Raw genomic sequence first — 144,179 nt, 5'->3', positions numbered from 1 at the left:
TAAAAATTTTTATTAATACTAATTATGCAGCATGGTGGGTTTCACCGGGGCATATTCACATATGCATATAAAATAATTTGATCAATTTCACTACCTTATACCTCCCCTTGTGTGTCATTCTGAAATACCTATTCAAAATGTCAACTGAAGCAAAACAGGTAATACAATGAGTGAGTCAGCCTGGAACAAGATGTTGGGGAATGGTGGGGACCGGCATGAACTGGAGAGTATACTTCTCCATGTAAAGAAGTAGCCAGTACTTAGGTCTGGTTGGCTGTTGCCAGGAGGGAACACAGGACCTGTGTTTTGCTATCATCTGATATTTTTCAAGAGGAGCCTGAACTCTTGATTTTCAAGAAAAATATCTCAACTTCTAAATGTCAGCATTGAACATATTTAGTTTAAATTTTACATTTTTGTTAATTTTAGGTAAGACAGTCTAAACACTGCAGGCCACGTTGACCATTTTTTGCAAGCTTGGGCGTCTATGGCTGACCCCTCACCACAAGTATGCGATCCAGAAAATGTAATAGAACAAAGTATTTTTTCTGCAAAGCATAAAGCACTTTTCACAGGATGGAACTCATGGCAAGCAGTCAATAAAAAAGAGGAATAAAGTCAGGCGTGCTGACAAATGTTAGCAACAACAAACGCTGCCACAGCAATTGCACGTGGTGTGCATCGATTCGGGTTTGTTTCCAAGGATGCCAAGTGACCTCACCAAGACTTTCATTTAACCAAAGTTTGTGATTCCATAGAAGCTGTCTTTCTGAGCCTGGTGAGTTAAGTTAAATAAACATCACCCAACCAGTCCCTGTAGTGCCAAGTCCTGCAGCCTGGCAGATGCAGCAGAGCTGGGGGATCTGGTTACAAACCCAGAGCCCAAAGCTACTCATGGTACCCAACTCAATTTTCTCCCAGCCATCTCTTCTTTTCTATAGAGCTTTTAATCTATACATAGTACAATACCCCTCCCCTTTTCCATGAGGAATAAGTTTCAAGTGGATGCCTGAAACTGCAGATAGTACTAAATCCTATGTCTATATCTATATTGATGTCTCTGTGTATATATATGCTTTTTCCTTTACATACATAACTATGATAAAATCTAACTTATAAATTAAGTAAAGCAGATTAACAATAATGGCTGCTAATAAAATAGATAAATTATAGCAATATATAGAAATACAAGTTATTTAAAACTTATGAATTGTTTATTTCTGAGCTTTTTCACTCAGGTTTTTTAGAACACTGCTGGCTTCAAGAAACTAAAACCACACTGGAAGGAAGGCTGTATATACCGAGGAGATTTATCTATGACTTCTGCAAATATCCGAAGAGCTTGTGTTCCTAAAATTTCCCCTTTGTAGAATACAGAGCTGACTTTATGTATCTAAAGTAGATCTAAGAAGGTAAGTGAATTCAGTCAATCACAAACCAAGTAGCCCAGCACAGCTTTGGTCTCTGCTCACCTCTGAAAGGGACTAGGTGATGATTTAAGTGACAGAGCTTATAAATGTACATTGATCAAGTACTATTTGAGAATCACTTAAATAGAAACGATACATAAAATCAATATTTAATTGATTAGAAGATGGTGACACAGGACCAGAGCCTGTAGGGCACTGATGTCTGAAGCCAACTTCTGCTCCATGCCCACCCTCAGCTTTAGAACTAACATGGGCACAGCTCTTCACAGTGTGCAAGGGTGGCCAGGCAAGTGGCAACGAGATCTGTGGTTGAGAGAAAGCTGTCTACTTGCTATTCCACTGTTCCAGAGAAACCTTCGGCTTCTGAGCCTTGGACTGCATGGAATGCTCTATCTTTCTGGATTTCACTTGGAGAAGAGTCCAGCAGAGCAGGCTAAAGAAGCTGCGGGCAGGTGTGGAGTCGATGGAAGTCCTAATCCTTCCTAGCAGGAAAAGGGTAGTAAGAAATCCATGGAGGCTGTGTGTATAACTCAGTAATAAAACATTCTCCCAGCATGCATGAGCTCTGAATTCCAATCCTCAGAATAAGGAAGATAAAGAAAGAAGGGCCAGGCGTGGTGGCACACGCTTGTAATCCCCACGCTTGGGAGGCAGAGACAGGAGGATCGCGCAGGTTCGAAGCCAGCCTCGCTGGCTTAAGAGACCCTGTTTCCAAATAAAAATATAAAATAGGTCTGAGAGTGTAGCCCAGAGATAGAAGGGTTTACAGGAACCCCAGTACCACCAAAAACAGAAAAGAAAGAAAAGAAGGAAGAAAGAAAGAGAGAAAGGAGAAGGAAGGAAGGAGAAAGAAAGAAAGAAAGAAAGAAAGAAAGAAAGAAAGAAAGAAAGAGAAAGAAAGAAAGGAAGGAAGAAAGAAAGGAAGGACAACTTAGATAAAGAAGGAGAAAATGAGCGGTGTCCCAGGAAGATGGAGCTCATTCGTAGTCTCTGATAACATCAGAGATGTGCTCATGATTTTATTTAACTGATTTGTTCTTTTCTTACTTATTGCTTATAGTACACTCTGTACTCCAATGGCTATATCCTTTGATTATCAAAACATGAGAATTATTATATCTCTTTTACTGAGGAGAGTCGTCGTCAGAGATCAGTGATGATAGTGGTTTTGTTGACTTGGAAGAGCTTTTATTTTCTTAGTCATTTTTGGAAGAGCTTTTAGATGCCATTGATCTTATTCTGTTTTATAAATGTGAAGACTGAGGCCCACAGAAAATACACGGTCTGCACAAGTCTGGTGTTAAATACTTGTGGCGTCTGTGAATCCAGGCTTTCCAACCTGTGGCATCCAGTTCCTGCTAAGTGGCCATGGAGCTTTCCACACAGGCTTTCCTCACCTGTATCTGTGCCAGAACTGCTCAGGACTGTGTTCTACAAAGTTAGTCTTTTTATCCTTTCAACTCAAACAGAGAAAAGAGGCAAATAAAGATCTAAGAAAGAGTAGTCAAGAGGTTGCTGAAGTCCTATAAATCTGAAGTCAATCATGAAAGGAAAGGTAACATTAATCAACCACATGCCTTAAATATGAGTTTTCCAGAACCCCCACCCCTTGTTCTATCTCATTCTTCTAGTGCAGACAAAATTCTGGCGAGTCTGGATGTCCAAAAGACCACGTCTACTGAATAGACCAGGATTACTTACAATTGACCTACTCATTGTTCCTACGCAGATGGTTCTACTAAGTATGTGAAAACAATTTGTTCTCTTAAATAGGCTATATATTCCCTATTCTCAATCTTGTTTACACTATTAATTTGCTTAGCAAACCCTTTTTTCCATATCTAGTACAAAGGTAAACTTCAGCCCAGCCAGAGGGTCTGAATTATTCATACATTCTAAATTAGCAAGGTCCAGATTAATGAGGTTTTACTCTACTTTTTATCCTCAACTACCTTCCCTTGGGGTGTAGAGTCATTGCTTTGCTCTCTCTCCAGTCCACATTATCATAAGCTATATCCCCCAGGTGATAGCCCATTAAAGGGGCACCTGGTTACAGCCTCTCCAGGGCTCCTCAGAAGGCACAAGGAAAAAAAAAAAAAAAAAAAAAAAAAACAAGCGCTCATGGAGTTACAGATCTCCTATTACCCCTTCCTTGCTTGCCATTTTTTAGTAAGTAGCTTTTGAAAGCTGAAAACCTGCCTAACTTCCTTCTCTCTCCCCTACAATATTTTTTAAGGAGCTTAGGCACCATGGGGGTGGGGGGACAGAAACAGAATTGGAGAATTTCTCTAAAGGATCTTATGGTGGTGACATACAATATTTAGTGGAACAATATTTAGAACTCCAGCTCCCTGAGGCAGTACAGAAGGCTGGCTAGTTGATTATCATACCCTGCTCTTTGGTGGTGGATAGAGATACACATTTTAAATGTCATTTTCCATACCCAATTCACAAATGGCAGCCCCTTCCTTCCAAAACAAACAACTTTTTTTACTTTTTTTATGTGGAATATATTGAAAATGGCATACATCCAGACCGTTCTGGGTGCCCTCTCCTCCCACCCCCACTTCCCCTCCCCCTCCCAAAAATGAGTGTCCAGGTTAACCATGCTATATACATACTTTTACACATATTCGGATGTAGCTCCTCCATTAATCAACCTCAGCGTTCTTCCTCTCCTATCCTTCCATTCTAGCTTTGAAAGGATTCTCCTTCTCTCTCTCTCTCTCTCTCTCTCTCTCTCTCTCTCTCTCTGTCACACACATACACACACACACACACACACACACACACACACACACACACACACCATGCCTCCCCACCCCCACTCTGCTAATGTCATCTTTATGATGTGAAAATAACTATTTTGAGATTGGCACAATCTGTGAAAACTAAAAGCAAAGAAATGATGTGTGCTCATCCAAGGTAAGTGTGTTAGCACCAAGACCATAAGGGCATGGACATTGCTGAGGATTAGCTGAAAGCCAGTTGCCGTATGCACGCTCGTTTCCTCTTTTACTGCTTAATTCCCCCATGATGCCATCTGATCAGTTCCTGAATGTCCCCTGTGCCTTCGCCTTAACAATCGAGCCTGGTAGGCCATTCCACACATTTGTGATTCTCCGCGTGAAAAAAATGCTTCCTGACATCTGTTCTGAATTTGTTTCTCTTTAATTTCCATTTATGCTCCCTTATCCTAACATCTGTGTCATTCTGAAAACAGTAACTCAGACTGACGTTATCTGTGCCATTTACAATTTTATATTCCCCAGCTAGAAGTTCCTCTTAACCATGTCTTGGATGTGGAATTCTGCTTGATGTTCAATCCGACGAGCAGGGCTCAGCTGCGACATCGGAGGGTTCAGCAGATGTGTCAGCCACAATACTTTCTCACTATCTTTTTCAAAGGAGAAGCTGGGGGGGTCAAACCTGGATGAACAGTGTCTCAGCTGGAAATCTTTTGCTGAGGCCCCTCTCCAGGCCCTTCAATACAGAGGTGTATTTTACTTTTAGTGTCTTACAGCTTACCTACCTATTTTTCTAAGTCACTTTCCAGCCAGATCCAGAGTCTAGAATGTTTCATGTGCTTAAGAAACATTTGATTATTGAATGGATAAACAAAAGAAGGTATGTTGGTGGGAATAAAGAACAGAAGGAAGGAAGGTTGTCGTATATTGCAAATCAAACAAAGACAGTATCTAAAATTCAAACCAAATGCTGCAGTCACCATGTCCTTCTGAAAGCCACATGTCTGTTATAATTATTATTTGGATGCTCAAAATTTCTCCATTATTCTAGAGTCCCCATCCTTTAAGTAAATTTCTTTCTGGTAGGTTTGGCAGGTTCATCCTGTGTCCAGGTCATTTACATAATTTGTAATCATTGCCATGGGAGACCACTTTCTAAACACTGACACATTTTTGACTTGTAGTTCCCATTTCTGTATTCCTACCTTTCATCCTCGGCCTCTAAGCTTAAAAGCGCACACATGAAGTGTGTTCTGAGCTTCAAGTGCTCCCCTCAAGAGTTAAAGGAACTTCAATTTTAAAAAGTACTTTCCATGACGGGTGTGGTCGTGCATGCTTGTAATTCCTGCGCTTGGTAGGCTGAGACAGGAGGATCACAGAAGCTCGAAGCCAGCCTCAGTTTCTTAGTGAGGCTCTCAGCAACTTAGTGAGACCCTGTTTCCAAATAAAGTATAAAATAGGTCTGGGAGTATAGCCCGGAGGTAGAAAAACCCCTGGGTTCCACCCCCAGTACCACAAAAAAGTACTTTCCATAAAGAAATTTTTATCTGTTGCACAATTACTACATGCCAGGCAGACACCATCCCACAGGCTTATAATACAAAGAGGGAAAACAGGTATGACCTCTGCCCTGATGGGACTTTAAAGTTTACAGAAGGAGGCAGGAAGTAAAAACAAAATAGGCAAGAAAACCAGATTAACCTCTAATTGTGCACTGTGGTCAATTCTATGAAGGAGAGGAACAGGGAGTTATGACAGATTGAGGGGACAGCTATTTTTAAATTGAACAATCACAACATATACTCTCACAATAAATATGTAGCAAAAGCAGCCACAGACATCATGAGGAATGAGTTTGTCAAATGTAGAAGTTACTAGAAGCCACATATCTGTGGAGGAGAGACAAGGACAAAGAGGTGTGAGGAGGCAGCCCCAAGCATCGTGGCAGAGTTAGATGCACCTGTACTGTATTAATGGGAGTAAAGAAGAAAGCCAGGGTCATGACTCTTGCTTATTTTCAACCAGAAAGTAATTTGTAAAACACTGATATTAAATCTCAGAGATGGTAGAGTTTGCTGAAGGGTGGAGATGAAAGGAGAGGCTTTGAGAAAGGATTTAGTCAGGTCTGAGAGGAACAGGACGCCAACTACCCTTTCTCACTGTGACCACAGTTGCAGCCCAGTACCCGCCGTCCCTTCTGAAGCCAGGATGAGATCCCTAAGATGTAAATTTGGCAATGTCATCTCCATGCTTACACCCACCAATGGAGTTCCCCAGTATCCTCAGAGTGAAGCTGAACTCCATGTGGTTTACAGCAAATCTCATGATCTGGCCCCTGCACACCTATCTAGCCACGCTGCTTGGAAGTCTTCACTACCTTGCCCACTAGATGTGTGTTCCAAGTGCTACAACTTCCTTCAGTTCTATGAATATATCATGTGCTCTTTGAAGATGCTGGTTCTTCTATCTGGGTCACTTGACTACACCCAGCTCATTTTTCAGAGGCAAGTGATGAGATTAGTAATCTGGGAAGGCTTCTCTAATTCCCAGCCCCAGGTGGGGGTCTTGAGTTCTTACTATGCGTTCTGAGAGGTATGGCTTGCAAACACAGCCCCATAACACTATCACTGCCTGTTTAATTCCCTACCCCAGATCATAAGTTCTGTGAACACAGAGCCCACATGTGTCCCCCACTGGATCCCAGGAACTAGCACAAGGCTTTAAGAAATAAAGTATGAGTGAGGGCCAGTTAAATTGTTGAACTTCATTGCTAAACTGAAAGTATCTTTGGCCAGTGAACCAACTCTTTCCCAGAGAGAAGATGGCACTGGCATCCTCTTGACCAATCCTAAGTTTTATCATAGAAATTCTCTTCATTTGGAGATGAACATATCTCCTGAATATAAATTCGATCCAAATGAGAGAGTTCTGAAAGACCAAGCCCAGAATGCTGCTTATTAGCATCCAGGAAGAAGTTAAAAAGTGGAAACAGAGGATGGGAAGGGGTGTTGTGTTTCCATGTCCCCCCCAATGATGCCAGTGGTTCTTGACATCACAGTGTTCAAGAAAAGCATAGTTGCCTCTCTTCCCTTCTCCACAAGCTATGATGAACTCCCTGTGTCAGGATTCCATTTACCCCTCTTGAAATTATTTATGGAGCACTGGGCTTAAATAAAGAATTCACTCTTTTGGAGGAAACCATTATATATTACAAAAAAATATATTTTTTTACCTTTGGTACACCGCTCCTATTTTTGACTAAGCTCCAGTCTATGAGTAATAGGTAAGTTTTCTTTCATGGTTATATCATACTAAAGCTTATTCAGATGTGATAACATTTTTGCTGCTGTATCTTGGCAACATGATTTATTCTGCAAACGCTCAGTGTTACCGTCTCACAAAGCTGTACCATCTGGGTTGAATTAATAGGCTACCCAGAGAAATAAATGAGAATGGTCTCCCATAATTAACATGTAGGTAAAGTATATTTAACAGATTATTATAATTAATATGTCAGTTACTGATTTCATGCTAAATAGAATTGTGAACACAAGATATTAAGATTAGTTACCCTCTCTATATGTGACTCAAAAAAAATGCAATGGGGAAAGAAATGAGGGCATGGAGTTCAGTATCAATAAAATTGACCTGAACATTAAGATCATCAGATACCAAAACTCTAAGCAAACAGTGACAATGTCAGGCATTATAAGCGGGAAGTAGCAAATTACTGGTTTCATACATTTAGGGTATATGCCAGAGATGTCCAGAATATCCCAGATATGACCTGCAAAAGCACAAGAATGTACTTAATTTATACGCAGCTGAAGGCGCCTATGGGAAGGAAGGGTGGGGGAGGGGAATAGGGTGTAAAGACAAAGACATAAATCATATTTTCTCCTAATGCCAGCCTGGGTTCCCTGCTGCTCAGTACTGTATGCAGAATGCCAGTTTGAGAGAGTAAACCCACAGCAGAAACCTAAAGGCCAGATAACTCAGGGGCAAAGGCACCCAGGCTGGCTCTTTGCCGGGAGCAGTTGAGGACCTTGTCGTCAACTGGCACGAGGAGCAATGAACAGACAGGTCCTGGGGTGCGAGGCAGCAGGAACTGGGGAGACAAGAGAAGATGCCTCTTCATGCTTTAACTTAACAAAATTCCGTGGTCGAGATTATTAAATTCCATTTCTTTCAAAGCTCCTGGGGAAAGGAGAGATTCATCTTGGTGGAGATTCCCATGGGAATATGAGCTGCACAGTTAACTCACCCAGACTCAAGATATAGCCCTTGGATACATGTTCATCCTGCTTTTCTGTGGTGGATGTGTGTGTGTGTGTGTGTGTGTGTGTGTGTGTGTGTGTGTGTGTGTGTGTGTGTTTATAACTCTGGGAACATTGGGGAGTGAGAGCCAGGGAAGAGTGAGAGTCATGGGGAGAACCTTACCCAGTGTCCTGGGCTCCCTAATTGAGGAACAATGGGATCCAGGAATCCTCCAAGCTGAGCCTTCTATTTAGGGAGTCCCTGAGGACAGAGTGCAGCACATTTCCAAAGTAATCAAGCCATGAGAGAAAATGGCAGATAGAGTCCAACAGAATGGATCTCCCAAGAATCTACTGTGCTTAGCCTTTGGGGACAGAATCAGAAACTTCTTTATTGCCCTTTTGCTGAATAGTACAAAGGAGGGAGGAAATGGTGTCTTAACCAAGGAGACGGGGTGGTTATTGGACAGATGAACCCTCCAGTTAGCTAAAAAAAAAAAAGACAGAAAAGAAAGAAAAAAGGAAAGAAGGAAAGGGAAAGGAAAGAAAAGAAAAGGAAATGAAAGAAAGGAAAAAGAATGGAAGTAGCAAGGATTCATTGGAATTTTTTGGGATAGGCTGGGGATCACACACATAAAGTGCTCCTGATTTCAGGAGAGAATTCTGGCATGAAGGGAATTAACTCTCCAGCTCTCCTCTTCTTTCTGGGGTTTCCTGATTCTCTTCTCTGCTCTTTTCCTTCTACCTGTTTTATTGTCTGTGTCCTGCAGTATGACCTTTTCTGCTCCATCTGCCCATAGTTGGGACATGATTCCATCTTTATAACGCTTCCCAACCTAACCTGCCCCAAAGAGCCTGACCTGATACTGTAATGACAGCCCCCTAGAAAAGAATCTGATTGGCTGAGCTCAAGTCATAAGTGCAATCCTGGTCCAATCAGCTATTCTGGGAACAAAGGGGTTATTTGGTCCTTTCAGCAGGGATGGAGGAAACAGCTCTATAAGAAAGAGAGATGGAGGCAAATGGTTAACATCATTTGATTTCATTTTCTATCCTAATACACTCTTGATTTACTGTTACAGCTTAGAATGTTATTTGCTTATTTGTAAAGGAAGGTTTCTCTTAGCCCTACCTTGGATTGATTAGTTTGGGTTTCTAAAACTTATTTTTTTTTTCAAATATGCCTTCCATTTAAGTTGTTTCCAAGGCATGAAGCCCAAACTTCACAGCAATGGTGCCAGGGCCAGCACGAGCAGGGGTGCCCTTGTGTTTATGGCAATCTACTATGAATCTAACTCCAGTCACACAGCTTATAGTAGCTGCTTCAAAAACAGTGGTTGAAGGATGGAAGCAATTAATATGATTTTCTGAAAGGCATAATCCTCCAACATAACCACTTCAGGCAACCATTCTTGTGGGTTTCACACACAATCTTAACAGACAGTGATTTCTGACCATGGCCTTGGGCATTGCCATGGGTATAGCCAGTCCCTGCCTAGTTGGGCACCGCTCCCAGGCCCAGATGATGCCTGCGGGTGCACAGCATGTGTGCCAAGGGGAGAGGTGCACAGCTTGGGAAGCTGACTCCAAATCTGCCAGGGTAAACATAAGCCCTGGACCGCTCAAGGGGAGACAGAGCTCAGATGAGCTCTTGAATATAAAGGAGGCTCTAGTGGCAGTGTGACAACCAGAAGACCCACGAAGGCACGTTGTCTCCCTGCCCAAGGGTCCTAAGCACAGGAAACAGAGCCAAACCCAGCACACTATGGGACATTTCATTGGATTCCCTTCAACAATGCCTCCAATGGTCTCTCATGTGTTTACTTTAGACCAGAGATACAGTTTTACTTCTGGGGACCTGTTTTATCAAAATATTCACTTATGTGGGGAAGGAGATTATATATATATATTATGTATAAGAGATGTTATATATATATGTATTATATATAAGGAGATTAATATGCATTACATATATGCACAAGAGTACTCACTGCAGCAAGATTAAAAATACCAGTTTTTAAAAGTGGAAGTAATGGAAATGTCCATCAGTAAGAGAATGACAAAGTAAAAATTGTACTTCCATATCTGTGCATTAAATACAGCCATCAAAAGCACTATATAAACCCAGTGAAATGATGCATACCTAAAACCCTGGTACTTGAGAAGCTGATACAGGAGGATCATAAGTTCAAGGCTAGCATCTGCAACTTAGCAAGGTCCTGTTTAAAAGTAAAACTAAATAAAAAGGGCTACGGGTGTATCTCAAAAGTAGAATTCCTCTGTGTTCAATCCCAACTACCAAAAATAAAGCACTGTATAATAGATCTCTATGTGCCATTGACACGAAAATATACCAAGACATATGATTCTAAATTTGTTTTCAAAAATAGACTGTAAGCCAGGCGTGATGGAACAAGTTTGTAATCCCAGCATTCGAGAGGTTGAGACTGGAAGATCACAGTTCGCGGACAGCCTCAGCTACTTAGTGAGGCCCTCTGCAACTTAGTGAGACCCTGTTTTAAAAATTAAAAAATACACACACACACACACACACACACACACACACACGAGGGCACGGGGTGTAGCTCAGAGGTCAAATGCCCTTGAGTTCCAGACCCCCAAAAAATATATATACTGCAAAATCTGGGCATGCCTATAATCCCAGTATTTGGGAGGCTGAAACAGGAAGAACACAGGTTCAAGACTAGCCTCAGCAACTTAGTGAGACTCTCAGCAACCTAGTGAGATCTTGTTTAAAAACAAAAATTACAAAAGGCTAGGGGTGTAACTTGGAAGTATAATCAGCATGGGTTCAAGCCCTAGTGCCTCAGTAAAATAAATTGTACAAGCAATAAAACTATAATTAACAATACTGTATTGTATGGTTGAATTGTATTAGGAGGTTGAATCTTAAGTGTTCTCACCAAATAGAGAGGAGAGAAGAAAGAAAGAAGGAAGGAAGGAATCAGGCTGTGGGATGTTGAAGATATCAGTTACCTTGATTTAGTAGTTATTTTATAATATATATTATACAATGTAAAATATTAATATCATGGTATACTTTCTCTATATATATATTCTTCTTTTTGCCATTTGTACCTGAATAAAACTAAAAAATTAAATTAACTCTATACATTGTGGTAGATGGATTGTAAATTCATGGAAAATAATAAACACCCAACATTAAAACTGGTACCTCCACAGACATAGATGGCCAGATCCAGAGCCGCTGAGAGGAATTTATGTTGTACCCACTCATGGCTTTCTATTTCTGTGTCAAGTTTTTATAAGCATGCTTGCATTTTGTAATTCTCCAAACTTTTTTAAAATGAAGAAAATGAAAAAAATTTTAAATGTATGCTGACCACACTCCCCATTTAGGGGGCCCGAGTCTGAGATATGAAGTCATTTACTATAAATCACATTTACATTGGGATTGGAATCAATGTAATCCCATATTGCCTACAGTACACCATGGGCTTAAAGTGAGTCAAGCTGGATCTAAGAGATGTGAGGACTCCAGTCATCATGGACTGGTAGTCCTTGTGACTCATTAGTAATCCGTAAGGTCAGTGAGGTGATTCAGAATGTGGCCTCTGTGTCTCTAGACTCTGGTGTAGCTTTTATTCATTTACAAGCTTGTGTGATCTTGAGCCAACTACATAATTTTTCCATCTTTCCAACTATTCATTTGTCAAGTTAGGATATCTACCCAGGGGGTCACTATAAAAATGTAATTAAGTACCCTACATTAAATACAGTGCCTAAGACACATTAGGTCCTCAAAAAATCTTAAACAACAATGTTGTACCATTCATAAGAGATCTTATGAAATATAAAAGATAAATGATCTGTCCAGGCCCTCAGTGAATGATCTAGACTTCCCAGAGGCCCACGGCTGGGTTTCAGTCATTCTGCGACCCACTCAAAATTACATGGAAAATTGTGGGAAAGAACACAGGTCATCCTTTCTAAGGAAATGAGGTGCAACCTTACTGCATCCTTACAGGTACTCCCACAGGCTAAGGACACCTGACTGGACACTGCTTCCTCCAGACATAGGAGTTCTAAACAATCCCACCAAGATTTCACAGCCCCATCTGCAGTTCCTGGCAATCACTCTCCAGCATTCATACCTGGCCTTGTAGAGCCACTCTGTCCCTACTGGGCTTCCTCTGGCTACCCTTTTTCACTGGAGCTTGGTCTGTCCTGGGTTGCCCTGCCAGTCAGTTTCATTAAGTTAGAATAAATCTAGCCGACAGCAGGTTGATAAGCCCATAAATACACTTTGTCACTGAATTGACAAGTTTGGTTGCATGAAGCAGCTGGACCAAAGAATTAGTCACAATGATTTTGATTTTAAATGACAGAAATCCAACCTACTGTTTTGAAAAAACAGAGAGCCTATCCGTGTGAACGAGCCCAAGGCACATCAAGCTTCAAGCAGGCTGGAGCCAGGTGCTAGCAAATATCATCAGAAATCTGTCTCCATCTCTCATCAGTGTTTTATTCTGATTTGGCTCCAATTTCATGTGATCAGATGGCAACAATGAAGTTCGACGGCTTAGAGGGGGAAAAAATCCCAGAAATCCTTTTCCCCAACATCCCCAGCCAGGGTCCAAACTCTGTTCCAATTAGTTCACCTTGGTCATTGACTCACCTCTGAACCAAGGAAAGAGATGGATGGCTCCAAGTGACTGGTCCCAGACACTCCTCTAGAGCTAGAAGATGGCATTACCCAGAAATATGGATTAAAAGTGAGAGCAGGATGGTTTCTCTAAGAAAATGGGGGTATTGTAACCAAAAGTAGGGAGAATGGATGTTGGACTTCATAAATATTTGCTAATCTATGGTTAGCCATCTTAAAGACATAGTCTCTGTGTTGGTTTATCCAAACCATACTAGCAAGTCTTTTCTTTTGAAAACAGCCCAGCCCAGCCTGATTCTGTAGCACCATGCCACAAGTCCAGGCAAAAGACTTCTACAGTGCCTGCTGGTTGCAGCCTTCTCCAGAAGATAAGCCACACAAACTCAGCTTCTCCTGTTTAACAGACTCTCAGTAGCTCTCCACTGTGGTTTTCAAGGCTCATATTAGCCTGTCAGAAGGGAAGGATTAGCATGTATTTTGATTTCTGCCGAAACACGTTGTTTCAGAAATAAAGTTGGCATGGCAGGCATCTTGGTTGATTTAATCTCTGACACAGGAAGCTTATTTATAGCATCACAGCCTTCTGAATGTTTAAAAACCCAAGCATTATAAGCCTGCTGTGCTTTTCCTGCGAAAACATGGAATAGCACTAAATGAATAATGCCACCTGGCCCAGCAGCACAGCCATGATCCAGAATCAAACACAGCTTTCATCTGCTCCTGGTGTGTGCGAACTCCCCTCGCCTACAGGATGGCTCCCGTGCCTCCTAGAACACACCCTAGGAGTGAAGCTCCTGAAAAGATGGGGCTTCCCTCCCACCTCCTTTCCCTACCTGTTCTCTCTTCATCTTCTAACGCTCTCCTGGATAGCCTGAAAAGTTCTGAGTCAGGCTGCATCTTCTCCTAAGATAATTATTTCAACTAACAATCCTATTCCACCAGACAGGTGTCAAGAATATTTTTGAGAAACGGCATTAAAACAGCTTAAGCCTCTCTCCTCATTTTCCAGGTCAGAGCGAATCTTAAACAGTATATCCCCCCCCCAACACACACACACACACACACAATGACTAAATCTCACTAAAAATAGATATTGACTACATGGATGTGGGTTAACTTAGGCATTTAAGTGTACTCCCCTGTCACTGGAAAATTTGATTATACTCAAATTGAAACATAAGTTGTTTGGGGCATATGTAAAACTTCCAGGCAATGACTGACATCTTGTTAGGCAGAGAATCCCAAATGACTATTGCAGGACAAACATTTTATATGAATTCGCAGGTGAGTACCAACAGTCTCAACTCTATAATCTGGAAGCAGTGTATTTTTGCAGGACAAAGGAATGGGGTTTTTAATCTCAGTGTCAGAGGTTATGATTTTGATGTGTAGAAAGAAAATAGATCACATGCACTTAAATCAAGCTAACACTGCCTCTTTCTAAAATCTTACTACAAAGAAATTTCATACCAGGTTCTGTAGGAAACAGAACAGGAAACAGCCAGAAACTTACTTTTCATTCCTAATCACAGCTTGCTGATAGGAAAGTTCACATCTGGGGAGGGAAGTTTTCAAAGCCTGGCCAGCAACCTTTGGAAAAGACACATGACAACCCTTGTGAATTACTAATGTTGGGTATTATGACAACAGCCACATTTTGGAACCACAAAATCAAGACAAGAGGTATAATAACCCCAAGGATTTTTATAAGGGTAAATATTGAAATAAGGACTGGCACTAAAATGTACCCCTGTGATAACAGAATGCAGGGTAACATCTTGGTTCTGGAGTTTAAATTTGGTTTAAATTCTAAATGTGAAAATTATGTGACTGTGAGCAAGTCATTCTTCCTCACTAAACTTCAATTTCCTAAACTGTACAGTAGCAATAACTTTATTTCATATGGTTGTCATGATAATTAAGTGAGATGTATGAGCAATGTTAAATAAGTTTCTCTGTATCACGGAGACCCTAAAAGCCAAAGATAAATGATATTTGACAAATCACCCCTGTAGGTGATGTTAAGAAATTGCAAAATCATTTTTTAAGATTTTAGTCCATCAATAACCTTGAGGAAATGTAAAGTTTGATGGACAAGATCAACATTGGGGATTAAAAACACCTTGATAGCTTCTGTTGCCACCAAAGCTCAGGTTTTCCATGGTCACCTTAATCCTCCTTCTTTAATCCTCCCATGCTATGGAGAATTTCCACTGTGTCCTATGCCCCCAAAGCCACTGTGCTTTGTGGAGATGGTTTGTCTTCAGCACCATCTACTTTTGTCCTGAACATCTTTTTCAAAGCAAGAAATATTCTCTTTTCGATCAAACTTTGGCCTTGTCCCCCTACAACCCAATTTTACCAAGAGCCCTGCTGGGTCAACTTAGCCAGAATCCTCTACTCTCAGTGTCTGAACACCTTCCATATTTGGTTGGGCTCCTGATCTTCCACCACTCCTGGCAGCTGTCTGACCACCCTGACCTGTCTTTAGCAAGCATCCTCTCAAGTTGACATAGCCAGAATCCCCCTTCACCCTGAAGTTTCCAATTAGTAACTTTTTATCCACCAATATCCACCTCACCATCCCTCTCTAACTACTATCCCTCCTTGTATTTGAAGTTAAACCTGATGTCTTTTCCCCACTGCAAAATCTCACCAGAGTTCCCCTTGAATGAAGTCTTTCTCACCATCTTTAATAATTATCATGAACCATTTCTTCTTAAGTGCTTACCTTCTCCAAATCCAGGTTGGGTTTATTTGCAAGCAGATGTTGAAATGGAATTGGGCATGCAGAATGTTCATTAGAGATGGACTCTGGTCAGAGAGGTGAGGAAGAGGCAGGATGGAGCAGAGAGAGATATGCATGCCTTCTGTGTTTTGGGGAGTTGTGGCTCTCTTTCTTCAGCCCTGCAGAAACCAATAACTAGAGATGGTCTATTGACAGCACCCCACAAACAGGGCAGCAAGGCTTTCTTGGAGGAAGGGGTGCATGGTACATCCCTGTGTTCACCACCCAGCCAACCCTAATTCCTATGCAGCCCTGTCAGGTGGACACTAACAGTTTGTTTTTATTTTTCTATTGTAAAATACTCTGACTTAAGTGTCTAATCTCTTTTAGATACTTTATTGGTGCATTGTAATTATGTATTATAGTAAGGTTCAAAATCATACCGACATACATACACCCCTCACTGGATGTATTTCCCTCTGCACTCCACCCTGCCCCCTTCTCCTGCCTCCCCATACATGTTGGTGAGATTGGTAGTGATACCTTCCTGTATGGACATGGCATTATTTCTTCAAGGCTCATAAGTCTCATTTTTACTCTCCCCACCTCCCTCCCCCAATCCTTTTCCAGCATTCTACTGGTCTCTCTCCTCATTTATCTGAAGTCTCCTTTGTATTCTATTTTTTTCCAGTTTATTCATCTGAAAGAAAACATACAAGTTTTGACTTTCTGAGATCAGCTGATCTCATTTAGCATAATACTCTCTAGTTCCATCTATTTCCCTTCAAATGATAATGTTGTTCTTTATGGCTGCATAGAATCCCATTGTGGGTATAGACCACATTGTCTTTATCCATTCATCTGTTGTAGACATCTAAGTTGGTTCCATAATTTGGCTATTGTGAATTGTGCTGCTGAAAACATGGTTATACACGTATCAGTAGTATATTCTAACTTTAGTTCTTTTGTAAAGATGCCAAGAAGAGGTATGGGGTTATATGATTGTCCAGTTTCTAGTCTTTTGGAGAATCTCGTACTGATCTCCGTGGTAGCTGTACTAATTTGTAATCCCAACAACAGCGCACAAGAGTTATTTCCCTACATCCTCTCTAGCATTTATTATTGTTTGTATTCTTCATTATTATCATTCTCACTGGAGTTAGATGGGACGTCAGTGTAGGTTTTTGTTTTGTTAGTACTAGATATTGAACTCAGGGACATTCTACCTCCAAGTTGTATCCCCAGCCCTTTTTATCTTAAAACTGAGTCTCACTAAATCATTGAGAGTCTCACTACATTGCTAAGGCTGTCCTTGAACCTGTGATACTCCTGTCTTAGCCTTCCAAGTGCTGGTATGATAGGTGTGCACCACCACACCAGACTCTCAGGGTAGTTTTGATTTGAATTTCCCTGATTGTTAGTGCTGCTGAACATTTTCTTCTATTTGTTGTTCATTTGCATTTCTTTGGAGAAGGGTCTACTTGGTTGTCTGCTTTTGATTGGGCAATTTGTTTTTTAATGTTTGTAAGCCATTTGCAGAAGCTAGGCCAGCATTAGCCTAGCACCCATCTCATTTCCGCCATGGTGAGTATTCTCACCGGCTTCAATACCCAGTGGACACAACTTCAAAGCCTGCCTCAGCCTCTCGGCTGCTCCTATACTTCAGCCAGCCTGCCATTTCCATGTCACCCTGCTTTCATAATCTGTACTAATATGACTGGTTTCTTATCTGACCTTCCCCTTCTCTCCCAAATGCTAGCTTTTCAAAAGCAAGATCCTCTTCCAGCTGGTTCACAGCTTCTTCCTTACTAGAACATGCTTGGCATGCACCAGACATCCCCAGTGAGCATTTGATGGCAAATGAATGGTTGGCATGCACTCATTCTTTCAGGTAACAAGGAGAGCTGAGATAAAATTTAAAAGCAAAATTTTCCCTGAATGTTTTAATGTTAGTTAATGTTCTAGCCTCTTAAATCTCTCGTGTATGCCTACACCTTCCATATGCCAGGAACCCCAAGTTGATGAGACCCTTTCCTAGTCTCAGATACAGAAGCTGAGGACCAGGGCAAGGCAGTGTTTTGCCTGATCTCAGGAACAGAGGTCTCAGGTTGGGTCAGCATACGTGCCCTGGGCTCCAAACTCCCCATTCACTTATTTCCACAAACCACACGCCATGTTTCTTAGGGTCTTGGCAAAGAGATGCTGTCATTTCACCAAGTGGCACTGTGTAAAGAGCTGGGCTTGTGAAGAGCTGCCTCTAGTTCTGCCTTTTCGCCCCAGCCACTGAGTGGCTCTGGACAAATGTTCATCCTCTCCTGCCAGCCATGTGGAGAGGCCCAACCAGAACATGCAACACCCAGTCAACACTGATCATTGTTCTCATTGAAACCCCATCTCTTTCCAAGCCCAAGCTGTGGTAGAATCAACCAAGGAGCATGGAGTTAGTTCTTAACTTCAGGCACTTAAAACCCTCCCTTCCTGCTCCTCCTCTCCCTCCTCTTTTCCCTCCCACACCTCTTCCTCCTTACCCTTTTCTCCTTCCCCCACCCCTCTTCCTCTTCCCACCTTTCCTCTGCTTCGCCCCCACCGCCCTGAACTCCCTGGTCCACTCTAGTGTTAACGCTTTACTACAGAGATTGCTCCATGGTTATATTTATATATTATATAGTTATATAATCCATGATCCCTGAAAGTGAACACAGAGTTTTAGATGCTGAAACTGTCCTGGACCAGGAGTCAACTGATTAGAATTTAAGTCTTGGCTCTTTTGCTCACTGGCCTGTGCTCAGAAAAACCCTTTTTCCGTGACTCTCCATCCCCTCCTCCATGGAAGGAGGGTGGTAATCACCCTTAGGAGGCAGTGGTATGCAATCCTAGCAGACTGGAGTCACAGAGACCCCATTCCCGCCTTTGATGAGCAAACCTCTGATAACTTTGGGAAATGTGTCTCAGTTCCCTTCTCTGTAAGATGGTGATAAAGGGAACTCGCTCCTATGTGGAGACCTAGCTATCATTTCTTAAACACCTATTCTACCCCAGATGCACTCCTGAGAGCTTTACAGGTGTAAATGCGTTTAAGTCCAGAAAACTGAGGCACAGAGATATGAAGTGATTTGCCTGAAGTCACACTGGTAGGACTCAGCCCCCAACAGTCTGGATCCAGAGGCCGCTGCCCTTCAGCCTCTGTCGCTTCCCATGACACCTGAGAAGCACTTAGCACAACTACCTACTACCCAGATCCTGAGTAAGCACTCAGTAGACATTAATTTTTATTTTACTTTACAAGGTTCCTCTAAAAACAAATGAAAGATAAAATACTTGAGCAATTGCAGCTACAATAGAAACAGACGACAACTATGCAAACAGTGTAATTATACTCGGGGACACCTGAAATTACAGTTACCCAGCTCTGTTTCCTAAACCAATAGTCTGAAGACCAGATCCAATGGGCATCTGCTTTTGTTAATATAGTTTTATTGAAATGTAGCCATTCACATTTGCTTACAGACTGTTAACCGCTGGTTTCATTGTTCCCACAAAGGCATATGGCTCCCAAAGACCAAAAATGAATGCTACCTGACCTTTCTAGAAAACATTTGCCAAGCTCAGTCCTAAATCATGTATCTTTAAGTAAACTTCTTCAACAACCAGAAGATTCCTTTGCTCACTAGAGGAAGACATGATGCAATGGCTATTTTATGTACATAGACTTGGGAGTCAGAATAAAACAACGGCAGATTACTGGCTCTTCTGAGTTCTTGTCCAGTGTGCACAATCCCCCTTCATCTTCACAATTTCCCTGTGCAATAAAATTATCCCCATTTTACAGGTGAAGAGACTGAGACTCAGAGAAGTTCAGTAATTTGCTTGAGGCCACACAGTGAAGAAGACAGAATTCAACCCAAGATCAAAGCCTCTGTTCCTACCCTTCCTTCTGCTGTCTCCAGGTTCTGCAGCCAGGTTGCCCCAGCCTGGCCAAACAGGGGAAGGAATTCAAGTCCTTCCTCTGGCTCAGAGTGATTTTAGGAGAAACAAGCACTAGTGGATATCTTTGCCAGCTCCAGAACACCCCATCTTGACCTTTGCCTGTTTCTTTTCCCCACTTCTTCCTCTCTTTTCAAAGAAAAAAAGCAGGTCTGACCCCATGTACACTCACACACAAGTGCACTCACACTCATGTACACACACATACACACACGTCTTGGTGTTACCTGCCACACAGAGGTAGACGGAAGCCATGGGACAGATAGGAAATCATTATGTAGGAGGGCAGGGTTTTCTCAAGTTTGCACTTCAAATCACCCTGGCCAGCTGTCAGAATGTCAAGGGAAGGTTTTCTTGGCCCTTCTCCGCTTCCCTGTCTCGCAGTGCGCACCTTGTTTTTGCTGGCCCCGCTACTGAGAAAAAAGAATCCACCGGTTTCATTAGCTCTTTGAAAAACGAGGTGAGGCATGTTGGCGAGGGGGAGAGGTCACCAAGAGTCATTTATCATTTTCGATGAGGCATAATGAACTCCTCAGAGCTGGACTCTAATTTAATTGTCTTCCACTTAATTGAGAAGGAGCAAGCCAGGTCCGAGGTACTGAATGAAAGTGTTTGTATGGAAACATAGACAGATCTTATTTGTACTCTGTAGGTGACAGAAAACTGCTTCTGGTCAAGCTGTCTCACTCTCATTCAATGTGATCTCTGTTTTATGCCCTGTGGAGTCCAGATTTTCCTCTCCAAACTAATTCATCCTCTTTCATTCAATGATGCTACCACCCTCCCGGTTGCCCAAATCCAAAATGAAGCCGTCAGCCTCAATTCCTCACTCCCCCAAGCCTCGTCCATGAGCCCATCGTGGATCCCACTGGCCACCAAACCCCGCCATTTCTCACCATCTCTGGCTCAAGCCATTACCCTCGCTCCTCACATACCCACCGGGCTTGCCCACTCTCTCCTTTCTGCTACACGCTACCCGCCCCCCGGCCAAAGTCCTTACTCTGCCCAGCAGCCCCAGTGCAGAAAATCAACATCAGATGACACCACTTGGCTTAGTTATCCAGTGCTACACAATCAATTTCTCCAAAATTTATCAGCTTTAGATGAAATCACCAAGAAAGACAGTTACTATCTTGTTTTGTATCTGTGGTACTAGGGATTGAACTGAGGGGTATTCTACCTTCAAGATACACCTCCAGCCCTTTTATTTATTTATTTATTTATTTATTTATTTATTTATTTATTTATTTGGTGGTACTAGGGTTCCTGGAAACCCTTCTACCTACACTCCCAGACCTATTTTATATTTTTATTTGGAAACAAGGTCTCTTAAGCCAGCGAGGCTGGCTTCGAACTACGCGATCCTCCTGTCTCTACCTCTCAAGCACGGGGATTACAAGCATGCGCCACCACGCCCGGCTCCCTTTTACTTTTTGAAACAGTGTCTCGCTAGGTTGCTGAGAGTCTAAGTTGCTCATACTGATCTCAAATCTGCTATCCTTCTGTTTCAGCCTCTCAAATATTGGGATCACAGGAGTGTACCCACATGCCCTAGATCTTAACCTGAACCTTAACCTTAACTCAAGAGCAGCTTAACAGGGTACTTCTGATTCCAGGCACTAGCCTGTTGCTAACAGTTCTGTCTTATGCAACATAGAAAAGTGTGAGTACCAGCGTCCAAGGACCACTTTGGGAGCCATGTTGGACATAGGCCATCAGATGACTCCTTTACTTAAAACCCACCAATGGCTTGTTACTGCAATTGGAATAAAGTCCCAAGTTATTACCAAGGTTTCCCAAGTCCCACACGATCCTGCCTCCATTTCCCTTCTTGTCCCCTGCTAAGGTCTGGCTGCCATGGCCTCCTTCCTGTCTCTCAAGCATATTCCTCTCTCTGGCTCTTTTCACCTGCAGTTCCTTCTGTCTGGAATGCTCTTCTTCCAGACTTCTGCATGGCTGAATCCCTGTCATCTGTCTGGAGGCAAATGTCACTCTCAAAGAAGATTGCCTGCCAACCCTCTCAAAGGGTGTTGCCCTCCCCACCCCACTCCCATCAGGAGTTCAATAAGGAAACTTAACAGCATGTAATGGAATGTAATGACATGAAATAACTACATGTCAAGTTCAGTCTGAAGCTTGTCCTGATCGAATGGTTTCTTGGGAATGTCCTCTTCTACACAGAGCTCAGGAGTTCAGGTGGCTTCCCCTGTCCCTACTGACCACCTACAATGAAACACCAGGTACTATGCTAAGCCCTCTAGAAATTGCATCTCTTGTGAGGCTCACAAAGAAATCTCTCTGAAGTAGAAAGTCTTATCTCCACTTCAAAAATGAGGAAACTGAGACTTGCCTGCAACTTTACACCAGTTAAATTACTGGAGTCAGAATTCAAAACCCCACCTTCAATACCACTTCTATACTCTCTGCTAACCCCAGCCTATAGGAGGAGTTCTGCAATAATCAAAGTACAAATCCTCACATCTCAGTAGAGACAAAGACCCAGAGAGACCATCTGAGAAACATTTTAGCTCCCAGCTCCACCTGTGCCAGGGATCCAGCCACCCCCACCTTCCTCAGTTTGGGGGCCCATCAAGTTCAAGCCCCCTTCTGTCTACACAAAGGTGGTTGGGTTTCTATCACTTGTAACCAAAAGGACCCTGCATCCGAATGAAGAATGAAATGAGTTCGTCATGTTTGGAGAGCAATGAAAAGACAAATGCACTGGAATAACAGATTCACTTTAAGAAATTGGAAGATGAGCGCTGAATTAAGAGGGGCGTGGCTACCGGGCAATGGGGAACTCCTGAGGCTCTTGAGCATGGGAGCCACCTAATGATAGCAGCCACTTGGGATGAGTGGGTGGGAAGGAGGTGTCTATGTTGAAAACCAGCAGACCGAGGCTGGAGGCTGGAAGACTTGGGGGGCTTTTGGAGAGCAGAGTAGATGCTACCACATCAGTAAGCAACAGTAAGTCCTGGGGCTACCACATCAGTAAGCAACAGCGAGTCCTGGGGCTTCACCTTGGTGCCACTCGATCCGAAGGCTGCCACCACCCTCATGGTTCCACTTGACAATGGCCTCGTTAGGGAAAGCTCTATCGACAGTCACATCAATAACTAGATGTGTAATTAACTTAGTTTCCCACCCCCGGGGGTGGCAGTGGGGGAGGCTGAGAATACAAGCGCTGGGAATCACAGTCAAAGCTTTGCGGACGTCTTCCTCCAGCGGGTGCCGCGCTGACAGCGTGCCTAAATGAGGCTTAATTTGACAATCCCAACAATCCATTGTTAATGATGTGCCAGTGTTATAATTCGAATTTGGTAAATGCAATCTTTTGGCTATTTGCTCTCCCCTGGCTCTCTCCTCTGGGTTCCTGGACCCCTGTGTTCTTTGGCGGGCAAGTTTCCTTTTCAACACCACAAATACCATCTCTGCTATTGGGACACAACAGTTAAATAATGTGAAATTGCACTGATGCCGGTGAAATAAAAGTGAGTTTTACAAAACCGAGTTCCTTCCCTGAACATAATAACAGTAAATTTCTAGGGTCCTATAGTGTAATATCCATTAGATTTATTATGTTGCAATTCCCAGTCCCACTAGTTCTGCCTGAGGGTGAGTATATTACATTTCATCACAGTTTCATTTTCTCCTACAGATGAGAAATGGGAATGCGATTGCAGTTATGTAGCATGCATGTGTTAAATCTGATCTCTAATAAAATCAAACACATCACAACTCAAAGCACTTTAGCACAGTGTCGGCAAAATGAAACACCATCTGTCATCGTGTAGAGATTGCCTTATTATAACACAAAATCAAACTGCTCGGTGTGAACATTGTTACTTAATAAATGGGTAAATGAAAACTGATAATTATGATCTTATTTATTTAAAATGATTACTTAAAGCCACCAAAAGCGCAACATAATTTGTCAATTAGACACTCTGGACCCCGTAGCAGCGTATAGAACAAACGCCCCTCAGTAAAAAAAAAAAAAAAAAAAAAAAAAAAAGGTAAATAGACTCAGAGAGAAACAAAGGGAAGGCATTGAGAGGAACTTTCAAGATCTTCCAGAAGTGTAGACGAGGGAGGGAGCTCAAGGCTGGGGAAAGCGTGGTCAGGCCTGACTAGATGACGGCAGTTTCTACACCAAAATCATGTAATATTTTCACTTGGAAAGAAGTCAACAGTTTTCAGTGTATTAGAAGATACAGAGGCACTCTGCTGGCCCCAAGGAGAGCTGCTGGCCCTGTCCTGGTCCCCAGGGGCACTCTGGAGCTGAGATCTTGTTTCCAACTGTGGTGATCAAGAGGTTTCTAACTTGGTTTTAATTTCATTTGAATGGAACTTGGTTTTAATTTGAATAGAACACTATGAATCCAGGGTAAGTCATTTCTGAAAATGGATAGTATCATAGGTAGAAAATACACAATTTGTAAGAGGGGAGTAAAGAGATGATTAAGGCAACGACTATTGTGAATGTGCTTTCATGGAGGAGGGAAAAGGAAATGGCAACATGTAAATGTCTCGCTGTGATTGTAGATAGGCAGCGATGGCTCTTCCTAATGCTTTTACCTCTAATCCTGATTATCTGCCCTGATGAAATCACAGCCGTTCCTGGGATCCTACGGATGTGTTGAGACTCTGTAAGTCCAAGAAGCTGTAGAGGAGCTTCCTGTCGACCTGCTAAGCAGTTTGATGTGGGTGTACTACACAAGGATTAACGATTCTAGACTCGTCCTTTGGCATGACATCCAGGTTTTCAAGTCTGGAAAATACTACAAATTCTCCTTGTCCCCAAGAAATTGACAGAAAATTTTATAGATTCTCCCCCAAAGCTTCCCCAGGCTTTCCCTCGATACATAATATACGAAATCTCTGGGAACTCATATGCTATATTAAGTGGCAGAGAATTAAATCAAATTAAAAAAACATCGTATACCGCCATTTGCCATGTCCCTCCCCCAACAATTTAAAGGGAGGCTTCGTGGAGGGTGTGCCTACATTCCATCTCACATGATCTTGTGATCTAAGCTCAAGAACACTTTATTACAAGGTAGTTTTGCCTCTAATATTCAATTCTACTAGATGCATTTTTTGGAGCTTTTTCTGCATTTAAATAATGAGGTGATGTCAAGAAATAAGAAGCTTGTGTTTGCATGTAGTTTGCAAGCCACTTACAGAAAGGAAACTTATAATAAGGATTCAAACTTGTGGTGATGAAGATAAAGTTACAGTGACATTCCTTGTGAGAGTTTAAAGGTGGGAAAGAGAATATGTAGGGGAAGGTTGGGCAAAGCTCATTATGAAAGTGGCACTGGGGCCAGGCATGGTGCCACCTTGTAATCCCAGCTACCTGGGATGGCTGAGGCAGAAGGTCACAAGTTTGAGGCCAACCTGGGCAACATAGTGAGACTCTGTCCCAAAAAAAGGAAGAAGAGGAGGAGAAGAAAGAGGAAGAGGAGGAGGAGGAGGATGAGGAGGAGGAGGAGGAGGAGGAGGAGGAGGAGGAGGAGGAGGAAGTGGTGTCACCCAAGATGGGATTTAAAGGACTTCAAGACAAGATGTGTTTGATGTTGGTGGGCCCCTAGGTAACTCCAGAATGAGAGCTCATCAGAAAGACCAAGTATGTCTTTGAAGATAGACCCCAGGGAAGAGCAGAGGGCTAGAGATTGAGTGTAGTCATGCAGCCCATGATTTTATCACTCCTAACTACGTTATGGAACCCCAATAGGAACGCAGAACATCGAGGCTTTATGCAACACGTGGGCGTGCCTGGAGAGTGACTCACCCCTCATCCACAGGGGAGAGGACATGGAAGTGCTATGCTTCTTTCCAGACCTCATGCCGTGCCGGGCTGCTTAGCCTCTGTGATAGGATTATAATCACCAAGATTGCTTTCCGAGTTTTATGAGTGCTTTGGGGGAGGGGAAGGTGTTGTAAGCAAATCAATTAGAAGGTTGGGTATCCTCAGATCTAACTTGCAGCTGGCATCTGAACTGGGTCAGTCCTATGGAGGATTTTGCCCTTAATTTCTAGAGATTATCCTCTATTAAAAGGGGAAAGAGAGTTGGAAGCATCCAAAGCGTTCAGCAGGAAGGACATTTTTTATTGCTAGCTTTGAAAATAGATTTGGCTTCTGGGCATGGTGGTACGCACCTGTAAGACGCTGAGCCAGGAGGATCACAGGTTCAAGGCCAGCCCCAACTATTTGAAGAGACTCTGTTTCAAAATAAAAAACAAAATGGGCTGGGAGTATGGCTCAGAGGTAAAACACCCCTGTGTTCAATCCACAGTACCAAAAAACAAATAAGCAGAAAACAAAGACAGAGAGAGTTCAGAAGATAGATGTGGCAAATAGCATGGCAGCCTTTATCTCAGTTAAATGGGACCTCCACCCTACAACCTCAAGAAATTGAATTCTGTTCCACCATGAGAACTTGAAAGTGGACCTGCAGCTCAGGATGCAAGCCTGGCTGGCACCTCGATTTCAAGCTGGTAAAACTCTGAACTGAGAACCAAGCCTTGCCATGTCCTAGCTGTCAATCCATAGAACTGTGTCCAAATTAATAAAACGTAAAAATCAAAACTTGGTTTTTTTTTTTTTTTTTTTTTTTGGTATGGGAGAAGCTCCTGCTGTGAGTAGAAAGAAAGAAATCATCACAGAGATAGAAATATTATGGACTTATTTGAGTTCCAGGTTCTAGTACTTTCTTCTTGGGTCCAAACATGATCTGTCTATAGATTCTGAGAGATACTCAAATATCTTTTATGATCTTTTTTTTTTTTTGCTTAATTGAAATAGTGTTGTCATAAAAACAGTCCTAACTAAAAGAGCAGTATCATTGAAATTCATAGTTTCCTGGTGTGTATTAGCCCAAGCCTACATGTCACTGTTGTGGGTCAATGTTCCTCTTTGGAATATTCTCATGAGTATTCCACAGGCGGTATGTCTGATTCCCTAGACACTCATTTAAATAAGGTCTTTATTTAATCTTCTAGACATCATTTCTAAAGGATGCCAGAACCATTGATTCATTTGATCAATTCATCAAATAATCTGTTAAATTAAAAAGAAAGAGAATTTAGCCAAAGTTGATTCATCAAGCTGGCCTGGTAGATAAGCTTCAAGAATGTTAAAACAAAGATTTGCTCAAGTAAAGATACATCCAAGCTTCCTAGGATAGAAAGTGGGAGGCTCTGAGAGTCCTGGGGACTGTTCTTTATGTTCCTATCATGAGGACAAAATACTGTACTCAGTCAACTCTCCTGGACTCTCTGCAGGAAGGAAATCAAGGGCTGGCATGGCCATTTCCTGTGTGATCATGCCTACAGAAGCCCAGGAGAAGTTCAAGACATTTGGAGGAAACTTGGCCTTTCAGATCTACTACCTGTTTTTCACATAAAAATCCAATGAGAGCACAACAGTAAGGAAAACAGTGAGCACAATAGTATTACTTCTGTTGCTGTCGAGTAAAAAGCAAAACTCAAATTGTCTTCCACAAAAGGAAAAGAAAAAGGCGCTCAAGTGACTGGAAGTCTGAAGGTTTGGCTACACTGAGCCCCAGCCCCAGTGGGGTGTGAGGATGGGGCTCCTCTTTTCTTTCTCCCTTAGCTCTCCTTTTCTCTGGGCTGGCTTTACTCTTACCCAACCTCTCTGGGTGTGATGCAAGGGTTTGGATAGGGTTTAAGTGTCCCCCACGGCTTCATGTGTTGAAATCTAATCCCCATTGTAGGGTATTAGAAGGGTGGAAACTTAATCTGACTGTGGTATTTAGCGGTGAAGCCTTGGGAAAGTCATTAGGCTTAGTTAATGTCATGAGGGTAGAATGGTGGAATCCCATAATTGACTCCTGGTGCCTTTATAAGAAGAGAGAGAGAACACACACACACACACACACACACACACACACACACACACACTCCCTATTTATTTCCATGTGATGCCCTGAGCTTCCTGGGTACTCTCCAGCATGAAAGCCATCAACAGATGTGAGACCTTGAAGCTCCAGAATTGGGAGCTAAGTAAACACATTTCCTTTCTAATTTCATTCAGGCTGTGGTGTATTGTGTTATTAGCAACAGAAAACTAGGTAGGTACATGTGGTAACTCCAGAAATCCAGATTAACACCCTCAGAGCCTTGATTCCAACAGTGAGATCCTCTTTTTTCTCCAGTTGTTCCACAGACGTGTGCAACTCCAACACCACCAGACAGACCTGGGTGAGGGATTCACCTGAAATCGCTGTGGCCAGGGCTGGGCTAACTTAGCAGAATTAGGCCTGAGTCTCATTTTGACTCCTGGAGTAGGTCCTGGGGTCACTTTTACTTCAAATATTGATGTAGGAGAGGTGTTCCCCTCAAAGAAAATCAGAGGTGTCAACAAAAGCAGAAATGACTTCTAAGTCACCAAAAATAACAGATATCCACTACCATAGTCTTGCTTAGTTCTGGCCGCCATGATAATTTCCCCCGCACCTGGACCCACTTAAGCTCTATCCGTGACCTCACCTGGCCGCAGTCTAGCATTCTGAAATTCAGCTTGGACACACTCTGGCCAGTCCATGTTCCATTTACCTACAGGGACTCTTCCTCTCTCATTATTTCCTGCTGAATTCCCGAAGTTCCATAATCCGTATTGGCACCTGCTTGCTCCGCATATATTCACGTCTATGTCTGCCTTTACTTTAATGGCCCTTTAAGGAGCACTTTTTATTTGTAGCGATTCCCCCTCTTTTCAGCACCCCGGTCCTCCCCTCAGGAGCACACACCATGTCTGTCCTCGGCTCTCTGCACTCACTTCTCCTCCTTTCCCTTGTTTTGTTCTATTTTTCAAGAGAGTTGATGCTTGTAAATTGCCATTCCCAGATCAGCTGGTTTCCTACTAAAAAACCACTAGATTAAGCTAATGACCGGCAGAGGCAGGAGACCAGAGGTGGGGGGCAGGAAGAAGCCAAAGTATTTCTCCCCTCCCTTTCTGCCCTGGGTGATGCCCTACAGTGGGAATGTTTTGCACAATAATCTCTCCTAGTAACTGTGAGAGTGCAGTGGTCTCTCCCTCAATTCTTGCTTTTTCTGAGAAAAAGATTTTAACCAGGAAGCACGAGCAGGGCAAGGGAAGAGGTTATTTAGGGAAGCAGGCACAGTGTAAGAGAAGGCCGTGATAAAGCCATTCCATTCCAGAAAAAAGGTCTGGAACCGATCATTTCCCAGAGTGAAAAATGGTGGTGAGCCTTCTTCATGAGGGCTCCGTGCAGTCTGGAACCCTTCCCCCTTGAGTTTGTGCATTTGGGTAGGTCACTGTCTCTCCTTGCTCCTTAGCTTAGTGCATCTGCGCTGCTCCTGCTCTACTGGAAGCTTTCTGTGGGTGCCTGAGATCCTGAGAGGGGTGGGGTGCCTGCCGTGAGTTCAGCCTCCTGACAGCCCTGTGGTTCTCTAACTGCAGCTAGGCCAGGAGTCCCTGCATTTCTACTCATGAAGACCTGCAGACCTGCTCAACTTTCCCTCAGGCCCGTCCCAATCTTGCCCTGCTGGGCACATTTCTACCCACCTTCCTAACAGGAGCATCTTCCCCATGGCTTCAGCTCCTCGAGGAGAGCAGGCTCTGCGGTGCCTTCTGTTCCGGCTAAGTGCACCTGGCCCCAAAGCTCTGGAAAAGGGCCTCCTTCCGCCGCATGCCCAGCACACAAGGCAGCCTCAGGATCACTTCACTGCCCCCACTTGGCTTTTCTACACTGCCATCATCACTTCTGTAATCAGTGCCTTCACCTGGCCAGCCTCTTACTCTGTGGTGTTGGTAGAACACAACTCATAGACACTTTTTTTTTTTTTTTTTTTTTTGCGGGTCTGGGGATGGAACCCAGGGGCATTTAACCTCCAAACTACACCCCCTGCCCTGTTTTTCATTCTTTATTTTTGAAACAGGGTCTCACTAAGTTACAGAGGGCCTCACTAAGTAGCTGAGGCTGTCCGTGAACCGTGATCCTCCGGTCTCAGCCTCCCAAATGCTGGGATTACAAGCGTGCGCCACCATGCCTGGCATAGACACTATTTTTTATTACACGTTTAAAAAAAAAATAAAGAGGGTAGGGGGAGGCAAACTTTGAGTTTTCTCCAACCAGTAAATTTTCCAATGTTTCAGAGACCAACCCTAGGATTGCCAACGTTCAGTTTTGCCAAAGACGTACAAAAAGCATCTACCATCACCGTTATTTTATAATGTAAGTCATTTTACTACCAAAAGAGTAGAAAGAACATATTCCCAAATACCTCCATTTTAAAAGTTTATTCCTTTGATTTATTAGAAAAACTAATTGTTCTTTTTTCCATTTTGCTTGAAACTGGTGAAAATTTCATCACAAATCAGCACGAGTTACTCGGCACAAGTTACAAACTAACATGGGTAAGCCTGAAGCATCACTCCTGGCCCTGATATTGCAGATCGCCACTGCAATAACTTCACTTTCTGAGCCTCAGTATCTTCATCTGACAAATGGGTACAGTAAGACACATTTTATTTAATTCCCAGGATTGTTATGAATGTGAAATTTAAGAAAACGGATGTGAAAGAAGAAAAAGGAGGAGGGGGAGGGGAAGGCAGCATAAAGGTATCAAACCCAGCCCCATTGTTTGGAACCCTTCGTGTTTCACCCAGCACCAAGGCGGCAAATAAGGATCTCCAACTTTTTCTCCAACTCTCTGGCCTTGACTGGCTTAATTTAGACCCTGAACATTAGTTTAACAAAGTGCTTTCATGTTTGTTATATTGGATTAGCAAATTATAAGCTATCATATGAGGCTTTGTGGAACACCCAGACAAATGGCCTGCACACAGGGACCCTCATATGCTCACCATATGGGCTTCATTTATTAAAGCTTTGGACCCCGGGCTTGGGGAGAGCCAACCTCTTTACAGAGAGACTCCTGAGGATTGGTTGCTAGGAAGCTACAAAAGCTAGTGTTTTTAATGAGATTTAAAGTATCATAAATTATATATTATTTTCTGCACTTAGGACATTCATAGCTCTTTGGTTTATTTTGTATTTCATTTTGCATTGGTGACATATAATCCCTTTACATACAAAATGCCTTGCATAAGAATTCCCTCAGAAATCAGAGCAAAATTACATTTCAAAATTATTTTTTCCTCCTTAAAATAAAAGTTCACATTGCTTTGTCTCCTCCTGCATGTCCAAGGCAGGCAGTGGCTAAGAATTTATTTTCTCCAGCTTAAAAAAAAAAAAAAAGAAAGAAAGAGAAAATTAATCCCAGCCCTTCCCAATAATAATTACTCCAGTGAATACTGCGAGTTGAGTCTGGAGCTGCTGTTAATAAGAATTCTCATAATTCCATTTTCTGATGAGAGTTAATGTGGATTCTGCCGGCTTAATTCCGCAGATAATTAGGGAGGCAGTATTTTAAAAGCCTGTTTAGTCACTACCCTTCCTCAACTCCCTTCAGTTTTCAACATTAAATAAAGAGGCCGCCCGTCCACAAAAGAAATTCAAAAACTATTTGGTTTAACTGCCCATCTTTAAGGAGGCCAGTCATTATGCAAATACAGCGCGGGGAACTGGCTGGTGGAGGCGGCGCGTCCATCTGCATAATAAAAGGGGCCGCTGCGGGTCGCGGAGGGCCACAGGCACGCTACTGCTGCCAGTGGCCACCGATAAGACAAATTAAGACAGTGGTTTTCGATTAAGAAATTGTTTTGATCACAGATCCTTTGTGCAATGAGGTTTTAACATCTCTGGGCACCGACCGGCTTCCGGGTTTGCCCCCTCGGTAGCGCCTCCTGCCGTCCGCCCTGTGCCTTGCACTTGCCGCCCTAAGTGATTTAGAAACATTAGGTCTCCATTTCTCCCTTTAGCACAAACCAAGGGCTACAGCAAGGGAGGATGACTCAGGTCCAACAAAATTTTTTGGAGCATTTGTAAGTCGAGGCGTGGGGGACCCTGGACGCAGCAGCTGTGCAGACTTGTCAATAGTTGTAAGGGGACGATGGGGCCCCTGCCTTCTGAAAATGTCAAACGTCCTCTTTGTCTTCTTACTTAGGTAGCCCGTCTAGTGGGCAGCCCGCGGTTGCCTTCCTACGATAGTGTCTATTTAGCTTCCCATCTCCGCTGTGGATTGCTTGCGGCTCAGACTCAGTTTACCCCTCGCTTGGCTCCTAGCTGGCCAATCAGGAATCTGGGCCTCGCCTAGCATCCGGGTTCCACATTTCTGCAGCTGCCTGCTACATGAAAAAGCTTTCTGATTGTGTGTCGCTTTGGTGGACCACAGTGGGGCGGGGCTGTCCATACACATGTCCACTTATGAACTGTGTCCTTTAGCTATAATTTCAAGAAAGCTGCGAGACAGTGGATGAGATGGAAAGGATGGGACAAATAGAAAACATTAGAACTTGTTGGCAGATTGAAAAGAGCACCTAAAATAGAAAAGCATATACTTATATATGTGTATATATGAAAGGTATATGTAAATATATATAATATGTGAAAACGTATTGAATTTGTATAAAGATATTCATATACCATAATCGTTATGGTGGCTGTTTATGAGTTCTGGTGGTACATATCTATATATAGATATAGATATAAACAGATATAGATAGTTGATATATATCTTTATATTTGATGGTTGATATATATGCATATGAATCAACCACTATATATGTATAGATAGATAGATAGATAATGCATGATTTATATAAAATCTATGCATTGCAATTTTTTGGTGGTACTAGAGATTGAACCTCAAGCACTCTACTCCAAGATATACCTCACCCTCAGCCCCCTTTTTTTTGGAAACAGGATCTCCATAAGTTGCTGAGGCTGGTCATGAGCTTGTGATCCTCCTGCCTCAGCCTCCTAAGTACTGGAATTACAGGCGTGCACCACCACACCCAGCTCATTACAATTATTTTAAAGGTCTTTCTTTCTTTCTTCTTAAAATATGTACCAGTTTCCAGCTTTAACATGACCAGTGATGACAGCCAGATCTATCTGTCTGCATGACCTTGGATACATTTTACCCTTTTGGACATCAGTTTTTTGGTCTGCAGATGAAGAAGTTGACTCTGAGGACTCTTCCCAGGCTCATGTGTTGAGTCATCTATGAAGACCTGACTCATCCCAGGGATAAAATAAGAAGAAATCAGAAGGATAAGTCTTAATCCTACTACTCAGCAAGACTAAAGCTATAAAGAGTGCTTGGAGGTCTTCCAAAATGTTGTTATGTAAGAATTATTTGAAAGAAATATTCTACTGAAGGGGAAAATGGTGGGGAATTGTTGACCTATTTCAGCACCATAGGTAAGAAGTAAGCTCAGAGCTGGAGGGAGGCAGAGCTAGGATTAGAACTTCTCCGGTATTTTCTACCAAACTACATACTATCTTTTATTTGTGATAGTCCCCTATTTGACCCTCTTAAGTAGAATAACCATTCATGGCAATTTATCTGGGTTCATCAGGGTTTATGACTGTTGTCCCTGTGTAATTATTAATAACATCCCTTTTGCTCTGAACGTGTCTTGAATTCAACAGTAACTTTTGTGGTCAAGACACTCGACCTTTAACCCAGTCTTTGCTCTGCTCTCAGCTTCACAACACCTAGCCTCGCAACACAGCTGACCGGGACTTCCTCCTGCCCTCAGTTCATCAGAAGGACAATTGGCCTCAATAGCTCTGAGCCCATTTTCACTCACGGGTCGACCTTGTCTCTAATTCTCACTCCTGGTCTGGAGGCATAAGCTGGGATTTCAGCCTTCCAGCTCTGGAACTGAACTCTTCAACCAATCACAAAATACCATGCAGAGAAAGTCCAGCCCTGTTTACTGAAGCCCATCAGGACTCTATGGTGTAACAGCCTCTCTCTTCCTGAAAGGAAGAATATTGTACATGTAAAACAGCAGGTATCCCCAAGAGAAGGTCTTCTTTGATTCATTTGACAATTATTATGTGCCAGGCTCCATGCTAGCTCTTGAGGAACACAGAGATTGCCCAGGCATCGCCTGTGTGCCCAGGAGTAGAAGGTAGATGATAGAGGATTTACACACCACTGATTCATTTTTTTGTACATATTATCAAACTTTATTTAATCATTCTACATTATATTCATAAAACCTAACATTACTTTGTACCTTTTAAGTTTATAAAATTATACATTGACAAGTTCAAACAGAAACATAAAAATATAATCATAGTATCATTTTTAATCTCTCCAGATAAAATGACATACAGCAGACATTCAAAAAGGTTTGTTGAATACCTGCTTATATGAAGTTATGCACTAATTAATTTTGCCTTGTTCTCTAATTGCATTTCTAACCTACCTCCTATCTCCCAAATCATAGAGCTATATTACTATAGCATGCAGTTTGGAGAGGCAAGACCTGTGGCAGTTAAGATTTGGGGTCTAGAGAAGAAAGTGCTGGGTTTAAATCATAGCTTTGTCACTTGCTGCCTGCACTATTTGGAACAATGTACTTTATGTATCTGTGTCTCAGCTTCCCATTCTGAAAAATAAGGATAATAATAGCTAGCTAGCCAGGTATGGTGGTGTACACCTGTAATCCCAGTAATTGGGAGGCTGAGACAAGAGAATCACAGGCTCGAAGCCAGCTTCAGCAAGTTGGCAAGGCTTTCAGCAACTTAGTGTGGGCCTGTTTCAAAATAAAAAATAAAACAGGGCTTGGGGTGTAGCTCAGAGGTGTAATGCCCCTGGGTTCAATCCCCAGAACCACAATAAAACAGACAGCAACTAGCCCAATAGGGTTGCTGAGAGGATTCGTGTGTTAAAATGTGCTTAGTGCCTAAAACAGTGCTTAGTGACAGTCGTAGTATTTGGTGATAGATGTTTAGCAGTCAGCTTTCTAGGTGTGAAGGAACGAAGCCCTGTGTAGTGTTTGCAGCTTTCGGTGGTATAAAAGCTCCTGCCACCAGTGTGACATCGCTGAAGGCAAAGGTCAGAAGACTTGTGCACAACTGGTTCTTCAAGACAGCACACCATGACTCACACCCAATGGGAAATGTAGGTGAACACATTTCCTTTAATTTTGCACATGCGAGTTTGCTCAGTTGATCAGTCTATTTTCTGTTTTCATTCTCCATTGTGTTCAACAGAATGGTGAAGACACGGGATCAATACTCTAACAAATATACATACAAGCCAACTACGCCCACCAAATTGGGTCGGGCATTGAGGAATGAGCTAAGTCCCCTTCACAGCACTGTCTGCCCTGCGGTGTTGTCCAGTTCCCATAGCATGATGGTGCAAAGAGCATAACAGCTAAAACAACTAGCGTTTTAAAGGACTTACTGTATTTCAGAAACCACCACACCCGGTGGTGGTTTTCCTTAGCATGTCTTCAAAGCCCCCTCAGAATACATATGATAGAAAGAAGGCAGGCTTTTTTTTAAAAAAAAATATGGTACTGAATTCATGACTTAACCTGTTTTCCCTCAATTACAGATAACAGACTCTAGTCAGCTAACCAGCCCCAAACAAGGTTCCTGTTTCCTGCTGCTATAACAGAATACCACAGATTGGGTAATTTATAAACAAGAGAAGTTTGTCTGGCTCACTGTTCTAAGGCTGAGAAGTCCACACCTTAGAGCCTCCTTACTGTATCAAAACATGGCAGAAGGAACCACATGGACCAGAGAGAACAGGAGAGGACCCAACTTGTTTTTATAACAAACCTGCTCTCACCTACCGATCCTACTGCTGCAAGAAGAATGTCAATTCATTCAGAGGAGCAGAGAGAGCCTTGATGACCTAGTCACCTCCTGAAGGTCCCCCTCACTGCACTGTTGCATTTGAAATTAAGTTTCCAACACGTGGACTTCAGAGGACTCATTCAAACCATAGCAACTCCCAAGCGTAGGCATCCTTCATAGTTCTTCAAATAAACAAGCACACTTATTGAAAGGCAAAAGCTTTAGGAAAAATGAAGATATAGACCCGAGTGAAGTGGTTGTTGCCATCAAATGGTGGCTTCACATCATGTCTATCTTTCTTTTCCAAAAGCATCTACCTAATGGCATCAGTGCAACTTGGGCACCCAAACACACCCCAGAGAACTAGTTTGCATAAAATTGACAGTGCTTTCTAATAACCCTTCACCCACTCATATATCCACTCAGTCTATCACCCCCAGGATCGCCTTTATCATGCTTTCCAATAAGCTCTAAATCATTAGGTATTAACTCTTCTATGAAGAAAGTTATAATAGGATCTGACTACTAATTTACAAGATCATGATAAATGATACCACCAGGACAGGACATAATCATCAAAACCAGGAAATTATATAGGATAAAAGGTCTAATTGCTTCAAAGAATAAACAACAGGAGGGGGTGAGAAAGAAAGGAGGGGAACTGTTTAAGATTAAAAGATTTTAGACCAGCCGGGCGTGGTGGCGCACACTTGTAATCCCAGCATTCGGGAGGCTGAGACCGGAGAATCGCGGTTCGCGGACAGCCTCAGCTACTTAGTGAGGCCCTCTCCAACTCAGTGAGACCTGGTATCAAAATAAAGAATAAAAAATAGGGCAGGAGGTGTAGCTCGGAGGTCGAATGCCCCTGGGTTCCATCCCCAGACCCACAAAAAAAAAAAAAAAAAAAAAAAGATTTTAGACCCATACCAACCAAATGTAGTGGGTAGAATTTGTGTAGATTCTAATTTGAAGACATCATGTATAGAAAGTTATTCCTAAACCCAGCATGTTAATGCATGCCTGTAATTCCAGTACTTGGGAACCTGAAAAGATGTATCACAGGTTCAAGGCCAGCTTCAACAACTTAGAGAGACACTTTCAAAATAAAAAGGAAACTGGGTGTAGCTCAAAGGTAGAAAGATTCTGGGTTCAATCCTCTATACCTAAAAAAAAAAAAACAGGATTCTGACATCATTTGAATGCTGACTATCTGGAGATATTAGGTAATTATGGATAATTTCTAGATGTATTAAAGTGTATGACTTTAAAAATTATAATCTCTTAAAAATACCTAAGTTAGTATTTATGGGCATTCCAGGCAGGACCAAGGGACATGGGTAGGGAGATCAAAACCAGCAAATTCGGGTGGGCTATGTATTTACCACATTGTCAGGTGATAACTACATGAGGGTTCATTATATTAGTATCTCCACCTTTGCGTATTTGAAGATTTCCACAATCAAAGGTCTTTCCAACTTTCTGAATCAAAAGCAGAAGCATCCTTTCTGACTCCTCCCTGTCCTTCTCCCCTCCCTACCCTAACCAGTCACCAGGACTGATCTATAAACTACAAACTGTCTCTTCCTCTCCCCCCAACAGCACCTTAGTCGAACCTCCATAGCTTCTTTCCAGCAATGCCTCTGAACTTTCTCCCTAGACTCAAAACCCTTAAGCCATAATTCTTTATTATATCAGAATAATCTTTCTAAAATTCAAATATGATCACACTACTGCCCTTCAATGGTCATCTTCAGCTACTAAAAAGTGTCCAACCATGACCCATAAGGCCCCCTTGGATCCACCCCCTTGCCTACCATCCTATCCTCATCTTCCTGTTTTGTCTTCAAATGAGGTGGATTCCAGTGATCCCAGGTTACCAGTCACTCAACTGACAAAATTTATTGGGCCCTATTGTAAAAAACAGTGTGCTAAACATGGGGGACACGTTAGCAAACACCACAGAAGAGTTTCTACCTCATGAAGCTTACACACTAGCAATGGAGACACACAATACATAAATAAATGATTCGTGGTAGTAATGGTAGATGCGTTCATCTGTGGCCCCTGGAGTTTGCTGTGCTTTTCATCGTCTGTGCCTTTACATCTGCAGTGCTGTTACCCCTTGCAAAAGCAGCTCCTTTCCTTCTGCTGAATGGCTCCCATCCGCTCACTCTCGAAGGCCCAGCTTCCTCGGGGACACTTTCCCTACTGCCCTAAGACTTGACTCTTCATCATTATAATGCCAACATCTTCTTCTTCACCTGGACCAAAGCAGGTTTTTAATAATGCTTATTGAAAGAACAAATGAATAAATGGTTTGATGGATGGATTTTTGCCTTACTTAAACTGGATTTTTTTGAGGCTTTTGAGTCATGAGTGTTAAGAGAAGAGATTATATCTGGGTGTTATTCTATCTTCTAAAGCACTTGGGATTATGATGTACCCTTTATTAACCCAAATCCTTGGAAATGGATATTTGCTTAAAGCTAAAATGTCCCCAAGTGTTTCCACTGAGTTTGTGTTATGTACGAAACACTTACTCCATGAAATATATTGAATTAAACAAAAGTCACCCTGAGTTGTTCTTTTTAAAAAAAATTAGTACTTCTCAGAATCTCTAAAATTCTATTTTTCATGGTGACTTAAGGATGAGATTTTATGCAATGTTCCAAAATACATCTTATCAACAGACCCTTTGTCCTCAGCTCATGTCAGCAGACTAATGTCCTGAAGAACATCTTCTAGGAGACACTAGTCTACCTGATACCCTGCCTAGCAGTTTCCCTTCACTGGTCCATTTGACTCACCTTAAGCCCAGGTAATAAACAGAGTTTTGCCATAACAGCTGTGCACCAGCAGGAAGATAAAGAAACTCTCTGTCCTTATCTGCTAACGTACCATAATCACCCATGCTGTGTCTGAATCAGCAGAATGAAAAGTACTTCACAATGACAGGGCAGAGAGGCTTTACTTTTCAGCTTTCTCCCTTTCTGTCTTTATCTCTCAGTCTCTACAATAAAGGAGCAATGCCCTAGTAATTGAGAAACTGGCATATCAATCAATGCTTGTTAAAACAAACGTACAAAAATGAAAACCTCTAAGGACAAAAATCAGTAGCAGCCAAGGCCGCTTCTGGATATGTGAGAAATGAAATAAGAGCAGACAATATGCCATTTGGGAGAAGAGAGTTTCTTCTAACACAATGGTTTACATTGTTTTCTAAAACACAAAGAATGCAATAAAATACAAGTGAGTGTGTGATTTTACACATGTATATGAATGCCTGTCTTACACTATCGCGTGAGAAAATAAAATTGACAAGGGGTTTCTTTTCAGGCTGAGTCTCTATAGCTTAGTTGATGACTAATCTTACAGATTAAATCCGATCACTGGATTATTGATATTAATTCTTTCTTTGGGTTGACAGCTGTAGGATGGAAATGTCATAGAAAACACACTGAAATTGACTGAGCCCAATTAAGCAGGCAGGACCTGAGCCAATGAATAGAAAATACATCAATCAAAGCTCAAATTTTTGTTTCTAAGTCAGAACATTTTTAAAACCCGAAGAAGTAAGTTCAAAACACTATATTTTGTGTGATGATTTACATGACAATTTAAGCTTTTCTCTGTTTTAAACCTAATCTGTCAACAAACAGTGAAAATTTTCTTAAGCTCTTTTAAAGCACAATTTGACCAAGAAATGTTCAGGGATGGAGGAGGCTTTATCATCTTCAGTATTTTAAGCCCTGCTTTTAGTTAAAGCTTTTAGTTAAACAAGGACAAGTCTAAGCTGGCAGTTTGCAAATAGGCTCATTTCTGCACCCATTCATTAATGTGCTGATTAGAATCATAATGCAGAGATGGGGGCGTCTTAAAGTCAACTCATTTATGGAAATGCTCATAAATTTAGCAAATCATTGTTCAAATAGAAACATTCCATGATTGTAGAATATAGCAAAGAGATTTTAAGCAATTGGGGATGGAGGAGCCACAAGCGCCTCATTACAAAGTTATCCAGACTGACATGATAAAAGCTAAACTCAGAAGTGAGAAATATCCAGTATTAGCAAATGGTAGAAATGACCAAGAGCAGTGGACAAGAGGAATGTGGAGAAGTATAGAGAGAAGAAAACTCAGAGTTATACCTGGAAGAAGAGTAAAACTAGGTGGTTAGCTCCTAAGGGCTTAGTACTTTTCTATGTGTTTGAAACTCTCCATGATATAAATACAGAAAAAAAAATTACTTCTAACAAGAGATACACTAATTTTAAGTGAAATTAAAATAAAAGCAAAAGTAAGTCAAGAACTATGAAAAATGTGTTATTTTAAGGAGAAAAGAATGGAAGGAAAGTTTTCAGGGGGAAAAAAAAAGACTCTATGAGGAATATTCCAAAGAAAACCAGGATAGAGAATGATCAAAGACATGGTTGAGAGATATTACACTTTTTTCAATTCTAAGAAAAAAACAATTATTGAAGAGTACTCTATCTGAAGGAGCAACATGAAAAATTTATGGACAGAGAAGATAATCATTCTCAGGACAAAAATATTTAAATATTTTATAAGTAGATAATATTTTATAAATATAAAATATTTAAATCAATGTTCATGAGAAGGGAGGTGATAGAAAAGAAAAGGAATAAAAATTCCCTTGTGTGAAAGGGAGATTTGTGAGTTGTAAAGTACATCTCAGAGAGTTCCAAGAATTTCCTTCCTTCTTAGGATTGTACAAATTCCACCCACACCAGCCGCTGGCCTTTTCTCACCCTGAACTTCTGACACAACCCTCAGCATGCCTCTAACAAGTACTCGGACAGGATAGGGTAGAGACGACATGCAGCTCCAGGTTTTACCTCAACACGCACAGCCGGAAGGTGACCGGTTGTGCAGCTGTGTTGCTTTAAGCTTTCAAGTCTTTTACCATTGATTTCCTCTTGAGGTTTTAATACTATATTTTTTTGTGACTGACATCTAGTAGATTCTCAATAAATATTTGCTGAATGAATAATGGAACAAACGAATAGATAAATGAGAATAAATGAATGGTCCACAGAGCTGCCACTGCACAACACCAACTCCAGTGGCCATCTGGGCCTTAGGAGCTGTCGGGATGCACTCAACTCCTTTTCAGTTTGGAATGAGCACATTAGGAGAAGCTGGAGTTTCAAAGTCACCCTCAACACCTTCCTGTCCCTTACTCTTCCAATCCTACCCTGTCTCCCTCCCCCCATAAATGCAATGCCCTAATTACATCAGTCATTTTATTTATTAGGTATTGGGGATCCAATACTTGTCAGGCCTGATATAATAAAAATCAGCCTGGAACATAGACAACAAATAGTGGTAAAGTGATCTATCCCCTCTTCTTATTTTCTTCTTTGCTAAAATGCCCTTGATTTTCCCCCATTAATTTCATATTAACATATCTAACATAGAGAATATCTTCTAAATTGCCCACTGGTATGCGGGATAATGTAGTGTGTGAGATGAATGAAATACTCAGCTTCTCTAAGCTTCCCAAATACTTCTTTCAAAAATGATCCACTATTTTCTTAGCTTGAATAGTCTTTTCATACCAACCTCAGTGACTACCAAAACAGTTTAATGTTATTAGAACATCATCAAGTTCCATTATGTTTAATAAGAGATGGTGACAAGAGATAATTTTAAATACATTTTCACCAAAATTAAAATCACAAGTTGTAAAATTAATCCAAGAAGTGTCAGTTATAATGTGATGTAATTTCAGTCTCCTTAAACTTGTTCTCATTAACTGCTCTGGTATGGAGTACTAGCAATAAAATTATAAATATGGCAAAGAAGCTAAAATCTCAAATACCCATCTTTATTCTCAATAATGAAAATTGTGATTCATCTCATCAATTTCTTTGCCACTTTAAATGGATCATCTAAAGGAAATTGATTGGCGCGATCAAATGTCTCATTGTCTCTTCATCATTCAGTGTATATCCATTGAGTATTTATGCACAGAGCATTATCAATAAGCCCAGTGAGAAAGATAAAAGACATTGCCTGCTCCTTTATCCCCATTCCCTATGACTAAATAAGAGGACAACCCAGAAAGATATAGTTAAACACGATTTGTATTTATGTATTCATATCCTGTTTCATGGCAAAAAGGGTATACAAGTTTCCTTTAAAGAGTACACAAAATAAAACAGGACAAAACAAAATAAACTAGAATGAGAGGAAAATGAAAGGGCGCAAATAAGTAAACATTCAGTTGAAAGAGGTGCACTGTGAATGAAGGGGGCAGCTCCCTAAGAGCCCAAGCAAAGAACATGCACATGCACGCACACACGCATGCACACGCACGTGCACACACATGCATGCACACATGCATGCACACGCACCCACACATGCATACACACACACACACACACACACACACACACACACACCAGTTACATGGAGGAAGCCAAGCTTCTCTGGAAATAAAACTTGAATAGTGTTTTCATGGGACATGTAAGGGAATGCCGTAATGTTTCCTTGACAACATCACTTCTTTATCTATTGGGGTGGTGAGTTTCATGTAATTTTGCAAAGGGCAGATGTGACAGCATTAGGGGCCAGAGGAACATGGGCTAAGCATGCTGCTTTCTAAGCCTCATCTCCCGGGAGCTAATTGTCTCGCTGGGGTCTCTGATGAGTCCAATCTGAATTATAGCCCATATGATACGAGCTGTGGTTAGTTGCATGGCATACCAGGCAGCATGAGAGAACAAAGAAAGACTTAGCCCTTATGTAAAATTCTAAAGGAGAAGGAGTTAGCTGAGGCTAAGAAAGCAAAACAGGAAAGAGATCAAATCTGACCCTCAGCTTTTTTTGCGTGGCCTTTTTCAAAATTTAAAAGTTACCAATATGTAAAAATCCAGATTTTCCATTTCTCTAAAAAGTATTAGAAGATCTGCCAAAATACAGTGCAGTTCCCACACGGAAATAATTGGCTGAGGCCGAGTGTCAGCCTACTCCTTAGACACAGTGATGATTCTCCAGTCTGCCCCAGGCCATGGCCTCTGCTTCCTTTCAAGAGTTCAGCATACTTCCTTAGGCCTGTGGACATCCAGGGAACAAGGGAAGGAAATACATCTTGTTTAAAAGCAATAAAAAAGGAACAGTCTAGGTACTTTGGGGAGACTACAGAGTACATGTAGGAGTGATGGGGAGCCCTGTTCAAGATGGTATCACAGGCAGAATAAGTTGGTCACACTTGTTCGTTTGATCATGTGGTCCATTGGCTCCACTTGCTGGGAGAAGCTCTTAGGGCCTAATTGTGGCTGTGGTTGTGAATCTTTGATGGAAAAGACAGAACAGGTGTTAACGTACCCCTCTGGAAGGAGCTCCCTAAGAACATCAGTGGTCAAAGACTCACATCTCCATCTCATTCCCACAACAGAAGAGTCCCACACTTGAGTATAACAGTCATAAATAATCCTGACAGTCATGGTGGCCCACACCTATAACTCTAGCTACTCCAGAGACAAAGGAAGAAAGAAAAGAAGATCACAAGTTTGAGGCTAACCTGGGCAATTTAGTGAGACCCTGTCTTAAAATTTAAAAAGAAATAAAAGGAGCTGGGGAAGTAGCACAGTAGCTCAGTGTACAGCACCCTGGGTTCAGTCCCCAGGATTGCAAAATAAATAATCCCCAGAAGTCACTGTCCTCTGGGCATTTCTTCTGTACTAGGAAGCCCACACTGTGGCAAAGCTTCCCCATTTCTCTCTGCAAAAGACTTCCCCCTACATGAAGACACCTGCTTTTCATACACTGGAAGGTGGGCTTTCTCACTCTGAATCCCTGTGGCCTTCAGAGTATGGTGTCTTGTGTCACAGTTACTTGTGTTTATATTTGTTATCTTATTCAGTTGTTGGGACTTCAGGAGAGAAATGAGAAAATGATTTCCAGAGACAGAGAGTATATCTTCTGCTTGGCATTTTCCCACAGCTCTCCTCACAGCTCCATGCAGCCCACAAACCATGAATGATCATCGACATGTGCCAAAGAGAGAATCAAACACTGCAGAAACAGACACCAAAAGACAACACACTGTTCTGGCCTGAGGAACTTATATTCTTCAAATCAAATGTTTATCATAAATGAATAAATATATTAGGGACATAAATACTATGAATAAAAACCTTGTCCAGCTGTGTGTGGTAGAGCACAACTGTAATCCAGTAATTGGGAGGCTGAGCCAGGAGGATTTTAGGTTGGGGGACAGTCTCAGCAATGTAGCGAGACTCTCTACAAGACCCTGTTTCAAAATGAAAAATAAAACAGGGCTAGCCTGGCGTGGTGGCGCACACTTGTAAGCTCAGCATTTGGAGGCTGAGACAGGAGGATCGTGGTTCACAGACAGCCTCAGCTACTTAGTGAGGCCCTTTGCAACTCAGTGAGACCCTGTTTCAAAATAAAGAATGAAAAATAGGGCTGGGGGTGTAACTTGGAGGTAAAATGTCCCGGGTTCAATCCTAAGGACCACACACACACACACACACACACACACACACAGGAAGGAAGGAAGGAAGGAGAAAGGTTCACTTGGAGGTGGAGTATTAGGAGGAAAGGGATCTATGAAGAGGTAGCATCTGAGCGGAGATTCAAATAAGTTATGAGCAGGAGACCAGCTCTGGGAACACCAGAGGGCAAAGTGTTCTAAGCCAAAGGAACAGCAAATACATAGCCCAGAAGCAGGAACAACCTTGTCATGTTTGCAGAACAGAAAGGAGGCCAAGTGGCTGTGGAGCAGCGAATGAGGGAGAGGACCAGAGAGAGAGCCAGGGAGGTGAGCAGGTGGGTTCCTAGGGCCAACCAGACCAGGGGCTGGCGAGCGATGGTCCAGGGGCCAAATCCAGCCTGCTGCTTGTTTCAGCATGGCCTGTGAACTAGGAATGATGCTTACATTTTTTAACCAGTTAGAAAAAATAATTAAAGAAAAAGTGTTTCATGGTACATGAAAATTATATAAAGTTCAAATTTCAGCATCCATAAACAAAGAATTATTGGAACACACGAATGTGTGTATGGCCTATAGTTGGTCTCACACAATACCGGCATTTAAAGAATTGCAACGAACATCATCATGATCCACAAAGATACTTGCTACCTGACCCTTTATGGAAAAAAAAGGCTCTAGACTATAAGCCTCCTAAGGCCCATCCATTCCTTCTACACCATGCACTTTGTTGGCCTCGGGGGATGTACCTTGGATTAAGTCATACAATAGAAGATTCTGAATTACAATAAAGAGACACCCCATACTGGGTGAGAAAGAAGATAGTTTTCTCTGAGTTCAAGGATTTACAAAACTCTGTGACCTATGTTTTTCTCCCACGGAACCGAGACATCTGGGTCCATTCTTGTCAACCCAAAAAAGAAGACAGAAGCTGGGTCCTATGGACAGTGACCAGCTCGTTATAGAAACGTAGCCAGTCAGCAAAACCCAAAGGCTCTGAAATATGTTGAGTCAAACTTTTTTTTTTTCTAGAGCAAAAACGAAAAAAGAAGATGAAGCCCTCAGAAACGGGATATTATTTAGCAAGCGATGGAAAGTGTTCTCAGTGCTCTAATGAGTCATTAAGTGAGGCGTTTGGGAACTGGGGAGGCGCTATAATTAGGTTATCTGTATTTTTAACACAAGAAAAATAATCCAAAGCGGCATTAACCAATGCAGCTGTATTGGAAGGGGGACAGCTCTCTGCAAGTCTCCAAACAGAGGGGAATCATTTTTAACAGCTCAGAGCTCAGCTGAGCAGTTAATTTAACAAAATGCTTGAGAACAAACCCTCAGCCGTCGGTAGCCATCCTTAACTGTCTCCCAACTTTACTGTAACCAGAAAGCAACAGCCCATTCCAAAACACGGGGCCTGTATGGGTATCAGTTTAGATAGAGTGGAAACAGCAAATCTGACCATAACAAAAGGGGAACAGAAATGAAGTGAGTGACAGGTTGGGGATTTCACATAATTAAATTGTCAAAGGCCACAAAAGGAATGCGAAAATCAGGGGATATCACCATCGTGGGAGAAGCGAGAGGGGATTCAGTTACAAATACATTTCCGAGGAAGATGAAGAAAAAATAGATGTCCAGATTGCTCATTTTTGGCCTAATGAATAAATCATCTTGCCCCCACCCCCAGCCCCAATGCACCTGCTGCTTTGAAAAGTCCTTCCACACCGACCCAGCAGTAAATGCCTCACAATGGCTCCAACCAGGCTGGAGTCCCGCCAATGAAAATTACCACTCTTCAACCAAGATAAACATCATATTACTTCATTACCCTTTTAAAACATATGCAAATTAAATCCATTATTCTTTTTTCACCCAGAAATGAAGTTCGTTTGGCTGGAATTCAGCGATTCCTTTTGTCACAGTTGACCATGAATGGATGAACTTCGTGTAGATGGTGCCCACTCCCCATCTTTGAATCAAACATTAATACCATTTGACAGTAATAAATAACACTTATCACAATAGGGATAGAATAATGATTTTCCCACTCAGCTGGCTCATCAGGGCCTATCAGCTGACAAGTGCATAAATGAGATTAGCATAACAGCTGCCTATGACGAATGTATCTAAATCCTCCTAATGCCAACTCGTGCTTTGATCTTCCTATCAAGTTGATGCCAAAACCCAAATCCATTTCTGCAAAATACATCTTGTTTATTATAGATACATATGTATGTCCCAGCACAGTCTGCAATCCTGAGACATCCTTAATTAAAAGAATTTGGAATATTGATTGAAAATCGTCACCTCTGGCTTTGTACTTCTTTCCAGGACTTGCCTGAATATTTTAAGAAATTTATTTTCAAAATGGAGCCAATACTTTCCCTTCCCATACTTCTTCTTGAGTCACTCGCCAGAATGTAATGAGGTCCCATTCTGATGTTTTCAAATGAAAATAATTACCACGGCTTCATTTTGATTATTGCCTTTCAGAGGTATCAGGTTCATAAAAATTTAAATCAACTCCAAGTAACATAAGCCACAGTCCTTTACTTCCTATTATACAATCACAATGAAACACAGACTTGTCCTTTGTTTCGGAATGCAAATGGGGTTTGAGATCAAACCTGAGCTATAATGTCTTCATTTATCCTCCTCAACAATCCACAGGGCTGATGAGAGTAATATGAGGAGGAGTAAATACACATTTTTGGTAACCAGGTCCCTGCAAACCTCAATTTGTTAGCCTTCTGAACTTGAAGCAAGATAAAAAGTCCAGTGTCTAGGGAATAACACACTGGTTGTTAGTCAGATTCAGATAGAAGGAGCTGGAAATTCCCTTTAGAAAAGAGAAGACGTTTAGAAAGCAAGGCTAACATGTCAGTGGGATGGGGGTCCAGTTGGTACAGACTAAAAGTAATGGCAAGGAGTAGCTAGTTTCCACCTAAGGCATTTTAACCACATTCATTTTATAACACTCCTCTTTACGATTAAATTAGTCAACAATCATTTATACAATAAATATTTGTCAGGGGACTGTCATGTGCTAGGATATCACAGAAACCAGATAAACAAGGTCTATGTCCTCATGGGACATTCTAGGGGGCTGGTATCAAGAGCTATTGAAAAATAACTACATAGCAGGGAAGAGAGACAAGACCATACTCTAGAGAAGACTTGATTCTAACATCTGCATGAATATAAGCAGTCACAAGAAAGAATAGGCACGGGTACATTAGACAAATGTTATTATTAATTAAGTCTACGTTTTAGATTTTACTTCTGGGCAATCATTAGGCCGAAATTAAGATTACTGTGCATTTAATATGCACAATATGAAAACATAGAAGATATTTATTTACTCATTCAACAAACACACATGAACCAATTAGTTGAGGATAAATCAACATGCCGATGATACAGAAATGAGCGTGCTAGGCTCTGCTATCTGTGGTATATGATGCTGCTGATGAAATCATGACACAATCACACATCACAAAAGTAAAGTCTTCTTGGGAGGCTGAGACAGGAGAATTGCAGGTTCAAGGCTAATCTCAGCAACTTAGCAAGACCTTGTTTCAAAATAAAAAGGGCTGGGGTGTAGCTTGAAGATAAAATAAACTTGGGTTCAATCTATAATACCAAAATAAAATAAAATCTATTCTTCCATGCTGAGGAGAATAGGGCAAGGCCTCCATGAAGAAGTAGCATTTAAACTAATGAGGAATAAAAAATAGGGCTGGAGGTGTAGCTCAGAGGAAGAAGGCTCCTGGGTTCAATCCCCAGTACCACCACCATCACAGCAACAAAAACTAAGAATCATATAGGATGGTCTGATACCAAGAAGGATCTATGTGGCAAAATTAGACATTGGGTAATAACAATAAAAGGCAGCAATGTAAGGGCAAAAGTTTCACCGAGACCCAATTAAGGGAAAGTTGGCTCTTAATACCAGACCACACTGTAGTTGTTGAAACGCTATTTGTAAGTGACTGGACAGGTGATTGCCTGAGTTAACCCTTGGTAAATGATCTAGGTTTTATTATATGGGTTGAGTCCAACCATTAGATTGTCATAAGAAGGCAAGACTTTCTCTCCTGCCCAAAGAGGATAGAGAAGAAAAATAATACACATAAATGAAAGGTGTCAGAATAGAATCTAATCATTGTTGGTTTCACTACACAAAAGATAGACAAATATTTGTTAATTAATACATATATTAGTTGTTCCATTAGAAAGTATTCTGAAAATCTATACTTACAACATGCATTGTCTGTTGTTTGTGTTTTTCAAATACAGGTAGACTATCAAGAAATCAACGATGGGTAAAGCATCTCTGAATGTGTGAGAGCTCTGTCGTTGTGTACCTCAGCCCTCCGACACAAAAGTATATTGTCATAAAATCAGTGTTAAGTTTTCATATTGGGAAAATAAGAAACTTCTGATCTATATGATGAAAATGCCACATGGAAAAATAATCAATTCTGTGTTATTAGCCTTAATTATCTAATGATTCAAAATAACCAAACAGCAGATCTGCTTGACTTCACAGAATCCCATCCTTAATATGACCTCAGGGACCTCTATTTGATTCGTGTCAACATGCCATATATCTAAACTTAAAAACAAAATAGTGGAATCAATAAGCTCAGTGTATTAAGAAGCTTGTATCTTTCCATTTCATCCTTGACTGAAATCTCTGTCCATGATTTGGCAAAGTTGCTGTTTTGTTTTGTTTTTGCATTCCAAGTACTTGCTATCTGCACAGCACTTTGATGGTCCTATGGAAAATAGAGTAATGTATAAAAAGGATGCTTCTTGTCTTCGAGAACCTTACAATGTAATTAGGGAGAAAAGATTTATGTTCAAGTTCCAATACAAGACAGGAAAGGCCAAGTATCATAAAAAAAAAAATTGGGCACTCAGAATGAGAAAATTATCCCAAATGCTGGTATCACAAAAGACTGCTGGAGGACACAACAAAGAAGGTGAGTCTGGGAGAGTAGGCTACACCAGGCATCTGGGTCACAGGTGGTCACATGGGCTAACACTTCATGGGAACCAAATTTTAAGATCATTTGATGCAGGGTCTTAGCTGATGTCCTAGGAGACAGTTGGCTTCTGGGAACTGTAATTTGCTTTGTTTTGTTTTGTTTGTTTGTTTTTGCATTGCATTTTGTTTTGTTTTGTCTTGACTACTAAGTTGAGTGTTAGTTTTTTCACATCATTAGAAGTCTGGAGGTAGCAGCCCAGGGCTAGTATGGCTGTCCACAATGCTGTCAGCTTCCTTGTGTCTTTCTGTCCCATTATTCGTTTTCTTCTTTAATTGTGACAGAAAACATATCATAGAAGGTCTAACATCTTACCATCTTTAGGATTACAGTTCAGTCGTGTTGGCTACATTCACAGTGTTCTGCATCGTGTCTCCGGGTCTTTTCATCCTCCAAAGTTGAAACTCTATACCCATTAAATGGTGGGCTTCCCAGGTTCTCTTCCCCAACCTCAGCCCCTACCATTCTACTTTCTGTGCTCATGAGGTGGTCTACTTTAGATACCTCTGATAAATAGAATGATACTGTATTCATCTTTGTGTCAATGTCTCCTATCACTTAGCCTAACACCCTCAAGGTTCATCCATGTTGGAGTATGTGACAAGATGTTCTTTCATTTTGAAGTTGAATGATACTCCTGTGCACATATATACCACACTTTACCTACTCATCTGTTGATGGATCTAGGGTTGCTTCTACTGCTTGGATATAATGGTGTTGCTGATGAATGCTGCTGTGGACATGGATTTGCCATTATCCATTTTCTAAGTGGAGAAAGTGATAACCACATAGACATATAGCCATCGAAATTTGAGAACTGTTACCTCATTGAAATTCTCATAGCCTATTAAATAATAACAAGTGAACAGAACTCATTCAAAGGTACAACTGGCTATTGCCCAGACTCATCTGACTTGAAATCCAGTGGAGAAGAGCCTGTCTGACCGGCCCTCCCACGTCCAGCCGGCAGTACTTCCTTGAGAGTAGAGTGCACTGTACCCACTGATCTCAGCGTCCTGGATGGGTGGGTTTGGATAATTTCACTGCTTCTCTTCTTAAAGAGTGAAAATCTGAGTTTATTGGTTTGTTTATTTCAACCATTACTGGCGTCGTACTTTATTTAATTTTGAAATACAAAGAAACATGGTTTGTAACCAAGACCTCTAATTATAGACACTGGGATATCTGGCAAATGTTAATGCTGAATTAAAACAGAAGTTCCTACTTTCTAGAAAAGGAAACTTCTGTAACCAACTTCAAAAAAAGAAAAAAAAAATTTTAAACCAGGCACAGTGGTGCACCCCTATAATTACAGTACTTGGGAGGCTGAGACAGAAGGATTGCAGATTGGAGGCCAGCCTCAACAATTTAGCAAGATTCTCAGCAACTTAGCGAGACCCCGTTTAAAAATAAGAAAGGCAAGCCGGGTGTGGTGGCGCACGCTTGTAATCACCGCGCTTGGGAGGCGGAGACAGGAGGATCGCGCAGGTTCGAAGCCAGCCGCGCTAGCTTAAGAGACCCTGTTTCAAAATATAAAATAGGTCTGGGAGTGTAGCCTGGAGGGCTTCCAGGAACCCCAGTACCACCAAAAAAATAATAATAATAAAAATAAGAAAGGCTGTGTAGCTTCAATGTAGAATGTCCCCTGGGTTCAACCCTAGATATGTGTGTATTCATATATACACATATATATGTACATATATATTCCCATGGCTTGATTAATAAAATTAATAAAATAAACTCAGAATTAAACATTCAATATCCATAAGTCTCTCAATTGCTTCCTTCAGAATGGCTCAAATATAAACTTCTCAGCAATGCCATTTCTGACTCAAGCCTTTAGAATTTTACCTCTCCAAGCCCTTGACACTTCCTTCTTTCCTGGACTGATTTGCTTTTCCTTTTCTTTTTCTAATCACCCTATTTTATTTACTTATCTATTTTCTTCTGCCCCACCCACTCTAGAATGTTTCATGAGGTCAAGGACCATCTGCTTGACTGTCTCAGTGAATCTTTGTTCTCTCCTGTATCCCCAGTGACTGGCACATAGTTAGCACTCAATAAACACTTGCCAAATGAAGAGATATATAAAACTATGAGTTAAAATCTGAAGGCAATCACCGTAAACTCCTTCAGGTATCTACAACTACCCTTTTTCTCAGAGAAAAATGCCCAATGGATTGAGCCCTTGGAGCATAGGAATGGTTCCTTGTAGCTATCCGGAAGAGAACATGATGCTACCTGGACTTTTCAGATCGCCTCTCTTCAAATTTAAATTAGAACTGCCAGATGCTAATCTGAGGCTCCACATGTGGCTACAACTGAGATGACTCCACATGAGAACTACAGGCCTGACGCCTAAAAAGAGAAACCAGGAAAGCTGACCTTCGTCCAGGGAGTAAGGGGCTACCAGAGAAAGCCACAGAAGCCAGTGGCTCTGGTCATGCATCCCCAAAAGATCCAGGGTCTTGATTCTGGGTGATTTCTCAATTCTTCATCCAGCCCCTGCAGATTCTGGCACATACCCCTCTAGACTTAAGACAAATTCCTTTTTTTGCTTAAGCTAGCTTGGAGTGGGCTTCTGTTCCTTGCAAGTACAAGAGCCCTGAGATAGCTACATAAAACGTTTCCTAGTGCAGATGATAAATGTGTTTGCATTTATCAAAGTGATATTTCAATGGGTCCATGGTCAAATAAGTGCTCTAGCCTATTTTGCACTTTGTCGCTTCATTTAGAATCACTTGGAGCAGAGTTCACTCAGCAGTTTGAAGACAGGGCTCTTTATGTGGCTTTTTCATATGATAATGTACAGTATATTTTCAGCCTAGCCCTCAATCAAATGGGCATCCTTAAGGAGATATAATTATAGCTGCTATTTTGCTGGCTCTTAATGGAAGACAAAGCAAACAGTGTGCTAAAAAATTATTTCCAATGATAACACTCTAACAACAGAGAGAAGAAAGCCAGCCAGCGAGGATGGACCACATGGTTGGTCCCGTCGGTAGCATCTTAACCTCAGAAGCCCAGCAGCCCCGCAGCAAAGGGAGGGCCACGGGGAATGTTGGGTATTCTTGGGCGGCGGGTAGATTGCGCTTCCTTTGATAGGCTGTGAAATGATTAATGCTGGTAAATCCAACAAATCCAAACAGAATAAAGAAAAATGGCCTTGATAACCAGTGAATCATACTCAATAATAATCACTTAAGAATAAACTAAAACAAAACTGAAGTAAAAGAGTGAATCTTTCTTCTTTTGTAGTTGTGGTTATTTTGTAAGCTTAATCGTGCAAAATCACACTGGAAATGTGTATCTTCTGGGAATGTTCAATATTTCAATAACCTTGACTTTTTTGTAGTTCAGAACTGTACATATGTTTGAGCACTGTAAAGATGATTAACAATGGGAATGTGTTCTCTTTTAATGCCACACAATCTGCAAGTGAAATATAATTGGAGAATGGTTAGTTTGTAGTCCAATTATCTAGCCATCCCTGTTTCAGAAGAGAGAAATGTGACCTACTCGATCATAAAAATGATCAAACTGCATAACACACTTACTGTTGTAAAATAATTGCATTTCAGATAAACAGTAAGGTGTTTGAAAAGTGTGGGGGGGGATAAGAGAAAACAATTTCAAGAAATACAGGAGATCTGTGCCAGCATAAAGCTTCCTAATTCTATTTTTTTTCATTTTGAACACGACATAAGGTTCACTCAATCGGGTTTGTGTGTAAATACAACTGCCTGGTTCTCATTGCAAAGACCCTGTTCCCTCTCTTCAGCTAATAATATTTCCCTTTTGTTCCACCTCATTACTTCAAGCTTTTCTCACTGTTCTAAGTAATTTCTCTCTCTCTCCCCACTGTCTGCACCTTTACAAATATTTGCAAACGGTTATCGTGCCCTATCCTGGTACTTATCACACAGCAAAAACCCTCAGTGTCTTTAATACTTAATAACCAGGCCAGTGTCTTAACTGTTTTTCTCTCCTGCAATTTCAACTGTCTAACATGTTATGGTAATTATCTAATGCAGTCCTCTACAGCACAATGTTGAATTCAAAATTCATTTTGCTCTCCTTGGCAAAAGCTGTCTTGGCTGAAATTGCTCTGTGAGCTTATCAGAGCCACTACAAGCCTGACCAAGAGCCACTTCTGAATCCCAGACAGTCAGGAGACCTTGGTTGTGAGATCTAATGCGTCCTAGTCATGCCTCTACCACTGTGGGGCATTGGACAAGTCATTTCTCCTCTAGATCTCTTTTTCTTTTCCTATAAAGTGAGAGTTCATAGAGATTGTCATTAAGATATGTTCTGAATCTCTGATGGTAGGGCTACACTATATTTTAGAGTATTCTTTCTAAAAACCTAAATCTAATCAGGCTACTCCTTTTTAAGAGCTTGCAGTTGTTTCCTGTGGCACTTATAACCAAATCAAACTTCTTTACAAAGCCTGCCTGACTGCATGAGCCAGCATCTGTCTACATTTCCTGCCCCTCTGTACCACCACCCTTTGTATTTGTTATAGGTTGGATTCATCCAGGTGAGACTCTGCGACAAGGATAAGAATCCAAATAGCTTGCATGGAAGAAAAATGGTAAGGGCATAAGGGAGGAGGCAGGGTAAGGAGGAGTGAGGTCAGTTAAGGGCATGTATCAAGCGGCTTATCACAATGGGCAAATGTAGAGTCCAGTCCCACTGAGGATTCTGGAGAAGGTAAAAAAACACAGGACACACCTCCAATCATCCCTCTGAGAGATGACGTTGACCCACAGAATCCCTTCATCGTAGCTTGAGACAGCTCCTGGAGCATCGAGTCCTTGACACCTCTCTTCTGCCCAATATGTTGACCCAGTGAAATAGAAGAAGCTACCACCAAACACAGAAAGACTCAGAACCAAGGTGACATTGGTGGGGAACCAACACATCGGTGGCTCTGCTGTTGACTAAAATCCAGCTATGTGGGCCTTCGTCCAATTCCTGAGCTTGTCTTTTTCTCTTTTAGGGCCTCTGTGAGGTTGCCCTCTTCTTAGTTATAAGCTGTGCTTTCTCAACCAGGACTTTCCGACGGCTCTCCTTCTTTTAATGTGTTAACAGTCCCCCTTTTCCATCATAGCATTCTTAGTACTGTGTCATCTTGTTGATTTTGCATCTTTATTTCCCACTGGACCATTAAGTTGTACCTGGGCGGGGATCAAGTCTATTTCATTCCCCAATGCAAAGTCAACATCCCACTCAGCACCAGAGACGTGGCTGCTGATCACTAAATTGTTCTCCATGAATGAACTTTAAAAAGCCCACAGGAGTTTGTAAAAAATTGACCCACTTGCTGGGCGCGGTGGCGCACCCTTGTAATCCCCACATTTGGGAGGCGGAGACAGGAGGATCTCGCAGGTTTGAAGCCAGCCTTGCTGGCTTAAGAGACCCTGTTTCCAAATAAAAATATAAAAAAATAGGTGTATGGGAGCATTGCCCGGTTGTAGAAGGGTGTCCAGGAACCCCAGTACCACCAAAAGAAATTGACCCACTTATTTGAGATAACCAAAAATGTTTTGGTGAGCTAGAGAGAAAACGTTTTGGTGCAGTTCTCCTACATGCAGAAAGCACTGCTTTCTTTAGTGTCCTGTAGGGGCAGTGTTCTTCAGGTCCTTGAGCTGAAGTGACTTACATACCGCTGGTAACAGACAGAACACACTAAAGCACTCAGAAGATGGGATTCCAGCCTCCGCCCTTTATGCTTCAGGCAATAATTGTAACTTCCTAGGTTCCTGGTGTGTTTGCTCTTTTTTTGAAGTTTTTAAGTTAAAAAAATAACAAAGACTGTGTATTATCTCTTAATAAGTGTCACCGTAAGTCCCAGTTTTCTCCCAGTACATCATAAAGTGAGAAACATAAATGTGACCCTTGCATAGGTACTCAGTAACATTTGGTTCTTTGAATGCTTAAAATAGAAATGTCTGAGCCACAAATATGATATGAAAATCTACTAACTGAATTTGTTTCTTCATCTGCAAAAGGTGATAGTTTTATGTAAGAGTCAGGAATGGCAAAATATCTGCTGTGAGAACCAGGATTACCTAAACTTGTGCTCATGGCAGACATCAATAATCAATTGTCACACTCTCTTCTACTGGTCCAAAGTGTAGCCCCAGGAACCTGGCAGACATTACTTTAACCAAGAGATCAAGGCTAACATTGCCAGTGATAAATTGTCAAAAGCAGGATAACATGAAATGATTGATAAGATATGTCATGCTAAGATGAGAAGGAGCTTCACCTCCATACTGTTTTTCCCAAAAGCCCATAACCCCAGTCTAATCATTAGAAAAAAACACCAAGATAAACCCAAACTGAGAAACATTCTACAAAATACCTGACCCATACCGTCAAGATCATGGAAACTGTCAGGATTATGAAAAACAACTAAGGACTGTCACAAACTAGAAAAAAAATTACGTGGACAAAACAACTGGCTGCAATGTGGTATCTTAAATAGGATCCCAGATCAGCAAAAGGACATTAACGAAAGAAAAAGAAATCGGCCAAAATCTGATTAAAGTCTGGCGAGTAACAGTGCTGTACCAATGCTAATTTCTTAGTTTTAACAAACACACTATGGTTAAGATAAAAACATTAGGGAGGAAGGATAATAACCATACCATCTTTACAAATTTTCTGTAAATATAAAATTATTAAGAAATAAAAATGTTATTTTTAAGACAATGAGCCATCCCCCCTTATAATCAACATGAACATGTTCAACATATCTAACTTCTTTGAACTTCACCTACCTATCACTATGTAAGAATATTTAATCTTTTTAGATATTTGACTGCAACTAAAGAAGGTTGAAATTAAATACTTAACGATCAAAACTTACAGTTAGAACGTCTAGCTTGGGACATGTAATAGGAAATAAATAAATGATCCTGCCAAACCCAGTGTTATTCTTTTCCATTTTCAAATAATTTAAGAGTTACTCTGCAGCCAGAGGCTTCTTAAAATTAATGTCTTTTTTAAAATTAATTTCTAAAATATCTTTTACTTACACCCAAATTTAATTGCAAAGTTTGAGATCTGGGCATAGGCAGAATTTATTGAGTCCTTCGATGCTAAGGAATTGCTGCCCTTAACACTAACAATCAACTAAATTGCTACAAATCTTCCCTTAATACCCTCCAGATGACATCTGGGCAGTGGACAGTCTTAGTAAGATTCATACGGCTTTTCCCTTGAAGATGCATACCAAGTGTAGGATTCAGGCTTTCTATGTACGTATGGATCCCATAATTCATTGTCTAGGTGAAATGGGCTGCTTTTGAAAACTTGGCGACTGCAACCTTCACTTTTCAAATTGTGGAGCCAGCAGATTTCATTTACAGTATATTGCAACAAGTCCCCGGGAGCCTCCACCAAAGCCCATAAATCAGAATCAGTTAAGAAAAATGTTCAAGAGAATTTCCCATTTCTGCAGATAGACAAGGCTGAGAAATATCAGAGGTAGAGTTATATAGTGTGAAATGACACTTTCTAAAGAGCTCTTTTGAACAATTTATTAAAAATTTGTCAAAGACATGCCAAGTGCTCATCAGTGAATTAGACATGTATTATAATGCTTATTGTAGCATTTAAAGATCATGATACTTATCACTTAGATTGTACTTAACATGCTCAAAACATTTTAAGTTCTAATTAAATATCCTCCCATGTGTATCTGTGTAGAGAAATAACCATTTATAGGGGGAAGAAATACCCAGACTTACAAATAAAAAAATCCATCAAAGAAGGTTGGGGAACTTGAGCATAGTATTAGATATGTAAGCAAATGTTTAACGTCTTGAGTTTCTGCCAGAAGTTGAAGTTGGCTCCCCAGACGACCATTTGGAGTTCAGTCTTCTCATCCAATGAGGCTTTGTGCTTTTTTTTCCTGAAGTTTTAGCTACCCTAGACAGAGTCTTTTGAGGTTTAGGCTAATTATGTGGAACAAATAGAGAAACCAAGCAATTTCATTTTCCCAAGTATATGGTTTGTCTTTTCAGAAATTCAGCTCAATGAATATAAGTTCAAGATATTCCAGCTTTATGATTTCTTTTTCCTTTTTTTCATATTTTAAGAGACACCACACTTTCCTGAGATCAACATTTTGTTGTTGGCGGGAACCTTTCATAGGCAATAATTTTGATATTTAAATATATCGGGTTTTTTTTTTTTTTGCTGCAAGAAACTGAGGTTTCAAAATTTTAATTTGGCCATTCAGTGAGGAGCTTTCATTCCAATGCTCAAACTACGAGCACCAGCGGCAGTACTTACTGTAACAATGCGTATCTTTGGGTCCAGGCATAGGACTTCTGGGAGTCTAGCCCATAGTCATACTATGTGCACAGTGCATGCACAGGTGTGCTGTTGCAGCATACCTACATACACCTGCGTGTACATACACCCATAGCTCATAAGAGGAAAAAATTACACCTCTCCAAATGTCCCCTCATAGAGAGATGCATAATTAATAGATTTGTCTTAGTCCACTTGGGCTGCCATTACAAAATTCCATAAGGTGACTGGCTTGTAAACAATAAAGATTTGTTACTCACAGTTCTGGAGACTGAAAGATCTAAGATCAAGGTGCCAGCATGGTCAAGTTCTAGCGAGGCGCTTCTTCTTGATGTTGCAGATCAACAACGTCTAGCTGCACCCTCACATGGTGAAAGTGGCAAGGCAGCCTCCTGAGCCTCCTTTTTGTTTTGTGTTTGTTTGTTTGGTACTGGGCATTGAATCCAGGGGAGCTTTACCTCTGAGCTAGAACCCCTGAACTATTTTAATTTTTAACTTGAAACAAAGTCTCACTAAGTTGCTGAGGGGCTCACTAAATTTCTGAAACTGATTTCACACATGCAATCCTCCTGTCCCAGCCTCCCAAGTACTGAGATGACGGGCATGTCTCTTTTATAAGGACTAAAATCTCATTCATGAAGGCTTCACTCCCATGGCCTAATTATCTCCCAAAGGCTCCATCTCCTAATACCATTATCTGGGGGTTAGGATTTTAATATATGAATTTAGGCTGGGGACAAATTAAGTCCCCTGCACCACCTAATACCATTCAACCTTGGAAAAGAATGAGATAGGATGAGTATCACGTAAACTGGTTATGTTGGCATCCTCCTGCTTCTTAGAATTTCAGCCACCACAACTTTACTCAAAAGGAGAAAGAAATAAGAGAGCTTCCCTAAAACGGCATTACTTGGAAGGCAATAGAGTAATGATGTCAACTGCAAGAGCAACAAAGCCAGATGATCTTGCTTCAAACACCAGCTCTGCCCTCCCTGTGGCCTTGGTCTGGTTGGCTATACCCACAGTCCTTGTGTTCAATATCTATAAAATTCAAATGTTGTTAACAGTGTCCCTTCTGCATCATCCTTAGAATTAAATGAGGTAGTACATGCACAATGTCTAGCATAAAGGAACTACCTAATAAATGTCACCCACTATTACAATGCACAGCTGGGACGGCTCTTAGAGCCTCACTACTCCAAATGTAGTTGGCAGAGAAACAGCGGCAACGGCATCTCCTGGGAGCTGGTTGAGATGTAGAATCCCAGGAGCCACACAAGATCTACTAAATCAGAATCTGCATTTTAACATGATATTTACACACACTATCTACGAAACTAGTAGGTCCTTAGGAGCAGCAATAGTTGGAGCTGAGATTCTGTGTTTCTGCAAACTCTCAAAAAACATTATTGCTTCTGGACCACGGCTCCTGCTTTGAGTAGCACACCAAAGTAAGGGAATGAACATCTCTGCTCTCTCATTTTACAGATGAAGAAACTGAGTTCTGAAAAAGTTCCCTGACTTGTTCAAGTCACACACCGTGTCCAGAGTAGATCTGGGACTCAGACCCAGAATTCCCTGCTCTGAACTTTACTCTCTGAACAAAAGTTTAGGGGCCACAAATTGTCAGATGAGCACAGTTCTCCAGGAGCACAATGGACTCCCTGAAGGATTCTGGGGTTCTGTATGCATGTCAAGGCAAGCGAAATCCTAAATGGTTATTTTAATGAATGCAATGTTATAATTCACGCAGAGTCACTGTTGTACCTAGCAAATTCATAATTAGAGGTAATTTTGCACCTGCTGTCACAGGAAGATGGCATTTCCTCTAATTTAGCTTGATGCCTTGATTATACAGTGGGAGCAGCAGAAGACAAGGCAATCTCTCACTCCACTCCTGGAGAAAACATGCAGCCTTTAGTTTGCGGTTATGATTAATAAAACCATTTAACGTCTTTGGAGTCATCAGCTACCATTTCTAATTGTGCAAATGCCTTCTCCAGGGATGGGAGCACTTGACATCATCCCACTTGTTGCAGAAATGACAGAACTGTAGGCCATCCAGAAATCTCCCCAAGTTATCAATGAGGCAAGGAGCAGCAATGATTAGACATACAAGAAACAGAAACCTTCTAGCTTACGTTTAAAAAGGAAGGGGAGCGAAAAGGCCAGAATGGAAAGCCAATTTGGAAGCGTAGTTATTGAAACAACTTTGGATATTGGACCACTAACTCAGAGTCATGAGTAACTTAATATTACTTTTCTGTAACTGAATCTACTTTATAGTAGGACCCTACTTCAGGAGTTTGGGACTCCTTCTGTGTGGGCCTATGGTGAGTGGGGGGGCTGCTTTCAATCTGGGCAAATATCTATAGCCAAGTCACTAGGGGAGAGGAGCACTTAGACACGCTGACATCCACTGAGAACTCCACGGTGCTGGTCATGGTCATGGCAGCATCCACTCCTGTCTGCACTGTCAGGTCCTCCTGGTCCAGTGTTCTCTGGAACACTGGGGGCTGTTAGGACCCCCAGGCTTCTTTCTGCCACTCTGTGCCAGCCAAGGAGGAGGGGGCTGGGTGAAGCCTATCCCCTACACGAGACAAAGCCACCTCTTCTGCTTTGGTGGCCTGCTGGTTGAATATCGCCTCCAAACGTCAGCCTGTGACAATTTTGAGAGATGGAGCCTTCAGGAGGTGACTATGCGTGAAGGCTCTGCCCTCACGAACGGGTCAATGCCAGTACCACAGGAGCGGGTCCTGATAAAAGGGTAAGTGGGGTCCCGTTTTCTCTCTGTCTCCCACATGTTCAATTTGCCCACCTACCCTGTTATTTCACAACACTGAGGTCCTTACCAGATGCCAGGGCGACACTCTTGGACTTCGTAGCCTCCAGAACCAGGAGCCAAGTAAATTTCTGTTGTTTATAGATTACCCAGTCTGGGGTAGTCTGTTACAGCAGCAGAAAATGGATCAAGACAAGGTGGAAAGCTGTGGGCTTTTGCCAGGTCAGGATTCAAACCCAGGGCTACCTGAGGCCAAGGAACTCCTTAACCACTACCCTGGCCAGCCCCTCGTTTATTCTCAGTGTTGAGCACAGTAGGGAGACCACTTGGGTTCTGACTACCTGACCATATGATGTATGAAACCTGTGGGGATTCTAGGAGGAGGGAGGAGAATCAGGACCAGTATAATCTGGGATAAGTCCCTTACCCTGTGTGACTGTCTTGCCTCTATCCACACTCAGTTCTCACCTTCTTTCTAGTCGTTGGACATATTCCACTACAGGCAAAAACATCCTTTGTCGCTTTAATCACTTGCTGATGAAAAACTAGGTCATTTCCACTTTTTCTTATTGTATATATACAAAGCTATAGTGGACATTCTTAGCTATAGTGGACATGCTTAGGTTGTTGTCTGATCACCAGGGTGTGGTACAAAGTCTGGTGCTATAGAACTATAGAACTGGGGCCACCTCTGACTTCACTGTGTAGAAAAGCACCCTTTTCCTCCTGCCTTCCTCTTTGGGAGGAATATCCCACAGTGGCCAGAAGACCATATCTTAGAAACGGAAGATTAGTGTTCCCATCTCAAGTCTGCTACTTACTGGCTGAGTGACCTTTAGCAAGTTTCTTGACCTCTCCCAGCTTCAGCTTTTTCACCTATCAAATAGAAATAATATATCCGGGCATGGTGGTGCATGCTTGCCATCCCAGTACTTGGGAGGCTGAGGTGGGAAGATCATGGATCGAGGCCAGCCTCAGCAACTTAGTGAAACCCTCCAAAACTGAGACCCTGTTTCAAAATAAAAAATAAAAAATCGGGCTGGGACTGTAGCTCAGAGGTAGAATGTCCCTGGGTTCAATCCCCAGTACCGCAAAAAAAAAAAAAAAAAAAAAAAAAAAGGAAATAATACCTACTTCAGAGGGTTGCAGAGCCTAAATGTATGTAAGGTGTTCAGCAAAGTGTTTGGTCATTTACTTCTGTGCTGCTGCTGCTGTTGCTGATTATGATTGATGATGATGATGATGATGATGATGATGATGATGATGATTTTTACTTCGGTAAGAAAAAGAAGAATTGAGAAAATATTTATCATACATAGATATAGTCACCAGGGAGTGGGCTGTACCTGCTTAGAAGTAGCTAAGTCAAATGACTGACGGCCTCGCCAGCCTCAGCCCAATTTCTGCCTGCATTGCCTCACATCCAGGAAAAAAGGGAGCCCATCTGGGATAACTTAAGAAGATTCTAGTGCTGGACATGGTGGCACATGCTTGTAATCCCAGCATTTGGGAGGCTGAGACAGGAGGATCGTGGTTCATGGACAGCCTCTGCTACTTAGTGAGTGAGGCCCTTTGCAACTCAGTTTCAAGATAAAGAATAAAAAATAGGGCTGGGGTATAGTTTAGAGGTAAGATACCCCTGGGTTCTATGTCCAGTACCAAACGAAAGAAAGAAAGAAAAAAAAAAAAGAAGAAGATTCTGTAATACTCCAAAAAGGCAAATTGCTACTCAGGTGTGTTAAATTCATGATAACTTGCTAGTGTAAACACATAAAGTCAATATGAATTCCCAAGGAAATGTAATTAACTGTAAGCTATTTTAGTAAACGTGAGATTTTGTTATACATAAAAAAGGCATGATGATCTGAAGCCAAACTACAATCCAAGAGGGTGTATAATTTTGGGTTTGGGGTTTGCATTTTCATTTCAAATAGTATCAGGTTGTGTATAAAATTATGGAAATATAATTACAGGGCAGAATTTTCTTTTTTTTTTGTAGGTCTGTGATGTTGCTAATTTTTTTAAAGATTCTCTTGTTTTCGTTCTACTTACTTCTCATGAGATTCAAAGTACGATTGAGACTGGTATTAAAGACAGTCATTACCCCAAGCCCAGAGGACAGAAGACTCAGCATGTTGCATATGAGGCGCCTGATTTCAAGTGGTGTTAAGAGGGTTTTTAATTACCCAGTTTGGACTCAGGTATCACCTTTCTGACAAAACAGCAAGGAAGGAATGGTTTTGTAACTGGATTAGATAGCTTCTCCCACCACCAGCCCCATGACCTGCAGCCATTTTGCCTTATAGGAGAAGCTATTTTAAACTAGCTCATTAGGGAAGGTGGCTAGAAGAGCTATTTAGAGTTTCCTGAGGCCTATGGGGAGCAAGAGGAGGGGAAAGTAGACAACCCTCATCAGTAGCCAGCATCTAACCCTTCTCCTCATCAAAATTCTGCCTTTTCCAAGTACGCTAATCAAAACAACATAGGAGAAAAAGATGATACAGAAATATACAGAGTAGATGCTTTGGGATTTATCACAAAGACCTGACCCCCAACCCCAGGGCTATGGTTTTAATGTCCCTGATCAAAATTTATGTTGAAATTTAATCCACATTATAAGTATAAAGAGGGTAAAAACTGGCCATGTGTGGGAGGCTGAGACAGGAGGATTGTAGGCTCAGGCCAGCCTTGGCAACTTAGCAAGGCCCTCAAAAATTTAGTGAAACCCTGTTGCAAAATTAAAAATTAAAAAGGACAGAGGGCATAGCTTGGAGGTAGAATGCCCCTGGGTTCAATCCCCAGTAACACACACACACACACACACACACACACACACACACACACACACAGTTAATAACTTAATCTGAATACAATATTTAGAGGTGAGACCCTTGGAGGTAATTAAAGCTAAACAAATCCATAAATCTGGGGCCCCTACTCCAAGGGGACTGTGGCTTTATAAGAAAAAAGAGACATGAGCGGAAACACTCGTCTCTCCCACCGTGTGATGCCCTGTACTACCTTGGGACTCTGCTGAGTCCCCACCAGCCAAAAGGACCTTGCCAGATACAGCCAGCATCTGAACCTGAACTTCATAGCCAAATAAACCTTTATTCTTGATAGGTTATCAATCTGTGGTATTCAGATATAGAAACTGAAAATGGGCTCGGACACCCAGTTTGAGCACGTGCAAACTTAAGCAAGTTCTTCATGGACTTCAGATTCATTCTTTGCACCTATGGATAGATATATTAAGATTATTTGTCTCATGGGATTTTTATGAGAATTGAAGTTTTAGAAGGCACATCAAGGTCTTGGCACAGTGTGTGGCATTCAGTAAATACTGAAAGAGGGCAAACGGCAATTGAGCCTTATAACGACAACCCTCTCTCCTCTGTCTATCAACCCAAAGTCAGAGAGCAGTTTGATTCTTGATAATCATCCTTCAGTCCACACATCCTCAATCACACTCAGCTCTACTGCTGGCATCAGTGGGTGACACGGTCCTCACCACCCTGTGTTGGGTCTTGACTATTGACCATCCCAGCTCAAATCGACAGTGTAAACTTCCTTTGTTACTCTCGCTCATCTTTCAAGCACAGCAGTCCTTCCACTTGGCCCAAGTTTCACTTTCTACAATTCCACTTACCCAAGGTTAACCATGATCCAAAAATATGAAATGGAAAATTTTAGAAATAAATATCTCATAAGTTTCAAATTGCATACTGCCATGTAATATAGTAGCGTGATGAAATCTCACCCAGGATGTGAACTGCCCCTTTGACTTGAATATCCACACTGTATATGCTACCACCCATTAGTGACTTTGTGGTTATCTCATTTACCAGATCAACTATCTGGATACCACACGCTGTGCCTTTGATCAAATAAACCTTAGTGGTGGCCAACAGTAAATTACACTGTGAGATGAGTCAATGCCTCCATCATCACCTCCTTCATCTCATCGTGTGGGCCTTGTATCATCGCACATTATCACAAGAAGGGTAAATACAGCACAAGATGATATTTTGACAGAAAGAGACCACATCATATAACTTTTATTACAGTATAATTTCTTTTAAATTTTTTATTGCCACATTGTAACAGTATAACATTATAATTATTCTATTCTCCTAGTAGTTATTGCTAATCTCTTACTGTGCCTGAGAAATTAAACTTTATTTAATAAAAATAAAATATATAGGATTTACTACTACCTGAGGTTTCATATATCTTCTGGGGGTCTTACAACATATCTCATGCAGATAAGACAGAACTACAGTACCTATTCTGATAACACAATGAGCAGTAGCAGACTCAGAGGACTGACAGTCAAGCGAGTGATGCATTCTCAAAGTCCTGAAGTGAACTAATTCAAGGTGTCCAAGAATGCCTGGGCTCAGTTTCTCAGGGAGAGAAGAGATAGATGGTGGTAACCAAAGAGTTAAGGCCAGCTTCATAGGCGAGTGACCCCTACAGTTATACAGGGCCTCCAGCTAAAGAGGCCTTGAACTTGGGTTAATGTTCTGCTGTAGACATTTTTTAAACCCTTAGTTCATTAAAAGGGACCCCAGATTTTTATCTTGCATAGGATCTCACAAATTATATGGCTAGCTCTACAGAGATGAAGGTTAAGCTGGTTCCTTATCCCAGTTCTACAACATTCTAGAAAGATGATCTTTCTAGAAATGTGATTAGCCCTTTATTCTACACACATTTTTATGCCTCCATCCCCAGTGTTCTCATGTATAAAACAGGTATGGTAATGGTATCTATCTCTCAGTCTCAGGCTGCTTTGAGGAGCAAGATCATGCATTAAAACACAATAGTGAGCTGGGCGTGGTGGAGCATGCTTGTAATCCCAGAACTTGAGAGGCTGAGACAGGAGGACCGCAGGTTTGCAGCTAACCTCAGCTACTTATTGTGGCCCTCCTCAACTTAGTGAGACCCTGTTTCAAAATAAAGGACAAAAAATAGGTCTGGGGGTGTAGCTCAGAGGTAGAATGTCCCTGGATCCAATCCCCAGTACCACAAAAAAGAAAGAAAGCACTATGGTGGCACATAGTAAGTGTCCAATAAATACCAACTATTGTACGTAAGAAGAAAATAAGTCCAGAGATTGGGGTATGAAGGAAAAATACAGCTACCAGACTCTGAGAACGAAGGATTGCCCTTCATTTTAAAATTAATGTATATATTGTAAAATGCCTGATAGATGCAAACACAATAAAAAAAGGATGTAATGAATATAAATATAAGTCCTGAGATAATCCTACCCTTCTGAGGGTGACACTTGAGTGTTGGGAGACAAGGAGGTAGAATCATTTTCCCACAGCATGGAGCTATAGGGTAGAGGGTGGGAAAACTGTAACCACAGAATCAAGATGTTTAAGGATGAGAGAATAAGGAGGGAGAAGTAGGTTCTTTGGAGTAGCTAAGGACTTTTGAGTTTTAAGCAGGCTCTAGGAAGAACAGCTTGGCCTTTGAGAGTAGAAAAGATGCAGGGGGCAGGCAGCTTTGTGGGGGAACAGTATAAACAAAGCCCTGGAGAAGGGGAAATAAAAATGTATGCAAACAGCAGGTCATAGGTACAAACTTTAGTCCACAAAACACTGGTATGCTACAGAAATGGGTATTTTCTTTAAATCAACTTAAATTTGACTCCCAGGTCCCATCTCACTGGGCCAGTGAGCCAGTCCAACTCATTTGTTACTGGAACTCCATTCAGCCACTCCAGACTGTCCCAAAGCCCTGGAGGTTTCTATGGCCCTCCTCCTTGTGGGTCCTTGGTCTACACTGGTTTCTGCTGAAACATCCCTGCCTCTTCTGCCCTTCAAGGACCCTGTTTGGGAGCAGGGTCCAAGAAGTCCATGATAGCAGAGAGAAGCCAGTGATTCTAGGAAAACCCGAGAGCTTCCATTGACCCAGCTTTCATCCGCTGCTGGTATTTGGTCAAATCAAGTTTCAACCTAATGTAAATACTGAGGGCAGCCACAGTGAGTGTCACTGAAGCCAACAGACCCCTAGGAGACCTTATAGCTTAGTGATGAAGAGTCAGGGTGGGTGCTGTGGCCCAGTATCATTTCTAACCAGTTGGATACCTTTGGTGAGCTACTTAGTATCTCTGAGCCTTAGCTTTCTCATTTGCAAAATGGGAATATTAATAATGCTACCTTCTAGGGTTGTTTTTTAGATTAAATGAGATAAAATAATAATCAAAAGGCAAATGCCTGGTGTGTGCAAGGCACCATAAATGAAAGCTGCTATCCCAATCATCGTCACCATCACCTTCTCTATCTCCATTTGACACCTGTTCTCCATTTGGCTTGTGAACAAGGAAAATCCCCAGGAAAAGCATACATCTTCTGTTCTGTGGTAACAAGTTCTGAAACCAGATTGCCTGGATTCAAATCTCAGCTCAGTCCTTGCTAACCATGTGACCTTAGGCCATAGATACTCATGTCCTTTCTTCTGTAGACTGAGGCTCATATCAGAACCTAACTCCTAGGGCCTCCCAGAGGGCTAAATGAGGTACTTCATATAAAGTACGCAGCACTTGATTAATGTTACTATTTTTGCTTTTTATTCTTTCTTCTTTCTTTCCTTCCTTCTTTCTTTCTTTCTTTTTTTCAGTACTAGGGTGGAACCCAAGGGCATTCTACCTCCAAGCTACACCCCCAGCCCTATTTTTTACTCTTTATTTTGAAACAGGGTCTCAATGAGTTGCAAAGAGCCTCACTAAGTAGCTAAGTAGCTGAGATGGTCCTCGAACCATGATCCTCCTGTGTCGGCCTCCCAAATGTTGGGGTTACAAGAGTGAGCCACCAGGCTCAGCTCTTTTTTTACTTTCTCAAATACATGTGTGTTCATTCAATTCTCAGAACATGAAGGAGATTTAAAACGCTGTTATTTCTACCTGAGCTCATCTTTCTTCCAAAATCAAATTAAGGAGAAAGGCAGTGCTCTCCTATAAGGACACCGAGCCAGAAAAACTTACTGTTACCAACTTGATGAGCATCCTTCTAGGCGTTGTATAAGTGTAAGTATATACAAATGTAATCTTCCTCCACAATCTATTTTTCTTTCCTTAATATTATGTAGACATCTTTCCTACAATCCTATTGGGTCCACCTTCTCCTTTTCCAATGACGTTATAATCCATGAGTTAAGTATACTATGCTTCGTTTAACCAGCCCTCTCCCTGTGGAAATTTACAGTTTCCAGTTTTTATATTTCGTTGTTTTGTTTTGATTTTTGGCCTTAGGAATTGAACTCAGAGGCATCCCACCTCCAAGCTACACCCCCAACCCCTTTTTATTTTATTTATTTTGAAACAAAGTTTCGCTAAGTTGCTGAGGGTCTCACTAAATTCCTGAGGCAAGTCTCAAACCTGCAACCCTTCTGTCTCAGCCTCCCAAGTACTGGGATTACTGGTATGTTACACCAGGCCCAGCTGATAGTTTCCAGTTCTTTTTGACACTAAATTCATCATTATTTTTAAATACATCTATAAACACATCTATAAAACATCTATATATCTATAAATACATCTATAAACTTTTCTATTATTTAGGATAAAATTCTAACTAGGAGATACCTGGATCAATGCATACGGACATTTAAAATTGAGGTACATATTACCAAAATACCCACTGCAAAACTAGGTGGTTTTTTTTTTTTAATATTATCTGCCCCTTTCTTTTTCTGGCTCTGTTGGCATTTATCTTTGGTTACATTGCTCTCTCTCAGTATTAGTTTGCTCAGGCTGCAGTAACAAAGTACCACAGTGTCAGTGGCTCAAACAACAGAAATGTACTTCTCACAGTTCTGGAGGCTACAGGGCCAAGGCCAAGGTGGCAGCAATGTCCCTTCCTTCTGAGAGTCACCTGCCTGGTCCATAGATGGCTGCTCCTTCTCTGATCTTCACATGGTCTTCCCTGTGGGAGTCTGTGTCCCAATCTTCTCTACTTATTAGAACACATCCCATTGGATCAGGGCTCATGTGACCTCATTTGACTTAGTCATCTGTTTAAAGTCCCTGGCTTAAGGACCAGCGGCTGGCATCGGAGCCTTCCGTGAGGCAAGGCCGCTATTGAGGCCTCCAAGGCCGGGATCGGAGCCTGCCGAGGGGTTAGGCCGGTGCTGGGGCCAGCGAGGTCAGGATCGGAGCCTGCCACGAGGCAAGGCCGGTGCTGGGGCCTCCGAGGCCGGGATCAGAGCCTGCTGAGGGGTTAGGCCGGTGCCGGGGCCACTGGCCGGCATCGGAGTCTTCCGTGAGGCAAGGCCGCTTTCGAGGCCTCTGAGGCCGGGACCGGAGCCTGCCGAGGGGTTAGGCCAGTGCCAGGGCCAGAGGCTGGCATCGGAGTCTTCCGTGAGGAAGGCCGGTGCTGGGGCCTCCGAGACCGGGATCAGAGCCAGCTGAGGGGTTAGGCCAGTGTCGGGGCCAGCGAGACCAGAATCGGGGCCTCCCACGAGGCAAGGCCGCTGCTTGAGCCAGTGAGGTCTGGATCAGTCCACCAGGTAGCCAGGCCACAACTGGGGCCGTCAAGAGTGGGATCGGTATTTGCAACACGGCATGCACAGAGAAATATCGCATAAAATTAAAACCAGATGCTTCCCCTAATCAGCAATAACTAGGAGGAAAGGGACAACAGGAAGTGGTCGAGCTATAGAAAGGGCCCTATAGTGAAGCAATTAAGGTGGCCAATCAGAGGGTATGGAATAAGAGAGGATGAAGCCTCTTTAAAAAGCAGGAGGTCCATAAACATATGTACCAAAGTTAATCACCAAACAGCATGGGATCGAGGGAAGGGGAGGGAATTGGATGGGGACTGGATGAGGGCTAATTGGATGATGTGTGCTTGTATATCATCTCAAGTCTTGTATTCCAATGTGATGTATGATTACAATGCACCAATAAAAATAAATTAAAAAAAATAAAGTCCCTGGCTTAGAACTTCAACGTACAAATCTAGGGTGGACAGACCAGACCAGAGCACTACCTGCAATGTTATTATTTATCTTTGTATTTCTAGAATGTCTAGTGCAAAAAAAATGTGTCCAGTGGTTTCTATTAATAAGATGAGTGAATTTGCCCAGCATCCCATGGTCATAATCCCATGTTCAGGGGTTCTCTGACCTCAGCCAGTTGCCTAGCCTCTCTGAGTCTGTTTTAGCATCTATAATCATGGAACAACATTCACTTCAAAGGATAGTAAGGTGCTCAAATGAAAACTGCATGTGAATGTGCTTCATAAGAGCGAAGTCTGATTGCAATGCTACGGCCTCTTTCACAGCCATTTCTCCGATTCCCGCCCCCTCCTGGCCTCTGCAGAGATTACTTTCCCTTCTAAGAGGCAGGCTTCCTCTGTAAATGGTCTCCAAAGGCAATTAGGACTTACCCTCCCTGCTGGGGTTTGTGAAAGTCCAGGTCTTCCATGCTTCTAGGAACATTAGCCGTGACTGGGTGACACTGTCCCAAAAGGGACCATTCGGCTTTGGGATAACGGACGATGACTTCATTGGGAAGGCCATTAATCATAATTATGAAATAATGAAATGGCTGTCAATTTGCCCGTGCCTAATAACACCTACTTAATAAGAGAGCCCTTTTATTTCTCACAGTGGAAGTGGATGGCGGTGGATACTGTTTCTGGGAGAGCGGTGCACGCCATGGATGGCTGAAACGCCTTGGCCAGTGGAAGTCACTCGGCTCTTGGCTGGGTGCCTCAGCGGCACTCTGCGAGCTGTGCAGTAACCTCTGTGAAATGCACTGCTGCTCCTGTCTTATTGCTTAATTAATCCACTTCTAATTGATACAGCAATGCTTTGCCACGGCTGCTTCCCTACCGTGAGAGCCCATAAAAACATATTTGACTTTTTTAACAGAATTCATGAAACAATGTCAAGAACATGAACGTCTGAATGACATCATACTTCGTCAAGAAATGTGAGTCCCATGACTTGAACCAAACATTATCCTGACATCTAATAAAAATGCCTAGTTCCACTGAAAACATCATTTTATTTCAAAGGATTGATATTGCAGACAAGTGGGAAAGAGAAGATAGAGAGGGAGGATAGGAACTCATGGAAGACTGAATGTTGCTGCTGCCTCCTGTACGCTCCCTTAGTAAATATGCTGCTGCCTCCTTCCTTCTAATCCCTTCTAATCATATGATAATTACCAAAAAGCCACTGTAAAGTACCTAATCAAGCCCTATGCTGAGTTAAATTACCTCTAGATCTGTGAATTCTGCATGTTTGGTGAGAGGCTTTTCTACAAGCAGACTGATAAGAGTTCAAATCCCAGCTCTATGATTTCCAAGTAACCTAAACTTTCTACTACCAAAGTGGCCTTTTTATTATTTTTGCAAATTTGATACTCTCAGACATTTAAATATATATATATATATATATTCATGTTAGGCTAGGGGTTAGGGGAGAGTCTTTGCAAAATTACATGCAATCAGAATCATCTCAAGGTGACCCTGTCAACCACTGCTGTCTCTCTAAGCCCATCCTTGACAATCCTCAGGCACATTCAAGTTTGACACCTATAGAAAGATAGTCTAGAACTAGGCTTGGAAACCTGTGTCCCATGTGTAAAAATCCAACACATCTAACTGGAACACGGGCTTCCTGGCTCATTTACATATCACCCATGACTTCCTCCCCACCCCCCCAGCCCCTCAAGTGGTTGCCACAGAGGCCATAAGGCCACAAAGTCTAAAGTATTTATTATCTGATCTTTCATAGAAAAAAGTTGGCTGGCTCCTGGTCTAGATGTAGTTGTCCTTTTCACCTCCTCTGTCTTCAAGCTAGCCACCCATCCCTAGAAAGAAACAGGAGGGATGAAAAATCTGAAAGCATACTGCTTAGAACTGGCTCCCTCAGTGGAATATAAAACCTCTGCAGGCTTAATTTGAGTTAATGGAGTTGCTTGTTGTGGGAGAATTAAAAAGGGGTCTTAGTGCAAGCCTTGTGTAGGAGTTAGGTTTTAAAACCAGCGCTAACTGCACTAGGGATTGAATATCTCTAAGGATAGCACCCCTTTTTCTCAATTCAAAGTGAGGAGCAAGGGTATCCACCCAGAACAAGGCCTTTGGAGAGAGTTGTAGGGCCAGGCTGGGTTCCCCAGGGAGCTGTCAGGGTGAGAGATTCTAGAGAATTCTCTTGGAAGGAACAAATCAGGATTGCTCACCCACTAGATGAAGACTTGAAGGGAACTTTGACAAACTGGTTTTGCACTCCAGATCAATATTTCACCATGCGGTCCCAGTTCCATCGCTGCCGCTTTGCCTGCCTTCTGTATACTCCGCAGAGCCCGGGAAGACGCTGGCTCCTGTCTTCCTGCACTCAACTTGGAGACACTGCATGAGCGATATTAATCATGCTGATTAGCCATGACCTCCTCTTTTGTAAACTCCTGTCGATGGCCCCAAGCCAATCAGTACCTGTCATGGTGTTTATGGTCCCTAAATGAGAGTGGGGGAGGTTGTAGGATTGAGCATGCTGTATGAGAAGGAAGAGTCCCCCAGGCTGAGAGTAAGTGGGTGGCCAGACATTTCCACACTACCTCTTTTTGCCCACTTGCCCATGGTAAAATCATCATCATCATCATCATCATCATCATCATCATCATCATCTACACTTATACAACATTTTTTATGCATGTTCTTTCTCCCTAGAAGGTGTTGTAGGCTGATGGCAAATAGCACAGCTCTTGATTTAAACTGCCAGGATCTGGATCCTACTGTGCTTCTTAGTAGCCAGGGACCTTGTAGGAGTATGAACTTCTCATGCCTCCATTACGTCATCTGCAAATGGGGACAATAGAGCTGGTTTTGAGGACATGTGACAGCTGCAGCTGCAGAGGAGCCCACACTTAGAAGGACTTTGCACATGGTTTAGCACCCCGCTGTCACCATCTTGAAATTCATAATACTTTCTGAATCAAGAACCCTGCACTTTCATTTTGCACTGGGCTCAGACAACCTGTGTCTATCCTGAAGAGGTTGCCTCACTTGGAGATACTGGGACAGATCAATACCCTAAAAGTTCTTGTTACACCAGGCCTGGTGGCACACACTCGTAATCCCAGTATTTGGGAGGCTGAGACAGGAGGATCGCAGGCTTAAGGACAGCCTCAGCTATTTAGTGAGGCCCTCTGAAAGTTAGTGAGACCCTGTTTCAAAATAAATAATAAAAAATAGGGATGGGGATGCAGCTCAGAGGTAGAATGCCCCTGGGTTCCATCCCCAGTGCCTTGAACTTGTAAAAAAGTTCTTGTTAAAATACCTGGTACATAGAAAGCACTCAAAAAACTAAACTGTCATGATCAACACTGCTTCTTTGATCTCACAACAGCCTAGTAAGACAAACAAAACTCAGAGTATGTCAGAAACAGAGCTGACAATGTGGCTTTACTTCTGAAATGAAAACTATTAATGCTTAGAGAAGGAAAATAATGTTCCAAGATTATCTGACTCAGGCTTAATTCAACAAACATTTACATAGTTTCTCACTCATTCAGAAAATATGTACGGGGCTCCAACTATGTGCCCATAGGTTTGGGGAGACTGTGAAGAGCAAGCCAGGCTGGCCAGAGTCTATCTACACACAACTGGCCACCCTTGGGGAAAACTACTCAACCCCTGCTCTTCAAGCATGAGATGGTTCCTGAGGGGACGGCATTGCGAAAGGCCAGGCTCTCTACCTGCTAAGATCAAGACAGCAGGCATGTGTCCTCCCAGGCATGGCTGAAGCCAAGGCACCCATGAGCATTTGGGGCTGTGTCTCAAAGCCTTTGGGGAATTTTCTATCCCTAACTTTGGAGGCGTGTCCACTCCCTGATGTCTGATGTCCGTGTTAATCCCAGGGGCATCTGCATTGCCAGGTTCCCTTTATGAGAGGACGTCCCAGAAGATAGGCAATTGATGCATAATTTGGATTTCTTATTGCCAGAGAGGAAGTCTTTATGCAAACATTGCCCTGCCCAACCCAGTGCTCTTGGTTCTTGCTTATTAGAGAGGGGAATGAAGCAAAGGGCATGTAGGACCTTGGTGGCTAGTCATGGCAGAGCCAGTGCAAAGACTGAGGCATCACCCCCTGGTCCACCTGGTCCCTGTGATAAATTAGTTCCCTTCTGATGCACCCTGCCCTCCACTCTTCCAGTGCCCATCCTAGACAAGGCCAAGAGTACATTCAGAACCCTCCACTGCCCACTCCCATGAAGAGATCTTTCCATCTATCCAGACATGAGCTATGTTGTTACGTGTTTCCCCAATGAGTCACTCAAGGTATGTTCCATACCCATGCACATCTACCTTATAGTGTGCTTATCAGTTTTCTTTAAATTGCCTTTTTAAAATTAAATAAGCATATTTAAAAGAAATTCCATATCTCTAACATTTATAGACCCACTTGCCTCAAATAAAATGTGATTGAACAAATAAAAATACAAAACAAAAGAATACTTAAATAGTTAATGCAGGTACTGCCTACAATGATCTCTAAGACCATAAAGGGTAAGTATAGCTCATTTGGGGAAACTCGGAGCCAAACTAATTCTCAACACTGCATTAAGAGCTAAAAATACAGCTGAGCATGGTGAACCATACCTGTAATCCACCTGTAATCCTAGTACTTGGGAGGCTGAGACAGGATCATCACAGGTTAGAAGCCAATTTCAGTATCTTAGCAAGACTCTCATCTTAGCAAGACTTAGCAAGGCCCTATTTCAAAATACAAAATAAAAGGGGCTGGGAGTATAGCTGACAACACTTTAGTATACTATCTATTTGTGAATATTTTCATTTTTATAGGGGACTGTTGGATGTATAATACCTAACCTATAGAAATAATGTGGAAATTCTAGGCAGCTAGTAATGGAGAGAAGTTTTGGTGTTTTGTTTTGTTTTGTTTTTTACATAGAACAGGGCTTTCCAGCAAGGCTGCAAGCTTAAGCCACAAGCAGCCACCTCACTCATCCCTGAGTAAAACAGGCCCTGAACATTCACTCAAGAACAGGGTCCTGGCTCCTTAGAGAATGAAGGAAGAAAAGTAACCTTTTTTTTAACCATTGAGCCCCATATTCTTTGTGCTTTAATACTTTACCAAGTAAAGCTAGAGAAGGAGCTACTGTCAGGTTCCTCTGTCCTTACAAATGATTGGTGAAGGTGTGAGTTATGGGACAAATGATCTAATAGGTATCTACTGAACAGATGTTCAAGCGCTTATCTGCTGATGGCCAGGGCTAGCCTGAGGTGAGATGGAGCCAGCAGTACCATGTGTCGACCATACCTTTCTTGTCCTGTCTTGCATTCTTCCTACGAGTTGAGATTTGCTTCACCCTCGCGGAATGCACAGTTGACTTTTCTCTCCTCTATCCCCATCGTATTGACTGTCTTAATTTCCTCCTCCAGGTAACACAATTAGAACATCGCTGCCCGTGAAGAGCCCCATCATTTCCCTTCCTTCATGGTCAACCTGGCATCCAGAGCTCTTGCATGTTCTCCCCCATGATTAATCACTTCCCTGGGTAATTGACGGCAGGAACATCCATTTCCTTAGGAGAAAAACACTACTTCCACCCACCAGGTGTCATCTTGTCACCATGGTCCCAAAAGATAATCACAGGAAAGACAGCCCTTGGCACATTTCTCAGTGACTGGGCTGGCCAGCCCTATCCATGACTAATTTGTTAGGCAAATACATAGACCTTTACAGAGATTGTAGATTCTTTCTGTAGAAATGAGATGGCGCTGAAGGGAGGAGACAGAATGATTTCTGAATGTGCTAGAAAGCTAGGGAGAAAGATAACAAGATTCAGTGCCTGTCAAATGACATTTAATATTCATTGATAGCAAATCTAAGTCCCCATATACCTAGGTTAACAGACGTGCCATCTTCTCCTGGGGTCTTCTCCTGGGATATCATGAGGCATGCCCAAGGTCACTCACCTGACCGTGACTCCTTTCCTGTTACCACCTTCAGCTTCCCTGGCTCAGGTGTAACCCTGAGGATGTTACAGCCTCATCGTCTACTTCCAGGTGCCTGGAAGCACTTCTCACTCCCAGGGCCAGAGTGGCCCACAGCTAGAACCCAAATAGCTCAAGACATCCAAAGAGATGCCCCAGAGGATGAGCAGGTGGAGGATGGTGGGGTTCATGATTCTGGCCCAGGGCAGGCCTAGACTTCTGTGAATTTATAGGTGAGTTTTTAACAAAAAAGCTTAAAAGTAAAAAAATAATAATAGTAAATTTTTTAAATAGAAAAAGCCTTACAAACAGAAGATAAAAAGAACATTTTCATGCAGTTATGTATTTTAAACTGTTATAAAGGTCAAAATTGTTTTTAAATTTAAAAGTTTATAAAGAAGCTACAGTAAGCTAAGGTTATTTAATAAAGACAAATATTTTCCATGACTTTATTGTAGCCCAGGCACACAGTGTTTATAGTGTGAGGCAGGGCACGGCCACGCCCCAGACCCCACAGTCACTCTACTCACTTGCCAACTCGCTGAGGGAAAACTCCGTCCTGCAAGTGCCCTATACAGGTGCACCTTTTATTTAACCTCTTATACCATATTTTTACTGTTCCTTTTGTGTGTTAAGATAAACAAATACCATTGCATTACAATTGTCTACATCATCTGGTAGAGTGACATGCTCCAGAGATTTGTGGCCTAGTAGCAATGGCTATACTCCACAGCCTATATATGTAGTAGACTAGACCATCTAGGTGTGTGTAAGGATGCTTTGTGTAGGCACACTGTACAAGGTTTGCACATCAAAGACATCACTTGAGGCTGCATTTTTCAGAATATGTACCCATCATTAAGTGATATATGACTGTACCTAATTACAAACATACACAATACATATATATGTATATATATATATATGTGCATAAACATCTATGCACATACATACACACAGGTACACAGTGTATACATGTATGTAACACACTTACTTGCATATATAGGTACATATACATGTATGCACATACATACACAAATCCATAAACACATATACACATATATTATGTACACACATGCACATATCTTTAATATATACATATTAAATATATGAACATATTAAATATATATTGATATATTTATATATATTTATATATTTAATATATTAACATATATTAAATATATATTTAATGTGTACATATTAAATATATACATTTCCATTCTGTGGTTTTCCTTAATTTGGCCCCAGTGTGTTAGTTTCCTGTGACAACTATTACTAATTACTTGATGGCTTAAAACAAGAGAAATTTATCCTCTAAATGTTCAAGAGACCAAAAGTTTGAAAGTGAGGTGTTGGCAGGACCAGGCTCCCTCCAGGGGCTCCAAAAGAAGTCTCTATTCCTTTTCTAGTTCCTGGTGCTTCCACTGCTGGTGGCCCTTGGCTTGTGGCCACACCACTAATCTCTGTCTCCATGTTCACAGTGCCTTCTCTTCCATCTGTCTCCCTTTCTCTCTCTCTCTCTCTCTCTCTCTCTTTAAGGACACCTGGATGACACTTAAGGCCCACCTGGATGATGCAGGGTAGTCTCCTCATCTCATCATTCTTAGCCTAGCTACTTCTGTAAACACTTTTTTCAAACAAGGTCACATTTACAAATTCTAATAATCTGGACTCAGTATCCTTCAGTAGCCATTATGCAACTTATCATGCCACAATTACTTCCCAGAATGATAAACTCCATTCTTTTCCTTTAGCCGGAGAAGACATCTTCACCCATTCATTAAGGTTCTCACCCTTCATGGACCTGAATTTCAGACACAGAGGAGATACAGATGATTATATTTTCCAATATCTATGCTATTTGCCATGTGCAAGGTCAGCCAACACAGCAATATGTCTTGCTTTCCCTGTATGTGAGACACCAGTCTGGCCACCAGGCATGTTAGAAAACACAAAACTGTCAAACTAAATAACAAATAGTGACTTCATAAAACTAAGAATTTAAAGCTATAGGATGGTTTTGCTCAACGACTGCCATTAAAGGACGCAAGACTCTGCCTCTCACCTGTACACATGCTCAGTTTTCTCTTGTGCACATGACTGGAGTCAGACAGGAAGGTTTCTGAGGTGGGGGAAATCTTAGTGTCAGCCATCTGGAGGAGGCAGACAATCAGATTTGGAAGGCAGGTCTTTCCCACAAAGAGGACATGAATGCTTCTTTGAGGGCCAGCCTTCCTACACGGTGGGGAATTTGTACTTGCTGAAGGTATTTCTAGATGGGCAGGAGAACAGCATGGAGAAGGCCTGGAACCCAGGCAGGGAAGCAGCCCATGGGCACCCGGCCACCTCTCCCCATCATATACTTCTCATGCTGTGTTCCAGATGATTTGCTCTTAAATGTGTACAGATGGGTCATGGGCTCACATCTGGACTTTCGCACGTGCTGTGTCATCCACCTACACCACTCTCTCTTCTATTCCTTCCTGCCCACACCCTACATATCGCCAGCTACTACGAACTCACCTGTACTATTCTCACTTCCTCCAAAACGCTGTTCTTCCCCTGCTCCTTCGGGCTGAACTAGGCACTCCTCATCTCTGTCGTCATGAATTGACCATCTCCCCTCTACACTAAAAGCCCTATGAGGTCAGGGACCATACAGAGTCTGCCTCCCATTGCCAAGGGTCGCACATCCAAGGATTTGACGAACCACAGATCAAATAATTCTAAAAAATGCATCTGTACTGAACATGTACAGACTTCTTCCTGTCACTTTTTAAAATAATACAATATAAGAACTATTTATATAGCATTTACATTGTGTTAGATATTATAAATAACCTAGGAGCTGGGCGTGGTGGCGCACGCTTGTAATCCCAGCATTTGGGAAGCTGAGACTGGAGGATCACGATCTGTGGACAGCCTCAGTTAGTTAGTGAGGCCCTCTGCAACTTAGTGAGACCTTGTTTCAAAATAAAGAATAAAAAATTGGGCAGAGGGTGTAGCTCGGAAGTCAAAGGCCTCTGGGTTCCATCCCCAGACCCACAAAATAAATAAATAAATAAATAAACAAACAAACAAACAAACCTGGGATCCAGGGCATGGTGGAGCACACTTGTAATCCCAGTACTTGGGAGGCTGAGACAGGAAGATCACAGGTTCACAGCCAGCCTCATCTACTTAGTGAGGCCCTCCACAACTGAGTGAGACCCTGTTTCAAAATAAAGAATAAAAATGGGACTGGGCATGTAGCTTGGAAGTAGGACGCCCCAGGATCGCAAAAATATTAATTAACTAATTAATTAACAAACTGGGAATGATTTAAAGTATTCAGGAGGATGCGCACAGGTTCTATGTCTATACTGTGCAATTTTACATGAAGAACTTAAATATTCATGGATTTTGGTGTCTACAGCAGGTGTGTAACCAAACCCCAGTGGATACAGAGGGAATGCCCTATGTTTTGTCCTCTGCTCCACCCATGTCACGTAATGTGGTGCCCAGCACATAGTAAGTTCTCAATAAACTTTTAGTTGACTAAAAGTGACTGCAGTATCCCTTGCAAGCCCTTTCCTCACTCATCTGCTATTTGTCTCTTTTTCCCTCATGTTATCTCTGAGCTCTTAATTCCAATATGATCTTTCTATACTGTGAGAAATTATAGGAAAATTATGAGCCCGCAAAGTAGCAGAACATTAAGAGAGAATTCTGCCCATTGGAGCCTAAATAGCCGTAAGTGAATGGCTCAAAAGGAATAGGGAATTTTAAGGACAAGAGTTGAGTTTATGGAAGAGCCTTTTCTCTATTGCCAAGCTTGAAGGATAAAGCTTTTAACCCAGGGAGCTGGTGGCTCTCCTTATGATATCTACCAGTTCTCAAAATTCTCTAATACCAAATTACAGCAGAACCCCAATGCCAAATTCTCCCTGGAGTAGACATGAAGATCAGCAGATGAGTGAGTGCAGGTTGAAGATGGCTTGGTAAGAAGGAAGAGATGACCTCCAGGGTGGACACAGGCTGAAAAAAACTGTGTACTCTTTCTAACGTTTTTAAAAATTATTCCCAGGCATTTTGCAGGCAGAAGTGATTGTCAAAGATAATGGGAGGAAGCAGAGCTTGTGCATCTTGCTGGGCCAGTGCAGGCTCAGGTATTACTCTGCTAATACAACAGCACAGCAGGATAGGAGGGCCTGCCTGGGTTGGGGAGATGGATCTGTACCACCTGGTTTGGGCTTACAAAGGTTTGCTGGAGGGCCAGTAAGCTGGAACCCATGGACCCATTCGCGTAGCTCTTGTCTTCTGTGAGGTGTTATCTTGCAGAGGAAGAAGCCACTCCACCATAGATAGAACAACCAAGGAGTAAGTGTCTTCTGGCCCAACATCCATCCCAGACAAATGAGAACATAGATAAAACAAGAGGCTTTTTTTTTCTTTTTTCTTTTTTTTTTTTTTTTTGGTGGTACTGGGGTTCCTGGAAGCCCTTCTACCTCCGGGCTACACTCCCAGACCTATTTTATACTTTTTATTTGGAAACAGGGTCTCCTAAGCCAGCACAGCTGGCTTCGAACCTGCGCGATCCTCCTGTCTCCACCTCCCAAGTGCAGGGATTACACGCGTGCGCCACCAAGTCCGGCAAACAAGAGGCTCTTAAAGACTAATTCCAAATGCTTTTAGCCATTGTATATATGGGAGGAAGGGATGGTACTGGGGAGTGAACCTAAAGACATTCTACTTCTCAGCTACAACCCAGCGCTTTTGTTTTTTACATTGAAACAGATTCCTGCTAAATTGCTGAGGATGACCTCGAACTTGAATCCTCCTGTTTCAGCCTCCTGAGTAATGGGATTAGAGGTGTGTGCCACCACACTCAGCTGAATGCCTTGAATCTTAACAAAACCTCCCATCAAGATTCTCCCAGGAGAGGAGAGAAAACTGCAATTGAAATGAACTCTTTGGGGAAAGAAAAAGAAACACCACATTTGACAAGGGTCAGCTGGCCCAGCTCCTGTAATGACAGCATCCTGGGAGTATTAATATGTACCCAGAGCTGTAAACAGTGCAAAAACATACATAGATTCCTTGACATAATGTACAAGCTCACACCATCTGCCACTTGCAGCAGTCATGGTCTGCATAGTTGAAATCCTTTTTAATCACTTTCACTTAACAAAGAGTAGAGCTCCAAGCTAATTTTTGAAAATCTGCCACCAGAGCAGTTCCTGAGGGTGATTGCTCTGGTGATCTTAAAGAACTGAAAATGCACTGAAGCCTGATCAAAAGTGCTAGTGCCAAACATGGTGGCACACGCTTGTGATCCCAGCATTTGGGAGACTGAGACAGGAGGATCACAGTTCGAGGACAGCCTCAGCTACTTAGTGAGGTCCTTTGCAACTCAGTGAGACCCTGTTTCAAAATAAAGAATAAAAAATAGAGCTGAGGGTGTAGCTCGAAGGTAGAATGTCCCTGGGTTCCATTCTCAGGACCACAATAAAAATTAAAATCTTCTAAATGTCTTGTGCTGCTCCTCCTTGGATATTAAATTGGGTTCCACTTATGCTGAGCTTGGCTACACTCAGTAGTCAGGGTATACCTATGTAAAAAAAAAAGTAGCTTGCACAAAGTCAACAGAGAGAAAAATATTTTAATATAAAATGGTCTCTAACTATACTTTTAAGGAAACTCAAGATTTTGTCAACTCTAAAAATCATTATTCTAGCAGCTTAGGGAGGATATGACAATGTAGGACTACCTAAAGTCTCATACTACACACCCCAAGATATATTTGATATCTTTCTACTGAATATGAAATAATTTCTAGGAAAAGTTTTGATTATGCAAGGTTTTTGCCTTACATCTATAGTCTAACCCTGGTCCTCAGTCAAGCCTTCTTTGACATTCTTCCCAAGTCCCAAAAACCCAGCTCACTTTGTATTCTAGGGGTAACATATGTGAAAAATAATAACCAGGGTCAGTAGATGCAGGGGCTCTTTAGGGAGACTCTCAAACTCCAAGTGGGTTTCTTTTGTTGTCCTGATAACTTTTGCCAAAAGTTCACCTTTTAGCCCCATATATAGGACTTTCTAAAAGGGGGGATAAAGACCATTCCTATCATCACAAAGAATATATGCATGCAAGAGAAAAAACCAAATCAGGACTGTATGTGCCCCATAGACCCCAGAGAGATATGAGCTGAACCCACATATCAGCACCTAACCAGAGACAGTTACTTAATGAGCCATTTCATTATAAGCCTCAGACATTTGTCCCTCCTTTAGTGAAGTGGTCTTTGGGGTCACACTGGTCAAGTGTACCAATTTGCAGACCATATTCTGTCACTTTCTATTAGCTCCTAAATAAATCCACCATGGACTAAACCCATTTTCCATAAAGCCTCCAATGCATCTGTGGCCAGAACAGTGCCTGTAGTTTGGTGATCAGACTGGGTCTCAACCTGAATATACCCAACAAAATAGACCAGAATTTGCTCTAATAACTTAAAAAAATCCCAAAGCTCAAGGCCTTAAAGCTGTAGACTTCAAGACTTACAATACACATCCATCCCAGGGTCAGCAGAGGAAGCCAGTTCATTGCAATCACTCAGAGCTGCAGGCAGCAGAGCAAGCACCACCCGGTCCTGCTGGTCACTGTGCCTGGAGAAAATGAAGCTCTGAACAGACTTGCATCAGAAAGGAAATATTCCAGTCCAGAAAAGACAAATATTCCTATCACTTGTGACTTATTGACCGGAATTAGTTGGATAGCTCCATCCAACCATTAGGAGAGCAGGAGGGGAAATTCTACTGTGTGTCTGGAAAGCAGAGAACTGGAAAGATTTGGTTAGGATTGCTATTTATCTAACTAATTTTAATATTTGTAGTGCTGGTAATTGAACACAGGCCCCGGTGCATGGTAGGCAAGAGCTTTACCACTGAGCCACATCCTTGGCTCCTGCTATATTAAGATGGGACTCATATTTCTACTGCTTTATCTTCTCTTGTTGTCTTAAAATTTACATGTTCTCTTTGACCAGATCCTTTGAACTCATTGCCAGAGCATAAAAACTCCTTGGGCTGATAGGTTGTCCAGAGTAATAGAAAAACATATCCACCCCAAGTGAAATGTTGCTCCTCGTAGGTGTCTTTTTATCCTCTGTCCCAGAATGGAAGCAGTGAGTTTTCCGGAATTGTTATAATCTTTACTTTTGACTTTAATTTTCATACATTTCCCCAGAACTTCTTTATTTTCCTTCCTTTCTGATAACTGATATTTTCTTCAGGGAGGATAAAACATTTGCCTCAAGAGCATTACTAAATATATCATAGATGAAGGCAGTCAGAGGACAAGCTTAAATATCAGAAGGATTCCTGCATTATATGTAGGAGAAAACTGAGACTCAGAAAAGACATTTTCTAAGATCACAGTCAAGGGCCCTATTAGCCAAATTTGCTTCCCACCTACCCATACAGGAACCAGAAAAATTACATTTATTTTACCCAATGAGTATAGGAAAAAATTGTAAACAGGGCCTGGTACTATGAAACACAGGAAAAGGAGGTAGATTAAAAATTGAGACATTAAAAAAAAAAGGTGGGGATGACTTTTCATATTCAAGATTTCCCAAAAGTCATATCTTATGGAGCTGTTGATTTACCTTCCCCATTCTTCTCTCTTACTTTCTCTTTATTCATACACAAGAAGACAGGAGCCCAACCACAACAGCAGCTGGAAACCCATGTCACTGAGCATTTAATGCAGCTGGGTCATAAAGGAAAATGATCACTGACTCATTTTTTCTGAAGGTGAAAGGAAAAAAATAGGCTTCTACGGTATCAAGTGCATGCTTACTACTGGCTTTTCCCCTATGGACAGCGTTTTCTCTGGGAGTGGTACTTTTGTTTATATTCATAAAACCAGTGCCAAAATCAATGATAAATAATATCTCTGGCCTTAGCCACCTACCTCTGCATAAGCACAAACTGCATCATAACCTCTCTTCCAGTTCTTTGATATTTGATAGACATTTTAAGCAAATATCAGTCATATAGAACACCTGCATAATCTTGGACAGGGTTATAGTCATCCTGGATTAGGGGCTGTGGGAGAAAGACAGTGTTAACTCTGGGTCATAATTTGAAAGCTGGACCTGGAACCCATCACTCTAATGACACTGGTCCTCCACTTCCTGATTACTTATAAGTGTGTTGTGCCCCTCAATGGAGGGACAAGGCGTCTTGGAGAAGCAACAAAAGTTTTCTTTGTTGGTCTGGGGGTGTAGCTCAACAGCAGAGTACTTGCCTAGCATGCGTGAGTCCCTGGTTTTAATCTCTAGTATCACACACAAATTAGTGCTCTTGTCAATTAGAGCAGCTATTAATACTAATTGTGCTTTAGAACCCTACCAGTAGCTTTCAAGACCCTAATTAGTACACCATGGTTCATGGAGATAGGATGAGCCTGAGGTGCCAGGATGAGCCTGGCATCAGCCTAATAACTAGTCCAGTTGTGTTGGGAACTAGTCCAGTTGTGATAGAATTTTAAGTACCTAACAGAAAAGAAAAATTCTTCAGTCTCCTGTTGCAATAGGGGCCCTTGCAGTAGCTGGCCTGAACCACAGAGCTGTGGTTGGAAGCACATAAAGCCCTCAAGTGGGGAGTCTTTCCTTCCAAACCTTCACAAGAAGGGGCGGGCCTGCAAGTGCCATCCATCTAGAACGTGCATTATTGTGTTGTGCACAACATGCAGGTTAGCCTGTTTATGGCCCAATTCCAGAGTTGCAAGGTGGCTTCCAAAGGCCCACCTGAGCACAGATTTTTAGGAAAGAGAAAACTGCCAAAATTAAGAGTTTGTGTTGAGCCTGTCATGGTGGCACATACCTGGAGCTCCAGCCACTCCAGAAGTTGAAGCAGGAGGATTACTTGAGCTCAGAAATTTGGGGCCAGCCTGGGCAACATGATAAGACCCCCATCTCTTAAAAAAAGAGCTTGCATTAAAAAGAAGGAGGAATTCACATTGTAAGTAGCTGCTTATTACTCACACCTGTGAGAGAAAACACATGCATCACTCCTCAGCCATGTTCTACCGGGCTCTGCTCTGTGGAGTGGCATGAGCCCAACTTTACAAGACTTCCTGGCAAGTCCATGGGTAGACCCCCTCCTTTCACACATCTCAGAGGGCCAAGAGACTGTTGCAGATGGCAAAGCAAACTTCCTTCATCTAACTTGAATTTATATCAAGAGATCTGTACAATAGATTTGGGCACAGAAGTAGTTGAATAGGGGGATTTTGCTTACCTACTCGTATTCTTTTTAGATTCCTGTTCTTTGGTCTCTACCCACTGCATCTACCGCATGACATTTAGCTGCTTTCACATTAAATTAGGGATTTGCCATCGTGATCCGTATTAATACACGCTCTCATGCTTTTACCCGGTAAGACCTAACTGATTTCTTCTTTTGGCTGATATCAATAATATCATTGAGCCTTGGTGCCTGGGTGAACCACAGGATGCTTGAGGGGGTACTGGAGTCTTGACCAGTGATAAGAGACAGGAGATCTAATAAGAAAATTTCCCTTTCTCAGTCATGTGGACCAGTTATTCACTGCTCGGTGCCACTGTTTCCCTAACTCTTAAAAGAGAATACTGTCCCTTATAAGGATGCTGTAGAGAAGAAAATATGTGTGTTCCCTTGAAAGAGAGAACGCTATTAAGCAAAAATCAGACAATATTAATCAATTATAGGAGAAGCTTTAAAAAAAAGAGTTGAAAAGGAGAAGTGAGAGAGAAAAAGGAAGAGGACATGTCCACTCAGAACCCACATCCCTCCTTCTAGCCCACACTCCATGTTCTAAACAATCCTCAAGATCCTACAGAAGATTTTCAAGTATGAATGTGCAACTGGAGGGTCCATGTATAAATGGCAGAGGCCTGCGGTACTGTGAGACACAACAGGATGGAATGGGGAGGAAGACAAACCATGAGCTGGGAGCCAAGAAATAGCTCTCCCCTTGGCTAAGGAGTTCAGAAATTCTATATTCTAACCTGGATTTCCAGGTAGTTAGAAATATACATACATACATACATATATATATATATATATATATATATATATATATATATGTAATATTCAATATTTCTTTTTTTGCGGGTCTGCAGATGGAACCCAGGGGCATTCGACCATCTGAGCTACACCCCTGCCCTATTTTTTATTCTTTATTTTGAAACATGGTCTCACTAAGTTGCGAAGGGCCTCACTAAGTAGCTGAGGCTGTCCACAAACCGGGATCCTCTGGTCTCAGCCTCCCGAATGCTGGGATTACAAGCATGCACCACCACGCCCGGCAACATTCAATATTTCTAATAATATATTAGAAAATATATGTGTATATATGACAAACATATATGTGTCAAGATAGAAGGATATATTTTATATACTTTCTTAGCCTAATTTATGAATTTCAAATATTTAGAAGTATGGTCCAAGGGCCTCCAATTAAACTTTTGTCAAGGTTCTAAAAAATACTAAGAATGGGTCCAGATTCTGGGGTCAGTTAAGTTTGGGAAACAGCAGAATAAACACAGTTAAATAGACCCTGTTTGGTGCAGGCTACCTCAGAGCCTTAAATATGCATCATGCATTATGCACATCTAAGAAGGAATTATGCCTATTTCTTTCATTCCAAAATGCATGGGCTTTTTTCCCCGCACTTTTAACATTTCTGAAATCAGAATGCATCTTACAATTGTCAGCCAGATAACAGCTGTGCCTAAACATACTCATTGAAACTTGCACTGTGGGTGTTCACGGCTTAGAAGGAAATCCCAGAGACAATGGCAGAGCATGTTTTTAAGAAGTGTTGCGCTAGCCAGCCACAGGGGCACATGCCTATAATTCCAGTACTGAGACATGAGGATCATAGGTTCGAGGCCAGCCTCAGCAACTCAGCAAGACCCTGTTTCAACATGAAAAATAAAAAAGGCTGGGAGGTCAAATCCATAACTTGGAGGTAAAGAGGGACCTCAAAGGTAAAACACGCTTGGGTTGCACCACCTGAACTCTTGATGACACAAAGGAAAGTACCACGGGCAAAAGCACAAACATCAGTGACGCAGAGTCAAAACCCTGGTCTGGAAGAGTCAGACCCAACATGAAGAAGCTTAAGCAATCTCATTTGCTTATATTTTCTTTCCTAGGCATGCACAAAAGTGATTATGAAGCCAGGCATGGTGGCACACGCTTGTAATCCGAGCATTTGGGAGGCTGAAACAGGAGGATCTCAGTTCAGAGCCAGCCTCACCTACTTCGTGAGGCCTTTTGCATCTCAGTGAGACTCTGTTTCAAAAAAGAATAAAAAATAGGGCTGGAGGTATAGCTCAAATGTAGAATGCCCCTGGGTTCTATCTTTAGTTATACACACACACACACACACACACACACACACGCACGCACGCACGCACACACGCATGCACGCACGCACGCATACATGCACACACACACAAAAGAGTGATTATGATGAGAATCTATTTCCACATAAATATTGGAAAATGTTCTCAATATTATAAAATAATATTTTTTAGTTTGTGGTACTGGGGCTGAAACCCAGGGGCATTCTAGCTCTATGCCACACCCCCAGCCCTATTTTATTCTTTATTTTGAAACGAGGTCTCTCACCAAGTAGCAGAAAGTTTCACTAAGTAGCTGAGGCTGTCCACGAACCACGATCCTCCTGTCTCAGCCTTCCAGATGCTGGGATTACAAGTGTGTGCCACCATACCTGGCTTAAAATAAAAAAGAAAATTTAAATGTTAAGAAGGAGATTTTTTGTGGTCTAGCTGGTGGCAGTTTGTCTTTTTTTAGTTGCATGAAGAAATGTGTGTGTGTTTATTTAATGGAAGTTTAGGTTTTATGAAGGATAATAGTTCTCAAAGTCTTCTAAATGGTTTTGAACCATGTGGCCCTTCTGACTCAAGTCATCCCATGAGATGCCTGTATTCTGGAGCATGTTTTGAAAAGGCTGAATTCAGTTATAAAATATTGAAAGATTGGGGCTGGAGGGGGCCTCAAAGGATCCAGACACCCTCACTTTACCAAGAGTCTTCTAATGATGCTTCCAATAGCATTACAGATATTATAATATCCAATAATAAAGGAGTGAATCATCGAAAGATATAAATCTTCTAAATATTTATGTCCAATAACAGAGATTCAAAATATATGAAGCAAAAAGTGACAGGGCTTAAAATAGAAACAGACAAATCCACAATTATAGTTAGAGATTTTAATAATCCTTCTCAGTAACTAATAGAATAAGTCATGAGAAAAGCAGTAAGAACAGAAACAGATCCATAGAAATACCTGCACACAACTCATTGGAGAAGAATGGCTTGAATCTGGGGTGTGCGCTGTGGAGTAATGACAAACTTGAGAGGTGCGGCTTAGTACAGTCAATCAAATGGGCGTTACATGCATCTCAGGTCAGGATAAGAGCAATGCATTAACCACTGCTCTCCACTTCTGCCTACAGCATTTGAAAAACTCACAAGAACTTTTAGGGGCATCTTTCCTTGGAAATGATTGAGATGAATGGATGGAGAAAATGAAGTTTTTTGTTGTTGTTTTGGTTTGGATTGTTTTGTTACTGGGGATTGAATTCAGAGTCATTCTACATCTGAACTACACTCACAGCCCTTTGGTTTGTTTTTGTTTTTTTGTTTTGCAGTACTGGAGGTTGAACCAAGGACATTCTACCTCCAAGCTACAACCTCAGCTCTATCTTTTTGATTCTTTATTTTGATTCTTTACTTTGAAACAGGGTCTCACTAAGTTACAAAGGGCCTCACTAGCTGAAGCTGGATGTGAACCTATGATCCTCCTGCCTCAGCCTCCCAAGTACTGGGATTACAAGTGTGTGCCATCACGCTCGGTTTATTTTATTTTAAAACAAGGATTTGCTAAGTTGCTGAGGGCCTAAGTTCCTGAGTCTGCTCTCAAACCTGCTTTTCTCCTGTCTAAGCCTCCAAAGTTCTATTATAGGCATGCACCACCATACCCAGCTCACAGTGGAGTTTTACTCAGCTATAAAAAAAGAATGAAATTATGTAATTTGCAGGAAAAATAGAAGGAACTGGAAAATACCATGTTATGTCAGACAAGCCAGACTTGGAAAATCAAGGGTCATGTGTGTTTCCCTCATGTTGAACCTAGAGAATAAAAGAAAAGGGACCTCATGAAAATAAGAGATATAGTAAAAAAGTGGAAAGGGACTGGGGGAAGGAGGAAAGAGGAAAAGAGAAGGTGTGGGAAGGAAATGGAGCAGATAATATTATGTGCATATATGAATGCAACACTATGAATCTCATTCTCATGTAAAACTTAATATACCAATAAAAAGGCAGAAGAAAGGAAGGAAGGAAGGAAGGAAGGAAGGAAGGAAGGAAGGAAGGTTGGTTGGTGGGTGGCCCCTCTTCTTAGAAACAAAAACCCTATTAAGACACATATGAGGTAAAAAAAAAATAACCATATTTGTACCAGTATTGGGAAGGGCCTAGGAAGATTTGAGAAAGCTATGATTATTAATATATTTCAAAGATTGGGTGAGGGACAAATCTGTGCAAGGACTTGGTTTCTGCCTAAAAGCAGGCAACTATTCCAATGTAAGTTAACCTAGCTAAAAGTAATTAACAAGTCAATAGGAGAGAACTAGGCCTTTCTCTATCTAAAGACAAATCTACATGATAAGCCAGCTAAGATGGTAGGAGGGGTCAACCTTCATGAAAGGAGACACTTTGCCACACTTTGCTGGGGGAGGTACCTTACAGGATAAGGGGAGGTACTTTTCAGGGACATTCACTACCTCAGAATTACGTAAACAAGATGGAGGTCATGGGTATAAAAATTCCAGTCCACGTGCTGTATCTGGGGAGTGGTGAGTTAGCCCCGGCCACCCTCCCCCCTCATGCCATTTTGGCATGGGGCTGTAACTATTTTCTGTATTTCTATTTTCTGTATTTCTATATTTTTAATAATCTTCAGCAACTGTCCAAGCTATGCATATTTATTCTTAGCTTAGGACAAGAACCCGCGCTTTTTCTGTTTTTGGTCGTTTCGGGTTTTGTTATGGGTTGGGGGAAAGTATGTCCAGGACCCTCACAGAGGTTCCTGGGGAACAGTTTCCCCACAACCATACTTTCCAAATCCGTAACAATATTCCCCTTCCTGTATCTTTTCTCTCTGGAGAATGCTATTGTTCTGAATACTTCCCCGGGTGGTGGAGGCACACAATCTTAGGGCCCCATGAATGACTCATGCTCCCTTTCATCTATGCCCATAGTTCCCTCCCATGACTACTGTTATGGATTGGGAGGGTATGGTTTTGGGGAAACTGTTCCCGGGGACCCCTGTTAGGATCCCAGACACACTTTCCCTCAAACCACAACAAAACCCAAAATGACCAAAAAGAGAAAAAAAACAAAAGGGTTCTTGTCCTGAGCTAAGGATAAGTACATAGCTCGAATACTTGCTGAAGATTTAAAGAAGTTTATTAAAAAGACAGAAATACAGAAAATAGTTACAGCCCCATGCAAATGGCATGGGGGAGGGTGGTTTGAGCCAATTCATCACCCCCAAGATACAGCACGTGGACCGGACTTTTTATACCCATGACCTCCATCTTGTTTTCATGATTCTGACATAGTGAACGTCCCTGTAAGGTACCTCCCCCAGCAAGATGTGGCAAGGTGTCTCCTTTCAGGAAGGTCGACCCCTCCTACCATCCTAGCTAGCTTATCTAATCATGTAGATCTGTCTTTAGATAGAAAAAGGCCTAGTTCTCCTCTCCTATTGACTTGTTAATTACTTTTAGCTAGGTTAACTTACATTGGAATAGTTGCCTGCTTTTAGGCAGAAACCCAGTCCTTGCACAGATTTGCCCCTCACCCAATTTTTGAAATATATTAATAATCATAGCTTTCTCAAATCTTCCTAGGCCCTTCCCAACACTGGTACAACTACCATATTGGTCATGTGACTTCCTTCGGCCAATGGAACTTCGGCAAACACACCACAGGGAGAGGCTGAATGGCATTTGTGTATTGGGACCTTTCTCTCTCTTGCTGTTTTCAGAATCCAGCCACCATTTTAAAAGCCCAGGCTAGCCTCCTAGAGTCACGTGGCCCAGCTGATAACTGTCACCAGCCACCAGACACATGAGTTAGGCCGTCCTAGGCAGCTACAGTCAAGCAACCAGAAGGAACCCCAGATGTGACCAGCAGGAGTGAAGTCTAAACTGCTGACCCACAGAATGTGAGCAAAAAATGGCTATAAACTTAGCCATCAGGGGAGGTTTTCTAGACAGCAAGGGATATTATTATACTTGGAGCAATCAGCCACCTCTGCGCCAAAATAAAAAGGCAAAAGTAGCAACCACTCCTCTGATTACTCAACAGAGAAAGAGAAAACGTCTCAGTAAATAATACCTGGAAATTTGGAGTTAACCTCTTCCAACATAGTCCTTCTCTCAGCCCCGCAAATCAATGTTAATAAAATAAGTGTGCTGGAATTCCCCCGATGCCCTTCTAAGCAAAACTTTTGGGTTAGGAAAAGAAAAAGGAACTTAATTTGAAGCTTTAATAACCTCCAATTAGGTTGTTTCTGTTATTATTAATATTTAATCATGACATTACTGTGCCTATTTTAGAATTGAGCAGAAATTAAGTAAAAATGTTTGATCATAAATAATTTCATTATTAAAGATAATCTTTGTTATGTATATTCCTATGCCTATCTTTTATTAAGTTTACTTTTCATGTTGATGTTTTTAAGAGCATAATTGTATGTTTTCATTCTTGGTAATATTGTTACCATATATTAATTATGGCATCATGCCAGCAACACTAGTAATAAAATTATTTTGTTTTTCTGTGTTAAGTGTTGGCAATAGATGCTCTCATAAAGAGCTGGCAATAGTCTCTCTCTCTCTCTCTCTCCTCTCTCTCTCTCTCTCTCTCTCTCTCTCTCTCTCTCTCTCTCCCTCCCTCTCCCTCCCTCCCTCCCTCCCTCTCTCTCTCTCCCCTGCCCCAAGTAATAAACTCTGAGCTCTAAGTTCATTCCTTAAATTATTTTCTCTCCTTCCTAATTTGTCTATAAACGCCATTAGTCTTGATATATGGGGAAACCAGGGTAAACAAGATGGATGATTATCTTTGTCCTTTTTTGGGAGTTCCTTGGAGGTCACACACAATCACCAAAGAAGGGTGGTAGACAGAATAATAATCCCTGAGAGCTGTCTATATCCTAATCGCAGGGAACTATAAATATGTTACCTGACAAAAGGGACTTTGCAGATGACATGATAACCGAAGCAGAGCTGGAGCTGTACCAGGTGGGAAGGGCCCATCGCTGCTGACCTTGAACATGGAAGAAGGAGCCACACCTCGTGGAATGCGGGCAGCTCTCCATACTGAAAGAGGCCAGCCAGCACATCCTCCCCTAGAGCCTCCTGGTCAACCACAGCACCTGTGCACCCTGGATTTTAGCCCAGTGAGACCCAGGTCAGAATTCTGATCCACAGAACTATACCATAATAGAGCCAAATTTTTGTTTGTTTGTTTGCTTGTTTGTTTGGGGGAGATTATTTATTTGCTTGTTTGATACTGAAAATTGAACCCCGGAGCATCTTTACCCCTGAGTAACACTCCTAACCCTTTTTAAAAAAACATATATACCTTTATTGGCGCAATGTAATTATACATCATAGTGAGAGCCAAAGTGACACAAACATTTATGCACACCGCACCTGGTGCGTTTCACTCCGTAAGTACCCCGTACCTCTTGCCCCCTCCCCATACATGTTAGTGAGATTGAAGTAAAACCTTTTCATATGCAATGGGCGTAACCTTATGTGAACTGTTCCCTTCCTCAACCCTTATTCTTCTCCTCCCCAACTCCCTCCTTTCCTCCCCTCCACTATTCTACCAGTTTCTCTCCTCATTGACTATAGTCCTTGTACTTCCTTTTTCATTCTAGTTTCCACAAATGAGAGCAAACATATGACCTTTGACTTCCTGAGACTGATTCTTCAGTTCTTTATTTATTTAGTTATTATTTATTTTTAATTTTCTTTGTGGTACTGGGGATGGAACCCTTCTACCTCCAGGCTACACTCCCAGACCCATTTTATATTTTATTTGGAAACAGGGTCTATTAAGCCAGCACGGCTGGCTTCGAACCCGTGCGATCCTCCTGTCTTTGCCTCCCAAGCGCGGGGATTACAAGCGTGAGCCACCACGCCCGGCTGTTTTTAATTTTGAAACAGTTTCTCACTAAGCTGCTGAGGCTGTCCTCAAATCTGCAATTCTCCTGTCTCAGCCTCCTAAGTACTGGGATGACAGGTGTGTGCCACCATACCCAGTTAGAGCCGTGTTGTTTTAAGAAACTAAGCCTGTGGGAATCTGTTAGGGCAGCTGTAGGAAACTGACATGGTTGGATCCTGCCAATCTCGTGCATGGGCTGAGGAATCAAAGGCAGGCTGTTTATCATCGCTATGCTTCCGTTTTCTCATCTGTAAAATGAGGATAATAATGGTTATCACATAAAGTTATTGGGATAATTAAATGAGATCATTTGCATAATGCTCTTAGCCCAGTGCCTAGCACATTTTAAGCACTTGTTAAAGGTCAATTACTGCTGTCCTTCTCAAACCCTGTTGTGACACCCCGTGTTATATTCATACTTCCTTGAATCTCCCTATTAGAGGGCCTTACCACCTGTCTTTGGCATGTGACTTGCAGGGCTTTTCTAAAGGTGGCGCGTGCTTCTAGCCCCATCCACAGGCTGTCAACAATCTGAGAGCAGACAGGAGCCAGCCTGTGTCCAAGAAGAGGCATCTAGAGTGAGTGTCCAGTTTGGTTCTGCCTCTTCTTTTCTCTTTGCACCAAGAAAGACTTTCCCAACGAGGGCTGCTCCTTCCCCAGGAGTCCTGGCTGAGAAGCATGTGGCACAGAGCCGCAGCGTGCGAAGGGAGCTATAGAAGCTCACTCGGGGTTACATATGTAAGAATATAGTTGTCTATTTTGAAGTAGTTTAAACTTAAATCGTAGGGACTTCTTTTCCTTTGCAAAATTAGCATCCCTTACGAGATTGCAGGGGCTGACCCCCCCCCCATCTTCTGCTGTAGCTGACCTAAAGAATGTGAGGCTGTAACTCCTACCAATAGGAGTTTAGCTCAGGAGGAGCACTGCATCAGGGATATAAGACCCACCCTGTTCTTTGACCGCTGTGCTCTCTCCCATACCTGGGAGCACCCTATTTTGCAAAAGAGTAAAATCTCCTTGCCAAGAAATTTTCAACCACATGTCTTTTCTTAACACCACAAAAAGTTATTTCTAACAGAAGTTTTCATTGTAAAGTTGACAAACACACCTCCCATAGACACATTAACCCCGCCCCATACACACACACCATATATAAGAAATTCATTTGGATCACAGCTCCCCTGACACTCCCATTAGTATTCTGTGATCGCCAGCTCCTGAGCCATAATTAATTCAATGATAGATGGACCCTTGGCCTTGGCCAACTGACACACTTTCCAAGAAATTTAGGTTTATGATCTAGAGTCCTTGGGCTCCAGATGCCATGCCAGTCTCTTTTCCACAAGTCACCCTTCCTACTGAAGCAAGGTCCAGTTGGCTCCGTAACTTCAAACCCAAAGCAGCTTGGCCAAGATGAAGTTCTAGGCTGGAGTCTTATACAAAGAGGTCTATAGGAAATGTTTCCACTAATGAGAACCCGCCCAAGCCCTGCAGAATCAGTCTGCACACAGCGGAGAACTCCACCACCCTTGCCCACGTGCAGCGGGCCTGTGCCAGAACCCCACAGGTTCTCCACTTGCCACAAAGGAAGCTCTTCTGGGAAGATGAGCCAGAGAAGAGGAGGATGGTGTCAGTGTTCTAGATACCATGGCACCTGAAGGAATATAAAAATAACAGTATCGCCCTGCCACTTATGAGCACATAATTTGGTAGAAGGTAAGAGGATGGAAAAGAAGTTCACCAGAAAGGTTGGGGTGGGATCTTTAGCCCCAGCTCTGTAATTAACTGTGCAACTTAGGTAAGCCACTCAACCTCTCTGCCCATCAGCGAACCCATCTACAAAATGAAAGGGGGACTGGACTAAATGACCCTTCTAAGTCTTTTCTTTCATGCCAATTGCCATCCCAGCTAAATCCTGACCAGCAACAATTAGCCACTGCCTTCGGACTGACAATAATTTTCAAATTTAGTGTCAGCAGAATCCTTTGGGAATAGTTTAGAAAATGCAGATTTTTAGAGCCTTAACCTCAGAGTTCTGATTCCAACCGGCCGGGCAGCACCTTGGCAATGTGAATATCCTGATGCATGATCAAATTGAGGAACCATTTTCTGGGCTTTGTAAGTCCCAAGGTGGAAATATCTCAGCCTCTCCTAACTAAAGAAAAATGATCAGTAACATGTTAACTTAATAAAATGCACATGAATTGTCAATACTTCCATAGTGATACATACGCAGCATGTCTAGAGCCAGGCACTACACTGAGTACTTAACATGTACTAATTCATTTAATCTTTGTAACACCCTATGAATTAGGTACTTCACTATCCCCAGAATGATTTTAATCATCTTATTCATCTCTTCCCTCCTTGATCCAGCAGTGGACTTTGATCGTGCTTTCCCTGTAGGAAATCGATTTGAATAAATAAATAATTAAAATTAAATAAAACATAGAAGAAATCCTCATGTAAAAGCTAGCTACCTTATGATCCTGCCTCCCACTGACACCGCACTCCCTTTGTGACTGTCAGCGTCTTCCATGCCTCTGATAAACAGTGAGGAGAATGGCAGAGACTTGGCTTATATTTCCCAGAGATGGAGTGAGCTCATGCAACAGAGGTTTAGTGTTCTGACACTGAGCCAGTTGTCAGAGGAATTTGCATCCACTTGGGTGACCTTTATATTTTATCATCAGATTTGAAGTTAGACATTTATACCTTAGATAAATTAATAATCTGAGCTTGGGGAAAATGAGGGAGAGGTGAGGGCACAAGCCATTGAAGACTTTCTTGGGTCTGGGGAGGGTTCTGTCTCAAAGAGAAATGGTAAAAGGTAGCATCAGCTTAGACAACAAAGCATCTCATTACCTCACATATGTAAGTTCGGAGCTAGGTCTTCTCGAGTTGACTCAGCATTGCATCGGGGAATCCATGCTCTTTTAATTTTTCCTGTCTCTTTACTCCACCGTCTTCCATTGCACATTCACAACCTCCATCTTATCTCATGATCACAAGATCACAAAACAGCTGCCACACCCCCAGTGTCACTTCCTAACACCAAGCATCCAGAGCAGGAAAAATACTAAGTCCTTTCTCTACACATCACTCTACAGAACCCAGAGTTTTGCCTCCAGAAGCAGCATTCCCTTTATGTCACATTGGCTGGGGCTGTATCACATGGCCGCTTTATGGTTTGAATTCTTTCTCCCCAGAACCCTCAGGTTGAAGTCAAACCTCCAGTATCTCAGACTGAGACCTTGTGGGGAGATAGGGTCTTTACAGAGGAAATAAAGTGAGGTCATTAGGATGGGCCCTAACCCAATATGACTGGGGAACTTTTATAAAGAACAAAATCGATATGTAGAGAGGGGAGAAGATATAAAGACTGGGGAGAATGCAACTACCCATAAACCAAAGGGAGAGGTCTATCCTCAGAGGAAACCAGCTGTGCTCACACATCTCAGGATCCTAGCTCCCAGAAGTGTGAGACAGTCAGCTCCTCTGGTTGAAGCCACCCAGCTACGGCACTTTGTTGTAGCTAGCCTAGCAACAGTCTTCCCTGCTCAACTTCCAAAGATGCCACTGAAGTACCACAAATGTGTGTCATATCATAACAGTGTCATGAGAGCTACTTGGAAGTGCAGGACCAGCCTCTACTGGGCAGAGCGGTCTCTAAGCACAGAACATGGAGAGGAGAGTATTTGTTGACTAGGTAACCAAGGGCGCTGCCCCATCTTTGTTCACAAGTCACAGAAATTGAATCCAGCCAACTTAGAAAAGGAATATATTCATGTAATATAAGAAAGAGGAGGAGCTGATGGAAAGGCTAGACAGACAGTTCAGAAAAGTGCAGATAGCAGGGCAGGACTAGAGATCTGGGCAGCAGGAAAGACATGATCCTCCTATTATAACCCCCCACACACACACACTGTGATGAATGAGTTCTTAATATATTTTTTGCCCTTAAAATGCTTGAGATTCCAAGCCCCTCGAGAGTAAGGAGCCTCCTTCTGACCAGGGAAAAAAGAGGGAAGGGTAACCTGATTAAGTCTAACTAAGACTGCACTGAGCTGGAGACTGATAATTCTCCAAAAATAAATTAAGGGATCATTTCTTAAAGAATTGAGAATAGAAGCCAAAGAAATTAAATGTCGACTACATTTGTGGAAAAAGGGCAATGGGTGCAGAAATCAGAGACAAACACGGCCTCCTCACCAAGCTGCAGGTCTTCCCATCTTTTGGAGATGAGCTTTCAAGGCCTGGGTCCGGGCTATTTTTAAGGCACTTGCATTTTCTATTAAAAAAAAAAAAACTCCCAACTTCTAAGCACAGCCATGAATCACCCAGTATCCGTCAGAAATCACTTTCTAATCTCTTCTGGGCCCTCTCTCTTTCTTCAGATCCTAAGCCCTCAAAGGACTAAACTCACAAGCAAACACAAAAGCAATGGCTTGAATTCACCAGGATCGCCCACTCTTCCCAGACTCTCTACCTTTTTTCCATGCAAATAACAAAGAAAAAAAACCAACTTGAGTCTGTGTCAAGGAGGTACCAAAACATTTAGTCAATTAGATCAGGTTGGCAAATAGTCTGTCACTCTGGTGGAGGGAGGGGAGAATGTGCCAAATTAGCTGTTTGACTGAATTGACGGGCTGTCTTGGTCAAAATAAGTCTTTTTTATTAAATGTTGACACATCATAGTATATCAAAAAGAAAATCTGAAAAAGCCACTTTTCATCTATGTAAACAGTAAAATCAAGGTGGCATATTGGAAATCTCTAAATAACACTTTGCCTGCATCAAAGGGTGTAATTCTTGAGGTCAAAATAAATTAGGAAATAAAGCCTCTTTTTCAAGTAGAAAAGGACTGAGAGTCTAAATTACCCCAGGTGGTGTGTCACCAATATCAAGACGATTTCTCACCACCTCCACCATTTCACACGCCTTAGTGGTGTCGGCTGCTTGTCCTCAGCTAAGCCAGGCTAAGCATCTTCATTTATTACCTAAGCTGATCAGCAACCCCATAGGGTGAGGACTGCTATCCTCATTTAAGAGAGAGAGAGAGAGAGAGAGAGAGAGAGAGAGAGAGAGAGAGAGAGAATGAGAATTGTGGTGTATGTGATCTACAAAGCTTAACTTTACAGATACTAAATTTCAGGGCAGAGATTTCATCTTATATTTCACTTCGAAGCCTTGCTTTTAACCTCCATGCTGGTGACGGCATCCTAAGAGTATTTAGCTACTCATTCCGAGCCATATTACTGACAGCTTCCTCCTTGGTGGACTCAAGATCATTCTTTTCCAACCGTTCTCCAATGGTTTAGTTCAAAGAACACACACCTCACCCCCAATTTTATCAGCTTAATACAGCCCTGACCTCAGAATTTCTTAACCCAACATAACCTTGTTCTTTTACGCTCACAGTCGTAGTGTGGGTGTCCCAGCGTCTGTTTGCCATGTGCAGCATCTGTGCTTTTGAGTGGAGACATTTAACACGCAGGTGTCTGGCCCAGACTGTCCAACACCGCTCTCCTTCATTTAGCCCAGGTACCAGGGGCTTTTTCTACGAGCACAACAGTGAGATTTTCATTTTATTGTCATTGGCTTTTGTCTTATAGTTATGACCATGTCTTCAATTTACCCTTTTAGGAAACAAGAGCCTCTTGAAGGACGCCTGGCTGGCTGCTCGGTGGTCTGTCTCCTGCTACTGCTGGACAGATTTTGCCTTTTTTCCATCTCAAGTTCCATTTCTTCTTTGTTTAGCATGACCAAACCAGATGGCAATCATAGAACATAAAGAAATGGTTTCTAGTTAACCCTTCTCTCCAGGAAAAGGGGCTCCAGCAGTACCTGGAACCCTTTTTTATTATTTGTCTTAGCATTGCAATTAAAATTAATAAAAGATAAATAATAAACTTCCCACAACACAGTAAGAGACAAAATTACTTTTTTTTTCTTGGTACTGGGGATGAAACCCAGGGGCATTCTACCTCTGAGCTGTACCTCCAGCCCTGTTTTTTTTATTCTATTTCTTCCATTTATTTATATATTCATTTATTTATTTATTTATTTATTTATTTATTTATTTATTTATTTATTTATTTGTGGTACTGGGGTTCCTGGAAGCCCTTCTACCTCTGGGCTACCCTCCCAGACCTATTTTTTATATTTTTATTTGGAAACAGGGCCTCTTAAGCCAGCACAGCTGGCTTTGAACCAGCTTGATCCTCCTGTCTCCACCTCCCATGCACGGGGATTACAAGCGTGCCACCACACCCGGCTTTATTCTTTATTTTGAAACAGGGTCTCACTGGGCTGCAAAGGTCTACGGACCGCAATCCTCCTGTCTCAGTCTCCCAAATGCTGGGATTATAAGCATGAGCCAGCAAACTCAGCTGAAACAAAATTATTTTGAACAACTGTTTCAAAGACTGAATCAATTTCCCTCAGTTCTAAAAATGAGGTTTGGAAATATGGAGTCCTCCTTAGAAGAAGAAGAAAGAGAAGAAACCTTCTCAAGAGTGGTCAGCCTACTTGCCTTTTATCCCTAGCTCTACTCTCTAACCTTAAAAAATATTTTGTATTTTCTACAATTCTTTTTTATTTGAATTTATATACACTTTTAGAAAGAAAGAAAAGTAGTGATAAAAAATGTCCACAAAGTCATCTGTCCCAAATACATCCTAGGGATTCCCACAGAGGTGCTCTTAGGGTCATACTTATATTAGCAAAGGTCGAGAGCTTATTCTCCTGAAAGAAAGTCATTATAGCTCCCTATTTTCTTTGTTTTTTCCTATTTTCTATTATTATTTTTTATTATTATCATTACTGGAGATTGAACTCAGGGACATTCTGCCTCTGAGCTACACCCCCAGCCCTATTTTATTTTATTTTGAAACAAGGTCCCACTAAGTCTTGCTAAATTGCTAAAGCTGACCTCTACTCTATGATTCTCCTGTCTTAGCCTCTCAACTACTGAGATTGCAGGCATGAGCCATAGTACCTGGCTCCCATAATTTCTTGATTCAGAATCAATATGTACTCCCTTTATCCTCCCCCAAACTTTTCTTAACTAGATGATACATTTAAAGCCAAGCATGGTGGCACATGCCTGTAATTCCAGTACTTGAGAGTCTGAGACAGGAAGATCACAGGTTTGAGACCAGCCTTGGCAGATTAACGAGACCCTCAGCAATTCAGTGAAACTTTGTTTCAAAATTTAAAAAATAAATAAATAAATAAAGCTGAGTGTTTATCTCAGAGGCAGAAGGCTCCTTGGTTCAATCCACAGTACCAAAAAAAAAAAAAAAAGCAAATAATACATTTGAAAATCCATGGCAGTTTAAGATTACAAATCTGAACTAAGGATGCACTTCATTTTGAAGACTGAAACCCTCTTCCGGGCTGTGTTGTTCATCCACTCGCTGACCCAGGGACTTGTCGAGCACCTTTCAATGCCAGGCCCTGAGGAACGGCAGGGGTGTGACACACAGAGCATTTACCTTTACAGAGCACTGCAGAGAAAGGGGCAAGAAGCCACAAATGAGGCGGTAAGTTTGGATTGTGACCATGCTCATTTGTCTTCTTTATTTCTTGAACAACAAATGAAGAACTGGAGGAAAGCATTCCAGACAAAGGACAAGTGCAAAGGTCTTTGAGCAGGGAAGGCCCAGTGAGCCCACAAGTCAGAAGGAAGCCCTGTGGCCAAGGCAGGCTGGAGGAGTAACAGAAGCCAACCATGCCGGGAGCCCTGCAGGCCGTGGGGTGACTAGGGAGAACAGGCTTGGCTAGAAAGAGCAGAGACCTAAGATGGAGCCACTCATGGAACACAGGGAAAGGAGGGCATTGTTAAGATGGAGAAGTGGAGCGGGCATCTTCGTCCACTGAAACTCTCCTGCTTTATCACTCTTCAGACCGCTGACTGTACTCATGACCCCTGCGCTTTACCTTCTACGTTTCCTGGGACACTGCTTCCAGAATGGCCAAAGAAAAGGAAAGAAAAAACCCCACAAGGTTGTCGTCTTCATCTTTGTACCCAGCCGTAAGTCTGGGCCATTTTCCAGGTGTTAACAAATGAAGCTGTGGCTTCGAGGGCAGGGTCCCCAATGGGAACCGCAGCCCTGACCCCGCTACTTCTTAATATGTGATGAATGGACAAGAGGCTGGAACCCAAGCTTCCGCTTCTTCCAATGAAAAGTGGGATGGGGGAAGAGACTTTGAGTACACAGTGCACATCAGGCACTGGACATACTTCATCTCTTTTAATCCTGAGTATAGCTCTATTTTATGGTACAAAAGCTGAGGCTGAGAGTTGTTAAAAGTGACTTTTCAGAGCCATGGTGCTGAAATTCTAACCAAGGTTCTAGGAGATTCTAGAGAGCACCGCCTCAGGAACATTAGAGACACTAAGTAAATGTGTGTGGAAGTTTTCATCAACCTGGAGTTTTCTTTGCAAATGTAGTGAGTAATTTCCCTTAAAAAGAAAAAAACAAAAAGTATTTATCTTTGGTTTCTCCCCCCATATACTTTCTACCCATTGAGCTATTTGCCTTTTCCCATGTACTTTATGCACTTTAATAAATATCTTTATTCTTGTTTTATCCCAGAACTCTTCCCTCGCTTTGTCTATCAAGTAATCTTTTATTTAGGTTTCAAAAATCTAACTCAGAAGCCCGGTGTGGTGGAGCATGCTTGTAATCCCCGCGCTTGGGAGGTGGAGACAGGAGAATTGCGCAGATTCGAAGTCAGCCGCGCTGGCTTAAGAGACCCTGTTTCCAAATAAAAAGTATAAAATAGGTCTGGGAGTGTAGCCCGGAGGTAGAAGGGCTTCCAGGAACTCCAGTACCACCAAATAAAGAAAAATTGAACTCGAAAATTACCTCCTATCAAGTATTTTTTAGCTTGATCCTGCAAATAAGATTGATTGCCACTTCTGTATTCTAAGGGTCCCTAATGTACAGAACATATTTACGGTATTAGCTACCACCACAAAAGTGCATTGATGGCACACCCCAAAATTCTGTGCCTCAAGCGACTCTTCTTTTGTATTTTTCACGAATCTGGGGATTGGCTGATGCAGATAGGGCTCGGCTCTAAATCACAGGTTAGGTGCAGTTTTGCTGCATATAAGTACTGCTTTGAGCTACCGCACAAAAGTGATCCTTTTCTCTAGTGGAAAGAGCTCTCAAATGGTATAATATGTGGAATCAGGGTTAGGTGAAGATTTGAGGTTAATAGCGCCATTGGTCACACATGCCATTAAAATACTCATATTCCCACTTAGTCAATAGCTCCTTGATGAACAAGCGTCCAGTAAGTGCTAGATCCTCTTCCAGGCTCTGTGGACGTGATTACAAGAAAAGCCAGGAAAGGTACCGTGAATGTGATACTGACATTCTGGTAGGAAGACACAGCTGAATAGCAAGATAATTCAAAGTACTTAGTACTTTCAAGAAAATAAAACCTGCTAAGACATCTACTAGGGCAAGAAGAGCAACACTGGAATCTAAGAAGAAAATGGTTACCTGAAATGGAAAGGTTGGAAATGGTTGGGATTCTCCTTTCTGGAGAAATAACTTTTGAACTGAGATATAAATAATGAACCCGCACTGGTTCCTCGAGTCGTGGGGGCTCTGAGAAAAAGCACTGAGGAGGAAAATGTTGACTGGGTCTAAGGAGCAGAAAGAAGGCAGTGTATTTACAAGGCACAGCCAGTATCAAAATCACCAAGAAGAAAGATCAAATCTGCATGTGGTGGCCTGGCATGGTGGCCCACACTTGTAATCCCAACATTTAGAGGGCTGAGATTACAGGTACATGGACCTGTAAGGAGGATCCCAGTATGTGGACAGCCTCAGCTACTTAGTGAGGCCCTTTGCAAATCAGTGAGACCCTGTTTCAAAATAAAAAATAAAATTTGGCTGGGGATATAGCTCAAAGGTAGAATGCCCCTGGGTTCCACCCCCAGTACCGAAAAAAAAAAAAATCTGTGTGTGGCAGCACATACCTGCCATCCCAATGCTCAGGCAGAGACAACAAGATCATAGCAAGACCATCTTTAACTTAGCAAGACCCTGTTTCAAAATAAAAAGAGGCGGGGGACTGGAGGTATAGCTCAGAGGTAGAATGCCCCCTGGGTTCAATCCCCAGTATTAAACACACACACACACACACACACACACACACACACACACACACACACATACACCACCACCACCACCACCACCACCACCACCACCACCACCACCACCATCAGGCCTCACCCCCGGAGGATTTTATTCAATTAATCTAGGGTGAGCCCAATAATGTGCACCTCTGCTGGGTCCCTGGGTGATGCTGATGGCACAGGGACCACACTTTTGATGTGCTCACGTAATCAAGAACGTGTGGTGTGATCTGAGGCCTCTTAAGTCATGGTAGAGCCTGTATGTTGTGCTGTGTCACAATGGGAAGTCACTGACGAACACTCAGCAAAGGAGCAGTGTGACCTGATTTAGGTGAATTTGGGAGTCTGTTGTGTTTGGATTTACTGAGATCTGATTGATGAAAACTGCCATTTAGGTTTAACAGAGCTCTCTGGCTTCTGTATGGAGAAGGAGTCACTAGGGAACAAAAATGGAAGAAGGAAGTTAAGATACTTACTACCTTGAATCACGGGTTTTCCAAGGTTCCTTCTTGGAGGTGATGAGCACAGGGGCTGCCACCAACAGAAGACAATCCTGGAGTCCTGGTGGAGAAGGTTAGGGAGGGGGTGAGTTCAATTCTGAACTCAATTTGAGGGATATCCAGCTCCTCCAAGCTGCACCTCCGGGGGTACCTGCACAGAGCATTTAGTGAGAACAGCAGCCCTGCTGCAGAGAAGCATAAAATTATGACATGAACAGCAGCCCCTAGAGTCAGGCAAAGTGTCACCCCCAAATCCAGAGGCCAACACTGGGCAAGCAAGAGCCTTTCAAATGGTGTCCAGCACTATAACAAAAACTCTCAACTCTGTTGATCTGGGTCACTCATACTGCTGGTGGGACTGACAATGTGGATGGGGCATACTGGTACTCATTCCTAGGACCTACTTGGTTCAAGAAAGCACACAAAAGCAGGGCATGGTAGCACGTGACCATAATCCCAGTACTTGGGAGGCTGAGATGGGAGTATTGCAGCTTTAAGGCCAACCTCAACAATTTATGAAGGCCCTTAGCAACTTAGTGAGACCCTGATTCAAAATAAAAAATACAATGGTGCTAATAGGGCTAGGGGTATAGCTCAAAGGTAGAATGGTCCTAGGTTCAATCACCAGTAACAGAGAGAGAGAGAGAGAGAGAGAGAGAGAGAGAGAGAGAGAGAGAGACCAAACCATGGAGAATTATAGCTTGTGACTAACAGTAGAAGCTAGTATTATTGACACCTACAATAAGTCATGTACTAGGATTTCAGGCTTAGGCATTAGTTCATAAGCTTAATTCAAACAACAATACTATGAGACATGTACCGCTATTGTTCTTGTTTTACAAATTGGAAACCTGAGGCACAGGGTGGTTTAGTAACTTGACAGAGAACACACAGCTAGAAAGGGACAACGCTGGAATTCAAGACCAGGGCTAGCTAATGGCAGAGCTGGTTCTTGCACACACTTGGCTTTAAGGCTCTCAGTTACTCACTGGCAGTCCTTCTGCAAGGGCCCACGTCACTCTTGTCCCTGGCCAAGTTCTGTATTACCAAAGACAAGAATCCAGCCGTGCCAAGGCCTGTGTTGTTCTAGTAAGTAAGAAAAACTGTCAGTGTCGGTAACATTAAGAAAACCCCGTGCCTGGATCTATCCACCAGACCTTTACACAGAGAAAATATGGACATTTTCTTTTAATAATGCTACAGAGAAATAATGAAATGGTAGCATTACAAAAACATAATTAGGTCTTCAGAAAAAATAATCTCCACTGGAGTCCTATAAAAAGACCACAGGTGTTCGTCATTATTTCTTATTTAGCAGACAGTTTTAGCCATTGTTTGTTTTTCCCCCATTTATTAAGTTCTGGTATTTTAAGATGATTTGTGTGTAATAATAACAATAATTTCCTGTTTGCCTGTCAGTTGTGAGCCGCTTTAATTACAGATATTCATTTTCACAAGTTAACTTGTTAAACATGCTCGTTTGTTATGTTCCCTGTTCATTAAATCAGTTAGCACAGCTAGTAACCACGTTAAGTATTTTGCTGTCGGGTTTCAGCAATGTATCTCAATCGGTTCCCAATACTGCTTGCAGAGACTGACACAGCCTTCCTGAGAATCCCATCTCACTGGCTAGGAGAGGCGAGGCTGCCATTCCTGCAAATCCAGGTGCATCAGGCCCAACAGCAGCACCCACTCACTTTGTGATTCACAGGCGAAATCATTAACTCAGACTAAAGTGTAATATTTGGTAACCACAGTGAGATATAGAATAAAGGAGAAAATGAGACAAGGGAAGAATTGAAGAGACATGTTTGAAGCACACCCAGTCACGACCCACTAAAAAAAGTCACATCTGGTAGATTTCAATTTTTCTAGAAAGAAGCCATGAATACCAACAGTAGGTTACCAGTCATCACACACCTCCTAATTAAATATTTCTTTCAAAGCTTTCCTGTAGTGGGGACTACTATTATTGTTTATGTGCCAGATTGGGACAAGGAGAAATAAGATGTTGTAAGTTGCCAGTAGATAAGTCACAAGGCTGAAGAGAAAGTCATTCATTGGAGGTGTGAGTCAAGACAGAGGAACTTGTGTTGAGGTGCTCAGCAATGGATATTCAAATGCATGAAGGAAACACTTCCATTGACACTATGTGCATAAATGAAATTATCAATGCCAATCTTTTTTTCCCTGTTCTGTAAAGAACATTTATTGCAATCATGACCAAGACAGGTTATCAATACCAACATTAATATCATGTATGGGAAAGGAGAGGGCGTGGGGTGAGAGCCAGGGGGAAGCTCACCCAGTACTGTGCATCTGTCCCTAATACTCTGAACTTCATTATGATGTGACATTACATGCACCAATAAAAGTATTTTAAGTTAATTTTTTAATTAAAAAAGAGTGGCTATCCAAAACAGAATACAAGTTCAATGAATTGCCCCTGGTGGATTCTTCTCATCTCTCTCTGTCTCTTTTGTGACTTTGTCAGCCTTTCCTAAAAGAGAAAGCATAGCTGGATGTGCTATGATAAGAAACAGAATAAGAAGGTCTGATTAATCATCAGGCAAAATGGAAAGGTGGTAGTTAGTCAAGTTGAGTTTAAGGTAGACCAGCTAGGTGGACACATCAGATGCCAAGGGGAGCCATTAAATGATCAGTCCTCCTGGATCCCTGGGCCAATGCTGGAAATAAATGCTAGAATTTAGGAGAAAGCTTAGGGTTTCATACTTCACTGGGAGGTAAGCTTGAAATATCTCCTAAACCATGGAATCATGAATGTATAGGATAGGCAGATATGAAAGGAAATTTTTCTGCAAGGCCCCCAAAAGGAATGGATAATGAGAGAACACAGAATTTATATAAAGTCACAGTTTATGATGGCAGGTAAACTTGAAGGACAAAAGTAGAAGTATACCAGAAAAATGATTAGGAATAACCCTTTCTGGGTCTTCATATTTTCTGTAAAGTAGAAGTGTGCTACAAGTAATGGGCTCAGAGACAGAATTATAAATGTGAACCGAGTGGTGAATATCTAGAGAAGGTAACACATATGTAGTTAAGAGATTTGCTTTTGTGAGGAAGTAGAATCATTTGCGTGCAGGAGCTAGCTTTGGTCTGTCTTGCCTTAAATGAGCTCAGAACATCTACATTAGTCTATAATTGGGCAAAACCTATCTAACATCACAAAGTGGTGCAAATCTCATATCATTCGCTGACTACTGTACTGAGAGTGAAATTAGGATGATTATATGGGCACGTTTGTAGTTTCTTGAAGTCAAAAGATTGTAAACCAAACCATAAGTTGCAGACTATCATATTATCAGTATTACATAAAAAGTAACACATGATGAGAAGAATTGAGAATTAAGAAGATTCTTAATTAAAAATTAAGAAATAAGGACAACTTCCAGGAAGATGGCGACCGAGAAAAGCAACATTTATGAGTCCCGCTAACACTTGATCTCTATTGCCACAAAATCAGTGCTTTTCATAGCCAGAAAACACTATCAGCAGAGAAATAAAAACTGTAAATACAAGGGACAGAAAAAAAGAAGACTAGAAGAACAACCAGAGACCAGAAAAGAAACCAGTCTGCATTGCAGCGGCAGAGGCACGCCAGTGCCATCTTCCCTCACAACATCAGGCTCTGGAGAAGAAAGGTAAACAAGGAGCTGAAGTGAGCAGCTGCAGATCATTCTGATGTAATTCAGCAGTTTTTTCAGTGCAAAAAACATCTAAAACTCCCAGTGGCCAAGCTCAGCACACCCTCCAGAGACTCAGAATGGAGCTCAAAACCAGAAAAGAAATGTTCCAGCCTCACAGCCAAGGACATGGCATTGGCGCCATATTGCCAGCGACAGCAGCGAGTTCAACATGCCTGCAACAGTACCAGATCAGTGCACTCAACAACCATAAGTGAAATTGCGGCCCCTAAAGGAGAAATCCTGGCACTGCACCCCCAGGGACTTGCACAGCTTTAATTATCTCCCTGGGTCTGAGATTTTGCAGTCCAACCCAGTGAAGGAGTAGTGGTGGCAGAGATACCACACACCAGTCACAGTTCGCCTTGGGAAAACACACAGCCTGGTACTCCCATGGTTCATGCAGCCTAGATTAACTCCCTGGGTCTGAGACTTTGCAATACAACCCAGTAAAGAAGTAGTGGTGACTGAGATTACCACAGTCTCGAGATCCAGAGCACCCTAAGTGAAGTCGTAGTGACCCAAGGAAGAACCCAGAGAAGGCACAAACTTCTGAAATCATGGGAAAGAGGAATAGCAATGGAGAAATGAACATCCACAACCCCATAACATCAGAACCTGATAACACAGAAATTCAGAGATCTCAAGAAGATCAAATCAGAAATATAACAGTAGAAATAATACAGGACCTTTGGGGAAAAAATAGAGTCTAATAAATCATTGAAGGAAAGGCATTAATTCAAACTATAAACAATCGATTAGACCACATGAAGAATAGAAGATGATCGCTCCTAGAAGATGATCAGTCCAAAAATGAACGCATAGTTTATAATTTAGAAAAAAATCCAAGAGCAGGAATTTGACACTGAAGAAATATGTAGAAAATTGGAAATTAATCCCACTTTCTCACCCTGGACAAAAGTCAATTCAAGATGGATCAAAGAATTGGAAATAAGACCAGAGAACTTGAAGCTCCTTGAAGAGGGCATAGGTCCAACACTGCAACACATAGGCACAGATAAAAACTTTCTCAACAAGACCCCAAAGGCACAACAAACTAAAAGGTGACTCAATACATGGGATTGCATGAAACTGAAGAGCTTCTGTTCAGCAAAGGAAACTGTCAAGAATCTCAACCGAGAGCCAACATAATGGGAAATTTTTGCCACCTACCCCTCCAATAGAGGACTAATATCTAGAATATACAGAGAACTCAAGAAACTCAACACTAAGAAAACAAAGCATCCAATAACAAAATGGGCAAGAAAACTAATTGGACACTTCACAAAAGAAGAAATTCAAATGGCCAATAAATGCATGAAAAAAATGCTCAACATCATTGGCAATCAGAAAGATGCAAATCAAAACTACCCTGAAATTTCACCTAACTCCAACTAGAATGGCAATCATTCAAAACACAAACAACAACATATGCTGGCGAGGATGTGGAGAAGTGGGAACTCTAAAACATTATTGGTAGAATTGCAAATTAGTGCAACCACTTTGGAAAACAGTATGGAGAATCCTCAGAAGAATGGGAACAAACCTACCATTTGATCCAGCAATACCACTGTTGGGTATCTACCCAAAAGAAAGGAAACCAAACTACCAAACTAATGCATGTGTATCTATGTTCATAGCTGCACAATTCACCATAGCCAAACTATACAAAACTGTGGGATATGTACACAATGGAATTTTACTCAGCCATCAAAAAACCCCTCAATTACATCATTTTCAGTGAAATGGATGGAACTGGAGGACATTATGCTAAGTGAGATTAGTCAGTCACAACAAATAAGAAATCAGATGCTTTCCCTAATATGTGAAAGCTAAGGAGAAATGGGTCATAGGAGAAACTCTAGATGAAAAAGGAAATCCTATAGAGGGGCAAACAAAACAACCTAAATGAGGGGATGGGAGGAGGAAAGAAGGAAATTCTCTAAAACACACAATGTACTTAAACATATCAAAGTCAACCACTAAGCCAAGCAAGGGAAAGAGTGATGGGGAGGAAATGGGGTGGGAATTGGGTAAGGGTTAAATTGGTGATCTGTACATGTATGCCCACACAAGTTTTTTACTCCAATATGATATATGAATATAATGCACCAATAAAAAATTTAAAAAATTAAGAAATAAGAAGAATTAAGTACCACTCCCAGCATCCCAGTGCCACTGAGGCATAAATAGGTTGGAGTATATCTTTCAAGCTCACTCAGCTATGTTTCTCACATCTTTAAAAGTTGAACAAGAATCTTCTAAGTTCCTAAGTTCTCAGGAATACTTTTTCCCTCCTCTCAATTATATTAAGCAGTCTCTAGTCTCCTCGCTCTGCCTTCTACCATCCCTAGGCTTAGCAACTGGACTGAAAAGAGTTTAAGCAAAGGAAAGAACAGAAACATATCTTATCCCATTCTAATGGCCTTATAAAAAGAATTCCAAACCTCATATGTAAACCAATTTTGTTAAACCATACAAAGATAATCTGATATCATTGTTTTTTTATTATTATTCTTTTATTTGTCATCTGCTAAGTACTTCTTGCATAGATTTTACTTTTCTTTAGGGGGAAAAAGGAAGTCAGGACATGCTCTCTGGCCTCAGGAACCTTGAAATTTACTTGATGAGGTGCATGAAATCCCAAGAGGATATTTCCACAAGTGCTAGAATCACATACTCAGCACCTCACAAGTATATAGTAGATGTTCGATATTTTTTGACTGAGGCACAATATACATGCACCTACTATTATGTAGATAAATCTTGAGAACTCAGAGTGATGAAACAAAGATGAATACTTATTTTATAACTACTATGAACTTCTATTACACAGAAGTTTGATGTAGGCCTCAATTATGAAAACATTGCTCAAAACAGATCCAATGAAGGGGGATTATTTGCCTTTCAAAAAAGAGCACTCCTACCTCTATAAATTTCAAGAGTCTAACACATTTAAAATAGATTCTTTTCTGTGGAGAAGTTTAAGAACATCACTTTAGTATATGAGGATAAACTTGAACTTGACAAGCCAAAACACCTCCACCCCAAAGCTTCAGCCTGTCTCTTAGATGCCAGTGTAATGGCATTTGACATGCAGCAACATGAAGCAGATGGAGTTGTTAAAGCCACCAGCCACTCATCAGGATTGTCAACACACAGAGGTCTGAGTAGCACAGGGGACTCTTGTTTCAGGAGACAAAGTTCACCCCAGAGATCACAATCCATTAGGGAGTAACAAGTCCCTTGTGGTATAGACAAGTGGACGAGACTCAGGAAAACCTGAACAGGGAATGCAATAAAATTAAAATGCGACAGGGGTGCACTGCGCCACAGCGAGCATAACCTTCTTGGTGTCTTTAGCAGTGTTAATGGATCTACTTATGGCACAGATGGTGGTTTTCAGAAAAGTCATTTTTTCTCTAACAAATTCATGACTAAACTAAAAAGACCACTATCAACTTCATTATGCTTTCCAATTGACTTGCTTTAAGGGTTATTCTTTTATTATAGCTCTTAAGCTCCCATTTCTTTTTTAAAGTGCTCCTTTTAATACCAATTTTCACAGCACTAAGAAATTTAACACTCTTCAGTGGTTATATTAATGGCAAAGACTGTCACAGGCTGGAGGGAGGCATGAAAGACACCACTATTGGGCTGGTCATTTGTGATCCTCTCTACCCCAAGTTAGGGACCCAGATTCAGGGGTAAAAATCAGATTGCCATTGAGGATGGAGTAGTCATGAGAGAGGGCAGAGTCATACCTCCTCAGGGGAAATGTTCTTCCTGCCTACATCAGAACTACAACGCACAACATAGTCCATATTATTCTTTTCAAACATGATTCTACTATAAGGTTCTCCTAGCCAAGTGCCCAGTGGGATTTTTCAAGAGACCGGTCAATCTAATTAATGGCACAAACAAATCCATAAGCATTTTACAAACATCATTGTGAGTGACTGTAAACAAAAAGATAAAACAGAAACACAAAGATAAGACAGAGTTTGCATAATATGGGATAAGCCACAATTCTATATTATGAGTCAATCAACAATTAAAAATTTTTGAAGTAAGATTGACCCAGAGAATTATTATATTTTATAGGGAAGAGGATACTTCTTGTAATACTATTTTAAGGGTAGAACTTGGAACGAATTTCCAAACAATAAAACAATTAGCTATATCTACATAGCTAGTAAATACAGATTATGAAAGGATATTCACAAATATGGAAAATCTCTATAATGTTAAGAGAAAACCAAAGACATAGTATATCCATAAACAGAATAATACAACTACATACAACACCTGGCATATAGGAAAAAATACGAGTGGAAATGTGTCAAGATGCTACCAGTAGTTTTTGTAAAGTGACAAAATTATATGCAGGTAGCCGGGCATAGTGTCACACACTTGTAATCCCAGCATTCGGGAGATTGAGACCGGAGGACCGTGGTTCGCAGACAGCCTCAGCTACTTAGTGAGGCCCTCTGCAACTCAGTGAGACCTGGTTTCAAAATAAAGAATAAAAAATAGGGCAGGGGCTGTAGTTCAGAGGTCGAATGCCCCTGGGTTCCATCCCCAGATTTGCAAAAAATAAATAAATAAACAAAAAATTAAAAATAAAGAATAGAAAATAGGGCAGGGGGTGTAACTCGAAGGTAGAATGCCCCTGGGTTCCATCCTCAGGCCTAAAAAAAAAAAAAAAAAAAAAAAAAAAAAATTATACTCATGTGTTCATGCACTTCCATTTTCCATTTTTCTCTTTTCTGGTCTTACTTAAGTATGTTTATTTAAATCCACAATAAAAATTAATATTTAATTTATGAAGCAAAAACGATAAAAATCAACACAGAGATTATTGTGGTAGCAAACATTTTAGGGTTTTGAATTCTGTTTGGACACTCACTCTGATGTGGGTTTTGAACTACTGCGAACATGACATTGAGAAATCACTTTTCAGATGGAAAAACTGAGGTGCAGAAATTTCTGAATCCTAAGCAACCCCTTTAATCAGCTTAGCAACCCCTTTAATCAGCTTCCTTATCTTTTTTTTTTTTTTTTTGGTGGTACTGGGGTTCCTGGAAGCCCTTCTACCTCCGGGCTACACTCCCAGACCTATTTTTACATTTTTATTTGGAAACAGGGTCTCCTAAGCCAGTGCGCAGGGCTGGCTTCGAACCTGCGCGATCCTCCTGTCTCTGCCTCCCAAGCGCGGGGATTACAAGCGTGCGCCACCACACCCGGCGAGCTTCCTTATCTTTTGACCAGATTTCTGTTCTTGTTTTTGTTTCATTTTGTTGAGGTTTTGTTTTTTGTTTATTTGTTTGTTTGTTTTGTGGTACTGGGGACTGAACTCAGGAACATTCTACCTCTGAGCTATACTCCCGGCCCTATTTTACTTTTTATTTCAAACCAGACTCTCACTAAGTTGCAGAGACCCTCACTAAGTTGCTGAGGCTAGCCTTAAACCTGCAATCCTCCTGTCTCAGCCTCCCAAGAACTGGGATTACAAGTGTGTGCCACCATGCCTGGTATCAACCAGATCACTCTTTACAAAGCAAATGCTGGTTCATGACAGAAATCTCTAATCTTAAAAGGAAAAAAAAAATGTAGACCCCACGTAAATCTGGCATGGTGACATTGCTTCATTCTATTTTGCCATTAGGTTCTAGACGGTCTCCATTTCTGCTGCTGTATTAGCTTCAATAAGACAATTCCTCATAATTCTTCATTTCTATGAGAATCAACATGGCCCCCATAGTCCTTCATTCTGAGCCCACTTCTGGTTTTAGGTTATTGTGTGATGGTTTGTGCAAGTGAATGCCATCATGAGCTTTTGCATCCCTGTTTGGCTAAGAAAATTCTAGAATTACCTTGCCATGCTCCACCATCACCTGGTGCGCAGTACAGGTGTTACACCCGTGTGGAGGCTCACAGAGCAGCCTGCAGTAGCTAGAAAACAGGACTTAAAATGGAATCCTATTTTTAAAAAATAATGGCTTGTTTAAATTAATTCTAATCCGGGAGAGGTGCAAGAAGTACCACATTGGGCAATCTAAGGAAAACTAAAGTGCTCTTCAGTGAAAGATTGACTTTTTTGAGAAAGTTTTCTTTCCTTCTGTCCTCAGAGACATTTCCCCTTTTTGGAAATGGAGAGCAATTATTTTTTATTCAACCTGTCTTTAATTTTTATCTCATGCAAAGAAAGAGCAGTGATCACTCACAAAGAAGTTTTAATGACAGTAAAAATGGTCTCATGATTGATCATTTCATGCCACGCATCCCACCCAGAGCCCTCACAGATCGCCAGCATGGGAGCGCCTCTCTCTGCACAAGCCAGGGGCAGGGCTCAAGGGCTCTGTGAATGGGAGGTAGGCTTTGAACAAAAAAAAACATAGGAACAAAGGACCACAATTAGAGGTACTGTTAGAGACCACAGAAATAAAGACTCAGAATGTGAAATATTTGAGCACTTTTGAATGTACTTTCAACTTTTAAACTCTCTCGTCATTTCTCAAATTCTGGTTTTTAATGAGGAACACTGCAGATAGAGAGATACCAAAAGAAAAAAATCTGCATGAACAATCAGGAGGGTCCTTAAAAATCAGAGACATTTGAAAGAAGGCACATATAGATATAATTCAACCTTTGAGTTAACACAATGTTGAACTATAAGAAGAAAATTGTTCTTTGTTTCAATGTGCAAAGTTTCCCACTAAGTTATAGTTAATGCAGTATTTATCTCATTTCGATTCAGATTTCCCAAAGCAGTTTTATCTGTAGTGAAGTCTAAGATAGAATGGAGCATCATGACCTTTTTAAAATGGGTGCATACTGATTATATACAAAAGGAGATGAGTTGTGACCTATTTGTATGTGCACTAAGCATGATTTGGTTTCATCCTCCAGCACTTTCCCTTTCCTCCCCTTCTCCTTCTCCTTGGTCCCTTACTCTACTAGCATCCCTTCTATTTTCATGAGATCCCCATTCTTTTTTCTTCCTTTTTTTTCCTTAGCTTCCACTTAAGCAAAAAAATAGGACCCTTGACTTTCTGAGTCTGACTTATGTTTTCTTAACATGAAACTCTCAAGTTCCACCCATTTTCCTGAAAATGACAAAATTTTATTCTTTATAGTCTAGTAAAATTCGATTGTGTATATACCACATTTTTGTCACTCATTTATCTGTTGTTGAACACATTGGTTGGCTCCATAACTTGGCTATTGTGAATAGTGCTGCTATAAACATGGGTATGCATTATCACTATAGTATGCTGACTTTAATTCTTTTGAACAAATACTGAGAAATCCTCTAGCTGGATCATATAGTGGTTCCATTCCTAGTCTTTAGAGAAACTTCCATATCAACCTCTTCAGTGGTTGAACTAATTCACAATCCTACCAACAGTATATAAGAGCACATTTCCCCACACATCCTCATCAGCGTTTGTTATTGTTTGTATTCTTGATGATTGCCATTCTAGCTGGAGTTACATGAAATCTCAGTATAGTTTTGATTTGCATTTCCCTAATTGCTAGGGATTAATTTTTCAGAACTGAAGATTGAACCTGTGATTCCCCAGTCTCAGCCTCTCAAGTATTAGGATCACAAGTGTGCACCACCATGACCAGCTTCATTTTTTCATATATTTGTTGGACATTTGTACTTCCTCTTTTGAGAAATGTCTAATTCATTTGACCATTTATTATTTGAGTCATTTGTTTTTTACTGTTAAGTTTTTTTTAGTTCTTTATATATTCATAATATTAATCCTTTGCTGAAATAGTAGCTGGCAAATAATTTCTCCCGTTCAGTGGGTTTTCACCTCAAACTCTTGTTTCCTTTGCTATGCAGGAGCTTTTTGGTTTGATGCTGTCCCATTTTTTTTTAATTTCTAGTATTATTTCCTGAGCCTTAGGATTCCTATTGAGGAAGAAATCCTATTGCCTGAAACTGTATGTTGAAGTGTTTTTCTTGTTTTATTTTAGCAATTGCAAAGTTTCTCATCTAATTCCCAGATATTTAATCCATTTTAAGTTGACTTTAGAGCAGGTAAAGAGATAAAAATCTAGATTCATCTTTCTACATATGGATATCCAGTTTTAGCATCATGTACCTTTTGGAAGGTCTTAACTTCTTTCCATGCACTTCCAGATTACATGGGAATTTACCAACACTCATGCTTCAAATTTCCCATTAAAATGTCCACAAAAGTCTTAGAGAGTCAACAACATTGTAAAACAAAGATTGAAGGGGAAAAAATGACTCAAAGGTGTATGGGGGGAGTACTTGCTATATCTTTAAGCAATGATTGAGATTAAGAAACACATATATACTCTGAACCAAAATAAGACAGTTCCAAAGAAGGTAAGAGAATTTTTTTTAACTTCCCTTCACTATCTATGGCCCAACTCCATGACCCAGGGTTTGAAGTGATAGAAAAATAGTCAGCCATTCCTCTACTCTCTCAACTCATAACTAGAGCCCCAACATTACTTCCATCAGCTTTTGCCCCATCCATTCAAAATATCAAAATCTAACACAGAACATGGCATAATGGCTTTGATTTAGAATGTCCTTCCAGCCTTCATAGAAACAAGGTAGCAATGTTGGAAGAGGGTCTTGGTTGCTACAGAGGGGTCTCTAAGGGTATAGCTTTGGTAATTATATGGTTCCTCCTCCCTCTGCGCTCGCTTGCGCGCGCTCTCTCTCTCTCTCTCTCTCTCTCTCTCTCTCTCTCTCTCTGTCTCTCTCTCTCTCTCTCTCCCTCCCTCCCTCCCTCCCTCCCTCCCTCCCTCCCTCTCCTGCATTCATCCTCTGAACTTCAGATCTGGCCTCAATTGGACTGAACCCAAAACCTCCAAAAAACTGTGAGCAAATAAATCTTCCTTCCTCTTAGCTGCGAGGTCAGTTGTTTTGGATTATGAAGTGAGAATGTTAACTGAGATAGGAATTAACATCAGAGAAGTGGGATTGCTGCTGTATCTAAGTCTGGCCATGTGTTTCTGTGAGTCTTTGGGAATGCTTTGGAAGAGGAAGTTGGAAGGCTAGAGTGTGACTAGAAAAGCAGATGGTAAAAACTGCTCAGGAGATTTTGGAGGGCAAAGAAAACTCATAGGAAAATGAAGTAGAGGCCACACATGTTACATTCTGGCAAAGAACTTTGGCATTTTGCCCATGTCCTAAAACTTTGTGGGAGGCAGAATTTAAAGATGATTGACTGATTAAACTGGCAGAGGAAATCTCAAAACAGCAAAGTCTCCAAACTGCATTATGGAAATTGAGGTCCATGTTTAGCAAATTGTACACTGAATTCTGGGAGTAGAAAGCAAATCAGAGAGACTATAGATTGAAGGTTTGGTCAAAGGGCTTGTGTAGGGCCCAGAGAGATGGTTCTGTGAAAGAGAGTAAGATGGCTGAAGGGAGGTCTAATGCTTTGATTAGAAACAACAAAAAAAAAAAAAAGGAATAGAGTCAGGGCAGTTGAAATTTTGCATAAAAAACAAAGAAATGAGGTGGGTCAGTTTGTAACCATTGAAACAAAGGTGACTGTTTTGGGCAAAGACTCAGATTCCTTCCCTGTGGCCTTGATGGAGGCATACCCAGTGCCACTCATCATGGGGAAGAACTCAGACATGATCATGACGGAAGGGATCCAAGCAACTTAGATTGAAAAGAACATGATTGAAAAAGGCATGACTACCTTTCCTGCTGGCAGTTCATTTGGGCACTAAGAGGTCCTGAAGTCTTCCCCCCAGATTCCAAAGTAAGGCCTGGGAAGCTAGGCAACATCAACATGTGACAGGGTAATAATTTCTGCTAGCAGGCCTAACTGGGGCAATTTGTGAAGTTTTAAGGGTGAAGCCAAGGTTGCAAGAAAAATCCCCATAATTTAGAAATGCCAGAAGTGTGGAATGACCATAAGGAAAAGCTACAAGCTGTATGCCATGGAGCCAGTGACTTGCAATCAACCAGGCCATAGGTGGGGCTGTTACTGCCCTTTGAGATCATATATTACCACCATATGCCCCAGATTCCAGAAATGAAACTGCAGGATTAAATGCTTGCCCTACTAGATTTCAATCTTGTTCTGGTCCCATTTTTTATGGCCCTATTCTTTCTCTTGGAATGAGAACGTTTATTCTGTGCTGTAGTATAATGTATGTAACTTGCTTTTATTTTTACAGGAGCTCAAATCCAAAAGCTCACCTGAGTCTCAGTGAAAACTTTGGTCTTTGGGACTTTTAAGCAATACTGGATCTTTGGGAACTCTTGGAAATGAACTAAATGAATTTTGTATTGTGAGGTAGTCATGAGATCTAGGGGGCTAGGGATAGAGTGTGATAGTTTTTATTTATAATGTTCCCCTAACCCTCACAGAAACAAGGTAGCAATATTGCAGGCAGGTCTTGGTTGCTAAAGAGAGGTCCCTGGGGGTGTGGATTTGGTAATTATATGGTTCCTCCTCCCCCTGCTCTTCCTTTCTTGCTTCCTGCCTTCATGATGTGAGAACAGGGCCCTTTGTGCTCTCTATCTATCTATCTATCTATCTCTGCTTCTTGCCACCATGTTCTGAGCTTCAGACCCTGGCCTCACATACACTGAAGCCAGAATATAAAAAAGAAAACTGTGCACATGTAAATATTTCTTCTTCTAAGTTGTGTGGGCATTTGTTTTTTTATTATTATTATTTTTATTATAGCAGTGAGAATGTTGGCTGAGACACATAATATGACAGAAAGTAAAAATAGCTGATCAAAAGTATTTGAAATCTTGAACTACCTGGTCCTCAAGAAATAGCACAAAAAAAAAATGGGATTAAAAAGCGAAAAATTCTGGGAGCCTAGTTCTGGGAAGATGGCGACGGAGAAAAGCGGGGCTTATGAGTCCCGCTAACAATCGATCTCTATTACTGCAAAATCAGCAGAAAACACCATCAGCTGAGAAACAAAAACTGTAAATACAAGGGACAGAGAAAAAGAGGGCTGGAAAAAAGGACACCAGAAAGAAACCAGCCCGCAGTGCTGCGGCCAGAGCCGTGGCGTGGAGCCGCACAGACGCCATCTTTCCTCACAGCACCAGGCTCCAGAGAGGAGGGGAACTCAGAATGCAACTCAGAACCTGACAGGAGGTATGCCTGCCTCACAGCCGAGGACGCAGCAACCTCGTCTTACTGACAACAGCAGCGGCGAGTTCACCGAATGGCTCAAGCAACAACCCACCAAGCTCCAGAGAGGAGGGGGACTCAGAACGCAGCTCAGAACCTGACAGGAGGTATGCCGGCCTTATAGCCAAGGACGCGGCAGCAGCGCCTTACTGCCAGCAGCAGCAGCGAGTTCACCGGACGGCTTCAGAACAACGCACTCAACAACCCACCAGGCTCCAGAAAGGAGGGGAGGACAGTGAGCTGAGCACACCCTGCAGGGACTCAGAGTGGAGCTCAAAACCAGAGAAGAAATACTGCAGCCTCACGGCCGAGGTTGTGACAACAATGCCATATTGAGAAGATGGCTACCTAGAAAAGCGGGGCTTAAGAGCCCCGTTAACAACTAATCTCCATTACCACAAAATCAGCGCCTTTCATAGCCAGAAAACACCATCACCAGAGAAACAAAAAAATCACCAGGCTCCAGAGAGAAAGCGGACTGAGAACAGAGCTCAGAGCCACAGAGGAGATACGCTGGCCTCACGCCCGAGGCCACGGCAGTAGCGCCATACTGCTGGCGGCAGCAGTGACTTCACCGGACGGCTACAGCAAGCCGAGGTGAGCCGTTGCAGAACAGCCAAGCGGGATTTCTCGCCGCAGGTAAAATCTAAAGCTCCCAGTGGCTGAGCTCAGCACACGCTGCAGGGATTCAGAGTGGAAATCAAAACCAAGAAGAAATACTCCAGCCTCACAGCCGAGGGCATAGCAGCGGCGCCATATTGCCACCGGCGGCAGCAGCAGAGAATTCACTGAATCCAGTACAGCTACATCTGTGTACTCAAGAACAGTGAGTCAAATTGCAGGCCACAGAGGAGAAATCCCAGTACTGTACTCCCTGGGACTTGACCCAAGGGGGAGGGGCGGTGGCAGAGATATCACACCATAGGAGAACGTGCAACCTGGCACCCCCCACAGTCTAAAGCAGCCTCTATCGACTCTCTGGGTCTGAGACTCTGTGATACAACCCAGTAAAGGAGCAGTGGGGTCTGAGATACTACAGACTCGAGATCCAGAACACCTTAAGTGAAGTCATAGTGACCCAAGGGAAGAACCCAGAGAAGGCACAAACGTCCTAAATCATGGGAAAGATAATAATAATACTGGAGCAATGAATGCCCACAACCCCACAACATCAGAACCCGATAAAACAGAAAATCAGAGATTTCTAGAAGATCAAATCAGGAAAATAACTGTAGAAATAATAGAGGTGCTTCGAAAAGAACTCAGAGAGAGCCAAAAAGAGATAAAGGATGCAATTAATGAAGTAAAGGTCTCAATTCAAAGCACAAACAACCGATTAGACCACATGGAGAACAGAATCTCGCTCTTAGAAGATGATCATTCCAAAAATGAACGCATAGTTTCTAATCTAGAAAAAAATAACCGACAGCAGGAATCTGATATTGAAGAAATATGGGCCCATTTTAAGAGAGCTAACCTAAGAATAATTGGAATAGAGGAGGGAAAAAAAAGTGAAACCAAAGGGATCAACAATCTCTTCAAGGAAGTAATAGCAGAAAATTTTCCAAACATAGAGCAAGAGGTTGATACACAGATCCAGGAAACTTATAGAACTCCCTTTAGACAGAATCAGAGAAGAGGATCTCCATGCCACATAATTGTCAAAATGACCAATGTGGAAGCCAAGCAGAGAATCTTAAAGGCAACAAAAACAAAGGGCCAAGTGACATTCAGAGGCAAACCAATTAGAATCACTCCAGACTTCCCAAACCAAGTCATGAGAGCCAGAAGGGCTTGGAGTAACATATTCCAAACTCTGAAAGAAAACAACTTCCAGCCAAAAATTTCCTACCCAACAAAACTTTCCATTAAATTAGATGGAGAAATAAGAAGCTTCCGTGACAAACAGAAACTGAAGGAATTTATGTCTTCAAAACCAGCACTAGAGAAAATACTCAAAGAGATTAACTACAAAGAAGAAATAGGTAACACACACCAGAACCAGAGAAACAAGAGTTTCCATCCAACAGACAACTAAGATTGGTTATCTGTGGAGATTCATTATTTATGTTAGTCTTTTACCTATCTCTAAATGGTATTGTTTGCCTTTATTGTTGTTAATTTCTAGGATTTCTAGTTGGAATATTAATATACCTTCAGATATAGCATTTGGAAATATTTTATCCCATTCTATTAGTAACTGTTAACTCTGTTTACATTGTCTTTGGATATACAATATTTTTTTTTTTTAGGGAGTTTGTATACTCTTCTGTTGCCTGTGCCATTGAAATCATATCTAAGAAATCACTACCAATTTCAATGTTGTGAGGTTTTATGACCCAGATTTTCTCCTAAAAGTTTATAGTCTTAAGATTTATATTTATATTTATATGTAATTATTATGTTTCAACAATATTTAGTTAAAAGATTATTATTTCCACCACCAAATGTTCGTGGAAACCTTGTCAAAAATAACTTGACAATATAGGGAAGAATTTAGCTCTAGGCTTGTATTTAACTCCAATGGTCTATATATCTGCCTTTAGAACAGTACTACACTGTTTCAATTATTGTAGCTTTATATGGTTTGAAATCAGAAAATATGTATCTTCTAGCTTTGTTCTTTTTCAAGATCATTTTGGGTATCTAGAGTCCATTTTCCATATTAGGATAGATTTTTTTTCTGAAAAATAAATATATAAATATATGATAGTTTCACCTTTAAAAAATAAAATAAAAATATTCTCTGGTAAGAAAGAAAGCAAAAAGAAATATTGAAATGTTATCTTTAAGTCATTAAAAGCTTGGTATCAGACAAATGAAACTGTTATGTGAGATTATCATTTTTAATTTTGGATAAATTGTTATAATACTAGATGTCAACCACTAAGCCAAGCATGGGAGGGAGGGATGGGGAGAGAATGGGGTGGGGTTCAGGTGGGGGCTGACTGGGTGATGTGTGCATGTATGTCTACAAAAGTTTGTATCCCACTATGATGTATGAATACAGTGCACCAATAAAAAAATAAAAAAAAAAACAGTGCCATATTGACAGTAGCAGCAGCAGCGAATTCACGGAGTCCACTACATCTCCATCAGCGTACTCAACAAACATGAGTCAAATTGTGGCCCCTAGAGGAGAAATCCCAGTACTGCATTCCCAGGGACTTGTGCAGAAAGGCTTCCTGGGTCTGAGAATTTTGCAGTCCAACCCAGTGGGGGAGTGGTGGTGGCAGAGGTATCACACCATAGTCACGATTCCCTGCGGGAGAACGCCGAGCCTGTCACACACCCCCATGGTCTCAAGCAGCCTCCATTGACTCCCTGGGTCTGAGACCTTGCAATATAACCCAGTAAAGGAGTAGTGGTGACAGAAATACCACAGACTCAAGATCCAGAGCACCCTAAATGAAGTCATAGTGACCCAGGAAAGAACCCAGAAAAGGCACAAACTTCTGAAACCATGGGAAACAGGAATAACAATGGAGCAATGAATGCCCACAACCCCACAACATCAGAACCTGATAACAAAGAAATTCAGAGAACCCTAAAAGATCCAATCAGGAAAATAACTGTAGAAATAATTGAGGACTTTCTAAAATAATTCAGAGAGAGTCAAAAAGAGATAAAGGATGCAATCATTTAAATAAAGGCCTCAATTCATAGTATAAACAACAGATTAGACCACATGGAGAATAGAATCTCCCTTCTAGAAGATGATCACTCCAAAAATGAACGCATAGTTTCTAATTTAGAAAAAATATCCCACAGCAGGAATCTGACATTGAAGAAATATGGGCCCATTTTAAGAGAGCTAACCTAAGAATAATTGGAATAGAGGAGGGAAAAGAAAGTGAAACCAAAGGGATCAACAATCTCTTCAAGGAAGTAATAGCAGAAAATTTTCCAAACATAGAGCAAGAGGTCGATACACAGGTCCAGGAAACTTACAGAACCCCCTTTAGACAGGATCGGAGAAGAATATCCTCACACCACATAATTGTCAAAATGACCAATGTGGAAGCCAAGCAGAGAATCTTAAAGGCAACAAAAACAAAAGTCCAAGTGACATTCAGAGGCAATCCAATTAGAATCACTCCAGACTTCCCAGACCAAGTCATGAAAGCCAGAAGGGCATGGAGTAACATATTTCAAACTCTGAAAGAAAACAACTTCTAGCCAAAAATTTCCTACCCAGCAAACCTATCTATCAAATTAGATGGAGAAATAGGAAGCTTCCATGACAAACAGAAACTGAAGAAATTTATGTCTTCAAAACCAGCACTAGTGAAAATATTCAAGGAGATTAACTGCAAAAAAGAAATAGGTAATATACACCAGAACCAAAGAAACAAGATTTCCCATCCAGCAGACAACTAAGCAAAGAAGAATAAACAGTATCTCAAACAGAAATAAAATCTTAACATGGTAGGAATTAAAAATTATCTCTCTATAATCACACTGAATGTAAACGGCCTCAACTTCCCAATAAAAAGACATAAAGTGGCAAAATGGATTAAAAACCAGAATCCATCCATCTGCTGCTTACAAAAAGCACACCTTACAAGTAAAGTTAGGAACAAACTCAAGGTAAAGGGCTGGAGCATGGTAATCCATGCTAATGGAACTCGAAGACAAGCAGGAGTAGCAACTATGCTATCAGACAAGTTAGACTTCAAATCCAAACTTATTAGAAAAGACAAAAAAGGTCATATTTTACTGGTAAAAGGAATAATCCAGCAAGAGGAAATAACAATTATCAACATCTATGCCCCAAACATAGGTGCAGCTACTTTCATAAATCAAACTCTTTGTGACATGAAGTCATACATAAATCCCAACACAATAATACTGGGAGACTTCAACACACCTCTCACAACACTAGACTGATCTTCCAGACAAAGGGTCAGTAAAGATGCCTCAGAACTAAAGAACACCATTATTCAAATGGACCTGTTGGACACATATAGAATATTTTACCCAACTACAGCAGAGTTTACATTTTTCTCAGCTGCTCACGGAACCTTCTCCAAAATAGATCACATCCTGGGACACAAAATGAGCACTAGCAAATTTTAAAAATGTTACATACTTCCCTGTGTCATTTCAGACCATAATGGAATGAAACTAGAAATCAACTATAAGACCCACAGAAACAACATAAACATGTGGAGACTGAACACCACACTTCTGAATGAAGAATGGATCATAGAAGATGTAAGAGGTGAAATCAAGAAATTTATAGAAACAAATGAAAATAAAGATACAACATATCAAAACCTCTGGAACACTTTGAAGGCAGTATTAAGAGGAAATTTATAGCACTGAGTGCTCACATAAGAAAAACAGAAAATCTTCAAATAACCTAATGACACACCTCAAAGCCCTTGAAAGGCAGGAACAATTGAACCCCAAAGCCAGCAGAAGACAGGAAATTATTAAAATTAGAGCAGAACGCCGGGTGTGGTGGCGCACGCTTGTAATCCCTGCACTTGGGAAGCTGAGACAGGAGGATTGCATGGGTTCGAAGCCAGCCTCAGCTACTTAGTGAGGCTCTCAGCAACTTAGTGAGACCCTGTTTCCAAATAAAATATAAAAAAGGTCTAAGAGTATAGCCCGGAGGTAGAAAGCCTCTGGGTTCCACCCCCAGTACCACCAAAAAAATTAAAAAAATAAAATTAGAGCAGAAATTAACAAAATAGAAAAAAATACAGAAAATTAACAAAACCAAAAGCTGGTTTCTTGAAAAAATTAACAAGATAGATAAACCACTAGCCAGCCTAACTAAAAAAAAAGAGAGAATCAACCCAAATTATGAAGATAAGGGATGAAAAAGGAGAAATTACTACTGACAGTATAGAAATCCAGAGGATTATAAGAGACTACTGTGAAAAACTATACTCCAACAAAATGGAAAATCTGGAGGAAATCGACAACTTCCTAAATACAACCTTCCTAAACTGAGTCAAGAAGATATAGAACAGTTAAACCAACAAATAGCAATCAAAGAGATTGAAACAGCAATAAAGAGCTTACTATCAAAGAAAAGCCCAGGACCAGATGGTTTCCCAAGTGAATTTTATAAAACCCTTATAGAAGAGCTAACCCCAATACTTCTCAAACTATTTCAGGAAACAGAAAAAACCGGGACTCTCCCAAATACATTCTATGAAGCCAACATCACACTAATACCCAAACTGAATAAAGACAGTTCAAGTAAGAAAAACTACAGGCCTATATCACTGATAAACTTGGATGAAAAACTATTAAACAAAATACTAGCAACATGCATTCAAAACCACATCAAGAAAATCATTCACCATGACTAGGTAGGGTTCATCCCAGGGATGCAAGGCTGGTTCAATATACGAAAATCAATTCATGTAATTCATCATATAAATAGAATCAAAGACAAAAATCACATGATCATTTCAATAGACACTGAAAAAACATTTAATAAAATTCAACATCCATTTATGATAAAAACACTATACAGAATTGGAATAGAAGGAACATATCTCAACATTATTAAGGCAATCTACAATAAGCCCACCGCCAACATCATATTAAATGGGGAAAAACTTCAAGAATTCCCCCTAAAAACAGGAACAAGACAAGGATGTCCATTATCACCATTTCTCTTCAATATAGTACTAGAGACTCTAGCCAGAGCAATAAGGCAAGAAAAGGAAATCAAAGGAGTACAAATAGGAAAAGAAGAACTCAAACTTTCACTATTTGCAGATGGCATGATACTATATTTAGAAAACCCAACAAACTCAATAAAAAGGCTTATAGAACTGATCAAGAAATTCAGCAAAGTATCTGGATACAAAATCAACCTTAAAAAATTAGAAGCTTTCCTGTACACCAACCATAAATCCACTGAAAAAGAAATTCAGAAAACACTTCCACTCAGAATCCCCCGCAAGAAAATAAAATACCTAGGAATAAATGTGACCAAGAATTTAAAAGATCTCTACAAAGAAAATTATAAAACACTGAAAAAAGAAATCGAAGAAGATCTTAGAAGATGGAAGGATCTTCCATGTTCATGGATTGGCAGAATAAATATCATTAAAATGGCCATCCTCCCAAAAGTGATCTACAGATTTAACACAATGTCCATTAAACTACCAAGATCATTTCTCACAGACATAGAAAAATCAGTCCATAAATTTATCTGGAGTAACAAAAAGCCCAGAATAGTCAAAGTAGTTCTCAGCAACAAAAACCATGCTGGAGGAATCACAATACCTGACATTAAACTATACTACAAAGCCACTGTAATAAAAATAGCATGGTACTGGCAAAAAAAAAACAGATACATAGACCAATGGAGTAGAATAGAAGACCCAGAAACAAGTCCACACACTTTCAGTCAATTGATTTTTGACAAAGGGGCCAAAAACATACACTGGAAAAAAGATGGCCTCTTCAACAAATGGTGTTGGCAAAACTGGTTAAACATATGCAGAAAATTGGAAATTAATCCCACTTTCTCACCCTGCGCAAAAGTCAACTCAAGATGGATCAAAGACTTGGAAATCAAACCAGAGACCTTGAAGCTCCTTGAAGAGAGCAGAGATCCAACACTGCAACACATAGGCACAAATAAAAACTTTCTCAACAAGACCCCAAAGGCACAACAAACTAAAAGGTGACTCAATACATGGAATTGCATGAAACTGAAGAGCTTCTGTTCAGCAAAGGAAACTGTCAAGAACCTCAATCGAGAGCCAACAGAATGGGAGATTTTTGCCACCTACCCCTCCAATAGAGGACTAATATCTAGAATATACAGAGAACTCAAGAAACTCAACACTAAGAAAACAAAGCATCCAATAACAAAATGGGCAAGCAAACTAATTGGACACTTCACAAAAGAAGAAATTCAAATGGCCAATAAATGCATGAAAAAATGCTCAACATCATTGGCAATCAGAAAGATGCAAATCAAAACTACCCTGAGATTTCACCTAACTCCAACTAGAATGGCAATCATTTAAAACACAACAACAGATGCTGGCGAGGATGTGGAGAAGTGGGAACTCTAAAACATTATTGGTAGAATTGCAAATTAGTGCAACCACTTTGGAAAACAGTATGGAGAATTCTCAGAAGAATGGGAACAAATCTACCATTTGATCCAGCAATACCATTTCTGGGTATTTACCCAAAAGAAAAGAAACCAAACTACCAAACTAATGCATGTGTATCTATGTTCATAGCTGCACAATTCACCATAGCCAAACTATGGAACCAGCCAAGATGTCCATCAACAGATGAATGGATTACAAAACTGTGGGATATGTACACAATGGAATTTTACTCAGCCATCAAAAAAACCCCTCAATTACATCATTTTCAGTGAAATGGATGGAACTGGAGGACATTATGCTAAGTGAGATTAGTCAGTCACAAAAAATAAGAAATCAGATTTCTTAATATGTGAAAATATGTGAAAGCTAATATGTGAAAGCTAAGGAGAAATGGGTCATAGGAGGAACTCTAGATGAAAAAGGAAAATCTGTCGAGGAGCAAACAAGACAACCTAAAGGAGGAGAAAGGAGGGGGAGAGGAAATTCTCTAAAACACACAATGTTCTTAAACATATTAAAGTCAACCACTAAGCCAAGAAAGGGAGGGAGGGACAGGGAGGAAATGGGGTGGGAATTGGGTAGGAGTTAAATCAATGATGTGTGCATGTCTGTACACACAAGTTTTTTACCCCAATATGATATATGAATATAATGCACCAAATAAAAATTAAAAAAAAATTTCTGGGAGCCAAGTTATAAGACAGAGGGTGGTTTTTGCTTCATATACTACTCAAAATATTGAAAATGATCTGTGACTCCTAAAATCATTAAAATGGGTCACAACACAATTCATAAAACAGATAAATATAGTCTATCTCCCAATGGGCAATATACAACTAATTTGGCTAAACATTCATGTAACTCACAGGCAGGCTCATATATATTTGTATACACACATAGCCCTCTTCCAACCACATCTTTATCATGATAAAGGTAAGGACCAACCAAGTCTTAGCTATTGAAGCATGAGAAGTAATATTGAATTCTGAGGAATTATAGATGCCTATAAAAATATCAAAAGCATCAGAAATGAGTGCTTAGAAACAATCTAAAACACTCTTATAGCTTGAACTTATAAAAATTAAGTCCTGGATTAGTGCCCAAGGATTTAGTACTTATTCTTAAGTAACTGGCTATCTTACCAAGAGTTTCCCCCAAAGTGACCAATTGGCCTTAATGCTTATCATTTGGCTTCACTTACTCATCTTAAGTTTAGAAATATGATAATGACTTTTCTGAAAAGACTACAATAAAGACATTAAAATAGCCTAGAACATTCTCTAAGGCCAAGAAGAAATCATGTGTACTTATTATACAGCTAAAATGGCAGATTTGAGAAGGGCTGGGGAAGGGAAATGAACCCCTTCCCTTCTATTGTATGAACATTTCTCTACATGACCCAATGTCTCAGGCTTGGAGAAAAAAGTCCTTTCTTGTGTCTCATTATGTAGGTAGGTATCTAAGAAAAGAAAAGCTAGTGTGCATCCTAGATATTGTGGAGTCTCAAATGTCTACTTTATGATTTTAAAATGTAAAAGTATAAAAGTTTTTAGGAATATCATTATCTCAATGGAAGATTGCTATTTAAGGAATCCAAGTCACTTTATTCTTTAGACTTTTGCATATGAATTATTTTGGTTATACAAGTTCTAGAATAGCTATTAGGATTGTTGAATGTTTTTCATAACTAAGTTGCTGCTATGAGTCTCAAGGTACTGATTGGTATTTACTGAGACATCATCTCTTCCTACTTCCAGAAATCTCCAGCTACAAGAAAAGTCCTGATTCTGAAGGAAAGTCCACCAAACTATATTCAGCCAAGACTTAGGAAATCTTTCCTAGGGTTTTTTCCTAGGGATTCAAGAGACTGAACTCTATAGTTTCCAGGAACATAATATGAAAAGATTGTTTCATATAGTTCCAAAAGGTAGTTCAAAAGAAAAAAAATTAAAAGTCTTTGAGGATTGAATAATCATAATAGTAATCTTAATTGTCAAGTACTTCCCTTGTGTGGTACCAGGGAGTCACAACATCCAATGTTCTTCTCTCCCCAGAGCCTCTCCCCAGTGCTGGATATAGTTGACCACTCCCCCACCCCCGCACGTATAAAAAGCCTTCTTTCAGCCTCTCTTCACATTCTGCTTCTTTTCCTCCAACCTCAAAGGCCACTATGTCTCAAGCTTTGCCTCAAGACCATCTTTAAATGTTGGTGCAACACAAAAACTGTGTGTGTGTGTGTGTGTGTGTGTGTGTGTGTTTGTGTGTGTAGTGTAGCAATTGAACCTGGGGCATTCTGCCTCTGAGCTATGCCCCCAGCCCTATTCATTCATTCATTTATTTATTTATTATTCACTCATTATTTGGAATAAGATCTTGCTGAAGTTGCTGAGATCCTCACTAAATTCCTGAGACTGGCTGCAAACCTGTGACTCTCCTGTCTCAGCCTCCCAAGTACTGAGATTACAAGTGTGTGCCACCACACCATGCAACACACACTAAGTTCAAGGACTTTCTCTTCTCCATCCACAAACTCTCTAAAGGTGATTTATTTCTAGTCCAATGCTTTAAATACTCTCTATGCAGGGGAGTCCTGGACTTTCACCTGAGCTACTGATGCTGGGTTGGTTGCCTAACCAGCACAAAAGCAGGTGCTGCTCACATTCCTATCTTGCCGCACCCTCCAAATGCCAGCACCTGTATCTCTCTACCTAAGGGCTTTCTCTATTGGAAGCTGCTCCACCTGCACACACACAGTGAGCGGGAACTACCAGACAAATCATTTGCCCCCAGGACCAACCATCAATTAATGTCTGTAGGCATTCAAGGCTTTAAGAAATCCAGCTTCCTTGCTACTCAGGTGAAATGGGCATAAGGCATATGTGCTACTCTGACTCCTAGAGTTCCTGGGGGGTGGGGAGTTAGGCTCCAGTTGCCCTTGGTGGTAATATGCTTCATCAGGTACCCTGGACTGGCTGCCTCTCTGCCCTGCCTCCCCTTCTCCCCTCACCCCAGTGTTCTCTGGCAACGTGCTCCCACCTGGGGGCTCTGCCCTTATGACCTCATCTAAACCTAATCACCTCGCAAAGGCCCCACCTCCTATTACCATCCCATTGGGAATTACGGTTTCAGTATATTAACTTTGGGAGGACACTAGTGTGAAATCTGTAACATTTGATGTTTGGCTTTCTACTCATTTCCATACCCAAGTCCTGTCTTTGATCCGCCTATAAAATGTACCCTACGTTTTTCTACATTTCTTCTTTAGCATTAGTCCTCATCATTGGCTTTTGTCTGGGACTAGAGTGCCAGCCTCTACTCCTACAACAGCCTCCCATCTGGTTCCTTGCTCCTCCTCAGTTCTCCATACTTACCTCCTATTCTCCACTAAGCATCCAGAGTACTCGTGTGAAAACCTAAATCAGATCATGTCACTCCGTATTTATATATTATAGTGGCGCCCCTTCATTTGTTGGCAACATCTAAACCAACTTCTTCTAGGCCCTTGAGAGTCCAACCCCTACCCATCTCAACAGTTGCCTCGCCCCACATTCTCCAGGCCCCCTTCCCCTCCTCAGAGATGCCAAGCTCATGCCTAACCTCAGATGTTGGACTGGTCTTTCCTCTGCCTGAGATGCTCTGCCTTCTGGGATTTCCATGGCAGATCCTAGGCCACGCGGGTCTTGCTCTACTAGTACCTTTTCAGAGATGGGCCCTGGTGCTCAGTTTGAGTCATGCCTAGTCCCTCCCTATGACAACACTTAGCTTTCTCTCGGCCCTCACCACCTGGAATCCTGATTCCTTTTCTTTCTTCCCACACTGGAACGTCGGCTTTGATCTGCTGTGCACACCACCATGACCTCAGCCTCTGGAACAGTGCCAGACACGTAGCAGGTGCTCGGAAACACTTCCTGAACGAGCACACGCTCCGAGAGAATCACGTGGTAGTGCTCTGTGGCTGCGAGGAAGGCACGGCCACCGACATTCTCCACTCTGACCTTCAATTTTTCAACCATAAAGCGGCTCGCCCAAGCTCTCTCAGCTAATTAATGGAGATAACTGCCTACTCAGGCATGCTGAGGAGTGAGGAACAAGGGCTGGTGGCTAATTGTTTCAGTTGAAACAGCTAAAGTCAAGAGCACCTGCCACATCCAGAAAACTCAATTAGGTCACACGTTTGGCCTAAATTTCTTACCTTCCTATATTCGTTTTCAAAGATCCTAAACCTGAGGACAGCAGAGCCTTGGCTAACGAAAAGGCAGGTGGAGCAGAATTGCGAAGGGAAAATTTATAATTTAGTTTCTAACAACACGCAGAGGCATTGTTCTTATGCTAAAGAGACAAACTTAATCAGATAACTTGAAAATTAGATTTCATTGACATAGACGTTACCAAATGACAAGCAAGCAGGGTCCTACAACAGTGCTTTTATCATAAATCACACTTCAGAACCTCTTTGTGGGTGAAACTATTTTTAGTATTCTTTTGATAGATTGGGCTTGCTGAATGATCAAGGCCCAGTAGGAGAACATTATATATATATATATGTATATATATTATACACATATTATATAAAATCACTTTTAGCATGTTTTACTCTAATAAAGAGCACATTTATCGAACCTTTAAAGGACTTTCAGAATTTAGAATTTTAGAATTCCAGGCATAGTCCACATAAAGCCATTGTATTATTTCATACTTAATAATGGGATTATTTGAACTCAAAAATTGTTTGGCTATTTAATCACAGTTTGGTTATAGAAGATTCCATTCTGATTACTGTGCACCTCTTGACCAGCCCAGTGTTCTATAAGAATGTTTGGGGATGAGAAGGGTTAGTTCAAAAGAAGTGACATCAAAACTGAGGGCCCAAAAAATGTCTTTTGCTTTTAACAGATTCCTAGTACTAATTTGTATGCCATCTAATAGAATGCCAGTAGGCATTCGATTGATGAATTAGATGAGGAAATTGGAAGGAAAGGAAAATGTGTTTTTATGACTGTGGAGTACATTATAGTTAGAAGTAGAAAACCAAGTCGAACATCCACACACTGAACTTTCCCAAGATAACTGTTTGCCCATTGTAATGGAGGTCCTGGTCCTCAAATAAAGAGACAGAAATCAGTAGGTAAACAGCCCAAGTCCTAAGTTATTTCGTTTGGACCTCTTTAGGTTTGTTATTATTTTTTTCATACAAGCAGTTGAAGGGTTGGAGATAGAGGTAGAAAGAGGGTTGGCCAAGATTATGGGATTGTGGAAGGTATGGCTGTGACATTACTGCCCACCCTGCCCCAATACCAAGCTCTCGACTCCATCCAATGCACTTAGATTTTTCTTGACTGCCTGCTCCCTTGTCTGCCTGCCTCCTCCCTACTTGACTACAAGAGATAAGTCCAGCCTCATTAATCCAGGAAGCATGGACCCTTCCTCCAAGTTCTTGAGGGGAAAAAATCCAGGTCTTGCTATTTGTATTAGTCAAGGTTCTGTAGAGAAATAGAAGATGATAGATGATAAGGAGATTTATTTATTTATTTATTTATTATATGGGTCTGGGGATGGAACCCAGGGGCATTCGACCTCCGAGCTACACCCCTTGCCCTATTTTTTATTCTTTATTTTGAAACAGGGTCTCACTGAGTTGTGGAGGGCCTCACTAGGTAGCTGAGGCTGTCCGCGAACCGCGATCCTCCGGTCTCAATCTCCCAAATGCTGGGATTATAAAGAACTGGCTCCCACAGTTATGAAGGCAAAGAAGTCCCAAAGTTTGTAATAGGACAGTTCAAGTCTAAAAGCCTAAAGCCAATATGTAATTCCAGTCCAAATGCCAGCAAGCAGAGGACCAAAATAGAACTAGTACTTTAGTTCAAGTCTAAATGGGGGGGCTGCTAAAGGGTCAGCTCAAGAAGTAAGACAAAAGAACTCCCTCTTATTCAACCTATCTGTTCTGTGCAGGCTTTCAACTGATCGGATGAGGCCCACCTACACTAGTGAGGGCAATCTGCTTGACTCAATCTACTGAATCAAATGTTATTCTCATCCATAAACACTCTTACAGTCGCTTGAGGTGTAACTTAGTGGCAGAGCACTTGTTTAGTTCATGTTAGGTCATGGATTCAATTCCCAGCACTGCAAAAACATCCTCACAAACATATCCATGTGATGTTTGAGCAAACATCTGGACCCTCATGGCCCATTCAAGTTGGCAGATGAAATTGGCCATCTCCCTGCCCCATGCCACCACAATATGGCCAGTTTTATAGTCAGTATCATTCAACTGTTTCTTAATAAATCAATGAATTAAGGAATTACTCTTATAAGCACCTTTTACACTGCTCTGATGACATGCTAACCTGTCTGACTCCTCTTAAGTCCATGAGTCCCCTAAGTCACCTTCATCTCTGTGCCTTTCTTAGGTGTCATTCACATGGTAAGTAATGGTACTTAATATCATTTTCTGGATGGATGGAAGGATGGATGGATGGACAGATGGACAGACAGACGGACGGATGGATAGTTGAATGGAAATCACTTGACTTTCCTAAGAAGTAAATGATGCCAGGCATTGGATAAACTGACTGGAGTCAACTTGAAGAAAACTCTGCAATTAGGCCAAAGAAGAATTAAATCAAAAAGTCTAGACCAAGCTTTTACTAAGTAAATATTAGTTACCTTAACATTTAGAATCAAACATAACTATGTCAAAATTGCTGATTAACAATGTATGACTATTAGTTATTGCCATATGAATAGTTTTTCAGAGAAAGAGTACACAATCATGAACAATCTTCATAAACTGTGTGCATTGGGTTTCTCTGTAACAATAATGTGATGATAATAGCTTCATATATCAAGCAGTGACTTTATGCCACAGGTGACATTTTGCATTGTAGTTTATATGACAGGCGCCTCCTAGTGTTGTACAGCTCACCATCTGCATGGCTATACTTGGAAACTCTATTTTTATTACTTTTTATTATTTTGTATTGGTGCACTGTAATTGTACATGATAATGAGATTCATAGTGATACATTAATATATGCACATAAGATTATTTGGTCTGTTTCCTTCCCTGTAGCTTCCCTTCCCCCCCCATCCTCACTCCTCCAATCCTCTTCCACTGCTCTACCAATCTCTTTCCCAACTTTCATGAGGTCCCTTTTCCTTCCTTCTTTCTCTCTAGATTCCACATATGAAAAGAAACATATAGCCCTTGATTTTCTGAGTCTGGTTGATCTCATTTAGCATGCTGTTTTCTAGTTTTATCCATTTTTATACAAATGACATAATTTTGTTCTTTTTATGGCTGAGTAAAACTCTATTTTCTGTATCCATTCACCTATTGATGGAAACCTAGGTTGTTTCCATAGTTGGGCTATTGTGAATTGTTCTGCTATGAACATGGTCATGTATATATCACTATAGTATCCTGACTTTAATTCTTTTGGAAAGATACTGAGGAGTGGTATAGTGAGTCATATGGCGGTTCTATTCCTAGCCTTTTGAGGAGCGTCTATACTGATCTCCATAGTGGTTTTACTAATTTACAATTCCATCAATGTACAAGTATTCCTTTTTTCCCTCATCCTTATCAGCATTTATTATTGTTTGTTTTCTAGATGATTGTCATTCTAACTGAAGTGAGATAGAATCTCAGTTTACATGTGACTTGCATTTCCTTAAGTGTTAACGAGGTTGGACATTTTTTTATATACTTTTTGTCCATTTGTACTTCTTCTTTTGAGAAATGTCTATTTATTTAATTTACCCAGATTTCTGGGAAGATGGTGACGAAGGGAAGAAGCACATATCAGTCCTGCTGACACTCAATCTCTATCACTGTTTAAAAAAAAGACTCTTCACAAGAGAAAAAAGTCAGCATAAATTTGAACAGGGCACCAAGAATTAAAAGGTGGCAGAAACAAAGCTAGAAGGCAGAAAAAGAGTAGAAAAGCACCCTACCTGCCTCCGATGGCTGCAGCCTCAGGGACTGCAGCAGCACCATCTTGCCTCACCACACGGGGACTGCCAGCACTGCAGATTCCAGAGACCCCCAGCAAAAGCCAACAAAGTAAGTGACTACAGCTCTTCAGCAGTGACAGCCAAGCTCACCACGTCCTCCAGAGATCCAGAGTGGTGCTCAACAATACCGTAAGTGAACCAACCATCCCAAGGGAGACCGACCAGAATGTCCACAGGAACTCATGAAGCATGTGATAGACTCACATGATCTGAGACTTTGCAGTTCACCTTGTGAAGATAGAGGTGGAGTCTGCTATTGGACACAGCAGAGGTGCAGATTAGCAGAAAACAAGGTAAAAAGGCCTACAGTTCCCAGGAAAGTAGTCAGACTTACAGGGAGAGGTCTGTCAATGGAGAACCCAGCCCTGTCTATGGAGAACCCAGACTTCTACATATACACTGGGTCTGGTCTCAGCAATACCTGCCACCTACACAGGCAAGGAGAGATACCAGCTCAGGGTCTGTGGAAAGCTTGGAGACCTGTGTTTAACACTAGATACTACTAGATACTAGATACCCTGCAATATTAGTTGCCTATGTAGACTTGAGACAGTCTCAGAGACAGTTCCTTTATGAGAGCTCAGAGACCCAGGCTTATAGCAGGAAAGATACTGATGGCACTTGGTGCCTGTACAGAGAGAGACAACAGGCCAGGGCCCCAGTCACTGAAGGAGACCAAAAATCAGGACTATAGGCTGACATCATCACTATAAGTTACAGAGCAAATGAGAATGCATGGAACATGTTTGAGAACTTATTATAAACTGTGAACCTTAAATGGTTGAAATAATCCACACAGACCAAGGAAGACTGCAGAGGCCAAGTTGGCTCAGTATTCATATATTTGTTATACATATATTATATTTCAACAAGGAAATAAAAATCTTCTATGACAAACAGAAGCTGAAAGAATTTATGTCTTCCAAACCAGCATTAGAGAAAATGCTTAAAGAGATTAACTGCAAAGAAGAAATATGTAATAAATATCATAACCAGAGAAACAATAATTTCCATCAAACAACTAAGCAAAGAAGAACAAATACTACCTCAAACAAAAGTTAAAATTTAAAATGTTAGAAATTAAAAATTATCTCTCAATAATCACACTGAACATAAATGGCCTCTATTTTCCAATACCATAATTCATATGTATGCTGCCTGCAGAAAACACGCTTTACAAGTAAAGATAGTCACAAACTAAAGGAGAAGGGCTGAAACAAGGTAATCCATACCATGAAACTCGAAGACAAGCAGGAGTTGCAATTATAATATCAGACAAACTAGACTTCAAGCTCAAGCTTATCAGAAGAGACAAAGCAGGTCATTTTTTTACTGGTAAAAAAAAAAAAATCCAGCAAGAGGAAATAACAATAGTCAACATTTATGCCCAAACATAAGTACAGCCACTTTTATAAAACAAACTCTTTGTGACATTAAGTCACACATAGATCCAAATACAATAATACTGGGAGACTTCAACACTCCTCTCACACTGCTACACTGATCTTTTAGACAAAAGGTCAGTAACGATACCTCAGACATAAAGAACACCATAAATCAAATGGACCTATTAGACACATACAGAATATTCCACCAAACTATAGCAGAGTTCACATTTTTCTCAGCTACTCATGGAACTTTCTCTAAAATAGACCATGTCCTGGGCCACAAAGTGAGCACTAACACATTCAAAAAATGTAACATACTCCCCTGCATCTTTTCAGACCACAATGGAATAAAACTAAAATTCAAATATAAGAAAATTCAGAGTAACCTAAACATGTGGTGACTGAACACCACACTGCTGAACAAGGAATGGGTCATAAAAAATGTAAAGGGTGAAATTAAGAAATTTTTAGAAACAAATGAAAATAGAGATACATCATATCAAAACCTCTGGGACACTTTAAAGACAGTATTAAGAGGAAAATTTATAGCACTGAGTTCCCACATAAGAACAGAAAAATTACCAAATAAATTACCTAATAACACACCTCAAAGCCCTTGAAAAACAGAAACAGTCTAACCTCAAAGCCAGTAGAAAACAGAAAAGTATTCAAATCAAAGCAGAAGTCAATGAAGCAGAAAATCAATGAATAAAAAATATATAAAATCAACAAAAAAGCTGGTTTCTCAAAAATATAAACAAGATAGATAAGCCACTAGCCAATCTAACCAAATGAAAGAGAGAATCAATCTGAATTACTAAAATAAGAGATGAAAAAGGAGATATTACCACCAACAGCATGTAGATTCAGAGGATTATTAGAAATTACTTTAAAAAACTATACTCCAACAAAATGGAAAACTTAGAAGAAATTGACAATTTCCTAGGCACATACAACTTCCTAAATTGAACCAAGCTGATATTGAAAATTTAAACCAACCAATTTAAATTTAAACCAATGAGATTGAGGCAGCAATAAAAAGCCAACCATCAAATGAAAGCCCAGGACCAGATGATGTCCCAAGTGAATTTTATGAAACTTCTTTAGAAGAACTAATCCCAATACTCCTCAATCTATTCTGTAAAATAAAAAGAACCAGGATGCTCCCAAATACATTCTACAAAGCCAATATCATATTAATACCAAAATCAAATAAGACAGCTCAAGAAAAGACTATAGGCCTATATTGTTGATGAACTTAGACACAAAAACTGCTAAACAAAATACTAGCAATATGCATTCAAAACCACATTATGAAAATCATACACCATGACTAAGTAGGGTTCATCCCAGGGATGCAAGGCCAGTTCAACATAAGAAAAACAACTCATATAATTCATCACATAAACAGAACCAAAGACAAAAATCACATGATCATTTCTATAGATGTTGACAAATGCATTTTACAAAATCCAACACTCATTTATGCTAAAAGCACTGCAGAGAATCAGATTAGAAGGAACATACCTCAACATTATAAAGGCAATATACAATAGGCCCACAGCCAACATCATATTAAATGGGGGAAAAACTGTAAGAATTTTCCTTAAAAACAGAAACAAGACAAGGATTTTATTATCACCACTTCTTTTCACTACAGTACTTGAGAGTCCAGACAGAGCAATAAGGCAAGAGAAGAAAATCAAAGGAGTACAAATATGAAAAGAAGAACTAAAACTATCATTATTTGCAGATGACATGATACTATACTTAGAAGATCCAACAAACTCAACCAAAAAGCTTATAAAACTAATCAATAAATCTAGCAAAGTGTTTGGATACAAAGTCAATCTTTAAAAAGCAGAAGCTTTCCTGTATGCCAACCATAAATTCACTGAAAAAGAAATCCAGATCACACTTCCACTCAGGATATTCCACAAAAAAATAAAATAAAATACTTAGAAATAAATCTAACCAAGGAGGTTAAAAAAACCAAAAAACTCTACAAGGAAAATTATAGACTTCCGGGAAGATGGTGACTGAGAAAAGCAGCGTTTACAAGTCCTGCTAAAATTCTATCTCTGTTGCCACAAAATCAGCACTTTTCATAGCCAGATAATACCATCAGCAGAGAAATAAAAAATGTAAATACAAGGGACAGAGAAAAAAAAGACTAGAAGAACAACCAGAAACCAGAAATCAAGCCTGCAATGCAGCAGCGGAGCCACACCAGTGCCATCTTCCCTCACAGCACCAGGCTCCAGAGAGGAAAGGTAAACAAGGAGCTGAAGTGAGCAGCTACGGATCATTCGGGTGTAATTCAGCAGTTCTTTCAGCGCAATGAACATCCAAAACTCCCAGTGGCCAAGCTCATCACGCCCTCCAGAGACTCAGAATGGAGCTCAAAACCAGAAAAGAAATACGCCAGCCTCACAGCCAAGGGCGTAGCAGTGGTGCCATATTGCCAGCAGCAACAGGGAGTCCACCGCACCCTGCCACAGCTCCAGATCTGCGCTCACAATAACCTTGAGTGTATTTGTGGCCCCTAAGGGAGAAATTCCTGTACTGCACTCCCAGAGACTTGTGTAGCTTTGATAATCTCCTTGAGTCGGATATTTTGCAGTCCAACCCAGTGAAGGAGTAGTGGTAGCAGAGATACCACACCCTAGTTGCAGCTCCCCGTGGGAAAACGCTCAGCCCAGCACTCCCACAGTCATGCGCAGCCTCAATTAACTTCCTGGGTATGAGACGTTGCGATACAAATAACCCAATAAAAAAATGAGCAAGTGAATGAAACACTTTAAAATTTAAATTGCCAATAAATGTATGAAAAATGTCTAACATCATTAGCAATCAGAGAGATGAAAATCAAAACTATCCTGAGATTTTACTTAACTCCAACTAGAATGGCAATCACTAAAACACAAACAACAAATGCAGGTGAGGATGTAGAGAAGTGATAACTCTAATACATTGTTGATGGGATTGCAAATTAGGGCAACTACTTTAAAAAACAGTATGGAAGATCCTCAGAAGAATCTGGATGAACCTACCATATGATCTAGCAATACCATTCCTGGGTATCTACACAAAAGAATGGAAACAAAACTACCAAACTAATGCATGTTTATCAATGTTCATTGCTGCACAATTCAAAACTGTCAAACTACGGAACCAGCCAAGATGTCCATCAACAGATGAATGGATTACAAAACTACAAGATATGTACACAATGGAATTTTACTCAGCCATAAAAAAGAAAAAAATTATGTCATTTTCAGGAAAATGGATGGAACTGGAGAACATTATACTAAATACTAATTTTTTTTACAAAAGTAAAAAATTGGATGCTCTCCTTAGTATGCAGAAGCTATGAAGAAAAGGCGTCATAAGAGGAACTATAGACAAAGATGGAGAAACCGTAGATGAACAAATAAGGTGACCTGAGGGAAGTGGGAGGGGGAAAGTGGGAAATCCATAAAGTACATGATATACATTCACAACCATATCAAAGTCAGTCACTAAACCAAACATGAGAAAGAGGGAGGGGGAGGGAACAGGAACTGGGAATTGGGGAAGGGCTAAATGAGTAATGTGTGCATGTATGCCCCTACCATCTTGTATTCCATTAAGATGTATAACTACAATGCACCAATAAGAAATTAACTAATTTTAAAAATAAAATAAAATAATTTACCAGTTTATTGATTGGGTTATTGGGGGTTGGTGGTAAGTTTTTTAGTCCTATATATATTCTGGATAATAATCCTCTTTCAGAGGAGTAGCAGAAAAAGATTTTCTCCTATTCTGTAGACTTTTTCTTCACACTTTTTCCTTTGCTGCGCAGAATTTTTTTTATTTGATGACATTCTATTTATTGATTGTTGATTGTATTTCCTGAGCCTTAGGGGTCTTATTGGGGAAGTTTCTGCCTATATGTTGGAGAATTGGTTTTATGTTTTCTTCTGGTAGTTGCAAAGTTTCTGGCCTAATTTCAAAGTCTTTGATGGATTTTGTGGTGACATTTTTACCAAGCGGGAGCTAGGGCTTAGCTTCATTCTCCTACATATGGATATCCAGTTTTCCTAGCACCATTTCTTAAAAAGCTGTTTGTTCTCCAATATATGTTTTTGGCACCTTTGTCAAGGACCAACTGGCTGTAACTGGGTGGGTTTGTCTCTATGTCTTTAATTATATTCCATTGGTCTATGTACCTGTTTTTAATGCCAAGACCATGCTGTTTTTGTTACTATCTATCATTCTGTAGTATCATTTGAAATCAGGCATTGAGATAACTCCAGCATCGTTTTTATTGTTCAGAATTGCTTTGGATATTCTGAGTCTTTTGTTCTCCCACATGACTTTTAGGACGGTTTCTGTTTTTGTGTTGTTTTGTTTTGCAGGGGAGGGTGTTTTTTTGTTGTTGTTGTTGTTTTCTTGGTATTCTGATAGGGATTGCATTGTATCTGTAGAAAAATTTTGATAGTATGACCATTTTAATAATATTTATTCTTGACAACCCTATTTTACATCAGGCACTTCATGCAGAGTATCTCACTTAATCTCTCACCCCAGCAACTCTGTAAAATATAGAAATGCAGGTTCCATATTACAAATAAAAAAACAGGTTTAGAGATTTAAATAATTTCCCCATTACATAGTCATAAGCTAGGAAACCAGAATTTGCACCTGTGGAGTTTAGCTCTGAGGTCCTCAGTATGAACAGTACTTTAAAGTGTTAAAGCATGTAATACTTTATGGTATTATTTCAAAGTTGTAATAAACTTCTATAGAAGAAACACTTTTGCAAAGGGCAAAGTCAGGATATCTTTTAGAATCATTTTTTTTTTACCATTACTTTTCCTTGATGGCCACTCCCTGATGGTCAAAACCTGAGAGGTTTTATAAATAACCTGAGAAGATTTCTAAGCTTTCTTTACAAATTCATATTTTATAACTTGAACATAAGCTATGTCTAAGGGAGAAACAGAATAAATTCCAGCCATTATTGATGTTTCTTATCAATAATAATAAATATAGAATGATTCTGAGCAAAGGGGAGTTAGAGCTAGAATCTGTTGAATGGGGAGGCACAGAATTTCCTTCCTCAAAAGAGGTCCTGGAGAATATATTAGAAAATCCTCAAAGGCATCGACTCCGCGGCAGCCCAGCTGCTATGGAGTGATGTACTCCCAGAGTCCCAGGCTCAACACAACCAATTTCCTCCCAAGTTTTCCAAGAGTGGTCCAAGATATTTTTGTTCCTATAGCACTGTTTTTCAGCAGTCAAGCATGAATTATGAGTACATAAAGTACATTTTATCATCCTGCATAGATTTCTTTAAAGGGGAATGGGGTAAAGTAAATTTTGAATGTTTTCCTAAGCCCCACAGAGAATCTGCCCAAAGATCCATGGAGAAAGTTTGTTTCACTTACCTTAAAGAGTGAAAGATAAAGGTCCAATAGTGGTTCAAGACCTGCAGATTTCAAAAAATAGAGAAATCCATGAGTTTTTTTTTTCCAGATAACTTAGGCATACAACCTTAAATGCCAAATTTTATTTTTATTTTCATCTGTTTGGTTTAACTATTTCTTTCAAGCATGTGTTCTAATTTCCCACCTTTGAATCTATTCTGATTGTTTCTGGAGGACTTGGGCCCATCGTTATCAATCTCAGTTATCATATCTGAATTCCTATCATCAATCATATCATAAAGCTCCCAGGACCACCCCTAATTTTAGATTTATGGATAAATTAGGGTCTTTTAGGAAAATCCTGCTCTCCTTTCTAGATAAAATCCTGTGCTTGGCAAATGTCTGGGTTCTTAACCAAAAGGCCTTTTTTGTTCCTCCCTGTGTTTTCAAATGTGCCCTGTGTGGGTGGAAAGGCTAAAAACATGATTTTCAAATAAGGGAGTATTTCCCAAACTTTTAAAATTCACAGAATTTCACTGTGTTTAATACTAATTTTCAATGTCCTAAAAACTACATTCATATATAATACGACCATATCTATTACCTTAAGCCAGGTATATAATACATCACTATCATTCAGGGAAGTTCTGATTTCTTCAAGAAATTGAGCATACAACTGGTCCCAAACTCCAAAGCACTGATAGAGTTTCTGACTTAATAATAGAAAATATAAGCCAGACGTGGTGGCGCACACTTGTAATCCCTGCACTTGGGGGGCGGAGACAGGAGGATAACGCAGGTTCGAAGCCAGCTGCACTGGCTTAAGAGACCCTGTTTCCAAAAAAAGTATAAAAATAGGTCTGGGAGTGTAACCTAGAGGTAGAAGGGTTTCCAGGAATCCCAGTAGCACCAAAAAAATAAAAAACAAAATAATAGAAAAAGTAGGTGGAAAAGAGAAAATTAGGAAATCACCAGATTAAAAATAAAATTATAAGGAACAACTGAATCAAACCTCTCCCTGAGATTTGCAGAAGAGAAATCAGCCAAAGACATTGTTTAAAAGTGAACATGGCATGGTAACCCAGAGCAGACTTCCAGCTAGAGGGATTACAGCATATGGTATTTCACACACAAAAGGTAATTAAGAACTGCCTCGGAAAAGAGCATTTGTAGCCACCTCATCAGTGACCTCGCAGGCTGGTTTGTATCAGTTACTATTCATTACTGTCAGTAAGAACAAAACAGGCGATGATTAATGCAGTCCAGTGCAATGAATCGCAACCAACAACGATGCCTCAAAAAGAAATAAAATCCAGAAAAAAACAAAAAAACACAGTCATTTTCCACGGCTCAGGATTCTGTTTGTATTTTATACCTATAGTGTTATTATAATAATTATTACTATTTGCAAAGTAATGAGCATTTAAGCATTGCCTAATGTTTAATACTAGTCTATGTGCTATATGCACATTAACTCACTGACACCTCAAAAATTCCAATGACATAGTTATTGACATTACTCCTAACTGATAAGTAAGGACACAAGCTCCGAGAGGTCAAGTCACTTGCCCAGTTTAGTGGGTATCAGAAACAGAATTCACAGTCAAGTATGAGTGACTCCCAAGGCTGGTTCTACACTATCCCACTGCCTATTTTACTGGAGTTTAGAGTTGTTTAGATGGGCATTCATTACTCTCCAGCATAGTATATATCAATACAATGACAGGCGTGGTGGCACACACCTGTAACTCTAGTTCTTGAGAGGCTGAGACAGGAGGCTATCAGGTTCAAGGACATCCTCAGCAACTTAGCAAGACCCTGTTTCAAAATAGAAAATAGGGCTAGAGGTGTGGCTTAGAGGTAAAATGACTCTGAATTCAAGTACCAATAAATAAATAAATAAATATAAGTTTTAAAAATATAAATATATCACTTTATACTTTCTAAGTAGACACATTAAAAAAGGAAAATAAGTAAGTGAAATTATTTTTATATTTTTGGTATATACATTGTGCCCAAGAATATTATACCTCTGAGCTACCCTCATAGCCCTATTTTATTCTTTATTTTGAAACAGAGTCTTGCTACATTGATGGGTTCTTGATAAATTGCTGAGGTTGGCCTTTAACCGGCATCCCTCTTGTCTCAGCCTCCCAAGCACTGGGATTACAGTCATGTCCCAACACACTTGGCTTAGGTGGAATTAATTTTAATAGTGTCTTTTTACTTAATGTACTGTATCCCATATGTGTTCATATAAAACTATTAATGAGACACTTTACATTCTGTTTTCATTCTACATCCTCTAAATCTGATGAATACTTTATACGTATAGTACATCTCAGTTTGGACACTAAAATTTCATCCAAAATGTACATGATCTCTATTTTGATGTAACAAAATTTACAGTTGGAATAAGTAGATTCATATATCCCTGTTATTTCAAACATGCTTAAAAGTTTTTCAATACTCAAATTGAATATGCCTTTAAGCTTCAAGCACAAAATTATTTTATTCACAGAAAAATAGATGACACTTGAAAGCACTGTTAAGTGAAATAAACCCATTCAGAAAACAAAGGTCATAATCTTTCATCTGTGGACACTAGAGAGAAAAAAAAGAGAAAAGAAGTGGAACTCTCATAAAAATAGAAGAAGACCAGAGAAAGAAGAGAGAAGAAAACAGGGAGACCTTGGGGAAGGAAGCTGACCAAATTATGTCATATGCATGTACAAATATGTAAAATTAAATCTCACTGTTATGGATAACTGTAATATACCAATAAAATTTTTAATACATTAAGCCTTGATTAGTTAAAATTTAAATTAAACCCTCAATTACTTGGCTGCAGTAGCCACATTTCAAGTGCTCAAAAGACATATGGTTAGTGGTTACTATATATTGAGGGTAAAAGTCTCTGTCTTGCCTTTCACATTCTGGGTACTGGAGTGAATGAGCAAGTGATAAATGCCCCAATGAGTTTGGTTTGGTTTTGTTTTTGTAAAAGGACAAATTGATGGGAGGCTGAGACAGAAAGATTGTAGGTTCAAGGATAGCCTCAGCAAGTGGCAAGACTCACAACAACCTAATAAGGCTTTCTTTTCTTATTTGAAAAAAAAAGTTTTAAAAAAGGGCAAATTGAGAATCCAGGGGCTGGGTTCCCTGATTTTGAAAATTTGAATTGTGTGACCTTAGGTAGGCCACTTAAATTCCCTGGACATCTCTTTCCCTTATCTAAAATAAAAGTAGTAATAGCTGCTCTATTTATCTCCTAGAGT

This window comes from Muscardinus avellanarius, assembly GCF_963383645.1.
Source record: "Muscardinus avellanarius genome assembly, chromosome: 10".
Taxonomy (NCBI): domain Eukaryota; kingdom Metazoa; phylum Chordata; class Mammalia; order Rodentia; family Gliridae; genus Muscardinus; species Muscardinus avellanarius.
Note: the sequence above shows the minus strand (reverse complement) of the source record.